This window comes from Prunus persica, chromosome G8 (genome assembly GCF_000346465.2).
Source record: "Prunus persica cultivar Lovell chromosome G8, Prunus_persica_NCBIv2, whole genome shotgun sequence".
NCBI classification, from domain to species: domain Eukaryota; kingdom Viridiplantae; phylum Streptophyta; class Magnoliopsida; order Rosales; family Rosaceae; genus Prunus; species Prunus persica.
The window spans coordinates 12,514,850-12,655,865 of record NC_034016.1 but is presented as its reverse complement, the minus strand read 5'-3'; the positions used below and the strand labels follow the sequence as shown (position 1 = coordinate 12,655,865).

General features: G+C 37.2%; 13 protein-coding genes, 1 long non-coding RNA gene and 2 pseudogenes across 16 annotated transcripts; 13 read left to right on the top strand and 3 right to left on the bottom strand.

Annotated features, from left to right (window-relative positions):
- Window positions 6,781–8,582, top strand: LOC18767755 (salicylate carboxymethyltransferase). Its single transcript, XM_007201250.2, has 4 exons — window positions 6,781–6,933; window positions 7,075–7,479; window positions 7,766–8,026; window positions 8,104–8,582. Exons 1-4 carry the CDS (start codon window positions 6,859–6,861, stop codon window positions 8,461–8,463), a joined length of 1,101 nt encoding a protein of 366 aa, XP_007201312.1. The 5' UTR covers window positions 6,781–6,858; the 3' UTR covers window positions 8,464–8,582.
- On the top strand, window positions 24,290–25,362 carry LOC18768979 (7-methylxanthosine synthase 1). The gene is made up of 3 exons (XM_007201182.2): window positions 24,290–24,450; window positions 24,591–24,995; window positions 25,282–25,362. Exons 1-3 carry the CDS (start codon window positions 24,376–24,378, stop codon window positions 25,360–25,362), a joined length of 561 nt encoding a protein of 186 aa, XP_007201244.2. The 5' UTR covers window positions 24,290–24,375.
- Window positions 29,299–33,042, top strand: LOC18766717 (annotated as a pseudogene). Its single transcript, XR_002273078.1, has 12 exons — window positions 29,299–29,376; window positions 29,628–29,798; window positions 30,108–30,200; window positions 30,340–30,423; window positions 30,496–30,555; window positions 30,858–31,115; window positions 31,335–31,427; window positions 31,781–31,852; window positions 31,931–32,035; window positions 32,138–32,244; window positions 32,341–32,401; window positions 32,561–33,042. The product of XR_002273078.1 is annotated as a glucose-1-phosphate adenylyltransferase large subunit 1 (transcript).
- On the top strand, window positions 33,917–38,353 carry LOC18767638 (SNF1-related protein kinase regulatory subunit gamma-1). The gene is made up of 7 exons (XM_007201593.2): window positions 33,917–34,121; window positions 34,256–34,416; window positions 34,535–34,633; window positions 35,090–35,248; window positions 35,363–35,445; window positions 35,592–35,777; window positions 36,433–38,353. The coding sequence occupies exons 1-7, from the start codon at window positions 33,941–33,943 to the stop codon at window positions 36,821–36,823; spliced, it is 1,260 nt and encodes a 419-aa protein (XP_007201655.2). The 5' UTR covers window positions 33,917–33,940; the 3' UTR covers window positions 36,824–38,353.
- Window positions 45,688–46,278, top strand: LOC109950755 (protein DETOXIFICATION 45, chloroplastic-like). Its single transcript, XM_020570820.1, has 2 exons — window positions 45,688–45,893; window positions 45,998–46,278. Exons 1-2 carry the CDS (start codon window positions 45,812–45,814, stop codon window positions 46,159–46,161), a joined length of 246 nt encoding a protein of 81 aa, XP_020426409.1. The 5' UTR covers window positions 45,688–45,811; the 3' UTR covers window positions 46,162–46,278.
- Window positions 52,312–53,504, top strand: LOC109950870 (annotated as a pseudogene).
- On the bottom strand, window positions 53,786–56,250 carry LOC109950869. Its single transcript, XM_020571015.1, has 4 exons — window positions 56,077–56,250; window positions 55,797–55,986; window positions 55,477–55,661; window positions 53,786–55,393 (listed from the first exon to the last, which is right to left on the bottom strand). The coding sequence occupies exons 1-4, from the start codon at window positions 56,248–56,250 to the stop codon at window positions 53,786–53,788; spliced, it is 2,157 nt and encodes a 718-aa protein (XP_020426604.1).
- LOC109946287 lies at window positions 60,813–61,635 on the top strand. Its single transcript, XR_002269477.1, has 2 exons — window positions 60,813–61,130; window positions 61,249–61,635. It is a non-coding gene; the product is annotated as an uncharacterized LOC109946287 (long non-coding RNA).
- LOC18767407 (salicylate carboxymethyltransferase) lies at window positions 64,879–78,274 on the top strand. 2 transcript variants are annotated; one of them, XM_020553668.1, is made up of 4 exons: window positions 64,879–64,999; window positions 65,152–65,556; window positions 65,846–66,106; window positions 77,721–78,274. In XM_020553668.1, exons 1-4 carry the CDS (start codon window positions 64,925–64,927, stop codon window positions 78,078–78,080), a joined length of 1,101 nt encoding a protein of 366 aa, XP_020409257.1. In that variant the 5' UTR covers window positions 64,879–64,924; the 3' UTR covers window positions 78,081–78,274. The 2 variants fall into 2 exon arrangements, with proteins under 2 accessions (XP_020409257.1, XP_007201313.1); XM_007201251.2 differs by lacking the exons at window positions 64,879–64,999; window positions 65,152–65,556; window positions 65,846–66,106 and adding exons at window positions 76,452–76,577; window positions 76,730–77,134; window positions 77,371–77,631.
- LOC18768749 (7-methylxanthosine synthase 1) lies at window positions 81,099–82,823 on the top strand. The gene is made up of 4 exons (XM_020553669.1): window positions 81,099–81,173; window positions 81,394–81,798; window positions 82,066–82,326; window positions 82,415–82,823. Exons 1-4 carry the CDS (start codon window positions 81,099–81,101, stop codon window positions 82,748–82,750), a joined length of 1,077 nt encoding a protein of 358 aa, XP_020409258.1. The 3' UTR covers window positions 82,751–82,823.
- On the top strand, window positions 102,975–104,643 carry LOC18768682 (salicylate carboxymethyltransferase). Its single transcript, XM_007200682.2, has 4 exons — window positions 102,975–103,049; window positions 103,261–103,665; window positions 103,934–104,194; window positions 104,284–104,643. The coding sequence occupies exons 1-4, from the start codon at window positions 102,975–102,977 to the stop codon at window positions 104,641–104,643; spliced, it is 1,101 nt and encodes a 366-aa protein (XP_007200744.2).
- Window positions 112,029–117,048, top strand: LOC109950752 (salicylate carboxymethyltransferase-like). Its single transcript, XM_020570803.1, has 4 exons — window positions 112,029–112,477; window positions 115,759–116,163; window positions 116,341–116,601; window positions 116,689–117,048. The coding sequence occupies exons 1-4, from the start codon at window positions 112,403–112,405 to the stop codon at window positions 117,046–117,048; spliced, it is 1,101 nt and encodes a 366-aa protein (XP_020426392.1). The 5' UTR covers window positions 112,029–112,402.
- LOC18768312 (AAA-ATPase At3g50940) lies at window positions 118,742–121,156 on the top strand. Its single transcript, XM_007199111.2, has 2 exons — window positions 118,742–120,087; window positions 120,337–121,156. Exons 1-2 carry the CDS (start codon window positions 119,050–119,052, stop codon window positions 120,739–120,741), a joined length of 1,443 nt encoding a protein of 480 aa, XP_007199173.2. The 5' UTR covers window positions 118,742–119,049; the 3' UTR covers window positions 120,742–121,156.
- Window positions 121,412–126,748, bottom strand: LOC18768793 (bifunctional dihydrofolate reductase-thymidylate synthase). Its single transcript, XM_007200231.2, has 12 exons — window positions 126,495–126,748; window positions 125,289–125,800; window positions 124,813–125,212; window positions 124,661–124,705; window positions 124,392–124,457; window positions 123,858–123,919; window positions 123,706–123,780; window positions 123,446–123,611; window positions 123,242–123,365; window positions 122,991–123,097; window positions 122,673–122,857; window positions 121,412–121,704 (listed from the first exon to the last, which is right to left on the bottom strand). Exons 2-11 carry the CDS (start codon window positions 125,723–125,725, stop codon window positions 122,747–122,749), a joined length of 1,593 nt encoding a protein of 530 aa, XP_007200293.1. The 5' UTR covers window positions 125,726–125,800; window positions 126,495–126,748; the 3' UTR covers window positions 121,412–121,704; window positions 122,673–122,746.
- LOC18767254 (diaminopimelate decarboxylase 1, chloroplastic) lies at window positions 130,010–134,616 on the bottom strand. The gene is made up of 8 exons (XM_007199745.2): window positions 134,029–134,616; window positions 133,640–133,814; window positions 132,579–132,728; window positions 131,924–132,085; window positions 131,132–131,317; window positions 130,675–130,797; window positions 130,425–130,514; window positions 130,010–130,327 (listed from the first exon to the last, which is right to left on the bottom strand). The coding sequence occupies exons 1-8, from the start codon at window positions 134,526–134,528 to the stop codon at window positions 130,247–130,249; spliced, it is 1,467 nt and encodes a 488-aa protein (XP_007199807.1). The 5' UTR covers window positions 134,529–134,616; the 3' UTR covers window positions 130,010–130,246.
- On the top strand, window positions 136,149–139,489 carry LOC18767400 (phosphatidylinositol/phosphatidylcholine transfer protein SFH3). Its single transcript, XM_020571014.1, has 13 exons — window positions 136,149–136,197; window positions 136,506–136,752; window positions 136,860–136,959; window positions 137,065–137,331; window positions 137,476–137,553; window positions 137,670–137,771; window positions 137,854–137,903; window positions 138,064–138,163; window positions 138,284–138,352; window positions 138,489–138,578; window positions 138,685–138,805; window positions 138,883–139,268; window positions 139,388–139,489. Exons 1-13 carry the CDS (start codon window positions 136,149–136,151, stop codon window positions 139,487–139,489), a joined length of 1,761 nt encoding a protein of 586 aa, XP_020426603.1.

The following is a 141,016-nucleotide window of genomic DNA, read 5'->3' as shown; positions in this document are numbered from 1 at the left end:
TTCTATTAAAAAATAAAAAAATTTTTTTTGTTGGGGCGGCCCGAATATATTTGTGTTTTTTTTTTTGAGGGGTTTGGGGGCCGCCTTTATTCCAAGAAATCGATGGGGGCTTGGGGTATTTTTTAGGGAAGTGGGACGCCTTTTTGTTCCGTTTTAAAAAAAAAAAGAGAAAAAAACCAAAGTCTTTTTCATTTTTTTTTTGGGATACTCCATGACCCCCCCCCCCCTATTGGGCCTATTGGGGGTTCCCCCTTATTTTTGGGGGACTTTAAGGGGAAAAATCGCAGGCCCGGGGAAATTTTGGTTTTCCCCCCCCTGGTAGGGGGGTTTTTTGGGAATTTATTAAGGGCTTCCGGGGGGGTTCAACTTTTTAGATTTATAAAAATTTGTAAGGGGCTTTTTCGCCTTTCCGAGCTCGGGGGGTTGCCCCCAAACCCACGAGCGGGATATAATAATAAAAAAAAAAAAAATAAAAAACCCCCTATTTAGGTTTCAAAAAGTTTTTTTCCCAAACCCCCCCCCCAGAATCGTTTCCCCCCCCCCCCCCCCCCCCCCCCCCCCAAAATTGAAACCTAATCCCCATTTTGCATCGATTGAAAGCACAAAGAAGGCTGGGTTGCTGTAATTCGAGATGCCGTATTCGTCCTCGTGGTTGTCGTGCTCCTCGTTACTGTAAGTTGAAGGCAGTTTTAACTTTTCTTGCTTTTTGGTTTCCTCGCAAAGGGTTAAGATGCGTGCGGTTTGATTTTGTCTGAACCTTTCAGTTGCTTTGAAGTGTGCTTGATAGTGATATTTGTGGTCCATGGTCCATTTCTGTCGTTGTGTTGTTGGAAAATGCATTAAAAAAAAAGCACTTCTTTTTTTCAAACCAAACTGCTTTTGATTCGAGACAGTACTTAGTGGTCCAAAACCTCTACATTTATTTATATCCTTGTTTAGTCACCAGTTAAATATAGAACAATTGTGTATTGATAGGTTTGACTGTTATGTGGCTTTGTAGGTGCAGATGATAAGTTTACTATTCGAATGAACCATGGGGGTTCTTTATGTGACAATCTGTATGTAAATGGGACTCTGGATTTCATTGATTTTTGCAATAAGGACCAAATGTCTATGTTTGAAATTGGTCTGATGGCTAAGGAGTTAGGCTATGATGGTATAGTGTTATATCACTATGAGCTTCCCAACTCTGCTTCTGTAGAAAAGCTTATGTCTGATGAAGATGTTCTGAGAATGTGTGAATGTGTGCCAGGAGTAAGGGAGATATATATATTTTTGACACAATTGGCTGATGACCCTTATACCTTTTTAAACAAACACAAAGAGATCGAGCTGCAAAGGATGGAAGGTTCTGGGGTACAAAAACAGAGGTCAGTCGTGATTGAAGATATAGGATATGCTGATTCTATTCCTCTTGTTCCTTATAAGACAAAGAGCAATGTTGAGCAGTCAACGAATGCAAAGGGTAAAACAGTGAAGATAGTGGAGCAAGAACCAGTGGAAGATGTTGGGGATTTTTCAGAACCTGAGGCACCAAAGAATGCAAAGGGTAAAACAGTAGCTGAGGCAACAAAGAAGGTAAAGGCTGCAAGGTCTTCAAAGGATAAGGAAGTGGCTGAACCTGAGCCACCAAAAAGTGTAAGGGCTACAAGGTCTTCAAAAGGTAAAGAAGTGGCTGAACCTGAGGCACCAAAGAGGGCAAGGGCTACAAGGGCTACAAAAGGTAAATGTGTGGCAATGACAAGTGCAACAGAAGGGGAAGATAGTGATGCATCCTTATCAAATGCATCTACTTTTGTTGACAGTGAGTATGGGGGGAAAACATTGAAGAGATAGCTGAGGAAACCATATTTTTGCAACATTGGATTTCAGACCATGCCCCAGTTGAAGATACTTTTCAGCCTCTTGAAGATGAAGAGATAAATGAGGGTGAAGGTGGTGCTGTTGATGAAGGTGGTGTTGTTAATGAGGGTGAAGGTCCAAGTGGGGACCAACCTTTACATGCTGGTCCAAGTGGGGACCACCTTTCACAAGCTGGTCCAAGCAGGGACCACACTTCATAGACTGGTCAAAATGAAGACCAACCTTCATAGACTGGTCAAAATAGGGAGTAGCCTTCTTGGACTACGGATTTTCACCACACAGATCTTGAAGACACCAGATTGGAAGAGAGGGATCAAGCAGTGAAGGATGAGTTAAGAAGTGTTCATTCAGATGAAGATGATGAAACAGTTGCAAGAGGGAAAAAATTCAAACACTACAACCATGAAACAGACAAACAAAATCCTGTTTTTGATACTGAAATGATATTCAGTGACTGCAAGGTTTTCAGAGAAGCTGTTCGTGATTGCTTGTTGAGTGGGAAAGAGGTCGCTTTCACCAGGAATGAAAAGTATAAGCTGAAGGCAGTTTGTAAAGCAGTGAGCTGTCCATGGCAGATTTATGTGGCTTAGAAAAACCTTACATATCGAAGCTTGGTGATGTAATATTATAATCCAAATCACAATTGTGTCAGAGTATTGGAAAACACATGAGCCTCAAATAAATGGTTGATAGAGAAGTTCCTGCCTAGGATTCAGTCAAATCCCACCATGCCTCCACAATCTATAGTGAATGCAGCATCTTCTGAGTTTAAAGTAGGTATATCTAGGATGAAAGCTTACAAGGCAAAGGCAGACACGCTTCGAATGATTGAAGGATAAGTTACTGAGCAATATGACATGCTCTGGGAGTATTGGCATGAGCTGGAAGACAAAAACCCTAGCTCCACAACAAAGATGCAGTGTAAGTTTGTTGATGGTGAAACTGTTTTCAAGCGTTTGTACATTTGTTTAGAACCATTAAAGAGAAGGTTTAAGATGAACTGTAGGCCTTTTATTGGGTTAGATGCTTGCCATTTAAAAGGGGTTTATGGTGGATAGTTGCTTACATTACAACAGTTGGGATCGATCCCAATAACGAGACTTGGGTGCTAGCATATGCTGTGGTTGAGATGGAAACAAGGGAGTCATGGACATTGTTCATTGATATGTTGGCCAAGGATGTGGACATTGTTAATTCTCATGGATGAGCCTTTATCTCTGACAAGCAAAAAGGATTGCCTGGTGCATTTGAAGACATTGTGCCTAATGCTAAGACAAGATTCCATGTAAGGAACTTTTGGGATAACTTCAACAAAACGTATAAAGGTAAAGTATTAAGGGATCAGTTATGGACATGTGCTAGAGCCACCAATGTGCCTTGTTTTAAGTATCAAATGGAAGTCATGAAGACCTTAGATAGCAATGCATGGGAGTGGCTTGCTAAGAAGCCACCAACACAATAAAGTAAGTCTCATTTCAAAACACATATTAAGTGTGATATGCTGCAGAATAACTTGTGTGAAAGCTCCAACAATAGTATCAAGACAGCAAGGGACATGCCAATTATCACAACGCTAGAGATGATCAGGTGCTTGTTGATGAGAAGGATCCATTAGAGGAGGGACAAGATGAACAGTTGGCCTCATCAAATATGCAAGAACATTTTTGACCATGTGCAACAGAAAAAGCTAGAAGCATGTAATTGTACTGTGCAGTGGTCTGGTGGTCCTAAATATCAAGTGGATGCAGGAAGAGGTGACTAATATGTGGTGGATTTGGATAATCACACTTGTTCTTACAGAAAATGGGACTTGTTAGGCATTCCTTGTGCTCATGGAATTGTTGCCATATATTACAAATGAGGTAAAGCTATGGAGGATTATGTGCATTCATATTATAGCAAAGACAGTTACATGGCCCTCTATAACAATCTCATTATGCCAATTAATGGATCACAGCTATGGGAGAAGACCAACCAGACAGCAATAAAGCCACTAGCCTACACTAGACAACCTGGAAGACTTAGAAAGGTGAGGATAAAAGGAGCTGAAGAGAGAATAGATAAGATTGGGAAAAAATGGTTGGGAAGACAAGGAATGCAAATGAGGTGTAGTATTTGTGGCTCAACTAGCCATAACAAAACCACTCACCATCAGAATCTACCTCAAAAGGAAAAATCCCTTTCAAGGGGTAAAGGAAGACCAAGAAAAATATCTAACCAAGACCCTACAGTTGTTGCTGTGAGTGCCTATTTTTATTGCTATACTATTGATGAAATGTTATGTTGTTTCTTCCTTAAAATGGAAAAGCAATTTTATTGTTTGAAGCTGAAAGTATATTTTATCTGTAGGATGAAGCAAAAGCAGCTGCAAGAGTTAGGAGAAAGCTTGCATATGCAAGGGCAAAGGCTGCTGCTGCTGCTGCAAAGAAGACTGCACTAAATGCTTCCCAGCCAAATGCAGCTGAAATTGCTGGAATAGGATTGAGAGCATCCAAGAGACAGAGAACATAAGCTCTTAGTTCTTAGTTTATGCAAATTTCATTTTATTTTGAACTAGTACAACTTCTGGTTTTGTGATGTGGCCTAATAAGTTTACTTTTGGTAGCTATTTTATTGTATTCTAGATTAGGTGCTCATATTCATTTTGTAAATTTGAGCTGCAAATGTTGGAAAAGTATGTATGTATTTTGAACTCACAATATAATGGAATTTGCCTTCAAGCAATTGTTCAATTGGAAATTCCCTAACAATTGTGCATACATAAACAATCTGCATTTCCAAATTGCCTCACAATTGTTCATACATAAACATCTTTCATACAACTTCACATGGAAAATTACAAGAAACAGACCTTTCATACACAAAGCACTTTGATTTTCCAAAATGTCCCACAAATGGCCACAAAAAAGATCACCCAACTCTTCTAAGATATAGACCCTAAAATGTAAGTGCTAATTTCATATTCTTGGGAGATCCAGAGTCTCTCCATTCTAGTACTAGCATTCCCAACAACATAATCAAAAAAATTCAAGAACCCAGAACACTTGCTCGTAGAAATCTTTGTGCTTTCAAGGCAGCTCCAACCTCTTTTTTCAATTTTCGGTTTTCCTCCTTACGCAATCGTTTCAATAGTCCAGATATCACAATCTTGGACCTTTCGCATACCTGTGGATCATACCATTCAAAGAATGCACAACCTCTTCTTACCTCATAATCAGCGCAGCCCCAAAATCTTCTCCCAGGGTTGTTGTCAGTCCACGACGTTGTCAGATGACATTGATTGCCGCAATGACAAATGGGGTGGCCCACTTCGCATCTTCGATTTGCAGACATCATCGACCTTGTCGTCTTTGTCTTCTTCGAATTGGAACCTGGGCATCCACTTCTATCGATTTGGGGGCTAGGTCTGAGTGGGGGCTTAGATATGGAACTCGATTTGGGGGTTCTCTGTTTTTCTTTTTTGAATTAAAGTAAACCACGTGTTGTTTTGGGTGCGAAACCCAGGGACTTGATTTGCCGAAAATGCCCTTAAAAAATTGTCCAGCTAGACGCCACGTAGGCACATAATAGATTTCTTGACGGACTCGCTAATGGAGGGGGCAATATGTAGGTTTTCCGTGACGTTGAGTATGTATCCATAAATGTCCCCAAAATCGGGTATGAACTTGTAAATGACCCTATAAGTTGGGAAATTTACTGTAATTTACCTTTATTTTTTTATACTAGTTTAAAAAACACACGGATCTTTGCCAACCCTAGAAAATATCTAACCCTCCCCTTCTCTTCTCTCTTCCCCACCTAAAGGTTAAGAGTCAAGCCCAGTAAAGTTGTTACGTTTTCTAAACTTTCTTTCTTTCTTTCTTTATTATAAATATTTTTGGGTTTATGATTTGCTGCAGTTTTTTGGTGAGCAATGAAAACTCCTATAGACAACACCGTCAGGCTAATAGCGTAGTCACTCTGTTTTTTCTTCGAATTTCGATTTCTCTTTCGAACTTTCAACTGACTCAATATTCTCTTCATCAGGTGTCCCATACTATTAAATATGCTCAAGTCATGTCAGCAAGTTAACTTTTGTTTTTTTTTTTTGCCCAAATTGATGAAAGTTCAAGGGAAACATTAAAATAAGACAAAAAAGAATAGGCCTCATTTTAGTTTCTTAACACTGGGCATCAGAAATTGAGAATTCCCCATGGAAAGGAAATTCCTGTTGAACAAGACCATTCGATCTCACATTATTGGCCCTTTCGGCTCTGCTGCATGATTCATTGGTCATGGATGAACCACGTCATTAAGCTCCAAAAGATGGCCCTCGCTCTCCACCGTCCACAAGTTTCACACGATGGACATGTATTGTACAATACATCCGATCGAAAAATAATTATTTTCATAGTCCCGTGATACAATGTTGAAATCTCTCCGTTCCTAATATCGTTTGTATAAAAAAGAAAAAAAAAAAGGCAATATTTAATTGTCCATTTGCAGCTACTTAATAGGAAAGGAGAGACCAGCACTTCCATCAAACTTTTAATTCAGGAAAAGTAGTGTACATTGTTAGACACCTAATGCTGCCAAAGATGTGTTAGTTACATAGGAATCTAATACTTAAGACCTAGAATATAATTAACGTTGGTGACTTATGGGGCCCTACGTAATAAGCCGCACTACTTAGTCGCCTCAAAAGTTGATTAGGTTGTTTGTACACTTGGTCAATTAAATCATATTTCTAGCTTATGATGCACTTAATCCCACGTAAGCTGTGTTAGATCATGCACCTCAAAACGTTAAAAGTTGTTGGTGCAAGTTAGTAATTAAGAGGTATTAGTTGTGAATTGGAATTTTGATAACCACATACTTCCCAAGTAAAAAAGTAAGGTTAGTTGTGTTGGGTAAGCATTTTGCTATAAATATGAGGGAGTCTTCGAGCAGAATAGATACCAAAAGAGAGAGAGAGAGAGAGAGAGAGAGGAAGGAGTATTATTTGAGAACATAAAAATGGAGGTAGAGCAAGTTCTACACATGAATGGAGGAGTTGGGAAAACAAGCTATGCAAACAATTCCCTACTTCAAGTTAGTCTCTCTCTCTCTTCCCCTAGTTGCGTTGATTTTATATGAAGCACACTTAAAGAGCATGGCTCGGTCTCAAACTATTTTGCTAACCAAAACTATGCAATATTCATGCTTTCTTAAACTTTTTTTTTTTACTTTCAGAGAGCAGTGATTTCAACGGTGAAGCCTATAGTTGATGCAAGCATAGAGGAGCTGTGTTGCACTCTCTTCCCAGAGTGTTTGAAAATAGCGGACTTGGGATGCTCTTCAGGACCCAACACCCTTTTGGTGGTATCAGATATCATAGACAACATCCGCAACACTTTCCAAAAGCTCAACCGCCCACCTCCATCACTCCAAGCCTTCTTGAATGATCTTCCCCGAAACGATTTCAACACGGTGTTCAGGTCATTGCCAGGCTTCTATAAGAAACTTGATGAAGAACCTGAAAAGAAGCTTGGGCCATGTTTCATTGCAGGAATGCCTGGCTCTTTCTATGGCAGGCTCTTCCCCGACAATTCTCTCCACTTTGTTCACTCTTCTTATGCTCTCATGTGGATCTCTGAGGTTTGGATTTTTTTTAATCAATCATTGAGTCGTTATTAGGCATAAACTCTTCATACACCCAGTTATATATAACTCATTAGTTACACCACATGGCAGGATGGTCCATTCAAACATAAAAATATCTCCATGAGAAGACTTTCTCAATCAACTAGGGATTTAAAAATATATATATCTTGCAAGTTTGTCTAATTTTTTAGCTTTATTCAATTGGTAAAATAATAATAATTCTAAAATCGTGTCTGATAATTTAATCTGACAAGTGATGAGCATAAACGTGTGTACGTAGGTTCCAAAAGGCTTGGTGACCAAAGAAGGAGAGGCACTGAACAAGGGGAACATATATATAGCAAAGACAAGCCCTCCAGCCGTGTTTAAGCAATACTTGGAGCAATTCAAAAGGGACTTCACAGTCTTTCTGAGGTCACGTGCCGAAGAGCTCGTCCCTGGTGGCAGTATGGTCCTCACAACCATGGGCAGCATAAAGAGTGACGATCCCCTCTGCATTTGGGAATTTGTAGGAATGAAGCTCAATGACATGGTTTTAGAGGTAATTAAATATTAGATCATATTTATTTCTAATAGATTTGGGACACATTAATTATTTCCAATTTGATGAATTTTCAGGGTTTGATTGAAGGGGAAAAATTGGACACATTCAATATGCCATACTATGCACCTACAACCAAGGAGTTCGAAGAGGTGATCGAGGCTGAAGGATCTTTTATTTTGCAAAACCTTGAAGTTTTCAAAAATGATTGGGACTCTTATGTCAAGCAAGCTAACAGTGGCCTGGATAAGAAGACAAGGGCTGCAATATTTGCCACTGACATAAGGGCTGTGGGAGAGCCGATTCTGGCGAGCCAATTCGGAGAAGCACCCATGGACGATTTGTTTCGTAGGTTTGAAGCAGATGTTCTTGATCACATGGAAAGGGAAAACTGCCAGTTCATTAACCTGGTTATCTCGTTGACAAAGAAGCGTTGAGATGAATATTCAAGAAATGGGGCTTATGTTCCATATGCTTTGTTTATGTAACGTTTGTACCTTTCGGGTCGTTTTTGGACTTCAGTTTATTGTGAAGAATAAAGTTGTTGACATTTGGTCATCTTTGTGTTATTCATACTTTGATTTAAAACCTGTTAAAGGAAATGGAAGCGAAGTTTCTTCGAAAAATTATCAATTTAGCTTCAGTTTTCGATTCGTAGAAAACCCAAAACCCTAACTAGCTATCCAAACTCAAATTAAGACCCTTGAAAAAAGAAGTTCATGTTCAAGATTGTTAATTATATGTTTTTTGTTGATTAGAAGCACACAAAGAAGATTTAGAAACTCCAGCTCAAGTTTAACAAGATTTTTTTTTTAAATTAAAAAAAAAATTCCACCACATAATTTGATGCTTGAACCCAAAACTCCAATCTAGTTATTGTATGCGAAATTGAAAGTGAATTTTTATGGTTTAAGCTTGTTGGTCATTGATATTTTCATGTAATTGGATTTTTGTTTCTCATACCCCACACTACTACATTTTACACTTTGCGCGACGAAAAAAATTTCGTCGCGCAAAATACATTGTAGTCGCACAAATTTCAGCGCGACAGAAACTTCGTCGCGCAGAATCCGTCGCGCAAAGATCGTGAAGAAAGACTTTGCGCGACGAAGTTTTTTCATTGGTCACGCAAAGTGACTTTGCGCGACGAAAAAATATTGGTCGCTCAAAGCGACTTTGCGCGACGAAAAAGATTGGTCGCGCAAAGTCTAGAAAAAATTTTAAAAAAATAAAAAATTCCCGGGTCCAATTTTTGGTACATGCCCAAATTTTTTGAGTTTTGCGCGACGAATACTTGCGCGACGAAATATTTTTTGTTTTAAATTTTTTTAATTTAAAATAAACTAATTTAATAGTTTGCGCTACGAAATATTTTGTCGCGCAAGGTTTTTGACTTTTTGTTTTATTATTTCTTTAATATGAATTTATTTATATGAATTTTTTCAAATTTTTACTTTTTAAATTTAATTTAATTGTATGATTTCTTTTTAAAATTACTTTAATTTAAATTGATATTAATTTTTACTTTTTAAATTTAATTTAATTGTATGATTTTTTTAATTACTTTAATTTAAATTGACATATTCAAAATAAAATTACATATGAAAAATAGTGATTAAATTATCCAATAAATATATATATATATATAATATTCAAAATGTACACATAAATTAACAAAGTACAATAATAAAATCCTAATACAAGCGTATTGTGGTAGTAGTGGCGGAGGATATGTTTTGATAGCTTCCTAATCCTCAACTTTAGCCGTCAAAGTCTCGATGATTCCCTACAAAAAAAATAAATATGGTTAAATAACCACACAAAAAAAGAAAAGAAAAGAAGGCATAATCTCCCCTAAAATTGTTATACCACAAATCCAACCCAAACTCCAATCCCTCCCCTTTACTCAACCCCAAAACCCACACAAACTCAAAATTAACTCCAAAAACACATATTAATGAAAAAAATTTAAAATTTGGAGAGAATATACCTTTTGGCAAGATTGAGAGTGAATGAGAATGAGAGGGAGAAGTGAGTGTGAGAGAATTAGAGAAGATAGTGATAGAGAGATGAGAGAGTGAGTGAGAGAGATGAGAGAGTGAGTGAGAGAGAGTGAGAGATAGTGAAGAGAGAGATGAGAGATTAAGTGAGAGGAGTGAGTGAGAGAAATGGTGGGATTTGGGGAGAGGGAAAGAGAAAGGAGAGGTAAGAGTAGAGAAAGGCATTGAGAAAATGGTGGATGAGTTATTTCGGTTTTAAAAACCGTATCACTTTGCGCGACGAAAAATATTGTTGGTCGCGCAAAGTCTAAAAATTTTTTTTAAAAAAAATAAAAATCCCCGCGTCCCATTTTTGGTACCCGCCAAAATTTTTAAATTTTTGCGCGACGAATATAGGAATATTGGTCGCGCAAAGTCTAAAACAATTATTAAAAAAAATAAAAATCCCCGCGTCCCATTTTTGGTACCCGCCAAAATTTTTAAATTTTTGCGCGACGAATATAGGAATATTGGTCGCGCAAAGTCTAAAAAAATTATTAAAAAAAAATAAAAATCCCCGCGTCCCATTTTTGGTACCCGCCAAAAATTTTAAATTTTTGCGCGACGAATATAGGAATATTGGTAGCGCAAAGTCTAAAAAAATTATTTAAAAAAAATAAAAATCCCCTCGTCCCATTTTTGGTACCCGCCAAAATTTTTAAATTTTTGCGCGACGAAAAATACATACTGGTCGCGCAAAGTCTAAAAAAATTCCCGCGTCCGATTTTTGGTACCCGCCCAAATTTTTGCGAGACGAAAAATATATATTGGTCGCGCAAAGTTTTGAGCGACAAAAAATATTGGTCGCGCAAAGTCTAAATTTTTTTTATTTTTTTTAAAAATCCAGTGTCCCATTTTTGGTACCCGTCCAAATTTTTGGAGTTTTGCGCGACAAACTGTTGGTTGCGCAAACTTTTGAGAGACGAAAAATTGGTTCGTAACACAATATTTATAAAAATAATTGTTATGAATAATAAAAATAAAATTATTTTATTTTACAATTTAAAATGTAAATAACGTTAAAGCTGCTTAATAAATATATATACTATTCAATTTCTTAAGTGTTATACGTACAAAATAAATAAATTTAAAGCTACTTAATAAATAAATATATATACACACACCATTCAACGATCCAACCGTCAGACTTATTTGTATATACTTCAAGATCGTATACCCCAAAAATCACAAAAAACAAACATTCAGAGATCTAGTAACGAGACAAAACTTTTCGATGGTTATAAATGAAAAATTACGATTTATCGGTTATTTTAACTCCGATTTTGATGATTTTTTTTACAGCTACACTCCTTGACCATATATGAATACAATGACTGAATTTGATCTTCAATTTAAAATATTTACACTAGTGGATACCACAAAATCTTATGTTATATCTAACGAACGTATAAATAACCTCTTAATTGTTAGTGAATATATTGTTTTGATGGCATATGCATTCACCAAAACTAGTTTCAACGATCCAACCGTCAAACTTGTTGTTTATACTTCGAGATCATATACGCCAAAAATCGAAAAAAATAAACATTCAGAGATCAAGTAATGGGACAAAACTTTTCGACGGTTATAATGAAAAATCACGATTTAATGGTTATTTTAACTCCGATTTTGATGATTTTTTACAGCTACACTCCTTGACCCTATATGAATACAATGACTGAATTTGATCTTCAATTTAAAATATTTACACTAGTGGATACCATTAAATCTTATGTTATATTTAACGAACGTATAAATAAACTCTTAATTGTTAGTGAATATATTGTTTTGATGGCATATGCATTCACCAAAACTAGTTTCAACGATCCAACCGTCAAACTTGTTTGTTTATACTTCGAGATCATATACGCCAAAAATCGAAAAAAATAAACATTCAGAGATCAAATAATGGGACAAAACTTTTCGACGGTTATAATGAAAAATCACGATTTAACGGTTATTTTAACTCCGATTTTGATGATTTTTTACAGCTACACTCCTTGACCCTATATGAATACAATGAACTAATTCGATCGTCAATTTAAAATATATATTTTCTAACAAAAACCCAATCTGAATAACAATAATATATTTTTCTAACAAAAATCCGATCCGATCTAAAATAATAAATTTAAAGCTACTTAATAAATATATATACTGTTTAATTTCTTAAGTGTTATGCATACAAAATAAAAAACAAAAATAAATTAGTTTAGGCGACGAAATGTTTGGATTACGTCATGCAAAGATTAACATTTTAAAATATATATATTTTATTTTTATAAGGACTTTGCGCGACGAAGTTCATTGTTTCGTCGCGTAAAGTCACTTTGAGCGACGATGTATTGTTGTCGCGCAAACGTTTGTCGCGCAAAGTTACTTTGCGCGACGAATTTTTTTTCGTCGCGCAAAATTTGGTCGCGCAAGACTTTGAGCGACGATGTATTGTCGTCGCGCAAAAGTTTGTCGCGCGAAGTGACTTTGCGCTACGAATTGTTTTTTGTCGCGCAAAATTTGGTCGTGCAAGACTTTGAGCGACGAAGTTTTGAGTTTCGTCGCGCAAAGTGACTTTGAGCGACGAATAGTTTTTCGTCGCGCAAAATTTGGTCGCGCAAGGGGTTTTTTTTACTAGTGCCATAATATATTTTCGCGTTTATGATCCATACAATGGACGAGAAATTATTGAGACTTCGGGCATGTTTGGTAGGCTGGACTGCCCTGGACAGTGTTAAATAACACTTTGAGGGTATGTTTGGTACCCCTCACTATATTGAATTGGGTTAAATAGCACTTGAAAACCCATGTTTGGTAAGAGGAGGACTAACCTAAATGAGATTAAATAGTCTAACAGTAAAAAATTTGCCTCGCTCATTCGTTCAATATAACGAGCTTGAAAAATGGTTCGCAAAATAGCGAGCTTGCTAAACAGAGCAAGCGAGTCCAACGATAACCAACTTCTTCTTCTTCTTCATCTAGAATTGTCACCACCATATCCCCAGCCGAACCACCAGAATCACCACAGACAGTCGTCAAACCCAGTCACTCAAACCATCCACCACAAATTCAAGCCCAGCCACTTGAATCAACCACCACCAATTGAAACCCACCCACTCAAATCAACCACCACCAATTCAAATCAAGTGGAACCAAAACCAAATTCAACCACCACTGTCAAACCCAATTGAACCCTATGAAAAATCGTCAACCATCGACCATGGCTCAATGAAATCAGATGGAGATTTGTGACTTCAAAGGAGATGAAAATCGGTGACTTCACAGGGGAATAGGAGAGAGAAAATGATGAGGAGGCAGAGAAAGGTTGGGAGGGGGAGATAGAAAAGGAGAGAGAAGGAGAAGGATATCATTGTATCAATATTGGAGAAAAAAAGAGAGAACCATAGAGTGAGATCGGGAGGAAGAGAGAAAAAAGAAAAAAGAAAGTGGGCCTGGGAAGGAAGAAGAAAAAGAAAAAGGGGGAAAAGGGAAGACAAAAGAAAGAGTGCTGCTAAACGAACCCTAAAATTAACTGAGTACACCCTATAATCTAAGTTAACCCTAATATTTTAATCAAAATATAAAATTAATTAAGTACACCCTATTTAACTACCAAAAATAGCCATAGTACAATACTCTAATACAAATCCTAAACCAAGTTTCTCTGTTTATATGAATCTGTGCTCTCTTTTCAGATTTTGGGTTTCATCAAAATTACCAATCCTAAACTAGTACTCGCTGCGTTATTCGTGAGCACCAAGCAATACGAAGACTTTTCTATGTCTGATAAGGATTGAATATAGTGAGTAAGGTGTACTTATTAAAATTTTATTTGTTTCACAATTCAATATATCATTTTTGGTCATTTTATATTAGGATAAATTAGTACTTCAATAAATAGTTTGGTAGTAGGGTGTACTCAGTTAATTTTAGGGTTCGTTTAACAGCACTCAAAAGAAAAAGTAGAAAAAAAGAAGAAAGACATGCGATAAAGATAGTTTTAGCTTTTAAAAATATTATAATTTTTTTATTTAATAAATTATACATTTTTCGTTGGTTTCTTTGTAGCATTTACTTAGTTTTAGGTCAAAATCCCTAATGAATTTTAAATATTTAAATAATTGTTTTAATCCAATACAGCACCAAACATAGGTCTTCACTATTTTTACAATCCAGCTTCTTAGTCCGACACAGCACCAAAGGTAGGTCAGTACTTAATCCAGCTTAAGCAATCCGAGCTAATCCAAGATAGTCTAAGGATTTTGTCCAATCCATAATAATCCGATGTACCAAACGGCCTCTGAAAATCATGTTTGGTAAGAGGGGAACTAAATTAAATGGGATTGTATAGTACAACAGTAAACAAAAAGCCTCACTCGCTCTTCCAATTTAGTGAGCCTCAAACACGGTTCGCAAAATAGCGATTTCGGTAAACAGAGAATGCGAGTCCGACAATAACCATCTTCTTCTTCTTCTTCACCTAGAACTATAACCACCATAGACCTAGCCCAACCACCAGAATCACCACAGATCATCGTCAAACCCAGTCACTCGAACCAACCACCACCAATTTAAACCCAGTCACTCGAATCAACCACTGCCAATTCAAACCCAATAAGACCACAACCCATTTGAACCCAAATTCAACAACCACTTTCAAACCCAATTGATCCAAGAAATCATCCACCATGATCAGGACAACTGCAAAAGGGGACACTATTAACAGAGATGTGGGCTTTCTTGTATGAGACTGAGAGAAGGAAGTCATGAATTCCCAGTCTTGAATTGGTTTGAAAAAAATTCTAAAAACTAGTTGGTACCCATTAAAGGATTCTTCCAGAAAATGACATAGAAGACATCAAGTTGAACTTATGGAATAAATAGTTGGTATTGAATTTTCAGCCTCTGTCTCTATCTCTCTGTCTCTCTCTACGCTTTTTCTCACCTAAAACCCTTGACCACTCTGTCTCTCAGTAAAGGTTATAGCTTTCAATCTAGACAGTTGATTAAGAAGGAAGGAAGAAGAAGAGAGGAAGAAAGGAAAAATAAAAAAAAAGGGGATGGCCTAGGAACTTGGGAAGGAAGAAGAAAATAGGAAGAAAGAAAAGAAGAAAAAAAGAAAAAAGATGAGATAAGATAGTTTTAGCAATCTTTAATTAAAATTAAATATTAGAATTTTATTTATTTTTAATTAAAATTAATTATTAAAATAATTATTTTTTAGTCCAACGCAACACCAAACATAGGTTTTTACTATTTTAACAATCAAGCTTTTTAGTCCAACGCAGCACAAACGTAGGTCAGTACTCAATACAGCTGAGGCCAGTCCAAGCTAATTGAAGACAGTCCCAAAATTTAGTCTAGTCCATGATAATCAGCCGTACCAAACGACCACTCAAAGAAATTGACTACTCCATCTGCATCCACAATATACATCAACACCAAATAAGGATTTGTTGTTTTTTCTTTTCTAAGAATTGTTTCGTTATCGGCTTAGGTCCCCTCTCCCATATAGGCTTGCATAAGGAGTGTACACTACAACTTTTGCTCTCGCCGAGATGCAACTTCTTCTCTTTAATATACATATAAAATAGAGGGTTGGTGAGTTGAAACAGGAGATTAGGAATTATCTTTTAGTGTCCCATCGATAGTCCATTCAAACACACATAATTAGATATGGGAGATGTGATGAGGTTTTGAACTTAAAACTTCTGATCTACAAATTAATACTATTTTTCAATAAATTAAACCTCGATGGATGGCAGGAGATTAAGATTTTATTAAATAGCTATCAGACATTGAAAGAAGTTGAGGGAGATTGAAGATAAAAGCAGAGGGGCCAAGGGGTAATAAATAATAGTAAAATTGTCTTATTAAACAGATGACTATTACACAATCTTAGCCACTCAGATGATAGAAAAATCCTAACTGAATACCAGAATTAAGGTTCGGTTGTTTTTGTACTTCGAATCCTCAGCCTCAAGCTTTTTCATGGCCACGTGAACCAAAGTTTGTCTGAAAAAGCGACAGGGAAACAAAAGAAAAACAAGCAGATACTTGTTGCACCCAATGTTTGTGTGTGAATGAATTAATCTGGCACACACTTCTGGTTAGCACCTAGGAAAAACAAGCATACAGAGCCATTATCCCCTCTACATTATGGAATTGGTCGGATTGAAACTCAATGACATGGTTTTAGATGTAATGTGTAATATAGATGATTAGATATTAGCTAGATAGATAATAGTAAGTAGCTAGCTAGTAACTAACATTAAACCACATTTATGGCTGTTATCTAGACTACATGTCGGAAATATGTTTACTACAATCAATAGCTTTTTAGTGCTAACTAGTTAATAAGCTAATACGAAAATTACTTTTTTGTATCCACTCCGTAATACTTCCCATTATCCGAATAGTTCATTTTCTTAAGTCATCACCAGGCACGTACCTACTAACATGCTAACTTGGGCTAAAGTCCAGGCAGCTTGTTTTTTTTATAGACTAAATTAATATTCTAGCCTAGGTCATCTAAATAAAATATTATTAATTAATCCCATTAAGACTTGACTAACCACCTAAATAAAATATTATTAACTATATTAGGACTAGGTTGACCAACAAATAAATAAAAAGAACAAAATTAGCAGAAACATACTACTTGATTGATAGATTGATTCATTTGGTTCTAACTCTTCTTGTGTCTACAACAACAACAGAATGAGCATTTTCATGTATGAGACTTATTAAAAATCGACTTTGGAATAAGATAGGTGATGAGTTTCTTGCTAATTGTATCCTACTTCATATTGAAAGAGAATTTGCTGATAATATAAATAATGAATCAATAATTAGTGATTTTAATGTTGTGAAGACTTGAATAGCGCAACTTATATAAGTGTTATTTGAGGGGTAAGACTCATTATGTCTCTCGTGTATTTTTTTGTTATCAATAAAATTTACTCGTACCGTTGAGTTTTCAATAGGTTTGTATGTAAGGTAAATTTAGCCCACGTCATTTTGAAATCCTGGGTCCGTCCCTGGTCATCACGGGAAGATTATCGCTGGAAAATACAATCCACTCAAATAGAAAAGTATTCAAGTATATTTAACGGAGACAACAACAACAAAAAAGACACACTAGTTTGGGTAAAAAGGTGATTTGTACCACTTTTTTTAACAACATTAATGTAGAATATAATAAATTTTTCACCAACGGAATCTAGTCTAATGAAAAAAGTATTGAGTTACAAACAGTGGTCTCAGGAGACGGGATAATGGAGCTCTAGTCAACAGAATACTTGTCACATGGTGAACATTAAGAAGAAACCTCCTTGAAGCTTCAAGCAGTTGGTGTGAAAACCATCTTAATTAATTCTCTTAGGCCTTCTCCAACTCATTTGGTACTAAACCCAAATTTTCCCCTTTTAAAAAGTAACTATTTGGGTTTTGCCCAGATCAAAACCGTTTTTTTCCCCAACCCTTCATAATCAAATTTTTAGTCCGCAACTTTATTAAATTGTTTAAGAATGGTTTAAGTCTAACATTTTTTTTTCCATAGATAATTTTTCTTCATTTAATCTTTTTAAATAACTTCATAATTTAATTTTTTTAGAACAATTTGACTAAAAAAATTGAAATTCCATAAATATAATTTTATTTGAGAAATAAGTGAGTATTTATAGAGTTTAGAGTGAATTTGGATATGATTTAAATTAATTTAAAATATTATTTTAACCGCTAAATTTAAATATTAATCGTTAAATATTTTTTTTAACTATTAAAATATCTTGAATTTAATTTGGATCATCAATTTGGGTTGATGTTGAAATAAATACATAAATAAATAAAAAAGAGGTGTCACATCAACGCGCGACACTTGGCGCAACATCTTCCACAATTTTTCGCCTAATTGGATTTTGTTTTCTCACGCCCCATAATATATTTTCGCGTTTATGAACATCCTTCGTGTGGTCACGTCCGTACATTTGTGAGTGGGCATTGGGATCCTCTGTTGAGTGGGACTTAAAGTTTCTCTATTATTTAATTGACCAAAGAAAAAAGTTCCTCTATTATTAAAGGTGTGATTGTGATATTGAGACTTTAAAACAGACTGTTCTATCTGCATCCACACTATTTTTTTTGGACGAAATCTGCATCCACACTAGCCATCAACAACTAGACACAACAACTAGGCATCAACAACTAGACATCAACAAAACACCTACACTTGAAAAAAAAAAAAAAAAGGCCAACAAGGTTTTTAAAAATATTATTTGTAAATAAAAGATTTGTTGCTTAAGTGACTAAGTTTGTTTATCCTTAAACTTGACATAGTTTTATTCCCCTTACCGTAATATTGAAAGTACGAGAAAACAAATACGGGATTTTTAAAGTGCAAAAGATTTTCATATTTGCGAACGCAAATTATTGGTTAGAAATAGGAAGAAACAAAAAGTCACAAATCAAATCAAAATTTGCTCAGAAAAATAAGATTTTTTGAGTGTTTCTCAAGCCCCCCTTTGTTGTTTTGGTAGATACGAATTGATGAGCATGGTGAAGAAGCACTCAAGCTTATATTAGGGAAAACAGTAGTTGATGCAGTGCGATGATCTCTTTTTGTTCTGTTTTAGAAGTTGAAGTTGTTGGATTAAAAGTTGAAGCTCTCCTCCACATCCACCTTGGCGCGTTCAGACTTTATTCAGTTTGCCCAAGGTGGAAACAATAAGCAAATAAAAGCCTAAAATGCAAGTGGAAACCATATTGGGTCAAAAGAGTCATATGGACCCTAATCAAGGACGGACTCAGGATTTCGAAATAGAGTGAGCTAAATTTTAGATCCGGCAAAATTTTATAGGAAGACTTATGGAATTAATCATAATATTATACAAATTTAATTTAAGGACATATCATTTTTATTTTATTTATTTAAAAGTCCAATTTTACACCAACAATGTCAGCAACAATTGATTATATATGCTTAAAATTAACATTAGTTGACAACTCACAACACATATTGCAACTTATTTAGTCTATGTGTTTTATACTAACAATAACAAAAGAAAAATACTTGACTGGGCTATAGCCCAGTTTGTACACAACGAGGGTCCGTCCCTGACCCTAATACTGTCACCTATGCATATAAAGCTTAGCTCTCCTCTCTTATACACACATTACAAGCGCAAAAAACCCTACCCTAAATAGGCTTGCATAAGAAGTGTAGAGTAAGACTTTTGCACACATTACAAGCACAAAAAACCCTACCATATTGGATCAAAAGGGTCATATGGACCCAAATACAGTCACCTATACATATGGATGAGCAAGACTTTTGCACACATTACAAGCACAAAAACCCTACCCTACATAGGCTTGCATAAGGAGTGTAGAGAAAGACTTCTGCTCTTTGCCTAGATAGACTTCTGCTCTTTGCCTAGATGCATCAACGGCTTCTTAAAATAGGAAGCTATAATCATTCACCAATTATTAATCAACAATACTTCATGCCTCCTTTTCAAGGCCGATTTTGATAATTTGCATATCGTTATATTAATAATCTTCAAAATTGCGCCTTGATTAGTCAACAATACTTGGAAAAGATCGACCAGGAGCATCAATATCTAATGTCCATGTTAAGCTTAATTAATGTACATGACAACTAATGATGCCAAAGATGCTTTAGTTAGAGAAATCTTAATCCGTCCAACTTAGGTTGTTTGTGCACTTGGATAATTATATCATATTTTTTTAGTTTATGATATACGTAATACACACCTTATTTACATTCAGTTTTTTAAGTCGAATCATTGGTTACTAGATCGTGTTTGTTGGATTTTCTAATTAATTCAATCATGGTATAAGAATATAGTTTATTCACGTGTTACGTCTTACGGCCATACATGCTTTCACATTATGATACATGTGAGTAGACGCATCTCACATTATGATATGTGCTAGAAGACATTATGATAAAGTTGTTTACCATGAAAAAGTCAAGGCCTTAGAATAGATGTAAACATTAATCCTTTAAAATAAAATCTCTCCATCGTTTGAAAAAAAAAAAAAAGTATATGTCAAATTACCAGTATGATTTAAAATAGACTCTCAATATCACCGAGGGAGTGATAAACTTTGTATTTTTTTAGCTTTACCAACCAGTCTTCGATGACATTATTTATTTATTTATTCTTATTGGAAATACATTAAGAAATGGACATGTGCAAATTTTAAAGTTGTGTCTGATTATTTAATCAGATCATATTTATTTATTACATGATTAAAAAAAATTAACATGTGTAGTTTCCGAAAGGGTTGGTCTCAAAAGCAAGCGAAGGATTGAACAAGGGGAACACGTTGTGTTCAAGGAATACTTAGCAATTCAAAAGGGACTTCATGGTCTTTTTGAGGTCATGTGCACAAGAGCTGGTGCCTGGAGGTAGTGGGCTCAGAGCATTTGCACTGCCTGCACCCGTCCGGGGCCAACACCAACAACTAGCTATGGGACATGGAAATAAGTTGACCCGGAACATAGAAAAAATTTCATGGCCACGTGAACCAAAGTTTGTCTTAAAATGCGATAAGGAAACGAAGGAAAAAGAAGCACATGCTTTGGGCTAGAATGCATATACAGTGTTAAAAGCTTCCTGCAAGAATTATGTAAAGAAAACATGGGCCTCATTTTAGTTGCCTTGCAGCATATATGTAAAAGGAATGAGAAATTGCCCATCGAGAAGAATATGTTCTTCTCAACTTTGCACCACTTATTATAAGGTTGATTTGAAAGCTTACTTATTTGATGATGGTTTTGATTTGCTAGGGTTCCACAACTTGAACACCCTAATATATGATGGTAACCTTCCTAGATAATTTGGGTAAGCCCCCAAAATTTAGAAAAACAAATTAACCAAAATCTTGTGTATGACACTTATCAGAGTTATTACAGAGTTAGTTAGCTAACTAATCTTTAACATAATGACTTAACTAACTCTCTCAGATTATGAAACTTGTCACAATTTGAGGAATCTTATACTCTAATAAACTTTACACTTCAACGAAATACCCTTCAAGTCCAATACTTTAGAAAAACATCTTGATGTACTTCTAAATGGAAAATTTGTAACACAGTAAGAACCAACTGGTGACTTTTTTTCTCCAATATTAGGCTCTCCAAGTGTTTTAGAATAAAAATATATATAGTTGTCAGAGTGTGCAAAGGTAAGAATCAGAAACGATGAATTCCGAGATATATATATTTCATGCCTCCTTTTCAAGACTGATTTTGATAATTTGCATATCGTTATATTAATAATCTTCAGAATTGCGCCTTGATTAGTCAATACTAGGAAAAGATCGACCAGGAGCATCAATATCTTAATGTATAATATACCCTGTCCACTTGGATAATTATATCTTTTTTTTAAGCTTATGATACGTAATACATGTTGGCGAAACCTGCAAACGTTTCAAGAAGTTGGTGTACAAGATATAGTAATTTAAGTGGGACTACATACTAATCGGAATTTTGATATCATGTTAGATAACTACCGAACTTTTTAAATTTTCGGCATAAAAAGGTAACTAAGTTTTTGCCACAAATATGTGGGAGTCTTCTGGAAGAATTGGTACCAAGAGGGAGAGAAGTATTATTTGAGAACACAAAAAAGGGAGGTAGAGCAAGTCCTGCACATGAATGGAGGAGTTGGGAAAACAATAGCTATGCAAACAATTCCCAACTTCAAGTTAGCATTACTACAAATTTGAGCAAAAATCACGAACGTAAGAGCACAAATACATGTATGGTGCCCTCATCTTTAACATTGAGCACAAATAAATTTTATTCGTCCTTTTCTCGCATAAAACACTAATAATTATGTCAAATTGATTTACATAAAGCATAAATTTATACTGGACACAAAAAATTGTGTCAAATGTCAATTAAATGTAAATAATAAGTATCATCTGACAAGTTGTCACAAAAAAAGTAAAATTATTTATTTGTATAGACACAACACACAACACAGATGCTAGGATTCGAACTTAGGACCTTGCCTGAGGGAGTAAATACTCCAAACAACTACCTTAGTGAGTCCTTTACAAATAATAATAATAATAATAATAATAATAATAATAATACATTTGTGCCCAATTATTTTTATGTCTTTATCTGACAATTGTGTCTTTATCTGACAAATGTGACACCTGTATAACACAAAACTACATTTGTGCCCAGTTATTTTTGTGTATAGTGTACCTTTTCTCTTCCAAGTTAAGAAGAGAAAAATACGTATGTTTTGTTATTATTTTTTTATACTAGTTTAAAAAACACACGGATCTTTGCCAACCCTAGAAAATATCTAACCACCCCGTTCTTTTCTCTCTTCCCCACCTAAAGGTTAGGAGTCAAGCCCAGTAAAGTTGTAACATTTTCTAAACTTTCTTTCTTTATTTCTTTATTATAAATATTTCTGGGTTTATGATTTGCTGCAGTTTTTTGGTGAGATGGAAACTTCTATAGACAACACCGTCAGACTAATAGCGTAGTCACCCTGTTCTTTTCTTCGAATTTCAATTTCTCTTTCGAACTTTCAACTGACTCAATATTCTCTTCATCAAGTGTCCCATACTATTAAATATGCTCAAGTCATGTCAGCAAGTTAACATTTTTTTTTTGCCCAAATTGGTGAAAGTAAGGGAAACATTAAAATAAGACAAAAAAGAATAGGCCTCATTTTAGTTTCTTAACACTGGGCATGAGAAATTGAGAATTCCCCATGGAAAGGAAATTCCTTTTGAACAAGACCATTCGATCTCACATTATTGGCCCTTTCGGCTCTGCTGCATGATTCCTTGGTCATGGATGGATGAACCATGTCATTAAGCTCCAAAAGATGGCCCTCGCTCTCCACCGACCACGAGTTTCACACAATGGACATGTATTGTACAATACATCTGATCGAAAAACAATTATTTTTCATAGTCCCGTGATTTAATGTTGAAATCTCTCCGCCTCTAATATTGTTTGTATAAGGAAAAAAGAAGAAGCAAGATTTAATTGTCCATTTGCAGCTACCTAATAGGAAAGGAGAGACCAGCACTGCCATCAAATTTTTAATTCAGGAAAAGTAGTGTACACTGTTAGACACCTAATGCTGCCAAAGATGTGTTAGTTACATAGGAATTTAATACTTAAGATCATAGTCTGAAATATCGATAATATCGATGAAATATCGAGGATATTTCGGTTTTTTCGAATCACGGATATTTCAGAATATATCCATATACATATCGTATAAATATCGACAATATTGACGATAATATCGAAAAATATCGATGTCGATAATTTTGCTCACACTTCAGCAATATTTTGTCAAAATATCGGTGTAATATCGCTAAAATATCGAAAATATCGGTGTAATATCACTAAAATATCGATGTAAAGGAAAAAAAAAAGGAAAAAGAAGAAGAAAAAAAAAGGGAAAAAAGAGGGGGGGGGGGGGGGGGGGGGGGAACACAAAGGGGATTGAACCCCTCCCATTTTACTCCTCCAACACCTTAACCACCATATATCACTTATGTTTTAATGATAATATGCTAACAATTACATGCAAAACTATTTTGGGGATTTATCATTTGATGAATACTCTTCACAATTAATACACTTACTCTACACATAGAGATGATGAAGATAGTGAAAAATTTGAACTTCATAGGAACTCTATGTGGTACTAAGTCATTCATGTATCTTACCATGCAATATTATGTAAATCATTATATATAAATGATTATGGTGTGTTTAATATTTTTTTCATAAAATACTACATCATGTGTTTGGACTATCGATATTTTTGATACCATCGATATTTTAGACCATACTTAAGACCTAGGATATAATTAACGTTGGTGACTTATGGGGCCCTACGTAATAAGCCGCACTACTTAGTCGCCTCAAAAGTTGATTAGGTTGTTTGTACATTTGGTCAATTAAATCATATTTCTAGCTTATGCCGTACTTAATCCCACGTAAGCTGTGTTAGATCATGCACCTCAAAACGTTAAAAGTTGTTGGTGCAAGTTAGTAATTAAGAGGTACTAGCTGTGAATTGGAATTTTGATATGATGTTAGATAACCACATACTTTCGAAGTAAAAAAGTAAAAGGTTAGTTGTGTTAGGTAAGCATTTTGCTATAAATGTGAGGGAGTCTTCCAGCAGAATAGATACCGAGAGAGAGAGAGAGAGAGAGAGAGAGAGAGAGAGAGAGAGAGAGAGAGAGAGAGAGAGAGAGAGAGAGAGAGGAGTATTATTTGAGAACATAAAAATGGAGGTAGAGCAAGTTCTACACATGAATGGAGGAGTTGGGAAAACAAGCTATGCAAACAATTCCCTACTTCAAGTTAGTCTCTCTCTCTCTTCCCCTAGTTGCGTTGATTTTATATGAAGCACACTTAAAGAGCATGGCTCGGTCTCAAACTATTTTGCTAACCAAAACTATGCAATATTCATGCTTTCTTAAACTTTTTTTTTAACTTTCAGAGAGCAGTGATTTCAACGGTGAAGCCTATAGTTGATGCAAGCATAGAGGAGCTGTGTTGCACTCTCTTCCCAGAGTGTTTGAAAATAGCGGACTTGGGATGCTCTTCAGGACCCAACACCCTTTTGGTGGTATCAGATATCATAGACAACATCCGCAACACTTTCCAAAAGCTCAACCGCCCACCTCCATCACTCCAAGCCTTCTTGAATGATCTTCCCCGAAACGATTTCAACACGGTGTTCAGGTCATTGCCAGGCTTCTATAAGAAACTTGATGAAGAACCTGAAAAGAAGCTTGGGCCATGTTTCATTGCAGGAATGCCTGGCTCTTTCTATGGCAGGCTCTTCCCCGACAATTCTCTCCACTTTGTTCACTCTTCTTATGCTCTCATGTGGATCTCTGAGGTTTGGATTTTTTTTAATCAATCATTGAGTCGTTATTAGGCATAAACTCTTCATACACCCAGTTATATATAACTCATTAGTTACACCACACGGCAGGATGCTGCATTCGAACATAAAAATATCTCCATGAGAAGACTTTCTCAATCAACTAGGGATTTAAAAATATATATATCTTGCAAGTTTGTCTAATTTTTTAGCTTTATTCAATTGGTAAAATAATAATAATTCTAAAATCGTGTCTGATAATTTAATCTGACAAGTGATGAGCATAAACGTGTGTACGTAGGTTCCAAAAGGCTTGGTGACGAAAGAAGGAGAGGCACTTAACAAGGGGAACATATATATAAATAGGATGAGAAATTATTGAGACTTCAGGCATGTTTAGTAGGCTGGACTGCCCTGGACAGTATTAAATAGCACTTTGAGGCATGTTTGGTACCCATCACTATATTGAATTAGGTTAAATAGCACTTGAAAACCCATGTTTGGTAAGAGGAGGACTAACGTAAATGAGATTAAATAGTCTAACAGTAACAAATTTGCCTCGCCCATTCGTTCAATATAACGAGCTTGAAACATGGCTCGCAAAATAGCGAGCTTGCTAAACAGAGCAAGCGAGTCCGACAATAACCAACTTCTTCTTCTTCTTCTTCACCTAGAATTGTCACCACCATATCCCTAGCTGAACCACCAAAATCACCACAGACAGTCGTCAAACCCAGTCACTCAAACCATCTATCACTAATTCAAGCCCAGCCACTTGAATCAACCACCACCAATTCAAAACCACCCACTCAAATCAACCACTACCAATTCAAATCCAGTGGAACCAAAACCAAATTCAACCCAAATTCAACCACCACTGTCAAACCCAATTGAACCCTATGAAAAATCATCAACCATCGACCATGGCTCAATGAAATCAGATGGAGATTTGTGACTTTAAAGGAGATGAAAATCGGTGACTTCAAAGGGGAATAAGAGAGAGAAAATGATGAGGATGCAGAGAAAGGTTGGGATAGGGAGATAGAAAAGGAGAGAGAAGGAGGAGGATATCATTGTATCAATATTGGAGAAAAAAAGAGAGAACCAGAGAGTGAGATCGGGAGGAAGAGAGAAAAAAGAAATAAGAAGTGGGCCTGGGAAGGAAAAAGAAAAAGAAAAAGGGGGAAAAAGGAAGAAAAAAGAAGAAAGACATGAGATAAAGATAGTTTTAGCTTTTAAAAATATTATAATTTTTTTATTTAATAAATTATACATTTTTCGTTGGTTTCTTTGTAGCATTTACTTAGTTTTAGGTCAAAATCCCAAATGAATTTTAAATATTTAAATAATTATTTTAATCCGATACAGCACCAAACATAGGTCTTCACTATTTTTACAATCCAGCTTCTTAGTCCGACACAGCACCAAAGGTAGGTCAATACTTAAACCAGCTTAAGCTAATCCGAGCTAATCCAAGACAGTCCTATGATTTAGTCCAATCCATAATAATCCGGTGTACCAAACGGCCCCTGAAAATCATGTTTGGTAGGAGGGGGACTAAATTAAATGGGATTGTATAGTACAACAGTAAACAAAAAGCCTCACTCGCTCTTCCAATTTAGTGAGCCTCAAACATGGTTCGCAAAATAGCGATTTCGCTAAACAGAGAACGCGAGTCTGACAATAACCAGCTTCTTCTTTTTCACCTAGAACTATAACCACCATAGACCCAGCCAAACCACCAGAATCACCACAGACCATCGTCAAACCCAGTCACTGAACCAACTACCAAAAATTCAAACCCAGTCACTCGAATCAACCACCACCAATTCAAACCCAATGGAACCACAACCCAATTGAACCTAAATTCAACAACCACTTTCAAACCCGATTGATCCAAGAAATCATCCACCATGATCAGGACAACTGCAAAAGGAGACACCATTAACTGAGATGTGGGCTTTCTTGTATGAGACTGAGAGAAGGAAGTCATGAATTCATAGTCTTGAAGTGGTTTGAAAAAAATTCTAAAAACTAATTGGTACCCATTAAAGGATTCTTCCGGGAAATGACATAGAAGACATCAAGTTGAACTTATGGAATAAATAGTTGGTATTGAATTTTCAGCCTCTGTCTCTGTCTCGCTGTCCCTTTCTCTCTGTCTCTCTCTGTCTCTGCGCTTTTTCTCACCTAAAACCCTTGACCACTCTCTCTTTCAGTAAAGGTTACAGTTTTCAATCTAGACAGTTGATTAAGAAGGAAGGAAGAAGAAGAGAGGAAGAAAGGTAAAAATAAAAATAAAAAACAGGGATGGCCTAGGAACTTGGGAAGGAAGAAGAAAATAGGAAGAAATAAAAGAAAAAGAAAAGGAACAGAAGAGATAAGATAGTTTTAGTAATCTTTAATTAAAACTAAATATTATAATTTTATTTATTTATAATTAAAATTAATTATTAAAATAATTATATGTTGTTGGGGTAGGGGTAGGATGCTGAGGTGGGGCTGAAGCGGGTGCTAAAGCAGGTGGAGGATCAGCGAAAGCGTTGCGCATCAGGTTGGCTGGGCCACGCTTGGAATTGAAGTATTCAGCCTTAGCATGGATCGCTGCCTGTTTCATTAGCTCTGTATATGTGTTCCAACTGTTGCTATGAACCAGGTAGTGGAAGTTGGACTCGCGGAGGCCGCTCTTAAAAGCGCCGAAGGTAGCGCGGTCGTCAGTGTCCGGGCAGCGGGAGTATTCGTGACTAAACCGAGCTGCATATTCCCGAAGGGGTTCATCCTCAGCCTGCCGAAGCATATATAAGTCGTCGGCAGAGTATAGGTGATCAGTTTGGATCATAAAATGATCCAGGAACGTCTGCTTGAGACTATCAAATGAGTTGATGGTGCGGGGGTGGAGTCTGTAGAACCAGTTTAGGGCCGCGCCGCTGAGGGTGGAAGGGAAAAGGAGGCACATGCCTTCATCAGTGAGGCCTTTGCACCCAAGGGCAGACTGGAAGGAGTGGATGTGGGTGAGAGGGTCCTCCGTGCCAGTGTAGAAAGCGATGCGGAGGGGCTGGATATCTTTCTCCTGGTGGTAGTGGAGGATATGTTCAGTAAAGGGCCCCGGTCGTGGTTTTGCCCAGAGGGGTTGATGGCTGCGATGCTGTTCGCTCTCCAGACGCCGAACCTTTTCAAAGAGAAGCCTCATGGCCGGGTCGGCATGAGGAAGAGTTTCAGGTGCTAAAGGCCTGGGGGCGGGGCAGACAGGGACTGGGGATTGTTCCCAATTTTCCAGCGCCTCGGTGTGGTAATTTGGCCAGGTCTCTGAATTATAGAATTCCCAACTATCCGAGTCCCCGACACGTTCCTCGTCTGGTATGCGGACGGGCCCTGGCGAAGGGCCCAGGTGTGTCGCCCGTGGGTCTTCGAGGTTGACAGGGACAGGGACCGGTCCTGGTTGTCGGTCCGAGATGCGATCCCTGCAATCTTGGTAGATCCTGACTGGTTCATGGGGCCGGTCCTTCGGTGGGGGAACGCAAAGGAGTCGCGACTGGGTTAGCTCTGGATGAAGGTGGTCTTTACCCTTGCGAAGCCTAGTTTGGGCCGGGGCACTGTGGCTGGAATGTACTGGCTGGTTCGGCTGAGTATGCCCAACGTTCTGGGTGAGGTCTTGCTAGGCATCCTGGGTGTGAGTCCTTTCCCAGTTCCACTTTAAAGCACGATAGTCATGTTCTAGCTCAACATTCCTGCAATGAAGGTGCTCGTATTTTTCCGACATTTTAGTGACACTGTGGCGGAGGCGCTCCACTTCTGCCTGGAGAGTGGCATCTTCCGAAGATTTCCTTCTAGAAGTACCATCGCGGGGGGTATGATGCTGGGTATCGCGGCTATACTCGGTCGGCATAGCAGAGTGTGGGGTGAAGAAGAGGCGACGGGGCCTGATGGGTGAAGGAGCCAGCTGGGCTGATAGAGAAAGAGGGGATTCAAGTGTCGACTTCCCACAGACGGCGCCAAACTGTTGATGCTCAAAATGGCCCGGCCAATAGTGAGTCCAACTTAGTGATTAGGTATGCGGGGTCTTCAGCAGGGAAGAGAGCCGAGGCCCTTGGTGAAATATAGGTTGATGGGAGACCTGCAGAAGACAAAGTGGGAGAAGCAATCGTTAAGCTTCGGACACCGGTGTGGTGTCGGCCGAAGGCTCTCCGATGCCTAAGTCAGTTACAAGTAGTAATTCTGGCAGAGTAACAGTAAAAGTGGGAGAATAGTTACCCTTTTTACTTGGGTACTGTTCCCTATTTATAGGGAGGTGCGAGTAGGAGGTTTGCACAAAGTTCCAATGTGGGACTTTGTGCAAGTCGTCGTGGTGGCGATACGTGTCCTGGAGATTAGATTTGGCAGTTGGGAGCTTCGGCAGGTGTCTGGCACCTCAGAAGTGTGTCTTCCTTCGGCAGGGGAGAAGGCGTGGCTGCCTTGGTGCTAGTCGCTTTGATGCTGGGTCTGCTCGGTTCACTATGGTGTAAACATATTGGATTTTGCTGATTTGTTTTAGAAAAATTTGGTTGTATGATCCTCCATTAATAACCATAAGCGCACATGATTCATCAAAGCTTGTGATTCAATATCGCAATTGAAGTTGTATTATGTATTGATTTGGTATGATTGCAGGTCCCAGTTGGAGGATGCTACCGTCTTATAGACATTCCAATGAGCAATTGCATCAACAGCAATATAAACAAGATTTTTGTACTGACGCAGTTTAATTCTGCTTCTCTCAATCGTCACATTGCTCGCACCTATTTTGGAAATGGTATCAACTTTGGGGAAGGATTTGTAGAGGTAAATGAATCCTTTAATGCAGATTAATACCTGTATCATTTTGTGATTGGTCTGTTATTAAATTAGTTGTAGGCTGATAATTATGTAAAGATGCTGCAAAAATCAGTTTTCAAACTGAAAGTTAGTCTGATAGGGAACCTTTAGTTGTAATTAATGTTAAATGAAGTAGTTCTCGCTATATAAGAAAGAAGAAGAGGTATTATATTTAAAAGGATTTAATCATTAAAAAAAAATACATCTGGTCCAATGTGTTATTTCTTTTTCAAGTTCCTTGATTATTTTGTGACTCAAAGCACACTTCAAGTGCAGGTTCTGGCAGCCACTCAAACGCCTGGGGAAGCAGGAATGAATTGGTTCCAAGGAACAGCAGATGCTGTGAGGCAATTTATATGGGTATTTGAGGTGGGTAAAGAAGTTTGCAACAATGGTATTGTTTTAAAATTAAAGAAGGGGGGAACTGATAGTAATAATGGGTCTGTATGTTGTTCTTTGGTTTGCATAACTTGATTTCGGGTACAATGTACTGCATTATTTCTTGCAGGATGCCAAAAACAGGGATGTTGAGAATGTACTGATTTTGTGTGGCGATCATCTTTACCGAATGGATTATACGGACTTTGTGCAGGTATAATAATTTCCCTTCATATAGGACTTGTTTGTTGTTAAATTTTTCTTACACATTTTCTATGATATGCAGAGTCACGTTGATAGAAATGCTGATATTACAATTTCATGTGCCGCAGTGGGTGACAGGTCTGTTTTTTTTTTCTCCTTTTGGCTTTACAAGACTTTGAATGTAACTATTGTTTTGTTTTTTTTTTTGTTTTTGTTTTTTCTCTTTCATTGGCTGTCGATAAAATTTGTTGGTTTACCATAATTCGCAAAATCTTAAGCGATTAGGATGTGAGTCAACCATTGTTTTATATTCTAACACCTCTCCCACGCATTGAGTTTTCTCCACGACTAGAGACTGATGCTTTTCTCCATTACTCTTTTACACTATTTTCCAAGTTCATCTTATTTAAATTCCGTGTGTCTTAACATTACCCATGTATTTAGACTTACATGACTGCATTAATGAATAATATATCTCAGACATAAGTTTTACCCTTCTTGGTTGACATTCTGCAGCAAACAGATACCACGCTTCTGGGATTGTCCCCACAAGATGCCATGAAATCCCCATATGTTGCATCAATGGGTGTTTATGTATTTAAGACAGAAATTTTGCTAAATCTTCTGAGGTGGCGATATCCAACATCAAACGACTTCGGGTCTGAAATCATTCCTGCAGCAGTGAGAGAGCACAAAGTTCAAGTAAGATAACCATTACAGTTGAAGTGTCTTCATCCATGAATTTTTCCCTATCCATAAAGGTTTGAAGGAAACAGAAGAGTGAAGCCTCAACTGAAAGACCATAAAATTTGAGCCATTTGCATGAACAATTCATGATTCTTCATATTTTCTTCTTACCGATTATCTGTTTATACTCAAATATTGAAGAAAATGTCTTATAATTTGCCTTTGCTTTTACAGGCATATATGTTCAGAGAATACTGGGAGGACATTGGAACTATAAAGTCTTTCTATGATGCTAACTTGGCCCTCACTGAAGAGGTAGATTTCATTGTTTTTATAGAGGCAACATTTCATAATTCCATCCCTTCAGTTCATTTCCTTGAGGACGTCAAACATTTAGACATGTCATACACAAAAGGTTCACGTCACCCTCCAAAAAAACAAAAACAAAAACAAAAAGGAAAATGAAAAAAGAACAAACGTGCCTTTCCATACAATTTTCTGGGGCACCCTGTTATTCTAGACTATAACATGCAAACACGGAGAACATATGATGAATCCCTATAATTGTGTAGAGTTCTTAAATAATGTCTTAATATCAATTCTGTGAAACAAAGAGCAACATCATTTTCTTTCCCCGATGTGTGATTAATGTCCGGGCAAATTACCTTCTCTTTTTGCAGTTCTATGACCCAAAGACACCTATCTTCACCTCTCCTCGATTCTTACCACCAACCAAGATTGACAAGTGCCGGGTATGCTAATGTACTTAGGCTCATATTGGAAACTTCATTGAGGCGATCTGCTTCTCATGCATTATTTTTGTATTGCAGATTGTGGATGCAATAATATCACATGGATGTTTCTTGCGAGAATGTAGTGTCCAGCATTCAATTGTAGGTGAACGTTCACGATTGGATTATGGGGTTGAGCTGAAGGTGAATTTTCATGGTTTTCAAAGACGGAAGTTGAAAACTGGACCGGTTTGTTTACTTTCACTCTTATGAATATGTTTATTAAGTTGCTACCTCTTGCTACAGGATGCTATAATGATGGGTGCAGACTATTACCAAACTGAAACTGAAATTGCATCTCTGCTTGCGGAGGGGAAGGTCCCAGTTGGTATTGGAAGGAATACAAAGATTAGGTAATTAGACTCACAAATTGAGAAACATTTCTTAGCTTTACATGGAATGTAGAACGCCGAGGTTTCTAATTATGTCTTTATGATTCTTCCTTGAAGGAATTGTATAATTGATAAGAATGCAAAGATAGGGAAGGACGCAGTGATCGTGAACAAAGATGTAAGCATGGCTTCCCATGGTCTAGTCTCATTTTTTTTAGGATACATTGATATTTTCGTTTTACCTTTTAACCGAACTTGACTGGGCCAACTTTTTATTGAGTGAAATATATACCATCATATTCAATCTTATGGTCGTCTATATTCTCTGGTTCTGTAGGGGGTTCGAGAAGCAGATAGGCCAGAAGAGGGATTTTACATTCGTGAGGGAATCACAATTATTCTGGAGAAGGCAACAATACAAGATGGCATGGTTATATGATGGATCTCAACATCTCAAGTACTTTTCAAGCACAGTTGAAAAATGGTGGTGGGAAAGAGACTTGCAAACGTTTGGATCTTAACATCTCAAGTGCATTTGGCAGCTGAGGAGTATAGCTTCTGCAGCATTTTGCCTTTTAAACTAGAAAAATCCTTCAGTACTTGTAAAAATGGAGTTTATAAGCTTATAAGAGTTCTAGAGTCACGAGATGTACAAAAATAAGCTACAGCAGCTGACCCGCCGCCGGCTGCTTTCATCCTTCGTGGAGGTGATATATCCATAAGAACCTATGAACTTTCTGTATCAATATTGATTATGAATAATGTTTGAAACATAGTTGTATCTCAGAAAAAGAAAAAGCATTTTATTTAACTTGTGGACGTGTTCGTCTCTGATAATGTTGGTTCAAAGAGAAGCCACCAGCAGCCTATAGCAATGGAGAAGAACAGAGAACAGGAATCAGAGAATTCCAAATTCTAGCAGTGTTTTTTCATATTATATAGTTATCAGTAGGCTATGCCTTTTGTAGTAATAATTCCAAGTTCCAAAGGTACAGTTGAAACCCTTTTCTATTATAAAGCTGTCATCCTTTTAATATCCCATCCCTCATTTTCATATTGCAATATGATAATTCAAGTTTTAACACTCCTTTTATTCATGTATTGTTAGGAAAATTTTTTGAAATTTTGGTTGCCAAATGATCTGGCAGGCCACATTACACTACCTTGGTAGTGTGGAAATGAATTCTATCATATTAATTGGACACAAATCTTGGAGTTTCTTTTAGCATATGTAGCATTACTCTTAAATAAATCTCCCAATCTATAATTTATTGGCTTATTTCGGATCAGGAAAGAAAAGACCCTTCTGTTTAACAATGTGTACAGGTATATATGAAAAAAGGAAGTTACCAGCCACACAACAGAAAAAAAAAAAAAAAAAAAAACAAGGGTTTGTAGCTCAAGTGGTTAAGAGCATTTATCCCTGCGTCCGAGGTTTTAGGTTCGATTCCCGCTCCCTAAATATCGCTTGTATAAAAAAAGAGAAAAATAAATAGAAAATATGAAAATTGAAGGGAGAAAATCGTACCACAAAACTGAGTCTTTAGAACGCCACATGGCAATACAAACTAACATTTGGAAGGTTTGCATTCTTGACATCTGTCTTTGGGGCAGGGGGAACTCAAAAACAGATCACGCAAATACAAGGAAGACAGAAAGACCTCAAAAACAGTTTAACATCCAATCATTAACTTCTAACTCGGACAAAAGAAAGAAGATGCAGCAAATAAAGGATGTAATGAAAAACTCAGAAGGTGGAGTGGCACAGAAGAAAGAGAGCCTTGTTTCCAACCTTAAAACTCAAGAAAACAACCAAGAAATTGATTCAGGCTCTGCCCTCCAACTCTTTCTTGATAACATCCTCATCAGTTCTATCCCTGGCATAAAAAACTCACCCGGTAAGCATCATATAATTTCCAATGTTCCATTATCTTTGTTTTTGGTTTGTTTTTTGAATTTGGTTACCTTAAAATCCCATTATGAAAATAATGTTTTTTAATTTTTTCTGTCATAAAATGGATGCAATGGAAAGTTTTGGAATTGAAAACTGGGGATAGTGTAAGAGATGCCATTCATTTGATGCACGAGAAGAATGTGTGTGGTGCACCAATTACTGACAATACCAAAGGAAGCTTTTCGGATCCTTATATCGGTTTCATTGATTTTGCAAGTATTGTTCTTTGGTTTTTTGAGGTAAGGATGTTCATTTTTGTAGATTTTAACGTTTTAAAAGCTACCCCAGATGAACATTTGTGTAGTGTTATTTACACAATTACATATATAACAAATGCTTCTCATGAAAATTTTCGAGGAATGTGGGAATCGCAGAAGAAAAACTAGAGCTGAAGAAATTGGCAACTATGGTGTTTTTGACATGCTTGAACAGCATCCTCACATTGGCCAAACCAAGGTTTTTATTTTATATTTTTTGCCCTTTTAGTTATTTTTTATTTTATTTAATATGGTAAGTAGACATAGAAGATAGAACAATTCAATGTATGCCAAAAAGTCCATTTAGAGAAATACAAGTCCATAACACTTAACATCTTCACTTCATTATATTAGCCTTTTTTTTTCTTCTTTCAACTGAAAAGTTTTATGTTTAGCAATGTTGATGCCATGGTTTTCGAATCTCTAAAGTATAACCTGCCAAGCATTTTGACACACATGCAGAGATATTTGTTGATGACATGCAGAGATATTTGTGTTGCAATTTCCTTGGCTATGTTATTAAAATGCCAACCATGTTATAAGTTCCAACTTATAATTCAATCCCCTTGTTGTATTTTAGAAGCTTGAAGTATTACTTTAATGCAGATTGTTAAATTTTTATTTCGTTATGAGCACTTCTGTTTAATTCTGATAGATTGGCGAGCTGGCTAAGTCGTTTCTATGGAATTCATATTTCCCTGTACACTTGGATGAGACACTCTTCCATGTTCTGCTGCTACTTTCAAAGCATCGGCTGCAAGTTGTGCCTGTCATAGAGAGAACCAGTTCTAAGCTCATTGGTTTTATTTCACAGGTATATTTATCTCTAAATTCTACTTCATAAATGGTACTTTTGAGAAGCAAATATGGCCATTAGCAAAAGGCCACACTAAGCTTAAGTTCTTGATTATCTATTATGCGTTGATAGCATGGAGTACTTCTTCTGCTGCTTCAATCAAGTGGCTTAGACTGGTTTGATAGCATTGCTGACAAGCCTTTATCAGAGTTCCGGTATGTCAACCCATAAACTGTTCTTCTTTTCTTTTCTTCATCTTTTTTTTTTTGGGGGGATAAATCAAGCTATAAGAATAGTTTACAATTGGATGGTAAGTTCTCATTTAGTTTGGAATTGCATCTCTACGGATGTTTCAATGCAGGTTTGGTAATGAAGAGCATGTTTTACATGTATATGGAGACCAAAGCATGACAGAAGCTCTTCATGTTCTATGGAAAAGCCAAAATGGTGCAGTTGCTGTCACAGATAGGAAAAGTAAGAGGGTCATTGGTAGCATAAGGAAATGCGATATCTACCTCCTTCTAGAGAATCTACCTCGCAATATAAAGTAAGTTACATCCATTTTTTCATTCTCCCTTCTATGTTTTGTTTTGTAATATATATTTTTCGTTTTATTTTTCGCTATTGTTTTTTAAATAAAAGAGAGACAAGGAGGAGAGAGGAGGTCCCCAACTCCCCAAATTCAAACTGATTGCCGACTCTCTCTCCAGCTTAACCGTGTTGTGGAGTTCAGATATTGAATTTTATCTCAAAAGTTTTATATGCAATGAGATATGCTACTTAAAATATCCAATGTCAAGAGCCGTTTATCCAATATGCTACTAATTAATGAACAATTCCTAACTTCGCCGTTCTCTTCTCCCCTCTTCTTCTAGTTGACAAAGAAAAACAGAAAACAGAACAGAGATATGCTTCTAAAACGAAAAGAGATATGCATCTAAAGGAGTTGTTAGTTTCTCATGTCCACTTCAGTGTAGCATTTGATCTGCAAATTATATATATATAGGCACACATAAATGTCCAGACCCTTGCCAGTTATATCTTAATAACAGCGTGAACATGACAAGATCATGGGCTTGTTTGGTGCCTTGGGTTGGATAACTCATTGGAGCTAAGGCGTGTTAAAGGAAGAAAAGAATAAATTTTAACTTAAGATATGTAATATTACATGTTTAATTTGATATTTAATCATATAACTGCAGAAGTCTAACTGTGGAGGAGTTCATTCACATGGAGAATGATCATAAAACAGGTTCTGATCCAACAACTGAAAGAGACATTGGGGCTCTTCTCTCAGCTGGCTTTCTGCGCCTCAAAAACAACTTTGCGCCAAGAATGGACTCACCGGTCACCAACAAGAAAACTGAAACACTGAAGCAAGCCATGAGAAACATGGCAGACACAAAAAGCAGTTTCAGCTTCTTGGTTGATGAATCAAATCAGGCCACAGGGATGCTCACATTGAGAGATATGATCATCCACTTTGCTCCACCATGTATAGATTCAAGCATCCATGGTTGTGGGTTCTTTGAATCTGCTCTGGAGCAGACTGGTTGCCATGTCAAAAATGGAACCATAATCTCTGATAATTGATTGATTTGACAGTGTTTCTAATGTTAATCTAAACCCAACGTTTGCCAAAAAAATTTAAAAAAACCCAATATGCTAACTTAGGCTCTGCATTATTTCTTAGCTTTTGGAACATTGTGACAGCCTATCAGTGTATTTCAGACTCTACACTGCAACCATGGGTGCAGGAACACGTGATATGCTTGACATCTAGGACCAGTATCACATCTCTGAATGACATTATCTGGTTCCTCTGCTTCTACTTTTTCTTTTCATTGCTTTGGAATTTAGAGCTTTATCTGTTGTCAAATTTCCAGCTGAATATACGGTGTAGTTCGTAGATCATTACATGTATGTATCCCATATGTTTTCTGTACTGATATTTTTTTTGGTGTCTAAAGCTACGTAGTTTGAGATTTTAAGTTAAGCGGGGATGTAGATCCTCCACTTAGGATTTTCTTTGTTAAGATCTGCTCAACTCTTATAATGTTACCAAATTGACACATTACATATACTAGTAAAATAAAAAATAAGAAGAAAATCACTTTCACACAACTACTTTTTTTTTCTTCTTTTGTGGTCCTCTGTTTGGTCGAAGAACAAACTTTTAGCACTAGAGGTGACAGTGCGATGGGTCACTAATAATGGTGTGGCAATCTTCTATTGGAAGTCAAGTACATTTTGGATAAGTCTGATAAACGTCCACCAACACAGAGAAATATATTCCACCTTTCCAATACCACAAACATTTTTAACCTCAATTTCAAACATCAATTTCTCATTATGAACCCACAACAGCATTTCAATCTCAATTGTGTCCACCAATTTCAATGTTTGAATTGGCACATCTGCCGACCTTTCTGTTGTGTGGAGCTATCAAATGGCCCGTGAGGGTCGTGAAACACGACTGTCTATTGTACTTCCAGATGGATTGATGAAGAATATTAAATGGAAGGATCTCTAACATGAGCTTATCTTATGGGCATTTCGTAGTAATCGACGTGAATCCTGATTTGATTCTGATATGATTTACTTGCTCAACTATAGAATTCGTGTATTTACTTGCATTTCACTTAATCTAAGCTATTGTAATAATATAACAGCTTAAAACATTACATGTCAACGGGTAAAGATTAGTTTAAAAAAAAAAAAGGGTATTGACGATTACTAACTGCCGTTATCTCCCTGCCTCTCTCCCACAGTGATCAGACCCTCCATCTCCTCCCTCTCTGTTTCTCCTTCTCTTCATCCATAATAATTCTTGCTTATCAACTAAGGTAATTAGATTTGTTCTAAACTTCTAAAGATGAATGTCTTATGTATGACTGCGGGAAACATATGCCTTTGGATGAGAGCTGATTTCGTTGATACTATTCCAGAGTCCTACATGGCTTGAACTACTCCTGAAGCTGCTCTTACGACTTCATGATGGGAGGGACAGACAGAGATAACGGCAGCTAAGCCAATGTTGAAAGCAATAAAATATTTAGAGAAAAAAAAAATAAAAATTCAACTCTACCATTTGACATGTCATATTTTAAGCCATTATATTATTACAATTGTTTAAATTAAGTGAAATATGGATAAATGTACGAAAACTCTATATGTAGAAGCTCGAGGTCTTCTATTTTGGTATAATTGACTAATCAAGCCATAATTTCGAGACTTATAATTGCTAGAAGCTTCGAACTTAGGTATAAAGGGTGGCCCAATATCTTGCGCAATTGACCTAACCTAACCTGCACTTCCATCAATTTTTTTAATTCAAGAGAATTCATAGTTAAACAAGTAATCTTATTTTATGCCATCTACTTAATCAGTGCACATTGTTTTTTTTTTTTTTTGTCCTTTTTGTCAAATGATGCCAAATATGTGTTAGTTCCGTAGGAATCTTAGTTTGTGATGTATGGAGCCTTACGTATTAAGCTGCACTATTTGACTAACCAAGGACACCTCTCAAATCTTAATTAGGTTGTTTTAAATTTGTGCACTGTCTGAGATCATAAACCTGCAAACGTTTCAAGAAGTTGATATCGTGTTAGATAACTACCGAACTTATTAAATTTTCGGCGTATAAAGGTAAACTAAGTAAGCATTTTGCTACAAATATGCGGGAGTCTTCTAGAAGAATTGGTACCAAGAGGGAGAGAAGTATTATTTGAGAACACAAAAAAGGGAGGTAGAGCAAGTCCTACACATGAAAGGAGGAGTTGGGAAAACAATAGCTATGCAAACAATTCCCAACTTCAAGTTAGCACTAGACAAAATTGAGCAAAAATCACGAACATGTATGGTGCCCTAATCTTTAAAATTGAGCACAAATAAATTTTATTCGTCGTCTTCTCGCATAAAACACAAATAATTATGTCAAATTAATTTACATAAAGCACAAATTTATATTGGACACAAAAAATTGTGTCAAATGTCAATTAAATGTAAATAATAAGTATCATTTGACAAGTTGTTCAGAAAAAGTAAAATTATTTATTTGTGTAGACACAAATAATTGTGTCTTTATCTGACAAATGTGACACCCGTATAACACAAAACTACATTTGTGCCCACTTATTTTTAGGAAAATAGCCCTAAATGCCACCATTTTTATAATTGTAACTGAAAATACCACCCTTTTTTAAAAAATTTGGAACTATAACCTATAAATATATATTTATTGTCCCCTTATTGCACACATATCACTTTTGCTGAAATTTTATTCTCTCTGTTTTGCTGAAGTTCTCTCTCGGCTCTCTCTCTTGGCTCCGCTCTGTTTCTCTTCACTGTCCCGTGGCTTTGCTCTGACTCTCTCATCTCTGGTCGCTCAGCTCTGAATCTCTGGTCGCTCAGCTCTGAATCTCTGGTTGCTCAGCTCTGAATCTCTCGTCGCTCAGCTCCGACTCTCTCTTCTCTCTTCCTCTCCCAGCGACAGGTACTGTTCATCGACATTTTCTTACAGTTTAAGGGTTTCTCTGAAGTTGGTTTAGGGTTTATGCATTTCTCTGAAATTGGTTGAGGGGTTTGTTCGAAATTGGTTGAAGGTTTAGGGGTTTCTCTGAAATTAGTTTAGGGGTTTGTTCGAAATTGGTTGAAGGTTTAGGGGTTTCTCTGAAATTGGTTTAGGGATTTCATCAAAATTGGTTTTGGGGTTTCTCTGAAATGATCTTAGTATGATGATTCCTTGTTTCAAACAGTGAATGGGTTTGTTCTTTGTGGACTGATGCTTGCACTACTGTTGTGTTGCTGTTGCTATTGCTGTCGTATTGTGTTTTTTTGCTAGTGTATTGCTAATGTAGTGATGTTGTGTTGGCATTTTAGTGCTGTTGTATTTTTAGTTTTATTATGGTTTTTGTAGCAGTTATTGATTAGTATTTGGTGGCTTAGTATGAGTCTTTATGACCATTGCATTTAACCTTCTTACAAGTCTAATTGGTATCTATTTTGTTTGTTGAAGATGATATCTAAAGTGTAAGACAATTAACCTGTGTATATCATTCTGAACTTGTAAACTCCCAACGATATCATACTTTTTGTTTGAGAATAATGCTTGTTAATTCGACATATTTTTTTATAACTCTATTTACTAAGTTTAGGGCTTGCATATTGGATATGGATGAGTTTTCTTTAGAACCATATGTGGTGTAATATGAGTTCTTTAAAAGTTTGCTGTTTTGTGCTTGATCATTGTGTGCTTAAAAGAAAGCGGGAAATGAGTGAAGATGGGAACCTACCACCAGCAGGTGTGGTTTAGAGAAATGGGGACATTGATTTTGCTATAAGCTAACTGTTTAAGCTTTTGCTTTTCTTGTTTGTGTATGGATACTTAGAGAACTCTGTTTCTGAGGAGAACTTATAATTTTGTAATTGTACATGTCTTACAAACATTTTATACAGTTTTGATGGTTTATTTATGAATTTATCTTTGATATTTTGTTAAGAAAAAACTGAAGGGATGGTGCCAATTTCTTTCATTTTCTTACATTTAAAGGAGGGCCATAGTAGAGTCAGTATTGTGGTTGCCACTAATTCATAGGATGTTCCATTACATTATACGTTGAAGTGAATCAATTGTTTCCCGATGTCTTGTTGTTTTTTAAAACTCTTTCTAGTCAGATAGATTTGTATCGTTAGTGTTGAATTGTTCTCAATTAGGCTTGTGCTACCGCACATTCCCATTCTAGCTGAAGCTGTCTCATGATTAGATGGTGTGATTATATGGTGTGTTGAGATGTGTGTTTAGATATTATATTATGCAGGAGTGGTAGAGTACTGGGTGTCTTGAAACTTGGCTTTGAGCCATTAAATTAGGAGGTCAGTTGTAAATAGCTGGGGTTTTGTTTATGATATGTACTTTTTGTTTTTGTTTTTTCACTTCATATCCTATAATAGGCTGTTGATAAGTGGTGATTGTTTATTGCTTGCTATTGTCTAGATTGCAACCGACTGAAAGTTTGTTTATAATATTGGCATGCAGGGAAATATGGTTGGTCAAATGAAGTTGATGATTGCAGAGGAACAAAAGTTCCAAGGGAAAGCATTGTCGCTATCCCATACGAAGACCGCAATCACTACGATAAAGGAGAAATTCACTGAACAGCAGCTGCAAATGTTTGAACAGAGTTGTTTTGGTCATCTCCTACGGATTGAGGACCTCAAGTGGACTTCTCCAATTGTCCACGGCTTGCTGCTCAGGAAAGCTGATCCCAAGACAGTTTCCCCACTGAACGGGATCAAATTCATTGTTGGCAATAAGGTCATCCAATTCACGGCGCAGCAATTTTGCATCGTGACAGGGCTAAGGTTTGGAAACCTTCCCTTTATTCCGATTCCCACTAATGAGAAATGCTCATTGAAACGGAAGTACTTTGCCAATGATAAAACTGTGAACTTGTTGGAATTAGAAAAGGCCTTCCTCAAATGCGATGATGTGGACGATGTATTGAAGCTCGGATTCGTATACTTTGCTGTGTTTGTGCTGTTGGGCAGTGAAAAACATGTCCACATTGACATGCGATATTTGAAGTTGGCGGAAGACCTTGAAGACTTTGGGAAGTATCCATGGGGTGTTGTGTGTTATGCGAAGACAAATGCGTCACTGTTGAGGGCACTTTGTGCAGATTACCGGCGAGTGAAAGTGCCCACAAAAACTGCAAAAAAAAAAATCTGGGAAGAAACCAACAACAACGGCAACTGGTAGACCAAGAGAGTACCACCTCAAAGGTTTTGCCTATGCACTTCAGGTGAGCAAATGTCCATTGATGTTGAAGTTAAATTGCATTTGTTTACAACGACTGACCTTTTATTCCTCAAATCAGATTTGGGAGTATGAGGTATTTCCAGCGTTGGTTGCACTACATTTGGTGGTGCACGAAGATAATGCGTACATCCCTCGTTTACTACATTAGAGGAGCAATAGTTCGCCGCGTTTTTATGAGCTAATGAGCCAAGTATTCGAGAACCGTAAGGTTAGTTCAGTTTTTAATGATAATGTTAGGGATATGAAAATATAATATAATTAGTTTACTAATATGTATATTGTATGTGTAAATTGCAGGTTGATGTGCAGCTTCGCCGGCCATCTGTAATGGACAAGCAGCAGCCGTATTGGACTTGGGGTGACAGTGCTGACGACACTGAAGAACTTGTTGACTTGTTGGGCGATGACGCTGAACAAAAAACCGGCACTTCAGCCTCTGTAGAAGAAAAAGATGAGGACATTGACGAAACTGCTAGCCTTCCGTCGTCTTCTAAGGCAAGCATTAATTTTGTTTCCAAGATATACGTTATAATACAATAGGAAAAAAGCTGCTGTATTGTTGCAATATAATTTGGAAATATTGTAACACTTGCGTTATAATTGAATGCAGGGTACAGTCGCGTCCACTGAGTTACGTACTTTGAAGCGTGACTTTCAAAGGACAAAGGATGAATTGGCCAAAGTTGCCATATCAAATCGATCGCTTCGCAACAGAGTGCATCAGTTGGAAGACATGGTACGGAAGGAGTCATTGAAAGTTGAAAGAGAGTTCGAAAAAAATAAAAAGTGTGTGGAGGATTTCCGCAACACCCTGGCTTCAATGGAGCATTCTTTTAAGGTGGAGATAGAGCAACTGAAAATACGAAATCGTGGGGTGAATGAAGGTGGGGAAGGACATGAGGACCTCGGTAGTCCTCATATGAATGAAGGAGAAGCCGATGACTTCTCGCCTCCACATGAGTATGTTAGTCCGCCTACAGAACCGGCAGTAATGGAAACACAAGTCCCCGCTAATGGAGCCGAACCTTCCGCAGCCATGGTAGTCGAAGAGGCAGCAATGACTGCTTCAGTTGCTGACTTAGAAGTGCATGAAGCAGCTGAGCAGGCACAATCCGAGAAGCTGCCTACCCCGGAAGATGTGGCCGGGTGTGACGAAATCTGCCAAAGAGTGTTGTTTTTGTTGCAAGATTGGAAAAAGACTCAGAGTATGCCATCGGGAGGTCCAATGAATCCTCCAAGTCTACCCACAGTTAGTATGGCTGGTGATGAAGAAGGGAGTTCGAGTGTTGAAAAAAAGGAAGTGGAAGGTAAAGGGTGCAGACAGAAGCGCCCGGCGCAGACATTGTTGAGCCCATTTACTGATCCTTTGAGAAAGAAGAAGACGATGAGTGTGTTGGCCGCGATTGCAACCCCGCCATGTTTTGATCCAACAAAATCCGTGCCCATTGAAGATGTGAAGGCAGTAATAGAGTTTTGCACTGCCTGAAAAAACGATATCAGGTTAGGATTCTTTACCTTTGAAATCCAATCTTCATCCTATTCTAGTATGTAGTCATAGACTAATGACAAAATGTAGAGTTTGCTTTAATATACTTATGTATTTTTGTCGGAATTATGAGATGAGTACAAAAGTAATCGTTGCAAGTTTGCCTTTTGTAGTGCGGAGGTGCAGCTGGAATCATTTTCAGTGGGCGCAGATTTTTTCTACAAACTTATCGATGACACGAAATGGGTTAGCTCAAGGGTAAGAATACACGAAGCTCTACTTTATTACAATAATTCAATTGTTTTCCCACCTTTTTTAATTGTAGAGTTGTATGAAATTGTGCTCATAGTATATATGTCAACTTTCAGCACCTGGACATGGCAACCTTTCTTATCCGGAAAAGGCAACTCTCGCATCCGTTGGTATTTGGAACTGACTGGACAACGGCAGATTATTGCTTGCAAGTAAACATGTTACCATGTTACATTCACTGGTTCATTTGCTTTTGGTTGTGATTTTCTAATATGCCTCCATTTTAATTTATGCAGCAATTTCTAGAGCCGTTGAAACCGATTGCGAAGAAACGTGGAGCGAAGAAGGCAGCTGCTTCAAACACTGTTGACCTTCCACCTAACAAGCTCAAGAATATACATCACTATGTGCGCGGTACGTGGCAGCACGGGTATGGCCAAGCTTGGACAAAAGTCCGGAAGGTCTATTTTCCATATAATCTTCGAGGGTCCCACTGGGTTGCAATCGAAATTGATTTCGTCAGACATACTACAACTGTGTATGACTCCTATGTTGCGTATACCAAATCTTCGAGGCTGGTTACACTGCTGCACCCTATTAGCGATATGCTAGTACTAGTGCTGTACGAGATGCACTTTTATGAAGATTCTGAGGTTGAAGAGGTTAAGCAAAAGGGGCTGCAGATGTCGAGGTTTACGCCATTCTCAGTTTGCAGCATTGCAGGTCTTCCACAACAACGAGATGGGTAAGCTTTGTCAATTTAGTGTAGTTTATCCAAATGTTACATAACTGCAGTTCTAATTTCCCAACTTATTGGCATGACAGTACGTCTTGCGGAATCATGACCGTCAAATTCTTCGAGCATCTTAGTGCTGGGATTTCGGTGGATAAAGTTGACCCTTTGAAGATCAAATATTACCGACTGAAGCTTGCAATTGAGGGTTTAAGGGGGGAGGCATATTTATGAGGTAAATGTCTTAATGTCCGTGAATTCACCTCACTATGGACTTATGACTTGGGAATTCACTTTGCTCATAACTTATGTCAGGAACTCCTTCATATGAACATGCAGACGTAGATGCTTTGGTGGGGGTACTTCATATGGTCATCATCCCTTTTTGCTAGAGCTAGTTGGTTTAGATATTATGGTGAGGTGTAATATTGTACAGTCTAGAAGCAGTGGCTAATTGCCTTACATGGCACACACACTATTTCGATTTTGAAGGTTAACTATTTTGTACACCTCCATATATGAATATAGTTGCTCTTTATGGATGCTTTTGTAGCCATTGTTCACATTTTTTGTCTGTGGTTTTGGGAATCTGTTACTGGACTTATTGAAGCATACAACTCTGTTAACATTTCTCCATTTAGTTTTGACTTAGTTCGTTGTAAATAATTGATGTTCTTACTTTCATTAGTTTGATATGATTTCTTCTAATATGTGATATATTTTTCTTCCCTTCATAATTGGACATAAGATAGACATCTTAGTGCTGGAATGGACTGTTATGTTTTCGTAAACTACTTAATACTGATCTGCCTACGCTGAACTGCCCATTTTCCTTGCACAGAGATTCATATTTTTTCAAATTTGTTAGAAATTTATCATTTTGTGAAAACTCTGGTTTGTTAGAGTGAATGGTAATATGAGCATGATAGCTGTGGATGAGTTTTTCTACTGTTGATGAAAGCCAGTCCCTTCCTTCCTTTGTCCTTCTTGATCTTACAAGGGCAAGCAAGCTGATGGGGGTTACAAGATTTGATACCTATCTTAAACATTGTGAAGCTGATATGAGAAACATTGCTAACAGATTCTTGGTCCTGTCTATTTCAGTGAGTGGCAGAAATTCTTATGATTACTCTTAATTAGTTTTAGGTGATGGGGGTTACAAGATTTGATACCTATCTTAAACATTGTTTTATGCTTGTTTTGGGTAAATGATTCTTCAGTACCTGTCTATCGTTGAGCAACATTCCTATCAGTCAAACATATTCTCCAGATGTCAAACGTGAGCTGTTGATGCTTTCTTTACCTGCAATTTTGGGTCAGGCCATTGATCCCTTAGCACAGCTAATGGAGACTGCTTACATTGGTAGATTGGGTATGTTTTCACTCCTTTAAATGAGTTGAACGACTAATATTTGTATAATGCATTGAACTTTGGAGCTTTTATTCAATGTTTTTGGCTTTTTTATTTTTCCATAGGTTCTGTGGAGTTGGCTTCAGCTGGTATTTCAATGAACATCTTCAATTATATATCAAAGCTATTTAATATCCCTCTCCTCAGTGTTGCTACATCTTTTGTTGCTGAAGATCTTGCAAAGAGTGAAAGTATAGCAAAGAGTGCAAAGAGTGGTCTATCTGGTTAATTGATGTATTTTGCTTTGTGCAGGTATTGGTAATCTCCTAGCTGCATTTTTATTACCCATCCTTATGTATTATTTTGGTTTGGGTGTAACTGGTGCAGCCCTTTCCACTGTTATATCTCATTATGTGATTTTCAAAACAGTTTCTGTTAATATTCCTTTTTTGCTTTACTTCGCAAATGAACATATTTTGGAATTTTTGTTTTCAGATACACTGTCACCTTTTGAATGATCTGGTTTTTAAATAAGAGAGCTATACTATTGCCTCCAAAGGTGGGATCATTGCAATTTGGTGGATACATAAAATCTGCTCAGTTCCTTTTCTTTTTCTTTAAACTTTTACCCTCTCATATATCTGAAAATATAAGCCCTTTTTTTCAAGTGTTCTGCTTCAATTATTTGCTTGACTATCAACACTATCATAATATTTGACTTTTTTCGTTTTCTGATTGAGCAGTGCATGTATCTGGACAGTGTGTGTCTTAATGTTTCATTTTGTCTTTGTGATGCTAGTTAAACCTCGAGATAATTCTCTCTTGTCTTCCTTTTCAAAGTTCTTTCCCTAATTGCTTTTGTTTTCAACTCTGGGATGATACAAGTGGTTTTCTTCTTGGAACAACTCTTGCTGTTCTTACTACCTTGACATTGGGAACATCAATGGCTGCTCGTCAAGTCCAGTAGCTATGGCTGCTCATCAGATATGTATACAAGTTTGGTTGGCTGTATCCCTTCTAACTGATGCAATGGCTGCATATGGTCAGGTATGCTCTCTCTCATTTTTTCATCGCAGTTCGTATGTACTCATTTCCATTTGGTGATCCAGATCAATCAGTGGGTGAAGTCTAAGTTTCAGTTTTACTTCACCCCGAGTGTGGAATTCTTTTCCTATTTTAACTGGACCAAATTTCACAGATTTTTGTCTGCAAATTGGGGTTTTGTGATGAAGTGTGTGTCTTTGCATTTGACATCAAATTTACACAGCTAAAATGTGTTTGTTTGTAGGCCCTGATTGCTACTTATTTATGTAAAGGTGAATACAAAATTGTGAAAGAAGTTGCTGACTTCGTGTTAAAGGTATAGCTTTTTTTTATCATCTATAATTACATGGATGCTCCCAGATCTGCCTGATCTTTGGTGTAGTTTCATTATGTTGCATATCAGAAAAAGAACCAACTGAATTCATCGCACCATCCAAAAATTAAATTTAAGTCATGCCACTTTCTTGCAGGGTCTAAAAGAAATGGTTGAGTGTTTGTCTGGAACTTTGACTAAGTCAACTGATGCTATTGGGCAAGACGATATTGAAGGTCCAGGAATGAAACCAACAAACCTCCTGAGGTTTGAATAAGAACTCTGTTATCTAGTATTTACATCATTCTTGAACATTGTAATGGAGCCCATCTGCTTGTATGCATATGTGATGATTTCTGCTAAGGTTCCCATTGATAGCATGCCTGTTTTTTCTTTTTTACTTTGCTTTTTTACTTTTCGCTGGTCATATGTGCATGGCCGGTAGATGCATTTGGCACTATGAACTGACTCGGTGGCAGTTACAAATTACCATAAGTCTTAATTTTGGAACTGCCCTTCATCAATGGCTTCATCTGTACTTAACCTAGTTGTTTTTGCATGTTGGTCTCAACCAAGTGTTGATTGCAATATTCTAAACAAGATGAGCATATACTGTTATTTGATGTAGGTATACGTATGAGATGGCTTAGCTTTAATTGGTTTAGTTCTTCCAAGTTTTAAGTACACAATCTCACAGTAACTGCCGAGTTGTTTTTCACTTCTCGTATTTCTCCGTGGTATTTATTCGCTCATATTCTGCTTATGGAGATGAAGTAAAAATTACTGTGGAGCTTATAGCATGTTTAGTTTATTTTGTGGGCATGACTTATGTTCTTGATAACCCTTTTTCTTCAAAATCTCTAGTTTCTATCATCTGAAGTCTTTTCAGTCATTCAGGTCAAAAAATCTCCAACCCACTTTGGAATGGCAGAACAAGTGTTAGAAGGCCATAAAGAAATAGCCACAAGTTCTGATACATGTACATAAAAATTGTGAAGTTCAAACCTACAGACGACAAGGGAAGAAGGAAGCTCTGTCCCATAGAAGTGATCCGTGGAGTAAACATGTTTATGCCACCATTCCAAATTGACTGGCCCCTCGAATTGCACAATGGCAATATGCTCTCCTCCTGCGACTCTAAAGTAGGTAAAACACTGGTGTTGGAAGGACATGTAACAGGGTTATTGTGCATTCCATTGTACAAGCTTGAATGGATTTTATTTTCTGTTGTATTTGGCCCTTCTCTTTTGAAGCATGCCAAAAATCATCCTGGTTTCATAATATGTGGTTTGTGGCCAATTCATTTACTGTGGCTGTTGCATTTTTGTACCCAATATTTGATAGCTGCCTTCTTTTGAAGGACAATTAATTGAGGGAGAGAATTACTTTCCTTTTGAATATGATTCCATGTGCAACTCCAGCTATCATTTGAAAGGTCCACATCAATTCATGGTAATATAAGGATGGATAACAATTGTCGTGTCCGTCATAGTTGAATTCAGGATTACTTTCAACGAAGTGGAGACTTATTAGACCACATGCCATTGACATACGATATAACAACAATATTAGGTCAATATAAGTGCACTATAGAGGCAATATTAGAGCAATATAAGGGCAATACGATAGCAATAGTATTCCACTATAGATACAATAGGGTGGCAATATGCATACACTATATATACAATATACAGGCAATATGAAGGCAATATACATGCAATAGAACTACAATATTAAGTCAATCTACATACAATACATACACATTACAGACAACATTTCACCCATGCAAAAGAAATCGCCACCGAACCTTAACAATACTATCCCGCGAAGGGAAAATGAAGGCAACAAAAGATCCATGTACTCAGGTGAGATGAACTGAAGCAGCACTCACCGTTACTACAGGTCCATCAAAAGATCCATGTCTTTGTCCTTTCTCCTCGCTGCATGCACGAGGCTATGATGAGCCATTCCCTCAGCACCCATATTCAGCACCTGCCAGACACCAGCTACATCAATTTCACTCCAATTGTATTCTGGTGAGATGACCGAAGCATAATCTTGGAACATTTCGAAGCCGTTGTTGAAACATTCAACCATTTCATGGTTATATTCTTCAGATTGTGTGAATTTTTCGACGACATTTTTCTTTCTCTCTTCCAATTTCAACTTCAACGACTCTAACTCTTTGCTCCGACTTTTTGCTTTTAGAGTTTGCTTCACCTCTCCTGTGTATGCTTTGTTCAACTTGTTCGTCAAGTTTCCCATAACTTGGCCATGAATATCGCACTTACTCTCCCACCAATCCGTTGCCTTTGACATATATTGGAGGTGGTGCTTGACGGCAGAGATTTGGTCAAGCGGATCATTGATCTCAGCCTCACTTCCAGATGAAGTGGGATCATGATTGGGAGTCCGAGGTGGAGATGGGAATGGCACATGCCACAGCTGGTCCCCCGGGTAACTGACATGCTCATTTGGAGGGCGTACATCCGACATCTTTAAGTATTACTGGGGACAATTCACAGCTGTTGCCTGCAACAAAACAAATAAAGCTACATTCAGTCTCCAGTTGTAAACGACAACATGGTTTGCTTTAGTGGAGAATGTTTGTGCTGCACTAAGACTAATTACCTTTCCCGTTAAGAAGGTGCCTCTGTTGCAGTTCTATATAGGAAGGTTCAGTTATATGTACGAACTACTATGAAGTATATTGCGTGTTTAGTTGGTGCATTCAATTGATGGGATTGCAAACTACACCATTAACTCCTTGGCTGCAATTGACAGCAGTACAACATTACATTAACAACAACAAAAAATGGCTTCCAAACGACAAAAAAGCAAACCTTAATGGGACATTGTAAATTGTGGATTTCAACCCAAAATAGGACTATGTCAGTAAGCATTTATTGCGAATTTCAGAAAAGAAAATTGGAAATTACCGAAATTGGAAAATTGAAAAATTGGACAATTGGAAAAGTGAAAACTTGGAAAATGGGAAACAAGGAAACTTGGAAAATTGGAAATAGAACAAAAGGAAAATTGGAAAATCGGAAATACGAAAAAATGGAAACTTGGAAATTTGGAAAATTGGAAAATTGGAAAATTGGACATAGGAAAAAAGGAAAAATTGGAAAGAGGAAACTAGGAAATAGGATAAAATGACAGTTGGAAAATTGGAGAAAATTGGAAAATTGGAAAATTGGAAAATAGGAAAATAGGAAAAAGGAAAAAAGGACACTTGGAAAATTGTAAATTTGGGTAATTGGAAAATAAAGCAACTTGAAAAATTGGAAAATTGGAAAATGGACAAAAGGAAACTTGGAAAATAGGAAAAAGGAAGAAATGGAAACTCTGAAAAGAAGAAAATTGGAAAATTCTAAATAGGAAATAGGAAAAAAGGACACTTGAAAAATAGGCAAATTCGCAAATTGGATAATTGAAAATTTGGAATATTGGATAACTGGATAATTGCAAACTAGGAAATAAGGCAACTTGGAAAATAGCAAAATTGGAAATAGAACAAAAGGAAAGTTAGCAAATTGAAAAATTGAAAAATTGGAAAAAGGAAAAAGAAAGAAACTTAGAAAATAGTCCAATTGGAAAAAAGAAAATTGGATAATTGGACAAAAACTGAATTTGAAAAATGGAAATAGGAAACAGGGACACATGGAAAATATGAAAATTGGAACCGAATTGAAATTGTGGAAATGGGAAATAAGACAATTACCATATTGGACAATTTTATTTACTTTCTGAATTAGGCAAAGTAGGCAATTTTTTTTAATTACATAATGGGAAAATGGGAACATTGAAAAATTGGAAAACTGGAAATATAACAAAAGGAAACTTGGGAAATTGCACAATAGGAAAATAGGGAATAGGCAAAAATAGGCAAAAATAATGAGAAATTGGAAAATTGGAAAATTGGATGACACATGGAAAATAGGAAAATATGAATAATGGAAAAATGGAAACGAATTGAGATTGCTGAAATGAGAAATAAGACAATAACCATATTGGTCAATTTGAATGAGTTGGTCAATTAGGCAAATAGGCAAATCCCTTATTTGAATTAAATAATGGGAAAATGACCAAGTTCGGAACGTCCAACATACAACTATATTACAAAAAGGCATACAGTGAACTGGCTAATAACTCCCGCCCAATACTATCCCGCCTAAGACTCCCGCCAATCCCTCCCGCCAATTACTCCCCCTAATCCTCCCGCCAATAACTCTCTGAGTTACTCCAGGTCATTAAAACCTGCCTATATTAATCAACCCAGCTGTTTGAAATGAAAACTTCCATCACATTAACTCCTGCTTGCAGCCATTACCTTCCCCACTGATTTCACTCACATCGCATTTAGTCCCCCTTTTTTCCAATTAAGTTGTACACCAGGCTACAATAAATATCGAAGACCATGGACCATAACCTCACACCAAACCCAATGCTTTCAATTACTGAAGGAGGGGAGACTGAAACACAAGCCAAATCACCTAATTCACTCCCTGCAGATTTGGTCCATGGCATGCAGCAATGTCGAGGCAATACGATGTTTTGGAAAAATCTTCATGCAGACATAGTTTCAAAAATTGTGGAGGGCCAAGGTAGATGGGGTGTCATAAAAAACCGCACAATTCGCTCTCGTTATCATGTTCGCATGCATCTCCTACATATAAAGGCAATGAAAGCAAAAATTGAAATTGCCCCTGCCACTGCAATTATGGTATTCAAGGAATCAGAAGCAATGGCCAAGTTGAAGAAAGAAGAAGTGGAAAGCGGATTTGAAAATTTTCGTAAGTTTGCAAAAATAGTGGATCCGGCAGGATCCTGGGCCAACATCACTGTGGCCGGGGTCATGAATTTCATGGGTCGCGGTCACCGCACTTGAAGACTATGCAACTTCGAATTTGTCAACACCAGGGAAATGAAACTATGAGGCGGCCTATTTTTGTATTATGTAATGATGGGGTGGCCTGTTGTTGTATTATGTAAGTTTGGAATTAGGATTTTATGGAATGATGAAGCCTCTTTTTGTATTTGTGTGTATACAGTTTATCGGTGTCCAGTTTAGTGGCGATATAGCAGCAATAACTATACAATAAACATGCGTATAATGGCAATATTATGTCAATAAGAGTACAATAGAGTGATGATAGAGTTACAATATGATCCTATTACAGTACGTACTGCATCAGAATGTTTTTTAAATTAATTGGTCCAAAAAAATAGTAATAAATAAACAAAAAAGTAATTACAACTTGAAAAAAGGATGAATTATACATCCCTTAAAAGACGTATGGCCTACAGTACAGACCTTCAAAATGAACTCTATATATATATAATGCATGCCTTGTAGCACCATCACATCGGCCCCTAAATTACACAAACATGACACCCCAAAACCTCATGCTCCTTCCTCTTTCAACCCCTAAATTATCCATTGGATGCCCAATACTAGATCACTCCTTGGGGGGTGGGATACCCTGCAACTCCATAACAGAATTAGTAGGGGAGAGTGGTTCCGGGAAGACGCAGCTTTGTCTCCAACTTACGGTACGAGCTCAGCTCCCACCCTTACATGGCGGACTAAGGGGCTCCTCCGTCTACATATTCACAGAATTCAGCTTCCCATTTCGTCGATTGCAACAACTAGGCAACCTTTATCATGCATCATACCCCAACTTAATAAGGTTGGAGCCATTGGAAGACATATATGTTCATGGTGTTCATGATGCTCAACAACTCATCCATGTCCTTGGAGACATAGAAGCATTTATTGCCATTGATCACACCCGCCTACCTGTGAAACTCATTGTCATTGATTCCATTGCTGCATTGTTCCGATCACAGTATCAGACAACACCAGCAGATTTGAAACGGTGGTCTGAAATGTTCTTCAACATATCTGGGACATTGAAGGGTTTAGCAAATAAGTTTGGGTTGGCGTGGTTGTCACCAACCAAGTGATGGATTTTATTGGGCCACATGATGGAGTGAATGGGGTGAGGTTGGGAAACTTGGAGTCCCTGCACACATCAGGCAGACGGGTGAGTCCAGCTTTGGGACTGGCTTGGGCACATTGCATAAATTCAAGAGTGTTCTTGGCAAGACATGAGCAATCTATTGAGGTTGACATTCGTAATGCTCCTTCAACAAGTATATGTAGTCAAACACACAGGACATTTCACCTTGTATTTGCCCCACATCTGGCCTATGCATCGGCCGAATTTGTAATCAGAAAAGAAGGTATAGTCGGAGTATCACAGTAACTGTGTAATAAAGGAATTTTAAGAACTTTAATGTTTTGGATCCATTTGGAATTACATTCCAGTCCCTTTAATTTCGCACTCAAATTATAATAGCAATCTGGAAGCAATACCAGTGCAATAAACGTACAATATAATAGCAATCTGTCAGCAATACAACATGCTGTAGCAATGCAACCGAAATTATGCAAATTTAAAAGAATTCCCATTGAACATAACACGAAACCCACCACGAATAAAAGTAGAGTTTACATGACCTACCAAAGCAACACAAATCATATTGTCTAAGATACATTGCGCAATGGAATATTGTTTTTACAGGTGCTTTTATTGCGGCCTGCGGAACCGCACCTTGAGCACTTTCTTCTAATGGTGCCCTCTCCTTGCGAGGGAATTCTTATCTTCTTTCGTCTGCCTAGCATGACCCTTGCCATGGGAGGCAGCACAACTCGACTTCGAACATCTTCAGGAATATCCCACATTCCGTGAGGTTGTACCGGGTAGATGGTATCCGAATAAGCATCCATCCAGGTTTTCCGAGTGTAATACCGAGAAGCCTTTGAGTATACATTTACTTTCAAGAAGCGGCAAACTGCAACTACATGCTTGCAAGGTAGCTGCTCAAGCTGAAACTTTCTACAACTACAACTGTTGTTCGTCAAATTTACGAGGCCGTCCTTATCACCGTCCAAAACATTAAACTGTGCATTATTTAATTTAACCACATTCATCCTTGCAGCATCCTCCAACCTGTTCCTCAACTTCTTCTCTCCGAAATTGGGGCACAATGTTGTTGTGCAATTCAAAGCCAACTCACGACGTTCGGTGAACCATTTCACAAGGAGATTAATAATTTCCCCTATCAAATGAACCACTGGCAGCATCCTTGCAAACCTAAGAACTGAGTTGATTGACTCCGCAATATTTGTTGTCATTACATTGTAGCGGCGTCCATCCATGTGAGCTCTAGACCACTTATGTAACCCTGCCTCTTCAAGATATTGAGCAACATGTTCCTTTCGCTTGATGTTGCGAAAATGACAATCAAATTCAGCAATGGAATAAGATTTCGCAGCCTGCTCAAAGTGCATAAGTATGTGATCACGCTTTTTCAACTTGCAAGTGCGTTTCATGTTCCCCTTCATATGATAAAAGCATATGCCATGTTCTGCAGTTGGAAAAATTTTGTTCCACACATTCTCTATGCTAACATTGCGATCAGAAATAATAACAAGATTGAGACACTCACCAATGGCTTCATGAAGTTTAGTGAAAAACCAATGCCATGATGCATCCGTCTCCAAATCCCCAATCCCAAAAGCAAGAGGATATATATTTCGATTACCATCGAATGCATTTGCTACAAACATAACACCCTTGTACTTGGATTTTAAATGAGTGGCATCCACGGCTATCACTGGGCGTATGGAAGAACGGAACCCTCTAATACATGCGCCAACCGCCATAAATAAATACACAAAGTGATTGTTCTCATCAGTTTGGATGTGTGTTTTTGTGCCGGGATTCATACGCTCCAATTCATAGCAATAAGCTGGAAGGATATAATATGCCTCCTCCGCTGATCCTCTAATGGACAATAGAGCTAACTCCCTTGCTTTCCAAGCTTTCGAATAATGGATGGTGCAACCAAAACTGTGTTTCACATCTCTCATAATGTCACTTGGTGTGTATATTGTCTGAGAATCCTTCAACTTCCTTTTAAGTGAAGTGGCTACAAGTGCTACGGTTGCTTGACGATGCTTGTCACATACGAACCTCAAATCACATTCATGAACAGTTGTACACCTCACAATCATGAAGATGTATTCTCCAATTCTAGATGCTCGGACCCGCCATGGGCATGGAAGTTGACAACAAACCACAAGCAACCTCTTAGTGCAAGAGAATTGCACCTTAAATTCAAAGTGGCCTCTTAATGCCGTGAACCGTAACTCCGTCAACAATGCTTTCTTACTAGAGAAAATTTCCCAACTGTAATTTTCGGATTCCAATCACTTCGTGAAAACCCGCTGTCCAAATATGCTCCGTCATCATTTACACCGGCTTCATTGTACCGGTTTTGTTCACCCATTTGACTCCAATAATGTTGACGAGTGGGTTCAGATTCTCCTCCTAAACGCATTATTGGCAACTGGGTAGCTGTGTTCAAGCAGCCCAAATTAGGAGGGGCAGAGTACACTGACACTTCATTTCTTTCAGTACCATTATCACCACCATGCATCTCCTCCACCTCGCTAAAATCAATCATATCCATAAAATCTGTCCCTAATTCACCTCCCACATCAGTGACATTTTTATTATTCCAAGTTACTTCATTGCTTTCAACAATGGCAACTGAAGAATGACCCATCCGACTACTATCTGTCGTGATATGAGTACTATGAACTACATCATTTGTCAGTCCTTTATCTTCTATACTCACGAGTAAGGGAGCTAGTTTTGAAGGTGCTACCTTGGAATTGTACTTCATAAAAAAATTGACATCATCATCGTCCTCAATCTTTATGTGCTTCCACTCATTCGAGGCCACTAAAACTGAGAATTTTAAGCAAACCTTGTCTTCCCTGCTATTTGTATTACCAATCTGATGCACACGGTCCAACTGTTCAGCAAATTTGATAGTCCGTGGAACTATTAAGCCTTTTGAGTCACCCCCTTCGTATTTGGACATCTTCTTCGAGGTGACCCATTTTTCATTGTAGCACACGAGAATAATAATTGTCTCCATTTCTGACCATGACAAAACAACATTTCATTAACCCAATATAACCACAATAACCATACAATACAATAGCAATATAACCACAATATAACTGCAATATAGACACAATATAATGTCAATATAACAGCAATACGACAGTAAAATAAGAGGAACACAACAACACTACACCAGTAACACATCAGAATCACACTATACAGATCTACTACATCAAATGAAAAATCCCAAGTTTCAAGATTCACATATCCAGACCAATCTAAATGCAATTGGTACAAACCCAGATGAATGAGCATGAATATTCAACAAAACCTAACCCAAAGAAATTAAAGCCAAAACAAATTTAACACAAACCCAACAATCAAACTATAACCCATTTCACATAATCCCACTGATATTAACAAAATAACCATCAACACTACCTTTTCGAGGTCGACAATCCACTAGAGCTTCAAGGTTGCAAGCAGCTATTCAGAAGACATAGCTAAAGGGAGGAGTTCGCGATTCCAAACAAAGAGCAAGAGATCGAATAGGGGAGAAACAGACATAACGAAGCTAGAGAGAGAAAGAGCTGCGCTATGAGAAAGAGAGCAAAGAGAGAGACAGAGAGTTGTGCTAGAGAGAGAGAGAGAGCCAAGAGATAGAGAGCCAAGAGAGACGCAGAGAGCTGTGATAGACAGATACCAAAGAGAAAGAGAGCTGTGCCAGAGAGAGAGAGAGCTGTGTGAGCTAAGAGAGAACAAAATTTCTGGACTTGTGAAAAAATTGCAATAAGTGGACAATAATTTTATATTTATAGGTGATAGTTGTACAAAAATTGGGAAGGGGTGGTATTTTTAATTACAATTATAAAAATGGTGGCATTTAGGGCTATTTCCCTTATTTTTATGTATAGTGTACCTTTTCTCTTCAAAGTTAAAAAAAAATTAAAAATAAAAGAAGAGAAAAATACATATGTTTTGTTATTATTTTTTTGGGTAAACTACAGTAAACCCCCAAATCTATAGGGTCATTTACGAGTTCATACCCGATTTTGAGGACATTTATGGGTATATACTCAACGTCACGGAAAACCTACATATTGCCCCCTCCGTTAGCGAGTCAGTCAGGAAATCTGTTATATGCCTACGTGGCGTCTAGCCTTTTGTAATTCAGGAAATCTATTAAGGGCATTTTCGGCATCTCACATCCCTAGGTTTCGCGCCCAAACCAACACGTGGCATTATGTAATTAAAAAAATAAATAAATAAAAAAACCCCCGAATCCATGTTCCAGAAGCTCGTCGTCCATAACCTCCATCACCGAAATCGATTTCCCCCCCAAATCGAAACCGATTGCACAAATTGAAACCTAATCGCCATTTTGCATCGATCGAAGGCGCAAAGAAGGCTGGGTTGCTGTAATTCGAGATGCTGTGGGGTATTCGTCCTCGTGGTTGTCGTGCTCCTCATTACTGTAAGTTGAAGGCAGTTTTAACTTTTCTTGCTTTTTGGTTTCCTCGTAAAGGGTTAAGATGCGTGCGGTTTGATTTTGTCTGAACCTTTCAGTTGCTTTGAAGTGTGCGTGATAGTGATATTTGTGGTCCATGGTCCATTTATGTCGTTGTGTTGTTGGAAAGGCATAAAAAAAAAAGCACTTTTTTTCTTTCAAACCAAACTGCTTTCGATTCAAGACAGTACTTAGTGGTCCAAAACCTCTGCATTTATTTATGTCCTTGTTTAGTCACCAGTTAAATATTGAACAATTTTGTATTGATAGGTTTGACTGTTATGTGGCTTTGTAGGTGAAGATGATAAGTTTACTATTCGAATGAACCATGGGGGTTCTTTATGTGACAACCTGTATGTAAATGGGACTCTGGATTTCATTGATTTTTGTGATAAGGACCAAATGTCTATGTTTGAAATTGGTATGATGGTTAAGGAGTTAGGCTATGATGGTATAGTGTTATATCACTATGAGCTTCCCAACTCTGCTTCTGTAGAGAAGCTTATGTCTGATGAAGATGTTCTGAAAATGTGTGAATGTGTGCCAGGAGTAAGGGAGATAAATATATTTTTGACACAGTTGGCTGATGACCCTTATACCTTTTTAAACAAACACAAAGAGATCGAGCTGCAAAGGGTGGAAGGTTCTGGGGTACAAAAACAGAGGTAAGTCGTGATTGAGGATATAGGATGTGCTGATTCTATTCCTCTTGTTCCTTATAAGACAAGGAGCAATGTTGAGCAACCAACGAATGCAAAGGGTAAAACAGTGAAGATAGTGGAGCAAGAACCAGTGGAGGATGTTGGGGATTTTTCAGAACATGAGGCACCAAAAAATGCAAAGGGTAAAACAGTGGCTGATGCAGCAAAGAAGGCAAAGGCTGCAAGGTCTTCAAAGGATAAGGAAGTGGCTGAACCTGAGCCACAAAAGAGTGTAAGGGCTACTAGGTCTTCAAAGGGTAAAAAAGTGGCTGAACCTGAGGCACCAAAGAGGGCAAGGGCTACAAGGGCTATAAAGTCTTCAAAGGGTAAAGGTGTGGCAATGGCAAGTGCAACAGAAGGGAAGATAGTGATGCATCCTTATCAGATGCATCTACTTTTGTTGACAGTGAGTATTGGGGGGAGGGGGAAACATTAAAGAGATAGCTGAGAAAACCATATTTTTGCAACATTGGATTGCAGACCATGCCCCAGTTGAAGATACTTTTCAGCCTCTTGAAGATGAAAAGATAAATGAGGGTGAATGTGGTGCTGTTAATGAAGGTGGTGTTGTTAATGAGGGTGAAGGTCCAAGTGGGGACCAACCTTTACATGCTGGTCCAAGTGGGGACCACCCTTCACAAGCTGGTCCAAGTGGGGACCACCCTTCACAGACTGGTCAAAATGAAGACTAACCTTCACAGACTGGTCAAAATAGGGAGTAGACTTCTCGGACTACAAATTTTCACCGCACAGATCTTGAAGACACCAGATTGGAAGAGGGGGGGTCAAGCAGTGGAGGATGAGTTAAGAAGTGTTCATTTAGATGAAGATGATGAAACAGTTGCAAGGGGGAAAAAATTCAAACACTACAACCATGAAACAGACAAACAAAACCCTGTTTTTGATACTGGAATGATATTCAGTGACTGCAAGGTTTTCAGAGAAGCTGTTCGTGAATATTGCTTGTTGAGTGGGAAAGAGGTCGCTTTCACCAGGAATGAAAAGTATAAGTTGAAGGCAGTTTGTAAAGCAGTGTCCATGGCAGATTTATTTGGCTAGGGAAAACCCTACAGATCGAAGCTTGGTGGTGAAATATTATAATCCCAATCACAATTGTGTCAGAGTATTTGAAAACACACAAGCCTCAAGTAAATGGTTGACAGAGAAGTTCCTGCCTAGGATTCAGTCAAATCCCACCATGCCTCCACATTCTATAGTGAATGCAGCATCTTCTGAGTTTAAAGTAGGTATATCTAGGATGAAAGCTTACAGGGCAAAGGCAGACACGCTTCGAATGATTGAAGGATCAGTTGCTGAGCAATATGCCATGCGCTGGGATTATTGTCATGAGCTGGAAGACAAAAACCCTGACTCCACAACAAAGATGTAGTGTGAGTTTGTTGATGGTGAAACTGTTTTCAAGCGTTTGTACATTTGTCTAGAACCATTAAAGAGAGGGTTTAAGATGAACTGTAGGCCTTTTATTGGGTTAGATGCATGCCATTTAAAAGGGGTTTATGGTGGACAGTTGCTTACAGCAGTTGGGATCGATCCCAATAACGAGACTTGGGTGCTAGCATATGCTGTGGTTGAGATGGAAATAAGGGAGTCATGGACATGGTTCATTGATCTGTTGGCCAAGGATGTGGACATTGTTAATTCTCATGGATGGGCCTTTATATCTGACAAGCAAAAAGGACTGCCTTGTGCATTTGAAGACATTGTGCCTAATGCTGAGACAAGATTCTGTGTGAGGCACCTTTGGGATAACTTCAACAAAACGTATAAAGGTAAAGTATTGAGGGATCAATTATGGACATGTGCTAGAGCTACCAATGCGCCTTGTTTTAAGTATCAAATGGAAGTAATGAAGACCTTAGATAGCAATGCATGGGAGTGGCTTGCTGAGAAGCCACGAACACAATGGAGTAAGTCTTATTTCAAAACACATATTAAGTGTGATATGCTGCAGAATAACTTGTATGAGAGCTTCAACAATAGTATCAAGACAGCAAGGGACATGCCAATTATCCAACGCTAGAGATGATCAGGTGCTTATTGATGAGAAGGATCCAGTGGAGGAGGGACAAGATGAGCAGTTGGCCTAATAAAATATGCAAGAACATTTTTGACCATGTGCAACAGAAAAAGATAGAAGCATGTAATTGTACTGTGTAGTGGTCTGGTGGTCCTAAATATCAAGTGGATGCAGGAAAAGGTGACCAATATGTGGTGGATTTGGATAATCACACTTGTTCTTGCAAAAAGTGGGACTTGTCAGGCATTCTTTGTGCTCATGGAATTGCTGCCATACATTACAAAGGAGGTAAAGCTGTGGAGGATTATATGCATTCATACTATATCAAGGACAATTACATGGCCCTCTATAACAATCTCATTATGCCAATTAATGGATCACAGCTATGGGAGAAGACCAACTAGACAGCAATAAAGTCACCAGCCTACACTAGACAACCTGGAAGACCTAGAAAGGTGACGATAAAAGGAGCTGAAGAGAGAATAGATAAGACTGTGAAATAATGGTTTGGAAGACAAGGAATGCAAATGAGGTGTAGTATTTGTGGCTCAACTGGCCATAACAAAACCACTCATCATCAGAATCTACCTCAAAAGGAAAAACCCCTTTCAAGGGGTAAAGGAAGACCAAGAAAAATATCTAATCAAGGCCCTGCAGTTGCTGCTGTGAGTGCCTATTTTTATTGCTATGCTATTGATGAAATGTTATGTTGTTTCTTCCTTAAAATGGAAAAGCAATTTCATTGTTTTATTGTTTGAAGCTGAAAGTGTATTTTATCTGTAGGATAAAGCAAAAACAGCTGTAAGAGTTAGGAGAAAGCTTGTATATGCAAGGGCAAAGGCTGCTGCTGCTGCAAAGAAGACTGCACTAAGTGCTTCCTAGCCAAATGTAGCTGAAATTGCTGGAATAGGATTGAGAGCATCCAAGAGACAGAGAACATAGGCTCTTAGTTCTTAGTTCTTAGTTTATGCAAATTCCAATTTATTTTGAACTAGTACAACTTCTAGTTTTGTGATGTGGCCTGATAAGTTTACTTTTGGTAGCTGTTTTATTGTATTCCAGATTAGGTGCTCATGTTCATTTTGTAAATTTGAGCTGCAAATGTTGGAAAAGTATGTATGTATTTTGAACTCACAATATAATGGAATTTGCCTTCAAGCAATTGTTCAATTGGAAATTCCCTAACAATTGTGCATACATAAACAGTATGCATTTCCAAATTGCCTCACAATTGTTTATACATAAACATCTTTCATACAACTTCACATGGGAAATTACAAGAAACAGGCATTTTATACACAAAGCACTTTGATTTTCCAAAATGTCCCATAAATGACCACAAAAAACATCACCTAACTCTTCTAAGATATAGACCTTAAAATGTAAGTGCTAATTTCACATTCTTGGAAGATCCAGAGTCTCTCCATTCCAGTACTAGCATTCCCAACCACACAATCAAAAAAATCCAAGAACCCAGAACACTTGCTTGTAGAAATCTTTGTGCTTTCAAGGCAGCTCCAACCTCTTTTTTCAATTTTCGGTTTTCCTCTTCTTCCTTACGCAGTCGTTTCAATAGTCCAGATATCACAATCTTGGACCTTTCGCATACCTGTGGATCATACCATTCAAAGAATGCACAACCTCTTTTTACCCCATAATCGGTGCAGCCCCAAAATCTTCTCCCAAGGTTGTTGTCAGTCCACGACGTTGTCAGACAACATTAATTGCCGCAGTGACAAATGGGCTGGCCCATTTCCTATCTTCGATTTACAGACATCATCCACCTCGTTGACATCGTCGTCTTTGTCTTCTTCCAATTGGAACCTGGGTATCCACTTCTATTGATTTGGGGGCTAGGTCTGAGTGGGGGCTTAGATATGGAACTCGATTTGGGGGTTCTCTGTTTTTCTTTTTTGAATTAAAGTAAACCACGTGTTGTTTTGGGTGCGAAACCCAGGGACTTGATCTGCCGAAAATGCCCTTAAAAAATTGTCCAGCTAGACGCCACGTAGGCACACAACAGAGAGGGCAATATGTAGGTTTTCCATGACGTTGAGTATGTACCCATAAATGTCCCCAAAAGCAGGTATGAATTCGTAAATGACCCTACATGTTGGAGGATTTACTGTAGTTTACCCTTATTATTTTTTTTTATACTAGTTTAAAAAACACACGGATCTTTGCCAACCCTAGAAAATATCTGACCCTCCCCTTCTCTTCTCTCTTCCCCACCTAAAGTTGTTACCTTTTCTAAACTTTCTTTCTTTCTTTCTTTATTATAAATATTTCTGGGTTTATGATTTGCTGCTGTTTTTTGGTGAGCAATGGAAACTCCTATAGACAACACCGTCAGGCCAAGGCCGTCTCTGAGATTTTGAGGGCCCTGTGCGAACTTAAATTGGAGCTTCACATAATTTAATACGAAATACTATAAATAAAAATTTGGCATAACTTAATGTCATAAACAATTTTTTTATAACTAAAAGTCATGAATAAATATGTAATGACAATTAGAAATCAAATTCATAAAAATTTAAATGTTTCTATTTGATAAAATTAAATATTTGGTACAAAAATAAGCTCATTGTGCCCCTACAAGGTCCTTTGCTGCCTCCAATAAGCAATTTGTGTTTAATTGGAAAAAAAAATTGGCAATCACAAATTAAAGAGTAGTTGCACACAAATTCCTGAAATTTGAATTTGACTATTTGATTTTGAGTGTTCTTTATGAATATAGGAATTAGGGTTTTCTCTTTTTGGTGTTGAAATTCCTGAAATTGAAAGAATAACTAAAATTATCAAAGGATTGAAAAAAGAACCAAAGAGAGATTGATGAATGATGATGATTACTTATCAGAAAATCAGAGTTTAAAAGAAAAGAAGAATCCATGAAGTTTTTTTTGTTTTGTTTTGAATGAAAAAAATACTTTTCTTAGATGAGAAAACTTTTTTTAAATTTTTTTTTAAAAGAATGATCGGAGTAGAAAGTGTTTGGAGGATATATATATATATATATATATATATATATAATCCTCCCTGTGGTTAGCTTCGATGTTTCCTTTTATTTCAAGGATTTTTGGTTTTTCATTTATTTATTTATTATGTAAAGTTTTTAGTTATAATGCAAAAATAATATAAAAACAGCATATGGACCGACTTCAACAAGAATCAAACTCTGGCGCTACGTTAAATGGAGAAGCGCTGGAACCAACTCCACCAGACACGCCCTTGTGCAAATGTCTAGCACGCTATACTATATATACAATTCCTATAATATTAATATATATATAATATAAAGAATTTTTTTTCGGGAGGCCCTTTTAGAATCGGGGGCCCTGTGCGATGGCACCACTTGCACCACCCCAGGGCCGCCTCTGCGTCAGGCTAATAGCATAGTCACCTTGTTTTTTTTTCTTCGAATTTCAATTTCTCTTTCGAACTTTCAACTGACTCAATATTCTCTTCGTCAGGTGTCCCAAACTACTAAATATGCTCAAGTCATGTCGGCAAGTTAACATTTTGTTTTGCCCAAATTGATGAAAGTTCAAGGGAAACATTAAAATAAGACAAAAAAGAATAGGCCTCATTTTAGTTTCTTAACACTGGGCATGAGAAATTGAGAATTCCCCATGGAAAGGAAATTCTTTTTGAACAAGACCATTCGATCTCACATTATTGTCCCCTTCGGCTCTGCTGCATGATTCATTGGTCATGGATGAACCACGTCATTAAGCTCCAAAAGATGGCCCTCGCTCTCCACCGACCACGAGTTTCACACGATGGACATGTATTGTACAATACATCCGATCGAAAAATAATTATTTTCATAGTCCCGTGATACAATTTGAAATCTCTCCGCCTCTAATATCGTTTGTATGAAAAAAAAAAGAAGAAGACAAGATTTAATTGTCCATTTGCAGCTACTTAATAGGAAAGGAGAGACCAGCACTTCCATCAAACTTTTAATTCAGGAAAAGTAGTGTACACTGTTAGACACCTAATGCTGCCAAAGATGTGTTAGTTACATAGGAATTTAATACTTAAGATCATAGTCTGAAATATCGATAATATCGATGAAATATCGAAAATATCGGTGTAATATCACTAAAATATCGAAAATATCGATGTAAAAGAAAAAAAAAAAAGGAAAAAGAAGAAGAAAAAAAAAGGGAAAAAAGAGAGGGGGAAAAAACACAAAGGGGAATTGAACCCCTCCCATTTTACTCCTCCAACACCTTAACCACCATATATCACTTAAGACCTAGAATATAATCAACGTTGGCGACTTATGGGAATTTTGATATCATGTTAGATAACACTTACTTTCCAACTAAAAAAGTAAGGTTCGTTGTGTTGGGTAAGCATTTTGCTATAAATATGAGGGAGTCTTCCAGCAGAATAGATACCAAGAGAAAGAGAGTGAGAGAGAGAGGAAGGAGTATTATTTGAGAACATAAAAATGGAGGTAGAGCAAGTTCTACACATGAATGGAGGAGTTGGGAAAACAAGCTATGCAAACAATTCCCTACTTCAAGTTACTCTCTCTCTCTCTCTCTCTAGTTGCGTTGATTTTATATCAAGCACACTTAAAGAGCATGGCTTGTTCTCAAACTATTTTGCTAACCAAAACTATGCAATATTCATGCTTTCTTAAACCCTTTTTATTTTTATTTTTATAACTTTCAGAGAGCAGTGATTTCAACGGTGAAGCCTATAGTTGATGCAAGCATAGAGGAGCTGTGTTGCACTCTGTTCCCAGAGTGTTTGAAAGTAGCGGACTTGGGATGCTCTTCAGGACCCAACACCCTTTTGGTGGTATCAGATATCATAGACAACATCCGCAACACTTTCCAAAAGCGCAACCGCCCACCTCCATCACTCCAAGCCTTCTTGAATGATCTTCCCCGAAACGATTTCAACACGGTGTTCAGATCATTGCCAGGCTTCTATAAGAAACTTGATGAAGAACCTGAAAAGAAGCTTGGGCCATGTTTCATTGCAGGAATGCCTGGCTCTTTCTATGGCAGGCTCTTCCCCGACAATTCTCTCCACTTTGTTCACTCTTCTTATGCTCTCCACTGGATCTCTGAGGTTTGGATTTTTTTTAATCAATCATTGAGTCCGTTATTAGGCATAAACTCTTCATACACCCAGTTATATATAACTCATTAGTTACACCACATGGCAGGATGCTGCATTCAAACATAAAAATATCTCCATGAGAAGACTTTCTCAATCAACTAGGGATTTAAAAATATATATATATCTTGCAAGTTTGTCTAATTTTTTAGCTTTATTCAATTGGTAAAATAATAATAATTCTAAAATCGTTTCTGATAATTTAATCTGACAAGTGATGAGCATAAACGTGTGTACGTAGATTCCAAAAGGCTTGGTGACCAAAGAAGGAGAGGCACTTAACAAGGGGAACATATATATAGCAAAGACAAGCCCTCCAGCTGTGTTTAAGCAATACTTGGAGCAATTCAAAAGGGACTTCACAGTCTTTCTGAGGTCACGTGCCAAAGAGCTCGTCCCTGGTGGCAGTATGGTCCTCACAACCATGGGCAGCATAAAGAGTGACGATCCCCTCTGCATTTGGGAATTTGTAGGACTGAAACTCAATGACATGGTTTTAGAGGTAATTAAATATTAGATTCTAGCAAGTAGGGCTGCAATATATTTCCTTTTTAGCTATTTAGAAATGTATATTTTGATGAATTATCAGGGTTTGATTGGTAAGGAAAAATTGGACGCATTCAATATGCCATTCTATACACCTACAACGAAGGAGATAGAAGAGGTGATCCAGGCTGAAGGATCATTTATTTTGCAAAACCTTGAAGTTTTCAAAAATGATTGGGACTCTTATGTCAAGCAAGCTAACAGTGGCCTTGATAAGAAGACAAGGGCTGCAATATTTGCCACTGACATAAGGGCTGTGGGAGAGCCGATTCTGGCGTGCCAATTCGGAGAAGCACCCATGGACGATTTGTTTCGTAGGTTTGAAGCAGATGTTCTTGATCACATGGAAAGGGAAAACTGCCAGTTCATTAACCTGGTTATCTCGTTGACAAAGAAGCGTTGAGATGAATATTCAAGAAATGGGGCTTATGTTCCATATGCTTTGTTTATGTAACGTTTGTACCTTTCAGGTCTCTTGGACTTCAGTTTATTGTTAAGAATAAAGTTGTTGACATTTGGTCATCTTTGTGTTATTCATACTTTGATTTGAAATGCGTTAAAGGAAATGGAAGCGAAGTTTCTTCGAAAAATTATCAATTTAGCTTCAGTTTTCGATTCGTAGAAAACCCAAAACCCTAACTAGCTATCCAAACTCAAATTAAGACCCTTGAAAAAAGAAGTTCATGTTCAAGATTGTTAATTAGATGTTTTTTGTTGATTAGAAGCACACAAAGAAGATTTAGAAACTCCAGTTCAAGTTTAACAAGATTTTTTTTTTAAATTAAAAAAAAAAAATCCACCACATAATTTGATGCTTGAACCCAAAACTCCAATCTAGTTATTGTATGCGAAATTGAAAGTGAATTTTTATGGTTTAAGCTTGTTGGTCATTGATATTTTCATGTAATTGGATTTTTGTTTCTCATACCCCATAATATATTTTCGCGTTTATGATCCGTACACATGAACGAGAAATTATTGAGACGTCGGGCATGTTTGGTAGGCTGGACTGCCCTGGACAGTGTTAAATAACACTTTGAGGGCATGTTTGGTACCCCTCACTATATTGAATTGGGTTAAATAGCACTTGAAAACCCATGTTTGGTAAGAGGAGGACTAACCTAAATGAGATTAAATAGTCTAACAGTAAAAAATTTGCCTCGCTCATTGGTTCAATATAACGAGCTTGAAAAATGGTTCGCAAAATAGCGAGCTTGCTAAACAGAGCAAGCGAGTCCAACGATAACCAACTTCTTCTTCTTCTTCACCTAGAATTGTCACCACCATATCCCCAGTCGAACCACCAGAATCACCACAGACAGTCGTCAAACCCAGTCACTCAAACCATCCACCACCAATTCAAGCCCAGCCACTTGAATCAACCGCCACCAATTCAAACCCACCCACTCAAATCAACCACCACCAATTCAAATCCAGTGGAACCAAAACCAAATTCAACCACCACTGTCAAACCCAATTGAACCCTATGAAAAATCATCAACCATCAACCATGGCTCAATGAAATCAGATGGAGATTTGTGACTTGAAAGGAGATGAAAATCGGTGACTTCACAGGGGAATAAGAGAGAGAAAATGATGAGGAGGCAGAGAAAGGTTGGGAGGGAGAGATAGAAAAGGAGAGAGAAGGAGAAGGATATCATTGTATCAATATTGGAGAAAAAAAGAGAGAACCATAGAGTGAGATCGGGAGGAAGAGAGAAAAAAGAAAAAAAGAAAGTGGGCCTGGGAAGGAAGAAGAAAAAGAAAAAGGGAGAAAAAGGAAGACAAAAGACAGAGTGCTGCTAAACGAACCCTAAAATTAACTAAGTACACCCTATAATCTAAGTTAACCCTAATATTTTAATTAAAATGTAAAATTAATTAAGTACACCCTATTTAGCTACCAAAAATAGCCCTAGTACAATACTCTAATACCAATCCTAAACAAAGTTTCTCTTTTTACATGAATCTGTGCTCTCTTTTCAGATTTTGGGTTTCATCAAAATCTTTAATTTCATAATACCAATCCTAAACTAGTACTCGTTGCGGGGGGTACTATTATTAGTCCCAATGGTGAAATAGCCTCCGAAAAAAAAAATGGGTTCGTCACTCTTTTTCACATACACCGGGAGAAAGGGTTACGATAGCAAGCTCCTTAAGAGGCGGTAACGATCATATAGGCCACCTGTTGGCCCACTTAAGTAACCCCCTGATAGATCGGACAGGTATCTAAGCTAGCCCGAAGCTTGATCCCGCGGCCCCGATGCTACACATCAGTTCAGAACTCGGCTAGGAATGAAGAAGCCGTAAAGGCCCTCGACACCTATAGAGGGAGATTTTAGCATCAAGAACGATATTCGTGGGCAGGGGAGGTAAACTATCTTTACTAACCCCGGGTTCCGTTAGAGTTTAATACTTGCTCATGCGTGGACTGTTCTTTTCCCTAGTTGCGTTATTCGTGAGCACCAAGCAATATGAAGACTTTTTTTTATGTCTGATAAGGGTTGAATATAGTGAGTAAGGTGTACTTATTAAAGTTTTATTTGTTTCACAATTCAATAGATCCTTTTTGGTCATTTTATATTATGATAAATTAGTAATTCAATAAATAGTTTGGTAGTAGGGTCTACTCAGTTAATTTTAGGGTTCGTTTAGCAGCACTCAAAAGAAAAAGTAGAAAAAAAGAAGAAAGACATGAGATAAAGATAGTTTTAGCTTTTAAAAAAATTATAATTTTTTTATTTAATAAATTATACATTTTTCGTTGGTTTCTTTGTAGCATTTACTTAGTTTTAGGTCAAAATCCCTAATGAATTTTAAATATTTAAATAATTGTTTTAATCCAATACATCACCAAACATAGGTCTTCACTATTTTTACAATCCAGCTTCTTAGTCTGACACAGCACCAAAGGTAGGTCAGTACTTAATCCAGCTTAAGCCAATTCGAGCTAATCCAAGACAGTCCAAGGATTTAGTCCAATCTATAATAATCCGGTGTACCAAACGGCCCCTGAAAATCATGTTTGGTAAGAGGGGAACTAAATTAAATGGGATTGTATAGTACAACAGTAAACAAAAAGCCTCACTCGCTCTTCCAATTTAGTGAGCCTCAAACACGGTTCGCAAAATAGCGATTTCAATAAACAGAGAACGCGAGTCCGACAATAACCAGCTTCTTCTTCTTCACCTAGAATTGTAACCACCATAGACCCAACCCAACCACCAGAATCACCACAGACCATCGTCAAACCCAGTCCTTCGAACCAACCACCACCAATTCAAACCCAGTCACTCGAATCAACCCCTACCAATTCAAACCCAATGGGACCACAACCCATTTGAACCCAAATTCAAAAAACCACTTTCAAACCCAATTGATCCAAGAAATCATCCACCATGATCAGGACAACTGCAAAAGGGGACACTATTAACGGAGATGTGGGCTTTCTTGTATGAGACTGAGAGAAGGAAGTCATGAATTGGTTTGAAAAAAATTCTAAAAACTAATTGATACCCATTAAAGGATTCTTCCGGGAAATGACATAGAAAACATCAAGTTGAACTTATGGAATAAATAGTTGGTATTGAATTTTCAGCCTCTGTCTCTGTCTCTCTGTCTCTCTGCGCTTTTTCTCACCTAAAACCCTTGACCACTCTGTCTCTCAGTAAAGGTTACAGCTTTCAATCTAGACAGTTGATTAAGAAGGAAGGAAGAAGAAGAGAGGAAGAAAGGAAAAAATAAAAAAAAGGGGATGGCCTAGGAACTTGGGAAGGAAGAAGAAAATAGGAAGAAAGAAAAAAAGAAAAAAAAAAAGATGAGATAAGATAGTTTTAGCAATCTTTAATTAAAATTAAATATTAGAATTTTATTTATTTTTAATTAAAATTGATTATTAAAATAATTATATTTTAGTCTGTCACAACACCAAACATAGGTCTTTACTATTTTTACAATGCAGCTTCTTAGTCCGACGCAGCACAAACGTAGGTCAGTACTCAATCCAGCTTAGGCCAATCCGAGCTAATCCAAAATAGTCACAGAATTTAGTCCAGTCCATGACAGTCCGCCGTACCAAACGACCCCTCAGAGAAATAGACTGCTCCATCTGCATCCACAATATACATCAATACCAAATAAGGGTTTGTTGTTTTTTTCTTTTCTAAGAATTGTTTCGTTATCGGCTTAGGTCTCCTCTTCCATATAGGCTTGCATAAGGAGTGTACATTAAAACTTTTGCTCTTGCCGAGATGCAACTACTTCTCTTTAATATACATATAAAATAGAGGGTTGGTGAGTTGAAAAAGGAGATTAGGAATTATTTTTTAGTATCCAAGCGATACTTCATTCACACACATAATTAGAGATGGGAGATGTCATGGGGTTTCGAACTTAAAAACTCTAATCTACAAATGAATACTATTTTTCAATGAACTAAACCTGGATGGCAGGAGATTAAGATTTTATTAAATAGCTATCAGATAATGAAAGAAGTTGAGGGAGATCGAAGACAAAAGCAGAGGGGCCAAGGGGTGATAAATAATAGTAAAATTGTCTTATTAAACAGATGACTATTGCACAATCTTAGCCACCCAGATGATAGAAAAATCCTAACTGAATTAAGGTTCGGTTGTTTTTGTACTTTGAATCCTCAGCCTCAAGCTTTTTCATCGCCACGTGAACCAAAGTTTGTCTGAAAAAGCGACAGGGAAACAAAAGAAAAACAAGCAGATACTTGTTGCACCTAGTGTTTGTGTGTGAATGAATTAATCTGGCACACACTTCTGGTAAGCACCTAGGAAAACAAGCATACAGAGCCATGATCCCCTCTACATTATGGAATTGGTCGGATTGAAACTCAATGACATGGTTTTAGATGTAATGTGTAATATAGATGATTAGATATTAGCTAGATAGATAATAGTAAGTAGCTAGCTAGTAACTAACATTAAACCACATTTATGGCTGTTATCTAGACTACATGTCGGAAATATGTTTACTACAATCAATAGCTTTTTAGTGCTAACTAGTTAATAAGCTAATACAAAAATTACTTTTTTGTATCCACTCCGTAATACTTCCCATTATCCGAATAGTTCATTTTCTTAAGTCATCACCAGGCACGTACCTACTAACATGCTAACTTGGGCTAAAGTCCAGGCAGCTTGTTTTTTTTATAGACTAAATTAATATTCTAGCCTAAGTCATCTAAATAAAATATTATTAATTAATCCCATTAAGACTTGGCTAACCACCTAAATAAAATATTATTAACTAATCCTATTAGGACTAGGTTGAACAAATAAATAAAAAGAACAAAATTAGCAGAAACATACTACTTGATTGATAGATTGATTCATTTGGTTCTAACTCTTCTTGTGTCTACAACAACAACAGAATGAGCATTTTCATGTATGAGACTTATTAAAAATCGACTTTGGAATAAGATAGGTGATGAGTTTCTTGCTAATTGTATCCTACTTCATATTGAAAGAGAATTTGCTGATAATATAAATAATGAATCAATAATTGTGATTTTAATGTTGTGAAGACTTGAATAGCGCAACTTATATAAGTGTTATTTGAAGGGTAAGACTCATTATGTCTCTCGTGTATTTTTTTGTTATCAATGAAATTTACTTGTACCGTTGAGTTTTTTCAATAGGTTTGTATGTAAGGTAAATTTAGCCCACGTCATTTTGAAATCCTGGATCCGTCCCTGGTCATCACGGGAAGATTATCGCTAGAAAATACAATCCACTCAAATCGAAAAGTATTCAAGTATATTTAACTGAGACAACAACAACAAAAAAGACACACTAGTTTGGGTAAAAAGGTGATTTGTACCACTTTTTTAAACAACATTAATGTAGAATATAATAAATTTTTTGCTAATGGAATCTAGTCTAATGAAAAAAGTATTGAGTTACGAACAGTGGTCTTAGGAGACGGTATAATGGAGCTCTAGTCAACAGAATACTTGTCACATGGTGAACATTAAGAAGAAACCTCCTTGAAGCTTCAAGCAGTTGGTGTGAAAACCATCTTAATTAATTCTCTTAGGCATTCTCCAACTCATTTGGTACTAAACCCAAATTTTCCCATTTCAAAAAGTAACTATTTGGGTTTTGCCCATATCAAAACCGTTTTTTCCCTCAACCCTTCATAATCAAATTTTTAGTCCGCAACTTTATTAAATTGTTTAAGAATAGTTTAAGTCTAATATTTTTTTTTCCATGGATAATTTTTCTTCATTTAATCTTTTTAAATAACTTCATAATTTAATTTTTTTAAACAATTTGACTAAAAAAAATTAAAATTCCATAAATATAATTTTATTTGAGAAATAAGTGAGTATTTATAGAGTTTAGAGTGAATTTGGATATGATTTAAATTAATTTAAAATATTATTTTAACCGTTAAATTTAAATATCAATTGTTTAATATTTTTTTTATTATTAAAATAGCTTGAATTTAATTTGGATCATCAATTTGGGTTGATGTTGAAATAAATACATAAATAAATAAAAAAAGAGGTGTCACATCAACGCGCAACACCTGGCGCAACATCTTCCACAATTTTTTCAACTAACTGGATTTTGTTTCTCACGCCCCATAATATATTTTCGCGTTTATGAACATCCTTCGTGGGGTCACGTCCGTACATTTGTGATCCTCTGTTGAGTGGGACTTAAAGTTTCTCTATTATTTAATTGACCAAAGAAAAAAGTTCCTCTATTGTTAAAGGTGTGATTGTGATATTGAGACTTTAAAACAGACTGTTCTATCTGCATCCACACTATTTTTTTTGGACGAAATCTGCATCCACACTAGCCATCAACAACTAGACACAACAACTAGACATCAACAAAACACCTACACTTGGAAAAAAAAAAAAAAAAAAGGCCAACAAGGTTTTTTAAAATATTATTTGTAAATAAAAGATTTGTCGCTTAAGTGACTAAGTGTGTTTATCCTTAAACTTGAGATAGTTTTATTCCCTTACCGTAATATTGAAGGTATGAGAAAACAAATACGGGATTTTTAAAAGTGCAAAATATTTTCATATTCACGAACGCAAATTATTGGTTAGAAATAGGGAGAAACAAAAAGTCACAAATCAAATCAAAATTTGCTCGGGAAAATAAGATTTTTTGAGTGTTTCTCAAGCCCTCCTTTGTTGTTTTGGTAGATACGAATTGATGAGCATGGTGAAGAAGCACTCAAGCTTATATTAGGGAAAACAGTAATTGATGCAGTGCGATGATCTCTTTTTGTTCTGTTTTAGAAGTTGAAGTTGTTGGATTTAAAGTTGAAGCTCTCCTCCTCATCCACCTTGGCGCTTTCAGACTTTACTTTATTCGGTTTGCCCAAGGTGGAAACAATAAGCAAAAAAAAGCCTAAAATGCAAGTGGAAACCATATTGGGTCAAAAGAGTCATATGGACCCTAATCAGGGACGGACTTAGGATTTCGAAATAGGGTGGGCTAAATTTTAGATCCGGCAAAACTTTATAGGAAGACTTATGAAATTAATCATAATATTATACAAATTTAATTTAAGGACATATCATTTTTATTTTATTTATTTAAAAGTCCAATTTTACACCAACAATGTCAGCAACAATTGATTATATATGCTTAAAATTAACATTAGTTGACAACTCACAACACATATTGCAACTTATTTAGTCTATGTGTTTTATACTAACAATAACAAAAGAAAAATACTTGACTGGGATATAGCCCAGTTTGTACACAACGAGGGTCCGTCCCTGACCCTAATACTGTCACCTATGCATATAAAGCTTAGCTCTCCTCTCTTATACACACATTACAAGCGCAAAAAACCCTACCCTAAATAGGCTTGCATAAGAAGTGTAGAGTAAGACTTTTGCACACATTACAAGCACAAAAAACCCTACCATATTGGATCAAAAGGGTCATATGGACCCAAATACTGTCACCTATACATATGGATGAGCAAGACTTTTGCACACATTACAAGCACAAAAACCTTACCCTACATAGGCTTGCATAAGGAGTGTAGAGTAAGACTTCTGCTCTTTGCCTAGATAGACTTCTGCTCTTTGCCTAGATGCATCAACGGCTTCTTAAAATAGGAAAATGGGGTTGTAATAGCATCACTCTAAATTTATTTAGGCGAGAGTCGCGAACTAGTTCTAAGCTATAATCATTCACCAATTATTAATCAACAATACTTCATGCCTCCTTTTCAAGGCCGATTTTGATAATTTGCATATCGTTATATTAATAATCTTCAAAATTGCGCCTTGATTAGTCAACAATACTTGAAAAAGATCGACCAGGAGCATCAATATCTAATGTCCATGTTAAGCTTAATTAATGTACACGACAACTAATGATGCCAAAGATGCTTTAGTTAGAGAAATCTTAATCCGTCAAACTTAGGTTGTTTGTGCACTTGGATAATTATATCATATTTTTTTAGTTTATGATATACGTAATACACACCTTATTTCCATTCAGTTTTTTAAGTCGAATCATTGGTTACTAGATCGTGTTTGTTGGATTTTCTAATTAATTCAATCATGATATAAGAATATAGTTTATTCACATGTTACGTCTTACGGCCACACATGCTTTCACATTATGATATGTTCTTCTCAACTTTGCACCACCAACTAGCTATGGGACGTGGAAATAAGTTGACCCGGAACATAGAAAAAATTTCATGGCCACGTGAACCAAAGTTTGTCTTAAAATGCGATAAGGAAACGAAGGAAAAAGAAATTGCCTTGCAGCATATATGTAAAAGGAATGAGAAATTGCCCATCGAGAAGAATATGTTCTTCTCAACTTTGCACCACTTATTATAAGGTTGATTTGAAAGCTTACTTATTTGTTGATGGTTTTGATTTGCTAGGGTTCCACAACTTGAACACCCTAATATATGATGGTGACCTTCCTAGATAATTTGGGTAAGCCCCCAAAATTTAGAAAAACAAATTAACCAAAATCTTGTGTATGACACTTATCAGAGTTATTACAGAGTTAGTTAGCTAACTAATCTTTAACATAATGACTTAACTAACTCTCTCAGATTATGAAACTTGTCACAATTTGAGGAATCTTATACTCTAATAAACTTTACACTTCAACGAAATACCCTTCAAGTCCAATACTTTAGAAAAACATCTTGATGTACTTCTAAATGGGAAATTTGTAACACAGTAAGAACCAACTGGTGACTTTTTTTCTCCAATATTAGGCTCTCCAAGTGTTTTAAAATAAAAATATATATAGTTGTCAGAGTGTGCAAAGGTAAGAATCAGAAACGATGAATTCCGAGATATATATATTTCATGCCTCCTTTTCAAGACTGATTTTGATAATTTGCATATCGTTATATTAATAATCTTCAGAATTGCGCCTTGATTAGTCAATACTAGGAAAAGATCGACCAGGACCTTGCATGAGGGAGTAAATACTCCAAACAACTACCTTAGTGGGTCCTTTACAAATAATAATAATAATAATAATACATTTGACAAATTGAGAATAGGCCTCATTTTAAAATAAGACAAAAAAGAATAGGCCTCATTTTAGTTTCTTAACACTGGGCATGAGAAATTGAGAATTCCCCATGGAAAGGAAATTCTTTTTGAACAAGACCATTCGATCTCACATTATTGGCCCTTTCGGCTCTGCTGCATGATTCATTGGTCATGGATGAACCACGTCATTAAGCTCCAAAAGATGGCCCTCGCTCTCCACCGTCCACGAGTTTTACACGATGGACACGTATTGTACAATTATTTTCATAGTCCCGTTATACAATGTTGAAATCTCTTCGCCCTTAATAGGAAAGGAGAGACCAGCACTTCCATCAAACTTTTAATTCAGGAAAAGTAGTGTACACTGTTAGACACCTAATGCTGCCAAAGATGTGTTAGTTACATAGGAATCTAATACTTAAGACCATAGTCTGAAATATAATTAACGTTGGTGACTTGTGGGGCCCTACGTAATAAGCCGCACTACTTACTTTGTCGCCTCAAAAGTTGATTAGGTTGTTTGTACACTTGGTCAATTAAATCATATTTCTAGCTTATGACGTACTTAATCTCACGTAAGCTGTGTTAGATCATGCACCTCAAAACGTTAAAAGTTGTTGGTGCAAGTTAGTAATTAAGAGGTATTAGTTGTGAATTGGAATTTTGATAACCACATACTTTCCAAGTAAAAAAGTAAGGTTAGTTGTGTTGGGTAAGCATTTTGCTATAAATATGAGGGAGTCTTCCAGCAGAATAGATACCAAGAGAAAGAGAGTGAGAGAGACAGGAAGGAGTATTATTTGAGAACATAAAAATGGAGGTAGAGCAAGTTCTACACATGAATGGAGGAGTTGGGAAAACAAGCTATGCAAACAATTCCCTACTTCAAGTTAGTCTCTCTCTCTCTTCCCCTAGTTGCGTTGATTTTATATCAAGCACACTTAAAGAGCATGGCTTGTTCTCAAACTATTTTGCTAACCAAAACTACGCAATATTCATGCTTTCTTAAACCCTTTTTATTTTTATTTTTATAACTTTCAGAGAGCAGTGATTTCAACGGTGAAGCCTATAGTTGATGCAAGCATAGAGGAGCTGTGTTGCACTCTGTTCCCAGAGTGTTTGAAAGTAGCGGACTTGGGATGCTCTTCAGGACCCAACACCCTTTTGGTGGTATCAGATATCATAGACAACATCCGCAACACTTTCCAAAAGCTCAACCGCCCACCTCCATCACTCCAAGCCTTCTTGAATGATCTTCCCCGAAACGATTTCAACACGGTGTTCAGGTCATTGCCAGGCTTCTATAAGAAACTTGATGAAGAACCTGAAAAGAAGCTTGGGCCATGTTTCATTGCAGGAATGCCTGGCTCTTTCTATGGCAGGCTCTTCCCCGACAATTCTCTCCACTTTGTTCACTCTTCTTATGCTCTCATGTGGATCTCTGAGGTTTGGATTTTTTTTAATCAATCATTGAGTCGTTATTAGGCATAAACTCTTCATACACCCAGTTATATATAACTCATTAGTTACACCACATGGCAGGATGCTCCATTCAAACACAAAAATATCTTGCAAGTTTGTCTAATTTTTTAGCTTTATTCAATTGGTAAAATAATAATAATTCTAAAATCGTGTCTGATAATTTAATCTGACAAGTGATGAGCATAAACGTGTGTACGTAGGTTCCAAAAGGCATGGTGACCAAAGAAGGAGAGGCACTTAACAAGGGGAACATATATATAGCAAAGACAAGCCCTCCAGCTGTGTTTAAGCAATACTTGGAGCAATTCAAAAGGGACTTCACAGTCTTTCTGAGGTCACGTGCCGAAGAGCTCGTCCCTGGGGGCAGTATGGTCCTCACAACCATGGGCAGCATTAAGAGTGACGATCCCCTCTGCATTTGGGAATTTGTAGGAATGAAGCTCAATGACATGGTTTTTGAGGTAATTAAATATTAGATCATATTTATTTCTAATAGATTTGGGACACATTAATTATTGCTAATTTGAAATGTACTTCGATGAATTTTCAGGGTTTGATTGAAGAGGAAAAATTGGACACATTCAATATGCCATACTATGCACCTACAACCATGGAGATCGAAGAGGTGATCGAGGCTGAAGGATCTTTTATTTTGCAAAACCTTGAAGTTTTCAAAAATGATTGGGATTCTTATGTCAAGCAAGCTAACAATGGCCTTGATAAGAAGACAAGGGCTGCAATATTTGCCACTGACATAAGGGCTGTGGGAGAGCCGATTCTGGCAAGCCAATTCGGAGAAGCACCCATGGACGATTTGTTTCGTAGGTTTGAAGCAGATGTTCTTGATCACATGGAAAGGGAAAACTGCCAGTTCATTAACCTGGTTATTTCGTTGACAAAGAAGCGTTGAGATGAATATTCAAGAAATGGGGCTTATGTTCCATATGCTTTGTTTATGTAACGTTTGTACCTTTGAGGTCTCTTGGACTTCAGTTTATTGTTAAGAATAAAGTTGTTGGCATTTGGTCATCTTTGTGTTATTCATACTTCGATTTAAAACGCGTTAAAGGAAATGGAAGCGAAGTTTCTTTGGAAAATTATCAATGTAGCTTCAGTTTTCGATTCGTAGAAAACCCAAAACCCTAACTAGCTATCCAAACTCAAATTTAAGACCCTTGAAAAAAGAAGTTCATGTTGAAGATTGTTAATTAGATGTTTTTTTGTTGCTTAGAATCACACAAAGAAGATTATGGAATTGGTCGGATTGAAACTCAATGACATGGTTTTAGATGTAATGTGTAATATAGATGATTAGATAATAGTAAGTAGCTAGCTAGTAACTAGACTACATGTCTAGACTACATTTATGGCTGTTATCTAGACTACATGTCGGAAATATCAAAATTACTTTTTTGGATTCACTCCCTAATACTTCCCATTATCCGAATACTTCATTTTCTTAAGTCATCACGGGAAGATTATTGCTTGAAAATACAATCCACTCAAATCGAAAAGTATTCAAGTATATCTAACTGAGACAACAACAACAAAAAAGACACATTAGTTTGGGTGAAAAGGTGATTTGTACCACTTTTTTTTAACAACATTAATGTAGAATATAATAAATTTTTCGCCAACAGAATCTAGTCTAATGAAAAAAATATTGAGTTACGAATAGTGGTCTTAAGAGACGGGATAATGGAACTCTAGTCAATAGAATACTTGTCACATGGTGAACATTAAGAAGAAACCTCCTTGAAGCTTCAAGCAGTTGATGTGAAAACCATCTTAATTAATTCTCTTAGGCCTTCTCCAACTCATTTGGTCATAAACTTAAAATTTTCCATTCCAAAAAGTAACTATTTGGGTTTTGTCCAGACTAAAATCGTTTTTTCCCCCAACCGTTCATAATTAAATTTTTAGTCCGCAACTTTATTAAATAGTTTAAGAATGGTTTAAGTCTAATTTTTTTTTTTCCAGGGATAACTTTTCTTCATTTAATGTTTTTAAATAACTTCATAATTTAATTTTTTGAAAAATTTGACTAAAAAAATTGAAATTCCATAAATATAATTTTATTTGAGAAATAAGTGAGTATTTATAGAGTTTGGAGTGAATTTGAATATGATTTAAATTAATTTAAAATATTATTTTAACCACTAGATTTAAATATCAATTATTTTTTATTATTTTTTATCATTAAAATAGCTTAAATTTAATATGGATCATCAATTTGGGTTGATGTTGAAATAAATACATAGATAAATAATAAAAAAGGTGTCACATCAACGCGCAACACCTGGCGCAACATCTTCTACAAATTTTTCGCCTAATTGGATTTTGTTTCGCACGCCCCATAATATATTTTCGCGTTTATGATCCCATTAACATCCTTCGTGTGGTCACGTCCGTACATTTGTGAGTGGGCATTGGGATCCTCTGTTGAGCAGGACTTAAAGTTTCTCTATACCAAATAAAAAAGTTCCTCTATTATTAAAGGTGTGATTGTGATATTGAGACTTCAAAACAGACTGTTCTATCTGCATCCACACTACTACTGTTTTTTGGACGAAATCTGCATCCACACTATACATCAACAAAACACCTACACTTAATAAAAAATGAAAAAAAAAGCCAACAAGGTTTTTGAAAATATTATTTGTAAATAAAAGATTTGTCGCTTAAGTGACTAAGCGTGTTTATCCTTAAACTTGATATACCCCTTACCGTAATATTGAAGGTATGAGAAAACAAATACGGAATTTTTAAAAGTGCAAAATATTTTCATATTCGCGTATGCAAATTATTGGTTAGACATAGGGAGAAACAAAAAGTCACAAATCAAATCAAAATTTGCTCGGGAAAATAAGATTTTTTGAGTGTTTCTCAAGCCCCCTTTTGTTGTTTTGGTAGATACGAATTGATGAGCATGGTGAAGAAGCACTCAAGCTTATATTAGGGAAAACAGTAATTGATGCAGTGCGATGATCTCTTTTTGTTCTATTTTAGAAGTTGAAGTTGTTGGATTAAAAGTTGAAGCTCTCCTCATCCACCTTGGCGCGTTCAGACTTTACTTTATTCGGTTTGCCCCAGGTGGAAACCATATTGGGTCAAAAGAGTCATATGGACCCTAATACTGTCACCTATGCATATAAAGCTTAGGTCTCCTCTCTTATACACACATTACAAGTGCAAAAAACCCTACAAGCGCAAAAAACCCTACCCTAAATAGGCTTGCATAAGAAGTGTAGAGTAAGACTGTGTAGAGTAAGACTTTTGCACACATTACAAGCACAAAAAACCCTACCATATTGGATCAAAAGGGTCATATGGACCCAAATACTGTCACCTATACATATGGATGAGTAAGACTTTTGCACACATTACAAGCACAAAAACCCTACCCTACATAGGCTTGCATAAGGAGTGTAGAGTAAGACTTCTGGTCTTTGCCTAGATGCATCAACGGCTTCTTCAAATAGGAAAATGGGGTTGTAATAGCATCACTCTAAATTTATTTGGGCGAGAGTAGCGAACTAGTTCTAAGCTATAATCATTCACCAATTATTAATCAACAATACTTCATGCCTCCTTTTCAAGGCCGATTTTGATAATTTGCATATCGTTATATTAATAATTTACAGATGAGAGATATCATGGAGTTTTGAACTTAAAACCTCTGATCTACAAATCAATACTATTTTCCAATGAACTAAACCTCGATGGCAGGAGATTAAGGTTCGGTTGTTTTTGTACTTTGAATCCTCAGCCTCAAGCTTTTTCATGGCCACGTGAACCAAAGTTTTTGGTTTGCAAGTTAGATAACTACCGAACTTTTAAAAAGTCTCGGCTTTGGCTATAAATATGTGGGAGTCTTCTAGCAGAATTGTTACCAAGAGGGAGAGAAGTATTATTTGAGAACACAAAAATGAAGGTAGAGCAAGTCCTACACATGAATGGAGGAGTTGGGAAAACAAGCTATGCAAACAATTCCCTACTTCAAGTTAGTCACCCTCTCTCTCTCTCTCTCTCTCTCTCTCTCTATATATATATATATATATACATATATATATATCCACCACTTAAAGAACGTGGTTTTCTAAAATAATTTTGATAGTCATAAGTTATAACCAAAATTATGCACCAAAAAAAAAAATCTGGTAGAGAGGAGGAATTATGCAATATTCATGCTTCCTTCAACCTCGTTTATGTTTTTTCTTCAGAGAGCAGTGATTTCAATGGTGAAGCCCATAGTTGGTGCAAGCATAGAGGAGCTGTGTTGCACTCTCTTCCCAGAGTGTTTGAAAGTAGCGGACTTGGGATGCTCTTCAGGACCCAACACCCTTTTGGTGGTATCAGATATCATTGACAGCATCCACACAACTTACCAAAAACTCAACCGCCCACCTCCATCACTCCAAGCCTTCTTGAATGATCTTCCTGGAAACGATTTCAACACGGTGTTCAGGTCATTGCCAGGCTTCTATAAGAAACTTGATGAAGAACATGAGAAGAAGTTTGGGTCATGTTTTATTGCAGGAATGCCTGGTTCTTTCTATGGCAGGCTCTTCCCCAATAATTCTCTGCACTTTGTTCACTCTTCTTATGCTCTTCACTGGATCTCTGAGGTTGATTTCTATTTTCAATCAATCATTGAGTCGTTATTCGGCATTAACTCTTTATACACCCAGTTATATATAACTCATTAATTACATTCAAACATAAAAATATCTCCATGAGAAGACTTTCTCAATCAACTAGGGATTTAAAAATATATATATCTCTCAAGTTTGTCTAATTTTTTAGCTTTATTCAATTGGTAAAATAATAATAATTCTAAAATCGTTTCTGATAATTTAATCTGACAAGTGATGAGCATAAACGTGTGTACGTAGATTCCAAAAGGCTTGGTGACCAAAGAAGGAAAGGCACTTAACAAGGGGAACATATATATAGCAAAGACAAGCCCTCCAGCTGTGTTTAACCAATACTTGGAGCAATTCAAAAGGGACTTCACAGTCTGTCTGAGGTCACGTGCCGAAGAGCTCGTCCCTGGGGGCAGTATGGTCCTCACAACCATGGGCAGCATTAAGAGTGACGATCCCCTCTGCATTTGGGAATTTGTAGGACTGAAACTCAATGACATGGTTTTAGAGGTAATTAAATATTTGATCATATTTATTTCTAATAATTTGGGACACATTAATTATTACTAATTTGAAATGTACTTCGATGAATTTTCAGGGTTTGATTGAAGAGGAAAAATTGGACACATTCAATATGCCATACTATGCACCTACAACGAAGGAGATCGAAGAGGTGATCGAGGCTGAAGGATCTTTTATTTTGCAAAACCTTGAAGTTTTCAAGCAAGCGAACAGTGGCCTGGATAAGAAGACAAGGGCTGCAATATTTGCCACTGACATAAGGGCTGTAGGAGAGCCGATTCTGGCGAGCCAATTCGGAGAAGCACCCATGGACGATTTGTTTCGTAGGTTTGAAGCAGATGTTCTTGATCACAAGGAAAGGGAAAACTGCCAGTTCATTAACCTGGTTATCTCGTTGACAAAGAAGCGTTGAGATGAATATTCAAGAAATGGGGCTTATGTTCCATATGCTTTGTTTATGTAACGTTTGTACCTTTGAGGTATCTTGGACTTAATTTTATTGTTAAGAATAAAGTTGTTGACATTTGTGCTAAAATATGAATATGGTTTGAATGTATTAGACTGAGTTTTATTCTTCTCTATAAGGAGGTATATATAAGACTTTACATGTGCTATATAAGGAATTAGATACAGTAAAGAATTAGGAAAGTATCTCCTAATTATCACTACTACATTTTACGATTTGCGCGACGAAGAAAATTTCGTCGCGCATAATCCGTCGCGCAAAGAGCGTGAAGAAGGACTTTGAGCGACCATTTTTTTCATTCGTCGCTCAAAACTGTGGGACGGTTATCCTTCGTTGCATAAAAAGTTCAGGGACGACACAACTGTTCGTCACACAAACTTATGTGCGACGAAAGAAGGTTCGTCGCGACAGCAATGCGCGACGGATAACATTCGTCGTGCGATTCGTGTCGTAGACATTTGCGGTACCAAGAGTTCTTTGTCGCGCAATTCGTGTCTACAACGTTTGCGCGACGAAACTGCCGTTGTCGAGCATATCCTTTTCTCATGGCGAAAGACTTCGTTGCGCAAGAATAAATTATATGTATTAAAAAAAAATTTACCTTTTTTTGTTTTGTAAAATGTGAATTTGCGCGACGAGAAAGGTTTCGCCGTGCAAAATTAATATGTATATATTATTTAAATTTAATATTACGTTATTTTTTAATTTTGTAAAAAAATAAATTTGGTTTTTTTTTTTGGTAATAAAGTGAAATTGCAATAAAAAAATGAATTGTAAAGAACACATTTATTATATAAAATAAAATAAATGTATACTACAAGAGAAATATTTTAAAAATAATTATGAAAATAAAAAATTAATCAAATAATATTCCAAAATCTACATTGTCGTCTGGCACATGCGGCTCGAAGGTCTGGGGGTCTACAGGGGCCGTCGTCTGGTGGGGATGCTCGGGGTGGACCGGCTCGGAGGTCGAAGCATCAAAATGCGGGACTGTGCGAGGGACTGCAGAATGACAGACGTCTGACTCTGAAGAGTGGCCACCTGTGCTGTCAAAGCAGTCACTTGACTGTTTGACCGCACTGATGAACGGGGTCTGGGTTCTCTCCGCCTGGCATTCCCCATCCCTTGACAATATGTCCTTGGTCTCATCCCGAGAGTCTGATCCAACGTCTTCGTCAAGATCTGAAACCCAGCATCCTGTGGAGGATCCACAGACTCGATCGGAGTATCAAGAGGAAGTTGGGAGGCGGATTCTTGAAGAACCAACTGGCTCCTCTCCACCATCGTCGTCTGTTTAGCATAACATAAAATATAAATTAAAACATTCATATAATAACCTTTAAACTTGAATGCGTAACATAAGAATTAAAATTAAATAATACTTACATGAAGGGACTCGGCCAACTCATTCTCAGGTCGAACATAAACGTCGCCAAAGACGTCGATCTCTGGGAATTTGGACCCCCCCTAAATTGAACAAGAGAAGAAAAATATTAGTACGAAAAAAATAAATTAAGAATAATGACATATTAAAAATTAAATAAAAATTATTTTATTATTACATGCCGCCGTGCATCCATCCTATAGGAGAAGGGCCTGGAACCTGAATGATGGAGAATAGTCTTCTTCTTCCTATTGCCATTATTGACTTTGACTTTATTCTGTTATACAAAAAATAAAACGTATTAGTTGAAATTGAAATGAAATATAAAAAATTAAATAAACATTAGTAAGAAATATATAATAAATTTGAAATTCATATTACAAATTACCACAAAAGCAGGCGCCTGAAAATGAGCGCAGAGCCACGCCCAACTATCCTCCCGTCCCTCAAGCTCTTTCGGGCAACTCTCCTGAAGAGCGACTTGCGGATCATCGAATGCCTCAAAATAGTGGTGCAACTCGCTCTTCCACTGTTTGTACCTCTCAGAGAAGAGTTTGTTGACGTACGCCAACGACTCGTCGTCGAGGTCCTCCAAGTTGTAGTTCGTCTGCAATAAATTAATTACATATATTAAATAATAGAAATATAAAGTTTGAAAGAAAAAGAATTAAAAGGCCTACATACCGACAATTGGCCGCGAACCTCCGTCTTGATCTCGTCAGGAATGACCTTCCAAGACTTCCATTGCATCTGGCAATGGCTCTGAACGACATGACCAATGTCGTGGGCCAAGGAGCTATGCAACTCCGCCGTCAGTGCAGCCCGATGTCACTCGTTGTATCCGATGTTGATACGACTGTTGGTCACCCGGGTGACCTTCGCCGTCTTCAACTGCCGACACGGCCCTCAGGTGTTCTTCTTGGCTGCAAAGAAAGATGACATTAATATTAAATAAATAATAAATTTAACTATAAAATACACACACAAAAACAAAAACAAAAATAAAAATAAAAAGAACTGGAGTTGAAGGAAATCTATACCTGGCTGTGACCCCGACGCATCAGTTGATGTGGTGTCAGTGGTGCTGGCTGACCGATGACGTCGCCTAGCGCTAACAGGCTGCGCCACTGATGAAGCCGATGAAGCAGGTGCTTGGGACCCCACGGGACCAACTGCTAAATGGTCCATCAGTGCTGGCGCAGTGGCAACAGATGTCGGCTAAGCCGGGGGCTCCAAACTCTGTGTAGTCGTCACCGCCCAACGACGTCTATTTAGGTCTGACATCTGCACAATTTCATTAATACACATATAAATTAATAAAATATACGAATATTTGTAAGCACATACAATTTTATTAAGATTCTTGACCTAGGATTTGCGAGTTCGGAGTATCCAGGACTCCGATCCACGATCCATCGAATCCGACACGATCCTAGAAATACAAGATACAACATACGTGAGTTTGAGTTCGATCCAACGGTCTGAACATATCAAACCCGGAAATCGCACAATAGACAAAATCTGTTCGAGACTCAAAAGGTAACCAAATTCCAATCTGAACAGACCTACGCGCTCGTGACAACTAGGGGATTGCACTAGGACCCAATGCATGAGTGCTACAGTATCCCACATGTCACCACATGCGCCGGCAGCGTGTGGGTGTCTAAAATGATACCAATTGCAGAAAAATTCTAAACACGAAGGGCCAAGATTCCTACCCTAGGTTGCAAACATCAATTGGAGCCACTATTGTTCTCGGACCTACCCTGAAAAATGGCCGGAATTTAAATTCAAAATCGGCCGAAACTTAGGGTTTAAAATCGATTGCCCTATTGCGACAATTAATCAAATCGTACACAACCATCAGCTAAAGCAAAAAAAATAGTCCAGAAACCATACCTTAGGTGTTGGATTTGGTGGCCGGTGAAGATTTGGTGAAAACTGAGAAAATTCCGACGGCAGGCTCGACGTTGGCAGCGGGGCAGCTCCGGGGTTTGAAGGTTGTGGTGGCCCGGTCTAAATTCCGGTGGGGTAGGGGGTTGAGGTCACGGCGGAGAGAGAGAGAGAGAGAGAGTTAGGGCAAAAAATCAGAAAATGGGGAAGAATGAGGCACTCGCGTCGTTTTTGAAATTTTATTCAATTTTGCGCGACAAATAACTAAAAGCGTCGCGCAAACTATTTTAAATGATTCTTGCGCGACAAAACAGATTTAATTTCCGTCGCGCAATGTTGTGGGTCCGCCAAAATTTGGAATTATGGTAGGGTTGTGCGATTTTGCGCGACACATAGTCATATATTTCATCGCGCAAGATTGTCATTCCGCCAAAATTTTGGGATTTAGGGTTTAGCGGGAGAGAGAAAGTGAAAACTTTGCTCGACGAATACGGAACAGTGTCACACAACGTTGTTAGTTGTTCACTTTGCGTGACGCAGATAACTCTATCCGTCGCCTAGGGTTGTGATTCCGCCAAAATTTGGGATTTAGGGTTTATAGGAGGAGAGAGAGAAGGTGAAAGGTCTGCCGAGAGTGCCTAACGAAGAAGTACCCCTTTCGTCGCGCAAGCTTGTGCTTGCCAAAAATTTGGGCCAAGTGTTCAGGGGGGAGAGTGGTAGGTCTGAATGAGATTGCGCGTCGAAGACGTACACCTTCGTCGCGCAAGCCTACTTTCTGTGCACTTTGCGCGATTGAGAAATACCCTTTTCGTCGCGCAAGATTTTGATTCGCCAAAAATTTGGACCAAGTGTTCAAGGGCGGAGAGAGTGAAAGGTCTGACTGAGATTGTGCGACGACTAAGCAATATTTTCGTCGCGCAAGCCTGTTTTCTACACACTTTGCGTAACGGATAAACTTTATTCGTCGTGCAAACCCTAAACTCGAAACTAGTTTCAATGATCCAATTGGCAAACTTGTTTTTTTATACTTCAAGATCGTATACGCTGAAAACCGAAAAAAACAAACATTAAGAGATCAAGTAATAGGACAAAACTATTTTGGGGATTTATCATTTGATGAATACTGTTCACAATACACTTACTCTACACATAGAGATGATGACGATAGTGAAAAATTTGAACTTCATAGGAACTCTATGTGGTACTAAGTCACTCATGTATCTTACCATGCAATGTAAATCATTATATATAAATGATTATGGTGTATTTAATATTTTTTTTATGAAATACGACATCATGTTTTTGGACTATCGATATTTTAGATACCATCGATATCTTAGACCATACTTAAGACCTAGGATATAATTAACGTTGGTGACTTATGGGGCCCTACGTAATAAGCCGCACTACTTAGTCGCCTCAAAAGTTGATTAGGTTGTTTGTACATTTGGTCAATTAAATCATATTTCTAGCTTATGACGTACTTAATCCCACGTAAGCTGTGTTAGATCATGCACCTCAAAACGTTAAAAGTTGTTGGTGCAAGTTAGTAATTAAGAGGTACTAGCTGTGAATTGGAATTTTGATATGATGTTAGATAACCACATACTTTCGAAGTAAAAAAGTAAAAGGTTAGTTGTGTTAGGTAAGCATTTTGCTATAAATATGAGGGAGTCTTCCAGCAGAATAGATACCGAGAGAGAGAGAGAGAGAGAGAGAGAGAGAGAGAGAGAGAGAGAGAGAGAGAGAGAGAGAGAGAGAGTAACTTGAAGTAGGGAATTGTTTTGCATAGCTTGTTTTCCCAACTCCTCCATTCATGTGTAGAACTTGCTCTACCTCCATTTTTATGTTCTCAAATAATACTCCTCTCTCTCTCTCTCTCTCTCTCTCTCTCTCTCTCTCTCTCTCTCTCTCTCTCCCTAGTTGCGTTGATTTTATGTTCTCAAACTATTTTGCTAACCAAAACTATGCAATATTCATGCTTTCTTAAACATTTTTTTTTATTTAATAACTTTCAGAGAGCAGTGATTTCAACGGTGAAGCCTATAGTTGATGCAAGCATAGAGGAGCTGTGTTGCACTCTCTTCCCAGAGTGTTTGAAAATAGCGGACTTGGGATGCTCTTCAGGACCCAACACCCTTTTGGTGGTATCAGATATCATAGACAACATCCGCAACACTTTCCAAAAGCTCAACCGCCCACCTCCATCACTCCAAGCCTTCTTGAATGATCTTCCCCGAAACGATTTCAACACGGTGTTCAGGTCATTGCCAGGCTTCTATAAGAAACTTGATGAAGAACCTGAAAAGAAGCTTGGGCCATGTTTCATTGCAGGAATGCCTGGCTCTTTCTATGGCAGGCTCTTCCCCGACAATTCTCTCCACTTTGTTCACTCTTCTTATGCTCTCATGTGGATCTCTGAGGTTTGGATATTTTTTAATCAATCATTGAGTCGTTATTAGGCATAAACTCTTCATACACCCAGTTATATATAACTCATTAGTTACACCACGCGGCAGGATGCTGCATTCAAACATAAAAATATCTCCATGAGAAGACTTTCTCAATCAACTAGGGATTTTAAAAAATATATATCTTGCAAGTTTGTCTAATTTTTTAGCTTTATTCAATTGGTACAATAATAATAATTCTAAAATCGTGTCTGATAATTTAATCTGACAAGTGATGAGCATAAACGTGTGTACGTAGGTTCCAAAAGGCTTGGTGACCAAAGAAGGAGAGGCACTTAACAAGGGGAACATATATATAGCAAAGACAAGCCCTCCAGCTGTGTTTAACCAATACTTGGAGCAATTCAAAAGGGACTTCACAGTCTGTCTGAGGTCACGTGCCGAAGAGCTCGTCCCTGGGGGCAGTATGGTCCTCACAACCATGGGCAGCATTAAGAGTGACGATCCCCTCTGCATTTGGGAATTTGTAGGAATGAAGCTCAATGATGGTTTTAGAGGTAATTAATTATTAGATCATATTTATTTCTAATAGATTTGGGACACATTAATTATTGCTAATTTGAAATGTACTTCGATGAATTTTCAGGGTTTGATTGAAGTGGAAAAATTGGACACATTCAATATGCCATACTATGCACCTACAACGAAGGAGATCGAAGAGGTGATCGAGGCTGAAGGATCTTTTATTTTGCAAAACCTTGAAGTTTTCAAAAATGATTGGGACTCTTATGTCAAGCAAGCGAACAGTGGCCTGGATAAGAAGACAAGGGCTGCAATATTTGCCACTGACATAAGGGCTGTGGGAGAGCCGATTCTGGCGAGCCAATTCGGAGAAGCACCCATGGACGATTTGTTTCGTAGGTTTGAAGCAGATGTTCTTGATCACATGGAAAGGGAAAACTGCCAGTTCATTAACCTGGTTATCTCGTTGACAAAGAAGCGTTGAGATGAATATTCAAGAAATGGGGCTTATGTTCCATATGCTTTGTTTATGTAACGTTTGTACCTTTGAGGTCTCTTGGACTTCAGTTTATTGTTAAGAATAAAGTTGTTGACATTTGGTCATCTTTGTGTTATTCATACTTTGATTTAAAACGCGTTAAAGGAAATGGAAGCGAAGTTTCTTCGAAAAATTATCAATTTAGCTTCAGTTTTCAATTCGTAGAAACCCAAAACCCTAACTAGCTATCCAAACTCAAATTTAAGACCCTTGAAAAAAGAAGTGCATGTTGAAGATTGTTAATTAGATTTTTTTTGTTGCTTAGAATCACACAAAGAAGATTTAGAAACTCCAATTCATGTTTAAAAAGATTTTTTTCAAAAATAAAATAAAATAAAATAAAATTCCACCACACAATTGATGCTTGAACCCAAAACTCCAATCTAGTTATTGTATGCGAAATTGAAAGTGAATTTTTATGATTTAAGCTTGTTGGTCATTGATATTTTCATGTAATTGGATTTTTGTTTCTCATACCCCATAATATATTTTCGCGTTTATGATCCATTCACATGGATGAGAAATTATTGAGACTTCGGGCATGTTTGGTAGGTTGGACTGTCCTGAACAGTGTTAAATAACACTTTGAGGGAATGTTTGGTACCCCTCACTATATTGAATTGGGTTAAATAGCACTTGAAAACTCATGTTTGGTAAGAGGAGGACTAACGTAAATGAGATTAAATAGTCTAACAGTAAAAAATTTGCCTCGCTCATTCGTTCAATATAACGAGCTTGCTAAACAGAGCAAGCGAGTCCGACAATAACCAACTTCTTCTTCTTCTTCTTCACCTAGAATTGTCACCACCATATCCCTAGCCGAACTACCAGAATCACCACATACAGTTGTCAAACCCAGTCACTTAAACCATCCATCACTAATTCAAGCCCAGCCACTTGAATCAACCACCACCAATTCAAACCCACCCACTCAAATCAACCACCACCAATTCAAATCCAGTGGAACCAAAACCAAATTCAACCCAAATTCAACCACCACTGTCAAACCCAATTGAATCCTATGAAAAATCATCAACCATCGACCATGGCTCAATGAAATCAGATGGAGATTTGTGACTTCAAAGGAGATGAAAATCGGTGACTTCAAAGGGGAATAAGAGAGAGAAAAAAGAAATAAGAAGTGGGCCTGGGAAGGAAGAAGAAAAAGAAAAAGGGGGAAAAAGGAAGAAAAAAGAAGAAAGACATGAGATAAAGATAGTTTTAGCTTTTAAAAATATTATAATTTTTTTATTTAATAAATTATACATTTTTCCTTGGTTTCTTTGTAGCATTTACTTAGTTTTAGGTCAAAATCCCAAATGAATTTTAAATATTTAAATAATTGTTTTAATATGATACAACACCAAACATAGGGCTTCACTATTTTTACAATTCAGCTTCTTAGTCTGACACAGCACCGAAGGTAGGTCAATACTTAAACCAGCTTAAGCCAATCCGAGCTAATTCAAGACAGTCCAAGGATTTAGTCCAATCCATAATAATCCGGTGTACCAAACGGCCCCTGAAAATCATGTTTGGTAAGAGGGGGACTAAATTAAATGGGATTGTATAGTACAACAGTAAACAAAAAGCCTCACTCGCTCTTCCAATTTAGTGAGCCTCAAACACAGTTCGCAAAATAGCGATTTCGCTAAACAGAGAACGCGAGTCTGACAATAACCAGCTTCTTCTTCTTCACCTAGAACTGTAACCATCATAGACCCAGCTAAACCACCAGAATCACCATAGACCATCGTCAAACCCAGTCACTGAACCAACCACCACAAATTCAAACCCAGTCACTCGAATCAACCACCACCAATTCAAACCCAATGGAACCACAACCCAATTGAACCTAAATTCAACAACCACTTTCAAACCCGATTGATCCAAGAAATCATCCACCATGATCAGGGCAACTGCAAAAGGAGACACCATTAGCAGAGATGTGGGCTTTCTTGTATGAGACTGAGAGAAGGAAGTCATGAATTCCTAGTCTTGAAGTGGTTTGAAAAAAATTCTAAAAACTAATTGGTACCCATTAAAGAATTCTTCCGGGAAATGACATAGAAGACATCAAGTTGAACTTATGGAATAAATAGTTGGTATTGAATTTTCAGCCTCTGTCTCTATCTCACTGTCTCTGTCTCTCTGTCTCTTTGCGCTTTTTCTCACCTAAAACCCTTGACCACTCTCTCTTTCAGTAAAGGTTACAGTTTTCAATCTAGACAGTTGATTAAGAAGGAAGGAAGAAGAAGAGAGGAAGAAAGGTAAAAAAAAAAAAGGGGATGGCCTAGGAACTTGGGAAGGAAGAAGAAAATAGGAAGAAAGAAAAGAAAAAGAAAAGAAACAGAAGAGATAAGATAGTTTTAGCAATCTTTAATTAAAATTAAATATTCGAATTTTATTTATTTTTAATTAAAATTAATTATTAAAATAATTATATTTTAGTCCATCACAACACCAAGCATAGGTCTTTACTATTTTTACAAGAGTAATGCTATTTGGACACACAACATTGATCACCTTAACTGACCACCTTATGTGGCAACTGATGTGTCATGCCATGTCAATTAATGAATGCGGCCATGAGACCACTCACTAGGAATGTTAGGGTTTTTTAATTTGTTTTTTAATTGATATGGCGACATAATTAAAGATGGGAGATGTCATGGGGTTTCGAACTTAAAAACTCTAATATACAAATCAATACTATTTTCTAATGAACTAAACCTCGATGGCAGGAGATTAAGATTTTATTAAATAGCTATCAGACATTGAAAGAAGTTGAGGGAGATCGAAGACAAAAGCAGAGGGGCCAAGGGGTGATAAATAATAGTAAAATTGTCTTATTAAACAGATGACTATTGCACAATCTTAGCCACTCAGATGATAGAAAAATCCTAACTGAATTAAGGTTCAGTTGTTTTTGTACTTTGAATCCTCAGCCTCAAGCTTTTTCATGGCCAGGTGAACCAAAATTTGTCTGAAAAAGTGACAGGGAAACAAAAGAAAAACAAGCAGATACTTGTTGCACCTAGTGTTTGTGTGTGAATGAATTAATCTGGCACACACTTCTGGTTAGCACCTAGGAAAAACACGCATACAGAGCCATGATCCCCTCTACATTATGGAATTGGTCGGATTGAAACTCAATGACATGGTTTTAGATGTAATGTGTAATATAGATGATTAGATATTAGCTAGATAGATAACAGTAACTAGCTAGTAACTAACATTAAACCACATTTATGGTTGTTATCTAGACTACATGTCAGAAATATGTTTACTACAATCAATAGCTTTTAAGTGCTAACTAGTTACCTTTTTGGATTCACTCCCTAATACCTTCCATTATATATCCAAGGAATATTATCGCTGGAAAATACAATCCACTCAAATCGAAAAGTATTCATGTATATCTAACTGAGACAACAAAAACAAAAAAGACACTAGTTTGGGTAAAAAGGTGATTTGTACCACTTTTTTTAACAACATTAATGTAGAATATAATAAATTTTTCGCCAATGAGATCTAGTCTAGTGAAAAAAGTATTGAGTTACGAACAGTGATCTCAGGAGACCGGATAATGGAGCTCTAGTCAACAGAATACTTGTCACATGGTGAACATTAAGAAGAAACCTCCTTGAAGCTTCAAGCAGTTGGTGTGAAAATTTAAGGACTCGCCCCGAATTTTCTCAAAACCCGAGACGAATCCTTTGAAATTTCTGACATCAACCCGATGCCAGGTCCACTTACTAAAAACCGAGACTTCCTGCCGAAATTTCGGCAGAGTCTCCCCTATAAATTGGACATTTCCCAAAATTTATACCTGCATGAAAACACATTTAATATTCCCAACTGGCAGCATGCACAATATAATTTCATGCAATTCACACAAATGGCCTTCGGCCTTCCAATAATTCTTAACCAACTACCAAACATGCTAACAAAACAATTCATGCCTTAAACAAGGCAAACAATTCAAATCTAAATTATGACTAACATTTAGTCTGCGGCTGCACCCAATAACCTTAGGCTGCCTACGTACCCTCCTTGAGGGATCAAGCAATACGTAGTTCTTTCCTAAAACCCAATTCAACACTTGGGCGATACCTTATTTCATTTCTCTGTATTTCATATAATCTCCCCATACACCGGTACAACCAACGCCACGTATGGGGCCTGTCAACACGCCGGATAACCTACGCCACGTGCGACCATGCCATACTATCATAATATCTCCTCATACGCTGGTACAACTAACGCCACGTATGGGGCCTGTCCCAACGCCGGATAACCTACACCACGCGGGACCTCAATATCATATCACAAATCTCCCCATACGCCGGTACAACCAACGCCACGTATGGGGTCTGTCGACACGCCGGATAACCTACGCCACGTGCGACCTCAACACAATATCACATAATCTCTCCATACGCCGGTACAACCAACGCCACGTATGGGGCCTGTCTCAATGCCGGATAACCTACGCCACGTGAGACCTGAACATCATATTACATAGCTCCCCATACGCCGGTACAACCAACGCCACGTATGGGGTCTGTCCCAACGCCAGATAACCTACGCCACGCGGGACCTAACTTTCACTTGGTGGTACTTGTAGTGAATCCAACATCCGAGGAGGTACCTAAAGTAGTGCGTATAGCACTCCAAACTGACACTCTAGACTCTGTTGTACCCTTGTACAACCATATATAATTATAGTTATATAAATTAATTCTAATATTGTGCAACCCTCCACAATAGTCTAGCACTCTCCCTTGGAAAGGTGAGATTACTCCGGGAGACTCACGGTCAACCAAGGGTCAAACTACCCTAACCCTGGTCAAACGGACCTGCGGAGCCCACGACCTCCAATTTCCGATCCGGAAGTCCCTATGGGTTCTACCAGATATAGGACACTTGTCCTGCGAGTTTGGTTCAGATCAGACGGTCGGATTTCTCACGGTCGCCTGATTTGACGGTTAATATAAAATATAAACTTTAAATTATTATTCGGAACATCCGGGGCTCCGATTCACGATCCGTGAATTCCTACACGATCCTAGAATTACCTAGATTAACATATATTAAATTTGGGACCATCCAACGGTCCCAACCTATCGAACCCGGATAACGCACAATATGCGAATATCCGTTCGATAGTCAAACGACGTCCGAATTGAGATCCGCGAAATCCTACGCACTCGTGACAACCTAAGGATCTCATCGGAACATATTGCTACTTTTTATACAGTATCCACGCGCCGCCGCACGCGCTGGCAGCGCGTGGGTGCCCAAAGCGATAACGCTTCGCCAGAAAATCTCAAAACCATGGCTTCAAACTCCTACCCTAGGTATAACACCCTATTTGGAGCCACTTTTGTTCTTGGACCTACCCCAAAAAGTGGCCGGAAATGGCCGATCACGGCGGCCGAAGTTTCGGCCGATTTTCTATTCGAAAATCGAGTTGCTTACGCTAAGAATCGATCTAATCCTACCCAACCATCAGCTAGAGCATGCAGAAGGGATGAATTTCCATACCTTGATCGCCAGAAATGGCGGCCGGAGGAGGGAGATCGACAGCGTTGAAGTTTCGGTGGGTTCCCGTCGGTTTTTCGCATCTTCCGGCCAGCACAGGCAGTGCCGCCGGCGGAGAAGGGTCGGGAAAGGAAGGAGGGACGACGGCGGTTCGAACGCCACCGGTCCCGTGGCCGGTGGTGCCCTGTGGCGGCGCCGGCCCCTCTTGGAAGGCGACGGCAGCGGAACGGGAGAGAGGAGAGAGAGAGAGGTCGCGCGGGAGAGAGAGAGAGAGAGAGAGAGAGAGAGAGAGAGAGAAAAAAAAAACCAGATTTTTATAAAAATTTCATTTCGAAATATTTACGATTGTGCCACTGGGCTTGTTTCGACCATATCTCTCTCGTTACAACTCCGATTCGAGCCCACTACGTGTCTATGAACTCGTCTCAGTACGACCTATCCAAAAATACTAGTCACTGCCTCAAACTCTCTTCGATTAAAAATATGACCAAAATGCCCTTAAATAATTAAATAAGGGTTAAATTTGGGGTCGGGGTGTTACAGAAAACAATCTTAATTAATTCTCTTAGGCATTCTCCAACTCATTTGGTCATAAACCCAAATTTTCCCCTTCCAAAAAGTAACTATTTGGGTTTTGCCCAGACCAAAACCGCTTTTTCCCCAACCCTTCATAATCAAATTTTTAGTCCGCAACTTTATTAAATTGTTTAAGAATAGTTTAAGTCTTTTTTTTTTTTTCCATGGATAACTTTTCTTCATTTAATCTTTTTAAGTAAGTTATAATTTAATTTTTTGTACAATTTGACTAAAAAAATTGAAATTCCAATAAATATTATTTTATTTGAGAAATAAGTGAGTATTTATAGAGTTTTGAGGTTAGATATGATTTAAATTAATTTAAAATATTATTTTAACAGTTGAATTTAAATATCAGTTATTTATTATTATTATTATTATTTTATTATTAAAATAGCTTCAATTTAATCTGAATCATTGATTTGAGTTAATGTTGAAAAACAAAAAAAGTGATGTCACACCAACGCACGACATCTTGTACAATTTTTTCGCCTAATTGGATTTTGTTTCTCACGCCCCATAATATATTTTCGCGTTTATGAACATCCTTCGCGGGGTCACGTCCGTACATTTGTGAGTGGGCATTCGGATCCTCTGTTGAGTAGGACTTAAAGTTTCTCTATTATTTAAGGGTAATGATTTCCCCACTCCAATTTTATCCACTTACACTCTTTTTTTAGTTATAAAATGGAGTGTAAGTGGATAAAATTGGAGTGGGGAAATCACCACTCTTATTTAATTGACCAAAGAAAAAAGTTCCTCTATTATTAAAGGTGTGATTGTGATATTGACTGAGACTTTAAAACAGACTGTTCTATCTGCATCCACACTATTTTTTTTTTTGGATGAAATCTGCATCCACACACTACACCTACACTTAAAAAATAAAAATAAAAAGCCAACAAGGTTTTTAAAAATATTATTTGTAAATAAAAGATTTGTCGCTTAAGTGACTAAGCGTGTTTATCCTTAAACTTGATATAGTTTTATTCCCCTTATCGTAATATTGAAGGTATGAGAAAACAAATACGGGATTTTTAAAAGTGCAAAATATTTTCATATTCGCGTATGCAAATTATTGGTTAGAAATAGGGAGAAACAAAAAGTCACAAATCAAATCAAAATTTGCTCGGGAAAATAAGATTTTTTGAGTGTTTCTCAAGCCCCCTTTTGTTGTTTTGGTAGATACGAATTGATGAGCATGGTGAAGAAGCACTCAAGCTTATATTAGGGAAAACAGTAATTGATGCAGTGCGATGATCTCTTTTTGTTCTGTTTTAGAAGTTGAAGTTGTTGGATTAAAAGTTGAAGCTCTCCTCATCCACATTGGCGCGTTCAGACTTTACTTTATTCGGTTTGCCCAAGGTGGAAACCATATTGGGTCAAAAGAGTCATATGGACCCTAATACTGTCACCTATGCATATAAAGCTTAGGTCTCCTCTCTTATACACACATTACAAGCGCAAAAAACCCTACCCTAAATAGGCTTGCATAAGAAGTGTAGAGTAAGACTTTTGCAGACATTACAAGCACAAAAAACCCTACCATATTGGATCAAAAGGGTCATGTGGACCCAAATACTGTCACCTATACATATGGATGAGTAAGACTTTTGCACACATTACAACCACAAAAACCCTACCCTACATAGGCTTGCATAAGGAGTGTAGAGTAAGACTTCTGCTCTTTGCCTAGATGCATCAACGGCTTCTTCAAATAGGAAAATGGGGTTGTAATCATCACTCTAAATTTATTTGGGCGAGAGTTGCGAACTAGTTCTAAGCTATAATCATTCACCAATTATTAATCAACAATACTTCATGCCTCCTTTTCAAGGCCGATTTTGATAATTTGCATATCGTTATATTAATAATCTTTAGAATTGCACCTTGATTAGATAACAATACTTGGAAAAGATCGACCAGGAGCATGAATATCTTAATGTCCATGTTAAGCTTAATTAATGTACACGACAACTAATGATGCCAAAGATCCTTTAGTTAGAGAAATCTTAATCCGTCAAACTTAGGTTGTTTGTGCACTTGGATAATTATATCATATTTTTTTAGTTTATGATGTATGTAATACGTACACCTTATGGGATTTCCATTCAGTTTTTTAAGTCGAATCATTGGTTACTAGACCGTGTTTATTGGATTTTTTTAATTAATTCAATCATGGTATAAGAATATAGTTTATTCACGTATTACATCTTACAGCCACATGCTTTCACATTATGATACATGTGGACGTATCTCATATTATGATATGTGCTAGAATACATTATGATAAAGTTGTTTACCATGAAAAAGTCAAGGCCTTAGAATAGATTTTGGGAATTTGCAACCAAAATAGTTCTTCAATATTTTAGCAAGAGATGTAAACATTAATCCTTTAAAATAAAATCTCTCCATCGTTTGAAAAAAAAAAAAAGGTATATGTCAAATTACTAGTATGTTTTAAAATAGACTCTCAATAGCACCGAGGGAGTAATAAACTTTGTATTTTTTTAGCTTTATCAACCAGTCTTCGACGACATTATTTATTTATTTATTCTTATTAGAAATACATTAAGAAATGGACATGTGCAAATTTTAAAGTTGTGTCTGATTATTTAATCAGATCATACTTATTTATTACATGATTAAAAAAAATTAACATGTGTAGGTTCCGAAAGGGTTGGTCTCAAAAGCAAGAGAAGGATTGAACAAGGGGAACATATATGTATATCAACGAAAATCTCACATGTTGGAGAAATTTTTATAGAGTATACCATGTGGTTGGTGTACTATCTAATACACATAGGTCACGTAAAAATATTTTATTTTTATGTCTTATGTGTATTGGAGAATATTTCCACATGACCTATGTGTATTGGATGGTACACCAGTTACAAAGTGAACCGAAATATACAAAAATTACTCCACATGTTGTGTTGAAGGAATACTTAGCAATTCAAAAGGGACTTCATGGTCTTTTTGAGGTCATGTGCACGAGAGCTGGTGCCTGGAGGTAGTGGGCTCAGAGCATTCGTACTGCCCGCACCCGTCCGAGGCCAACACCAACAACTAGCTATGGGACATGGAAATAAGTTGACCCGGAACATAGAAAAAATTTCATGGCCACGTGAACTAAAGTTTGTCTTAAAATGCGATAAGGAAACGAAGGAAAAAGAAGCACATGCTTTGGGCTAGAATGCATATACAGTGTTAAAAGCTTCCTGCAAGAATTATGTAAAGAAAACATGGGCCTCATTTTAGTTGCCTTGCAGCATATATGTAAAAGGAATGAGAAATTGCCCATCGAGAAGAATATGTTCTTCTCAACTTTGCACCACTTATTATAAGGTTGATTTGAAAGCTTACTTATTTGATGATGGTTTTGATTTGCTAGGGTTCCACAACTTGAACACCCTAATATATGATGGTAACCTTCCTAGATAATTTGGGTAAGCCCCCAAAATTTAGAAAAACAAATTAACCAAAATCTTGTGTATGACACTTATTAGAGTTATTACAGAGTTAGTTAGCTAACTAATCTTTAACATAATGACTTAACTAACTAACTCTCTCAGATTATGAAACTTGTCACAATCTGAGGAATCTTATACTCTAATAAACTTTACACTTCAGCCAAATACCCTTCAAGTCCAATACTTTAGAAAAACATCTTGATGTACTTCTAAATGGGAAATTTGTAACACAGTAAGAATCAATTCAAAGATAACAAGCTAGCTGGTGACTTTTTTTTTCTCTAATATTGGGCTCTCCAAGTATTTTAGAATAAAATATATATATATATTCTGATATATATATTATATATATTTTTATGCCTCATTTTCAAGACTGATTTTGATAATTTGCATATCGTTATATTATTAATCTTCAGAATTGCGCCTTGATTAGTCAATACTAGGAAAAGATTGACCAGGAGCATCAATATCTTAGTGTATAATATACCCTGTCCACTTGGATAATTATATCTTTTTTTTTAGCTTATGATATACGTAATACACACCATATTCCTAATTAGTTTTTTTTGAGTCGAAACAATTAATTCAATCATGGTATAGGAATATAGTTTATCAATATCTTAATGTATAGTATACCCTCCATGTTAAGCTTAATTAATGTACACTTTAGACAACTAATGATGCCAAAGATGCCTTAGTTAGAGCAATCTTAACCCGTCAAACTTAGGTTGTTTGTGCACCCAGATTTAATTATATCATATTTTTTTAGCTTATGATATCGTAATACACATCTTATTCTCAATTAGTTTTTTATGAGTCGAATCATAGTTACTATATCGTATTTGTTGGATTTTCTAATTAATTCAAACACGGTATAAGAATATAGTTTATTCACGTGTTACGCCTTACGAGCACACATGCTTTCACATTATGATACATGTAAGAAGACATATCTCACATTATGATATGTGCTAGAAGACATTGTGATAAAAGTTGTTTACCATGAAAAAGTCAAAGCCTTGGAATAGGCTTTGAGAATGTGTCAATTACGAGCATTCGGCTAAATTGTAGCAATGGTCCCTGGACTAAGACCAAACTTTACTTTTCGTCCCTTATATTACTAAATTGTTACAATGGTACTTTAATTATGCCTCCACTTTCAGAAATCGTCTTTTCCTCCCCCCCACCCCACCAATTTCTTCTCCCACCCGATAACCCACATCAGACCCCACCAATTTCTCCTTTAGATGTGGAATCTTGGCTCCAAGTCTCTCTCCCCCACACCCATCTATTTGACGAGTTAACACACATCGGACCCAAATCCTCCAACAAAACCAAACAACAAAGGAAAGAAAAGAAATTTTTTTTAAAAAAAGCCTCAGTGGATGAATTTTTTTCTCTTTCCTGTAGTTGCTGGGGTTCTATAGTTGTTGGGGTTCTGGGTTCATGGGGGCGGGTGGTGGTCATGGGGAAGAGAGAGAGAGAGAGAGAGAGAGAGAGAGAGAGAGAGAGAGAGAGAGAGAGAGAGAGAGAGAGAGAGAGAGAGAGAGAGAGAGAGAGAGAGAGAGAGAGAGATTTTTTATTTTTTATTTTTTATAATATTTTAATCAATTTAAAATTAATGAAAAGACAAATATGCCCTTATTTTTAAGAGAAAAGTTGACTGAGATGACGGAAATGATGATTTCTGAAAGTGAAGGCATAATTAAAGTACCACTGTAACAATTTAGCAATATGAGGGACGAAAAGTAAAGTTTGGTCTTAATCCAGAAACCATTACTACAATTTTGTCTAGTTCTTCAATATTTAAGCAAAAGATGTAAACGTTAATCCTTTAAAATAAAATCTTTTCCATCGTTTGAAAAAAAAAAAGTATATATCAAAATACTAGTATGTTTTAATCAAGGCGCAATTCACCGGCCATGTATTGACTAATCAAACCAGTCGGCTATAACTTTATTTATTTATTTATTTTGCTTTATCAACTAGTCTTCTATGACATTAAGAAATGGACGTGCAAATTTTAAAGTTGTGTCTGATTATTTAATCAGATCATATTTATTTATTATATGATTAAGAAAAATTAATTTGTGTAGGTTCCAAAAGAGCAAGAGAAGGATTGAACGAGGGAAACATATGTATATCAAAGACAAGCCCACATGTTTGGAGAAATTTTTTTATGTTCCGGATATATCACGTGGTTGGTGTACCATCCAATACACATGGCCCTGTGAAAATATTTTATTTTATATCCTATGTGTATTGGAGAATATTTCCACATGATCCATGTGTACCAGTCATGTGGTGACCCGGAACATACAAAAATTATTCAACATGTTGTGTCCAAGGAATACTTAGGAATTTGAAAGGGACTTCATGGTATTTTTGAGGTCACGTGCACAATAACTGGTGCCTATGGGTTGAATGGCCCTCACAATCATCTGCTACATAAAGAGCTGAGAGCATTTTTGCTCACCACTTTAACCTAAGGTGTATCTTCACTATCCTTTTTAACGAGAAAAACCACGTGCCAGGGTAAGCAATCCAGCTAAGTATCCCCGCCCAATGACCTCTCAACAGCTGTCACCCACTAATATATTATTTTAAAAAAAATTTAATTTGTTGCCTTTGCTCTTCCATACTATGCAAATTTTGCAACTCTAATTTAACACTTAACCAAAAAATAATTCTTCAGACCAACATTCAAGCCCTTCTCATCACGACCGCCGCTCCTCGCCACATTCGTCAGCGTCGGCGTCAAATTTGACACCACCCTCCTCCATCATTGGTGTTATCTATCTCTTCTCATCATTGGTGTTATCTTTCTCTTCTCAGCGAGCTTGCCAAACTCCAAATTTGAGGTGACTGGCATCAAATTTCGAGGTCAATCTCTTCCTTTCTTTATATCTCTTCTTGGCGGCCTCCGATGTGGCTGATGCAAAGTGGGAGAAAAGATGATGAGACGAGGGTGCATCACCAACTCAAAATCAAGCCCAAAGGCTGCTCAATGCACTCTTAAACTTTTTTGTCATTCTCATCATGTAGTTCGTAGTTTTTAATGCTTTATTATTATTATTATTTTAGGATTTTGAGCATTTAGAGTAGAAAAGCTTAGAAGGACGCCTTTGTTAACACTCCCGCTCCGCCCGATTGATTAATTGTCCATTTTGCAGCTAAGTTAAGTATAGCAATTATAAGGCATATGTGGGTGAAGTCAGTTTCCCAGCACATTGAGCCCACCCCCTACACCTAAGTTTGAATACCTCTACCTCTAGCAATTATAAGTATCAAAATTGTAGCTTGATTTAGTCAATCATAGGGAAATAGAGAGTAGAGACAGCACTTCCATCAATTTTTTAATTCAAGAGAAGTGATAGTTAAACAAGGAATCTTATTGTATGCGATCTATTTAATTAGTGCACACTGTTTTTTTATATTCTTTTTTGTCAAATGATGCCAAAGATGTGTTAGTTACGTAGGAATCTTAGTACTCATAGCATAGGATATATAAAGTCTGTGACTTATGGAGCCCTACGTAATAAGTTGCACTATCTGTGACCTATGGAGCCCTACGTAATTAGGGTGTTTAAATTTGTGCACTTGGCTAATCATATTATATTTTCTTTAGCTTATGACGTGGTTAATTTCACGTCACCTGTAGTGTCTTAGATCATACACCTGTAAACGTTTCAAGTTTTTGGTTTGCAAGTTAGATCACTGCCGAACTTTTAAAAAGTCTCGGCTTTCTCTATAAATATGTGGGAGTCTTCTAGCAGAATTGGTACCAAGAGGGAGAGAAGTATTATTATTTGAGAACACAAAAATGAAGGTAGAGCAAGTCCTATACATGAATGGAGGAGTTGGGAAAACAAGCTATGCAAACAATTCCCTACTTCAAGTTAGTCACCCTCTCTCTCTCTCTCTCTCTCTCTCTCTCTATATATATATATATATATATATATCCACCACTTAAAGAACATGGTTTTCTAAAATTATTTTGATGGTTATAAGTTATAACCAAAATTATGCACCAAAAAAAAATCTGGTAGAGAGGAGGAATTATGCAATATTCATGCTTCCTTCAACCTCGTTTTTATTTTTTTCTTCAGAGAGCAGTGATTTCAATGGTGAAGCCCATAGTTGGTGCAAGCATAGAGGAGCTGTGTTGCACTCTTTTCCCAGAGTGTTTGAAAGTAGCGGACTTGGGATGCTCTTCAGGACCCAACACCCTTTTGGTGGTATCAGATATCATTGACATCATCCACACAACTTACCAAAAACTCAACCGCCCACCTCCATCACTCCAAGCCTTCTTGAATGATCTTCCTGGAAATGATTTCAACACGGTCTTCAGGTCATTGCCAGGCTTCTATAAGAAACTTGATGAAGAACCTGAAAAGAAGCTTGGGCTATGTTTCATTGCGGGAATGCCTGGCTCTTTCTATGGCAGGCTCTTCCCCAACAATTCTCTCCACTTTGTTCACTCTTCTTATGCTCTCATGTGGATCTCTGAGGTTTGTATTTTTTTTAATCAATCATTGAGTCGTTATTAGGCATAAACTCTTCATACACCAAGTTATATATAACTCATTAGTTACACCACATGGCAGGATGCTCCATTCAAACATAAAAATATCTCCATGAGAAGACTTTCTCAATCAAATATATCTTGCCAGTTTGTCTAATTTTTTAGCTTTATTCAATTGGTAAAATAATAATAATTCTAAACTCGTGTCTGGTAATTTAATCTGACAAGTGATGAGCATAAACGTATGTACGTAGGTTCCAAAAGGCTTGGTGACCAAAGAAGGAGTGGCACTTAACATGGGGAACATATATATAGCAAAGACAAGCCCTCCAACTGTGTTTAAGCAATACTTGGAGCAATTCAAAAGGGACTTCACAGTCTTTCTGAGGTCACGTGCCGAAGAGCTCGTTCCTGGGGGCAGTATGGTCCTCACAACCATGGGCAGCATAAAGAGTGACGATCCCCTTTGCATTTGGGAATTTGTAGGACTGAAACTCAATGACATGGTTTTAGAGGTAATTAAATATTAGATCATATTTATTTCTAATAGATTTGGGACACATTAATTATTGCTAATTTGAAATGTACTTTGATGAATTTTCAGGGTTTGATTGAAGAGGAAAAATTGGGCACTTTCAATATGCCATACTATGCACCTACAACCAAGGAGATCGAAGAGGTGATCGAGGCTGAAGGATCTTTTATTTTGCAAAACCTTGAAGTTTTCAAAAATGATTGGGACTCTTATGTCAAGCAAGCTAACAGTGGCCTTGATAAGAAGACAAGGGCTGCAATATTTGCCACTGACATAAGGGCTGTGGGAGAGCCGATTCTGGCGAGCCAATTTGGAGAAGCACCCATGGACGATTTGTTTCGTAGGTTTGAAGCAGATGTTCTTGATCACATGGAAAGGGAAAACTGCCAGTTCATTAACCTGGTTATCTCGTTGACAAAGAAGCGTTGAGATGAGTATGTTGGGAAAAATGGGTATAATTGCTATATTTTACACAGAAATTCAGAAATAATCATTCAATTCATGCTTAAAAAATTGATGCATGCTTACAAACATACACAATAAAAAATCACATAATATGGATTAGAAGAACCTGAATAAGTGAGTCGAGGCAAGTGTTGGACACTCTGACCTTAAGACGAATTACGCCCCATACTGGTGCTTATGGTTCACTAGCGTTCGCCTCCCGAAGATACAACAACTCCTCTCCTTATGAAAGAAGCACTGCAATTCACAAGGAAATTTGAACCAAATTATGTAGGAACCTCGCTTTTTATGAAAACTCTAATGCTCTCTATATATGAAAGTCTGTATGTAAAGAATTAAATTGAATGAATAAAACTGCAGGAGGATTGCTCTATTTATAGATGATGAAATACCCTCTCCAAAAAGTTATCTCATCTGAAAAGGCAAACAATGCATCCCTTGGTCTGAAGAGTTGTCACCCCAAACAATGCATCCCTTGGTTCGAAGAGTTGTCACCCCCCATGTGAAGATGTCTTTAACCCAAGGGTCATGTCTTTAACCCAATGAATTTTATTAATTTCCATTCAAATAGGAAAATTAATATTAGTTATTATTAAATTTCTAACAATCCCCCACATGAATGGAAATTGACTCAATAACATGCAAACAAAAAATGAAGAGTAGAGTCCCTATTAGAAGAATACTGCATCTGGATAGGTAGCTTTTGGCCTTGAACCTTCCATAGTGGAATACTATCGGATTTACTTGGCTAATCAGTGAACGTGATGTCTTGAACTGTTCAGCCGTTTGTGTAAACCCAGAAAATAGCACTCACACAACACCCTTATAAACATATATGGTTCGATTGGTTGTGCTCGTTTTGGCCCTGAGCGATTCCTAGTATTCATGAGAGCTTTAGAGAATTTAAGCCTTAAAAAATTCTCATAGAAACAGCCTCATTTCACACTCACATAGGTGACTTCCTATTAAGAGTATCCTGCACTACCCTACTCGGATTTCCAAGCTATAGGAATCTGTTAATGTATGCATTTTGGGTTTTTTTTTTGGCTTCCCTTGACAACTTTGTAATAAGATTTCTATTGTTATTTATCAAGCTCAAGTTTAGATTGAAAATAGCTTCTCTAGGTGTTCTAACTAACAACTATCCTATGGAGGTTCAAGCAAATTGGCAAAGGCAAATTGTGCATTCATTAACATTGCATTAAACTGTTTTCATAAAATGATGACTTTGACTAGTCATCCATTTCTTGTATGACTAGTCATCCTTGCTCTGTAGGATTTCCAACTGGATAAACAACTTTTTTTGTCCTATTCTCTTTTATCTCTCTGCTGCCATGTGTCATTCTGACCTAAGGGAATTTTTGTCTGTAAAGGCTAAGGGATTCCTCTTTGGGAAGCCGTCTCTCTTGTGTGGATTTTTAGGAAAGGTTGGCTTGCCATCTTTCCGTTCTTCTTCCTCAAGAGAGAACAATATTTCATCTATGAGTTTTTTTCAAATTGATTTCTTTTTGAAAGAACTACATTTGAAATATGAATCTGCATCTATCTTCATAAAACATTCTCTCATTTATATCTAGGTCAGATTCACGACTGATTTCTTCAAGAGTATGGTTTCTTGAAGAAATTGGTCATTCTCTTTTGAATCTAAAATTTGGTTTATGTTTGAGTTAGAGCTTGCAAGCTGGTGCCATGAGATGAATGAGCTGGAGAAGGAGCTGCCATTGCCATGAAGAACTGAGCTTCAAGCTTTACTAAGTTGGAGAAGAAGATTGCACGAAGGAGGTATAGCCCATCTTCCTAAATAGATCTAGGTTTTTCTTAAGTTTGCTTGTGTTCCTTTGTAAGAATCTTTTTCTACTTAGTGGATTGCCTGGTCGGTTAATGACCCCCAGTGTTTCCCAATGGTGGGTTTCTGGGTGAACAATTTCTGATTGTATCCTTGTAATTTTTCTGGATTTGTGTTCTTGGTGGTTGACTAGTCATCGTATGAATTGTGGTTGACTAGTCATCATTATCTGCTGTTTGGTGTTTGCTTGATTATGCTGTCTTCACACACTTTCACCATAGTTGTTGCTAGCACAGGGGATGCCTAGATTGACGGGTCCTTCTGAGTGCCTAGGTTGTCACTAGTAATTCTCTAGGCCTGCAGGTACATCATGGTATGCTCTGTGTATATTATTGTTTGGTATAATTCATATCTGATAGTTGATTAGTCATAAGAGTATTTGGTCAAGGTCTAGAGTGTGTGAAGTTTGTTGCATTCTTGGCTGAATATCTTTTAAGACCCCTCGTCACCTAAGTACCGATTTCAGAATCATTAAAATCAAAGATTACCCTAAAACAAGCTACATGCAGCACTGTTTCATCATAGGACATGGGTAGGAGATGTAATCTCCGCAGTGCTACTACTTAGTCATCCATAATTTAGTTGTCCTTTTTGAACCTAGATCTTGAGATCTCCAGTCAGCTAAGTTGGATATCCACTATGGAGACTTTAAATATTTAGGTTTATACTCTCATTCCCCTCGATGATCAATTAACTCTCTAGTCTGACCTTTAAATATTGGATTCACTAGGTTGAATATTTCTGTAATATATTGCCATCATAGTTTCATATATGGAAATAAATTCCATTCAAGAGTAGTTGTACTACGTTGAGCGTTTAATTTATTCAAGAAATGGGGCTTATGTTCCATATGCTTTGTTTATGTAACGTTTGTACCTTTGAGGTCTCTTGGACTTCAGTTTATTGTTAACAATAAAGTTGTTGACATTTGGTCATCTTTGTGTTATTCATACTTCGATTTAAAACGCGTTAAAGGAAATGGAAGCGAAGTTTCTTCGGAAAATTATCAATTTAGCTTCAATTTTTGATTCGTGGAAAACCCAAAACCCTAACTAGCTATCCAACCTCAAATTTAAGACCCTTGAAAAAAGAAGTTCATGTTCAAGTAATTAGATTTTTTTGTTGATTAGAGAGGAAATTGAGGCTCTTCATGCTCAAAGTACTTGGGATTTGGTTCCTCTCCTAGCTCATAAGAATCTTGTTGGATGTAAATAGGTTTATAGAATCAAGAAGAATGAAGATGGTTCTATAGCTAGGCATAAGGCTTGCTTAGTTGCTAAGGGATTTAGTCAAGATGAGGGTATTGATTATTATGAAACCTTCAATTCGATAGTAAAACCAACCACTTTTCGATTAGTTCTTGCTATTGCAGCTCAGTTTCAGTGGTCCTTAAGGTAACTTGATGTTAAAAATGTGTTCTTGCATGGTGTTCTTCAAGAGGAGGTTTATATGACATAACCTCAAGGCTTTGAGAGTAAGCATTATCCTTCTGACTTTGTTTGCAGACTCAAGAAGTCCTTGTATGGTTTAAAACAGGCTCCTCGTGCCTGGAACGAAAGATTTACTAGTTTCTTACCTGAGCTTAGGTTTTCAAGCTTCAAATGTAGATCCATCTCTCTTTATTCAACATTCTTCACTTGGTACTGTGGTTTTGCTACTCTATGTTGATGATATCATTCTCACTTGCAGTAATTCATATCTTATTACATCTATAATTAGTGCTTTAACTCAGGGGTTTAATATGAAGGATTTAGGCCAGTTGACTTATTTTCTGGGGCTGCAAATTTCATATCAGTCTACTGGCTTATTTGTGTCTCAAACTAAGTATATCAAGGGTTGATTTGCAGGATTCAAAACCGTGTCCTACTCCTTGTCTTCCTTATCACAGACTATTGAAAGATGATGGCAAACCTTATTCTCATCCAGAGTAGTAGAAGCATTGTTGGTGCTCTGCAATACCTCACTTTCACAAGGCCAGATATTGCCTTCTCAGTGAATCAAGCTTGTCAATTTATGCATAATCCCATGGAATCTCATGTTGTGGCAGTTAAGAGAATCCTGAGGTATTTGAAAGGTACCATTGATTTTGGCATTTGGTTTAAGCATGGTCTCCTTCATCTGTACGCTTATAGTGATGCTGACTAGGTTGGGGATCCTAATGATTGCCGATTTGTTTCAGGATTTATTGTTTACTTAGGCTCTAGTCCTATTTCTTGGGCTTCTAAGAAACAACATACTGTCTCTAGTTCGTCCACTAAGGCAGAGTATAGGGCTTTGGCTATTGCTGCTGCTCAACTTGCATGGATTAGACAATTGTGCTGATCTGCAAGTACCATTACATGTTCCTCCTTTAATTCATTGTGACAATATCTCTGCTATTTTTCTCTCTTCCAACCCAGTGTTTCATTCCCAAATGAAGCATCTACAGATATTTTATTATTTTGCCAGAGAACGAGTCATTCGAGGTGATTTACTTGTGCAACATGTCTCTTTTGCAGACCAATTTGCTGACATTCTCACTAAGGGGCTGTCTATCCCTTTATTCCAGCATCATTGTTCCAATCTTATGCTTGGCTCCTCCAAGCATGAGATTGAGGGGGCATGTAAAGATATCAAAGGTTCTAATGCTGCCACATGTCAGAAGATTGAAGAAGAGAGTTGTTGAAACATTGTTAAGATTGTTAGACAGTTTAGGCAAAACAGTTAGCGTTTTGTTAAAGAAGTTAGAGAGGTTAAGAGGTTAGAAAACGTGTACACAAAGCTTTAACAAAGTTAGTATAAAAACCATCAATGTACTGTGTTGAGAGATTAATGAATGAATACATCAATTCTTCTCCTAAAATTCTCTGCTTCTCTCTGTTAAAATTCTGCTCAATATTGCTATTTTAACTATGTGGACCTTAATACTGTCACCTATACATATGGATGAGTAAGACTTTGCACACATTACAAGCACAAAAACCCTACCCTACATAGGCTTGCATAAGGAGTGTAGAGTAAGACTTCTGCTCTTTGCCTAGATGCATCAACGGCTTCTTAAAATAGGAAAATGGGGCTGTAATAGCACTACTCTAAATTTATTTGGGCTAGTTCTAAGCTATAATCATTCACCAATTATTAATCAAACTAAGCCAGTTGACAGTGATACCCTAAACCCTAATATGTGAGGTACAATGAATTATACCCTAAACCCTAATATGTGAGAGAAGGGTGCTAATATATGATGGTGACCTTCCTAGATAATTTGGGTAAGCACCAACGCTCATTGAACCGTGAAAATATTATCCTTCATGCCTCCTTTTCAAGGCCGATTTTGATTGCATATCGTTATATTAATAATCTTCAGAATTGCGCCTTGATTAGTCAACAATACTTGGAAAAGATCGACCAGGAGCATCAATATCTAATGTCCATGTTAAGCTTAATTAATGTACACGACAACTAATGATGCCAAAGATGCTTTAGTTGGAGGAATCTTAATCCGTCAAACTTAAGTTGTTTGTGCACTTGGATAATTATATCATATTTTTTTAGCTTATGATATATGTAATACACACCTTATTTTCAATTAGTTTTTTAAGTCGAATAATTGGTTGTACTAGATCAAGTTTGTTGGATTTTCTAATTAATTAAATCATGGTATAAGAATATAGTTTATTCACGCGTTACGCCTTACGGCCACACATACTTTCCATTATGATACATGTGAGAAGATGTATCTCACATTATGATATGTGCTAGAAGACATTATGGTAAAGTTGTTTACCATGAAAAAGTCAAAGCCTTAGAATAGATTTTGAGAATGTGTGAATTGCAACCAGAATAGTTCTTCAATATTTTAGCAAAAGATGAAACGTTAATCCTTTAAAATAAAATGTCTCCGTCGTTTGAAAAAAAAAAAAAAGTATATGTCAAATTACTAGTATGTTTTAAAATAGACTCTGAGGGAGTAATAAACTTCGTATTTTTTTAGGTATATCAACCAGTCTTCTACGACATTATTTATTTATTTATTCTTATTGGAAATACATTAAGAAATAGACATTTGCAAATTTAAAAGTTGTGTCTGATTATTTAATGAGATCATACTTATTTATTATATGATTAAAAACATCAACATGTGTAGGTTCCAAAAGGGTTGGTCACACAAGCAACAGAAGGATTGAACAAGGAGAACATATGTATATTAAAGACAAGCCCACATGTTAGAGAAATTTTTATATGCTCTGAGTATACCACGTGGTTGGTGTACCATCCAACACACATGGGTCATGTAAAAATATTTTATTTTATATTCTATGTATATTGGAGAATATTTCCACATGACTCATGTGTATTGGATGGTACACCAGTCACGTGGTGACCAGGAACATACAAAAATCACTCCACATGTTGTGTCCAAGGAATACTTAGGAATTCGAAAGAGACTTCGTGGTCTTTTTGCTGTCATGTGCACAAGAACTTGTGCTGGGGTAGAATGGTCATCACAATCATTTGCTACATAAAGAGTCGAGCCGAGAGCATTTTTGCTCACCACTTTAACTTAAAGTGTATCTTCACCACCCTTTTCAACGAGAAAAACTTCCCTTGCATGGAGATGCTAGGGTAAGCAATCCAGCTAAGTATCCCCGCCCAATGACCTCTCGACAGCTATCACCCACTAATATTTTTTTAAATAATTAATTTGTTGCCTTTGCTCCTCCATCCTATGCAAATTTTGCAACTCTACTTTAACACTTAACCAAAAAAAAAAATTTGTTCAGACCAACATCCAAGCCCCTCTCATCACGACCGCCGCTCCTCTCCACATCCGTAAGCGTCAGCGTCAAATTCAACACCGCCATCCTCCATCTTTTTTATCCCCATCCCCTCCTCTTGTTCTCTCTCTTCACACCAACAACTGTGGAAGCCACGGCGAGCTTGCCAAACTCCAAATTTGAGGTGACTGACTGACACCAAATTTCGAGGTCAATCTCTCCCTCTCTTTCTCTCTCTTCTTGGCGGCCTCCGATGTGGCTGATGCAAAGTGGGAGACTAGATGATGAAACGAGGGTGCATCACCAACTCAAAATCAAGCCCAAAGGCTGCTCAATGCACTCTTAAACTTTTTTATCATTCTCAACATGTAGTTCGTAGTTTTTAATGCTTTTTTTAAAAGGATTTTGAGTATCTGGAGTAGAAAAGTTTAGAAGGACGCCATTGTTAACACTCCCGCTCGGCCCGATTGATTAATTGTCCATTTTGCAGCTAACTTAAGTATAGCAATTATAAGGCATATGTGGGTTAGCTTAGTTTCCCACACATTGAGCACACCCCTTACACCCAAGTTTGAATCCCTCTACCTCTTGCAATTAGAAGTATTAAAACTGTAGCTTGATTAGTCAATCATAGGGAAATAGAGAGTAGAGACAGCACTTCCATCAATTTTTTCATTCAAGAGAAGTGATAGTTAAACAAGAAATCTTATTGTATGCGATCTACATGATTAGTGCATGCTGTTTTTTTTCTTTTTGTCAAATGATGCCAAAGATGCGTTAGTACTCATAGCATAGGATATATAAAGTTTGTGACTTATGAAGCCATACGTAATAAGTTGCACTATTTGAGAACTAAAGTCACCTCTCAATAATTAGGGTGTTTAAATATGTGCACTTGGCTAATCATATTATAATTTTTTTTTTTTAGCTTATGACGTGCTTAATCCCACGTCACCTGTAGTGTCTTTGATCATACACCTGTAAACGTTTCAAGTTTTTGGTTTGCAAGTTAGATCACTACCGAACTTTTAAAAAGTCTCGGCTTTGGCTATAAATATGTGGGAATCTTCTAGCAGAATTGGTACCAAGAGGGAGAGAAGTATTATTTGAGAACACAAAAATGAAGGTAGAGCATATCCTACACACGAATGGAGGAGTTGGGAAAACAAGCTATGCAAACAATTCCCTACTTCAAGTTAGTCACCCTCTCTCTCTCTCTATATATATATATATATATATATATTACAGTCCTGATCTCTTGGACTACAGGGGTCTAAGAGATTTGTGGTCACTCACCGTTGGATGTAAATTTAACGGTTCACTCACTCTTGCACTCCTTTTAAAAAACTTTTTTGAATCATTGAATTAAGGGCTTCTTAGATGCAGGTCCTATTTTCTTTATATATAATGGATAGAGGACATCTCAATTCGACTCTTCAATAGAAGTCCTCCTAGCCAGCGTGTGTACACATAAGTGAAGTATTTGTCCTTCTTTTTAAACTTATTTACTTCCAATGCCATTAAATAGAAAAGGTAAATAAATCGACACATCCAGCTTTCATGGTTATTTCCTGCAATCATGCTCCTTCCGTCCAAAGCCCTCCAGATTTCTTCCCAATTGTTGCAGATTTGTTGCGGCAGTAATGGTGAGTTTTTTGGGTATGAAAATTTTAGGAACCTGATTGTCAAAAGCCAGAAATCAATTGTTGACCAAAAAGGGATTGGGTCTTCTGACATTGGGTTGCTGGAGTGCAGTTCCTCACGTACATGTATTTTTATTGTTTGTATTTCAATTTCAACAATCTGCTTTGTGTGTTGTTGTTTTTGCGTTTGGTTTGGTATGTAGTCGTCATTTTACCTATTGTTGAAAAATAGGAATTGGTCCCTAACATTGGGTATCAGACGTGTTGAATTGAGAAATTGAGGAGACATATTTTCTGGGTTTCATACTTTCTGGGTTTCTGGGTTTCATACTATCTGGGTAATGCTTTTCTGAGTTTCTGAGCAAGCCTGATGGCAAGTCGAGAAATTGAGGAGATATATTTCGTTCTGTTTTCTATGTAGGCATGACATTACCTATTGTACAGATATATAGTAATTGTTTGATTTGGTACAATAGATATATATATATATATATATATATGTTGTCATGCTATATATAGGTTCTGTCAAAGTATTCTCATTGGTTATTTTGAACCTTACTTCACTACAGAATATTATAGAAATTGTTATGACATCTCAATTGTTCTTGTTCTTGATGTTGAGAAAGAGTCCCTGGAGGGTCTCGAAGACTTTATAGTCAAACCTCCTTTAACTAAAAAACCACCAGGTAGACTGAGAACGAAGAGGATTAAATCTAGAGTCGAGGATAGAAGGGCCAACAAATGCAGTAGATGTGGTCACGCCAGTCAACACAGCAGGAAGACTTGTAATCATCAGATTTGAGTGTTTACATAATGGTTACTTGCTGTCAGTAGGTTTTGCTTTACTTGTTTCATTTCATTTTGTTGAAAATTTTCTTATTTGTATGTCTTCAACTACATTGAAACATTTTGATTTCCAGTTTGAAATAAAGAGATACCTTGGCATATGCAATTGTCATTATCGTTGGGTTTTATTTTTTTTTTTTACAAGCTTATTTGTTGTCATTAGATTAAGGTGGCTTATGAAATATGTTGTACAAATATCAACATATTGTAATGGAGGTATGGTTTTCTCCGCAGAAAAGTATTGTGCCTATACCACAGGTTTTCTCTCCTTAAAAGTACATAGACACCGCATCTATACCTGATTATACCTGTAACGAAGTCCGGCTTCTGTTGGTCATGAATTCATGTATCAAAATATTTTCATCTTCTTGAATGCAACAACCCAAAAGCTTTACAAGATTGCGATGTTGAAGTCCAGATATCAGCATAACTTCATTTTTGAACTCCCTCAGTCCTTGTCCGGAATCCTTTGAAAGCTTTTTCACTGCAATTTCTTTCCCTCCTATCAATGTACCCTATGGATCATCATTTAGAAAAGTCTTAAAACTTGTATCACAGAATAGCTCACTTTAGTTGCATAAATTTATGTTACCTTGTACACAGGTCCAAAACCACCTTCTCCTAGCTTGTTACTGCTTGAAAACTCATTAGTGGCTTTAGCTACGGTGGTCAAGTTTAATAGTGGTAATCCCATGTCTTCTCCAAGGCAATCTTTTCTGCAATCCATGCTTCTGACTCCTGAAATTGGGTGGGGGATTTCTTCAGCATGGATAAATGTAAGAATTTTCTTGGTTAATCAATTGATCAAATCACAATATGCCATGTGTGCCAATGTAATTGGTAATTTGCTTAACCCTTAACGTCTAAATATATTGTGATAATGTTATAATCAGGTATAGATGTTATAATCAGGAAAATGTGATACCTGTATCATAGGTAACTGAGGAAACCTGTGAAGAAAAGATCTTTATGACTTGAAAATATTGTATAAAATATTAGGGTTGAATAGATTCCCTTTCAAAGTGAACGCTTTAGTGGTTGGATGCAGTCAAGGGTGCTTCTGATTCTAATTGAGGAAGAACTTTCTCCTTTGAAAAGACCCATGAATTTGGATGTGGATCTTAAATTAAACAAAACAAAGTGCCTATACCAAAAAATCAGTTGTATGGAAATAATTCGTTCTCCTTTACATAGTGCCTACCTGTTGTGTAGGTAGCATTAGCCGTTGAATAGGTAGATGCATAAAAATACCTACGTAGAAACATATGAGATGCAGTGTTCTTCAATGCTAAGACTGTGATACCTATATCAAAGGTAATTGATGAAGATTGTACCTCTACCACAAGATGGGTAGTCAATGTAAACAATGTGACAACGGATACCTGTGTAATAGGTAGATTATTCAGATTATACCTATAGCACACATGTCATAGGCTTAATTATGAGAATGACTGTTTGTATAGCAACGTGATTCCTGGGATATGTTTAAGATAATTTCCTTTTCTATCTCAATGACAACTATGGTAAATGGATTCAGATTATGACGTGAATTATTATCACCCAATTCAAGGGGATAAGGGGCAATGTTGGAACAAAATATGAGGGTGAAAAAATAAAAAATAAAATAGAAAATATTAAAAAGGAATGTAATCCTATGTGGTATAACAGTCAAAGGACTTGTATCGAAGTCACCAAATTCGAGAATTAAAACCAACTTCTCAATGGGAAATTAGATCTATATCAACTTTTCTATTGAATTAATATCCAACGGTGGGTGACCACAATCTCTTGGACTCTTGTGGTCCAAGAAATCGGGACTATATATATATATATATATATATCCACCACTTAAAGAACGTGGTTTTCTAAAATTATTTTGATAGTTATAAGTTATAACCAAAATTATGCACCAAAAAAAAATTCTGGTAGAGAGGAGGAATTATGCAATATTCATGCTTTCTTCAACCTCGTTTATTTTTTTCTTCAGAGAGCAGTGATTTCAATGGTGAAGCCCATAGTTGGTGCAAGCATAGAGGAGCTGTGTTGCACTCTCTTCCCAGAGTGTTTGAAAGTAGCAGACTTGGGACGCTCTTCAGGACCCAACACCCTTTTGGTGGTATCAGATATCATAAACAGCATCCACACAACTTACCAAAAACTCAACCGCCCACCTCCATCACTCCAAGCCTTCTTGAATGATCTTCCTGGAAACGATTTCAACGCGGGGTTCAGGTCATTGCCAGGCTTCTATAAGAAACTTGATGAAGAACATGAGAAGAAGTTTGGGTCATGTTTTATTGCAGGAATGCCTGGTTCTTTCTATGGCAGGCTCTTCCCCAACAATTCTCTGAACTTTGTTCACTCTTCTTATGCTCTCCACTGGATCTCTGAGGTTTAATTTTTTTTTTCTTTTTTTCTTTCCTTCCTGTCTTTTTTCCTTTTTTAATCAATCCTTGTGTCCTTATTATACTGTTTACTGCTTAATCAATCCCTGGATCTCTGAGGTAAGAGAATAATATTTAAATCGTGTCTGATAATTTATAATGCAACAACGTGTGTGTGTACGTAGGTTCCAAAAGGCTTGTTGACCGAAGAAGAAGAGGGACTTAACAAGGGGAACATATATATAGCAAAGACAAGCCCTCCAGCTGTGTTTAAGCAATACTTGGAGCAATTCAAAAGGGACTTCACAGTCTTTTTGAGGTCACGTGCCGAAGAGCTTGTCCCAGGAGGCAGTATGGTACTCACAATCACTGGCAGCATAAAGAGTCATGATCCCCTCTGCATTTGGGAATTTGTAGGACTGAAACTCAATGACATGGTTTTAGAGGTAATTAAATATTAGATTCGAGCAAGTAGGGCTGCAATATATTTCCTTTTTAGCTATTTAGAAATATATATTTTGATGAATTATCAGGGTTTGATTGGTAAGGAAAAATTGGACGCATTCAATATGCCATTCTATACACCTACAACGAAGGAGATAGAAGAGGTGATCCAGGCTGAAGGATCATTTACTTTGCAAAACCTTGAAGTTCTCAAAAATGATTGGGACTCTTATATAAAGCAAGCTAATAGTGGTCTTGATAAGAAGACAAGGGCTGCAATATTTGCCACTCACATAAGGGCTGTGGCAGAGCCAATTCTGGCGAGCCAATTCGGAGAAGAAGCAATGGACGATTTGTTTCCTAGGTTTGAAGAAGATGTTCTTGATCACATGGAAAGGGAGAACTGCCAGTACATTAACCTGGTTATCTCGTTGACAAAGAAGCGTTGACGAGATGAATATGCAAGAAATGGGGCAACAAGATTTGTTTTCTATTTGCTTTGTTTATCTTTGTACTTTTCAGGTCTTGGACTTGTTAAGAATGAATTTGTTTGCATTTGGTCATCTTTGTGTGATAGAAGTTGAGGTTCCACTCCAAAATCAATTGGCAATTGAGGGAGTAGCTAAACTCCTTATAAGCCCTTGCTAGATTTCTTAATTTTCCAATGTGGAACATTTTTCACCTTCACATTCTCACATTGTGCCATTCATACTTTGATTTAAAACGCATTAAAGGAAAATGGAAGTGAAGTTCTTCGGAAAATTTTCATTTTAGTTTCTATATTTGATTCGTAAAAAACCCAAAACCCTAACTAGCTATCCAAACTCAAATTTAAGACCTTGGGGTATGTTTGGTAGGCTGGGTTAGATAGCACTTAAAAATCATGTTTGGTAAGAGGGAGAACTAACTAAAATGGGATTGTAGAGTCCTAACAGTAAAAAAAACGCATCGCTCGCTCTTCCAATTTAGTGAGGCTGAAACTTGCTTCGCAAATTAGCGAGTTCGCAAAATAGAACACGCTAGTCCTCCAACACCGACAACCTTCAACGCCTCTCGTTCAACATCGACTCCTGCTCTTCTTCCAAGCTATACTCAGGCATGTTGCCAATATTCATAAAGTGTGGACAATCTTTCTCCATCCAGAGTCATAAAGTTCAGGTGAACTTCATGCATCTTTGGTGGTTGGTAGCCTTGAATGTGGTGTAGCTTGTTTTCTTCAGTTTTGTATTTCTGATTTGGTTTCTCACACATAGGTGAGGGAGCTTTCATTCTAAATAGAGAGATTCAAACTTGATTAGTCTTTCGTGTGCCCCCACCCAAAATGGTAACAATAACCAAATGGCTACGTGGTTTTCGATTTGGGTGAATCTATATATATAAAGCAAAAGGCAGAGAATGGTGAAACATTCAAAATACCAGAAAATACCCTTGGTTAATGCAAACATTAAGAATTCAAATTATTAATTAAATGAGGATAATATGGTAAATTCACACTTTTTCATATTTAAAAAAATTAAAAGAAAAAGAAAAAGCAGATAATGGATCCTATTTTTATGGAACACAACTACCCATTATTTTTTTTTATTCTAAAATAAATTTACTTATTTTTTTTAAAAAACCTCTCGCAAGCGCGGAAGCGCGTGCAGAGAGGCTAGTTTTTATTAAAGATGATCTTTAGGTATGGAATTCAAACATGAACAATTCGAATTACGAGATTAAATTGGATAGTGGGACAAAACAAGTGGTAAGAGACATTAACTATCAATACCATAACTATACTATAATAATCACTTCAGATAAATGCAAAAAGGTGATTTGTACCACTTTTTTAACAACATTAATGTAGAATATAATAAATTTTTTTCCAACAGGGTCTGGTCCAAAAAAAAATGATATTAAGTTGCGTACAGTGGTCTTATATTTAAATACCATAACACCTTGATAGTAATTATGTGCTCAATAGAGTTGGTTTATAAGGCTCCTAATCTTGCTGCAGGTGCGGTTCTTATGCTCTGCGTACTAGACTACACTTGTCTTCATGGAAGATAATTGTTTTCATTTCTTCCATGAAGAGAATTCTGAGTAAATTTTTTTTATGGAGTAGGTAGGAGACGGGATAATGGAGCTCTAGTCAACAAAATACTTGTTTGTCACATGGTGAACATCAAGAAGAAACCTCCTCGAAGCTTCAAGCAGTTGGTGTGAAAACCATCTTATTAATTAATTAATTCTCTTACACCATTTCAACCTTCCAAGTCAACAAGTCAATCTGCCTGTTGATTCCAGAAAAAGCACACCGTCTTCTACTCCAAGACCCTGCATTGGTCTTTTTCTTGCGGCACAGAAATCTCACCATCTTCAACCTCAGAATTTCCAACACATTCACCACCAGAACCCACTTAAATAGTTCCTCAACAAAAATTTGAAAATTCCCATCAAACTTAATCACCATGATGTTCTCTAAGAACATGGAAATGCCGTCAGCCAAAACGGTGATCTCCACCGCAACCTCAGTCGCCGCTGCCGCCATGTTAATCAGGTCCACGGCACGTGACTGGGTGCCCAGTGAGCTCCAACACTATGTTTCACTGAAACTCAGAAGCCTCCTCAGCTCTCTCTCTTCTCAGCTCACCCTTGTCATTGAAGAGTTCGAAGGTCTCAACCACAACCAACTTTTCAAGGCTGCCCAACTGTATTTGAGACCCACAATCTCCCCCAACACAAAAAGATTCAGAGTCACAATGCCAACCAAAGAAAACAAGATATCTGTTTTCATGCTGAGAAATGAAGAGATCGTCGACTTTTTCAATGGAGTCAAACTCAATTGGAAGTTGGTTTCCAAGGAAGTCCCATCCAAGTACATAGACAATCCGGACAGTAGAGGTCAATTCGGGGGATGTACGCTGAAATCCCAGCTCCAGTACTGGGAATTGAGCTTCAACAAGAAGCACAAGGATTTGGTCATTGGCTCTTACTTGCCATATGTATTGGAAAAGGCTAAGGAAGTTAAGGAAGAATTTAAAACCTTGAAGTTGTTCACTTTGAAGTATGATCGGAGGATGAGAGGGATGGGAGGAGGAGACGCGTGGCAATCCGTGAATTTGGATCACCCGTCGACGTTCGAGACATTGGCAATGGAAGGAGAGGCCCAGAAGATGATCATGGAGGATCTCGAGAGATTTGTGAAGAGGAAGGAGTATTATAGGAAAGTTGGGAAGGCTTGGAAAAGAGGGTACTTGTTGTTTGGGCCTCCGGGGACCGGGAAGTCGAGCTTGATCGCTGCCATGGCTAATTACCTTAACTTTGATATCTATGACTTGGAATTGGCTGATGTCAGGAAAAACTCTGAGCTCAGGAAGTTGCTGATTGCTACCGCGAACCGGTCGATTCTTGTGGTGGAGGACATTGATTGCTCTGTTGAAATTCAGAATAGGCGTTCAGCAGCCAGGGCTACAAATCCTCATGGTTTTTCTGCTCAAAGAACTGAGGTAATTCATTGGTCTCACAAAAAAATAGTATTTTGGTATTGCATTTGCTAGAGAAAAAAAATTGCAACTTGCCAACTTTGAGATGTTTGCAATGACATGAAATTGTCCTTGCGTCACTGGACATGAAGAGAACCAACAATTAAGCTCGAGGTCGAGGCTTTGAGCAAAATTGTGGTTGTTTTTTGTTGCGTTTGATCCGAAAATAATAAAACTTGATCAAGATCATATGTTTTCTATATTTTCTTTTAGGTGACTTTGTCAGGATTGCTCAACTTCATAGATGGACTGTGGTCAAGCTGTGGGGATGAGCGGATCATAGTGTTCACCACCAATCACAAAGACCGGCTTGACCCGGCTTTGGTGCGGCCGGGTCGAATGGATGTGCACATCCACATGTCGTTTTGCAGCCCATGTGGGTTCAAAACGTTGGCCTCCAATTACCTTGGAATTACAGAGCACACACTTTTCTTTGACATAGAGCAGTTGCTAGCCACCATGAAAGTGACCCCTGCAGAAGTAGGAGAGCAGTTGCTGAAGAATGAGGATCCTGAATGTGCGCTGAGAGACCTAATTGGGTTCCTAGAGAGAAAGAAGAGTGCAACTGAGGAAGCTGCAAGTAAAGCAGAAGATGGAGAACCAAAAACTGTTGAGTAGGAAGATCACAGCAACTGTGGCTTTAAGGAAAAATGCAAGGATTATAGACCAGGGTAACTGTAACCAGGCAAGAATAAATTAGCCGTCCTCTGGAAGAATTTAAATGAGAATAGCACGAGATGATTATTTTGGAGTGCGAATAACAATTCTTTGTTATATAGAGTTAGAATTGAACTAAGAAAAATGCGAATCAGCAAAAAGGCATTTTCTTCTGGTGACAAATAAAATTGTCATCAGATCACACGCCGGATACAAAATTTGAAACTGCGAACATGTTCGATCCGATTGAGGTAATTTATGTTACCAATAGTTGTTTAAGGCCTTGTTGGAATGAGCCCTTCTTTCTTTTGATTTGTTTTGTATAACAGGTGGCACCAAATTCAATGGATAGATTTACTCAAGAATATTGAGTCTATTCAAGGCACATTTATTTCTGAGCAAACATATAAGTGGAAAATTCTTAGTTGTGAATCCGAAGGTCTACAAAACCTATATTTGGACAATTTTTCTATGAAGTCCTAATAGTTCAATTTTATCAATGTCAATGGCATCCAAACGGATCCTATTCCAAGTACATCACGAGCTCAGGCAACGGCAGCCGAGAAGCCAAAATAAAACTGATCTTTCAAAACAAAACAAGCGAAAAGTTGATGAAAAAAAATCCACCAAATATACAAGTAATGTGATCCAACTCCATTTTGTTATAACAGTACGCCATAGTATTTGTAGTAATTAAGAAAATAAAGTGATGCGTTCGTATCAACCGCAAAGTGCCAAAGCAAGCTCAAAAAAGCTGGGAAGCAAAAAATACAAAGTATCCTAAATCACCTTGGAACCACCATGTGTATTGTGGAACTAAAGGATTCCAAATTACTACAAATGCAAAGCTTCAACTATATCCAACCTAGCATTTATTCATCTGTATTGAAACTCTACATCACCATGAACCTGCAGATCCCGCTCCTGAAACATGATATATAAAGGTTTCAGTCTAACAGAATGTTTAATTTGAGGATTAGGTAATTAAATTGTACACTAAATGCTGGTTTAAACTTACAGAACTGTTTTTTTTTTTTTAAGTGGAAGAGTACTTCACAAAAAGCCTGAAAGCGAAGTGGGTCCCAAAGGGGCAGCAAGTCCAAAGTCAAATAGGCCCAAAGAAAAAACAAGACCAAGAACCCCCACCAGCCAGAGAACTGATGAGGCTATAATGAGGGGTTATAATGACCCATTACACCCACAATCAAAACAGTACACAGGCCAGTTCCCCAATCCATCCTTATTAGACCCATCCAACTAAAGCCAGATAAGGCTAAACCAAAAAGCAAAACGCCGAACACGAGTAAAAAAAAAAAAATCATCCCAATCAGATGGGAGCAGCAGCTCCGGCAAAACTCCACAAGGGCGAGGGCAGTACCGATGACTCTCAACGAAAGAGAGAACAGAGCACATAAAACGACTCTCATTTATTTCGCTGAAGCAGGACAAGCCTTTCTTAAGATTTACAGAATCATCTAATTAGCACTCTTTCTATCACTCATGTTATGAAGAGGGCTACCCCTTTCATTTCATTCCTAATTTTTGGTTTGTTTATGAAATTAGAAGCTTTTCTTATAGAATTCTAAATCAAATATTCTCGGTAGACAGATCATAAGGTAGCCAGACACACATACTCGACTCCTGCATTTTCACAACCCCATAACGTATACCACCATATGAATTCTTTAATACGACAATAACTATACAGATAATCACGGAATCTGCTAACCAACTTGATGGGCAGAGATGCATATGTAAACTCTACAGCCCAAAGAAATCTCAACCGCATGCTATGCAAACTAATTTAAAATAGTAAAGTAACAATTTGAGGCATAAGCGGGGTTAGACTCGTCAGCAGAAACAAAAAAGAAAATGTAAAATCATGTACTTGCCTCGAAACTAACAGCAGCTCCGCCTAGAAATAAAGATAAGTCTCTGAGCTCTCTACTGAAAATTTGAGAGAGCCCTATACGGCCATTTTCATTTCTATCTTCTGATGAGGATCATAACCTATCAGTTCGAAATCAGCCGCTACAAAAGAATCTATATTCTTTTTCTCAGGATTGATCTTCAAAATCTGCATTAAAATAGAGGTAAGCAGTTGTAACTGGTCAGTGCATGTAACAGGTAGAAATGAGAGAGGGAGGGGTGAAGTGAGTACACTTTCAAAACCAAAAACAAGATCATTTATGCAACATCACAAAACTTACTGGAAAAGGCTTGGGCAATTTCTCAAGCTGCTCCTGCAAAGGCCTGATGTGAGTGCGGTAAACATGAGCATCCCCTAAAACATGAATGAAATCACCTGGAACAAGATCTGCACAAGATAAAAGTCTATTAAAGATAGACTCTAAACACGCAACATTAAGGTTCTTAAATCCATTAGATGGCCAATGACACAAAGGCCCCAGCTAAAATGATCTAATCCAATAACTGATAAAACTATCTTTAGAATGCATACCACAAACATGAGCAATCATGCATGTCAGAAGAGCATATGATGCAATATTAAATGGCACGCCCAGGCCGACGTCAGCAGAACGCTGATACATTTGACATGATAACTCTCCATTGGCTACGTAGAACTGCAAAGACAAATATAAGGATGTAGTAAAACAAAAGACAAATGATAAAGAAACAAAAGATGTACCATCTCAAGACAAACCTGAGCAAACATGTGACAAGGTGGGAGTGCCATCAATTTGAGATCAGAAGGATTCCAGGCCGAGAGTATAATCCGCCGATCATCTGGATTAATTTTAATCTTGTCAATAACATCTAACAACTGATCAAATCCTTGGCCAGTGTAGTCAGCATTCATGTCAGTATACCTGTAATATGGAAGAGAAATAGGTGAATTCAAAGCTAGACATTTTTAGATAAAGTAAAAATCTAGACGCTGAACTTAAACTGAAGTACACTAACCTAGCACCAAAGTGTCGCCACTGGAACCCATATACTGGCCCCAAGTCGCCCTCTTCCTTGTCAGTTAAACCAACACTGAAGTGGATACAAAAATCACTTAGAAAAGCATGAAACCTGGAACTCGTCACACATTCGGGAAGTCAAATACTTGCCTGTCAAGGTAGTCTCTAGAAGCATTTCCATCCCATATGTGAATGCCTTTCTCCTGAAGGACCTGCCAATAAATCAAATAAAGCACTAAATAGAAGAACCTACTTCTTGTCATAAACTTCTCTTTCAGAAACAGGAAATCAATGGCGTTTATGTCTTTTACAAGCCAGCAAGGTAAGTATGGTCTCATGGAAAGTTAAAATATAAATAGAACTCTTAAAAGTAAAAATGAGAACATATTTTTAAATGTAAGAAACTTCCAAAATGGTCCCTTTCAACTGCTCTTACTTCACAAAATTACACACATTTTCAAAGCAATGGCCCTACTGAAAACATCAGAACAAGTCATCACTTTTTATCAATGTACTGTGGAGAAAACAGAAACACAAATTTCAAATGCTCAACTTTGGATAAACAAATCAACTTTTCAACATGCGCAAACTCAACTTGTTCAACTGTAGTCCCCTTGTGATGTAAAGAATATGAAACAAGGAAAGCATACATATGAGTTAAAACGTTCATCGAAATTGTAATACCTTGGCATTTGTTGAACCACTGATGAACCACAGAAGTTCTTCAACAACCCCTCGCCAAAATACTTTCTATTGGACCAAATGACCACAATGTATGTCAGTTTATGCACTGAAATGGATTTATAAAAAATAATAATAATAAATAAATAAATAAAAACTCAAGTCTCTAACAATTGAACCTCTTGCCAAGAGAGAAAATTGGTATAACTATCAAAATTAAGAAATATAAAAGCAACACATATGTAAAAGAACAAATCTGAGCATATGCACACCTTGGTTGTCAGAAGAGGAAAAGTTCTGCGCAGATTGAACCGCATCTGTGGAGATAAGAAGAAAATTAGTAAACATCACTTATCCGCTTTTAATCAAGAGAATGCTAAATGAAACATAACAGTAATTTCTCAAAAACTTAGCTTGAGATTACCTGGCAACCAAATTTTGATAAAGTACCAGTCCCTGTCCTATCATCCTTAGAAGTGCCATCTGAGAGGATTTCTCGAACCAGACTTAGATAAATGTGCTCTTCATGTTTTTCAAAAATCATCTTGGGCAGGAAAGAGAAATTCTTTACCTCACACTTAACGGAATCTGACTTACTACTAGAGATCAGATCATTGTTTTGACAAAGGGATTCAACTGCAGAACTGCTTACACGAACATAAGTTGTGAAGGAATGGCGAATGCTATTTTCCACCTTGGGAAAGGATGAATACCACGGCTGAAATACAGAGGAATCAATTGCAGGGATGAAAGTGTCACATTCAATGTCTGTCTCTATTTCTGTAATGTGAATGGCATCACAGCCAGGCGCATTGAGAGCTTCCCTGGATACAGAAATGTTAATAAAAGAAATAAAGAAAAACACAGTTAGCAATATAGAAACAAACAACAAAGTCACACCTTAGTATCTGGCCACCCCCTATGATAAATACTTTGTCAATTGACAGACAATAAGGAGAAGCAGCTAACAATTCCAAAGCAGATGCCATGCTTCCACATATCACAACATTCTCTGCAGTAGCAATATCAAAACTCCCAGAACGAGTCAGAACAACATTAAGGCGACCAGGTAGAGGTCGATGCTCAGGGGCAATGCTCTCCCATGTTTTTCTACCCATAACGACCGCATTTTTTTTTCCGGGATCTGATGTGGTCACAGTGACTTCCTTAAAGAACTTGAGATCAGAGGGCAATCTCCAAGGTAGTTTCCCATCCTTTCCAATACCCATTTCTCGGGTCGCAGCCACAACAACTTGGTAAGTCCTTTGTGGATTAGGCTGGGTGTTACCATTGCCATTGGCGTTCACCAGCAACTCACCAGCCATAGTAGAACCCATAGACTGAAACAAACTCAAAGATAACAGCCTAAAACGAGGACCGCACAGCCAATTTTTGTGGAAGTGCGGTAAACCCTACAATGTAACATAAATATGTCATAAATCAACAAAGAAAACAAAGGATTAATGCGCAGACACGAGCATATAATCTAGGAATGAGAAACAAAACAGCAAAGGAGATCAGCGAAAGTGCATAAGATAAGATTAATGAATACATCGTAAGTTATCATCTAATTTCAAACAATTGGGGCATGTAAAGGGAAACCCACCAAATTCAACTAACTATTTAGCTATAAACAGAAACAACAAACAGAGATATGGGTTGCTAGTAAAACAGATACCACCATTATTGCCGACCTAGACATCAATCTGTGCAAGACACTCAGTTTATAAGATTATCTTGAGTAACATACAGTATGAAACTCAAGTCCAGTCTCAAAATCTGCTTTTTAAAAATGAAAAAATCAATAACAAGTAATGATTGATAGTAAAATTTGCACGCAATGTTAAAAATAATTAGAGCGAAATTCTAATCAGACCCAGTAAAAGTTTAGTCCAAGAATTACACAAATGCAATGATTTTCAAGTAGTTAGAAATCCTGATGATGAGAAAATTGGGAAAAAGAAGTAAACCAGCACCAATTTACCAGAAATGAAGCATAAAGTAATAGATCCTCCCAAAAAACACAATTACAATAAAATAAATAAATAATAAGACAAGTAAAAAAACAATTGAAAAGAGAAGGTTGAAATGGGAGAAGCAACTGACCGATCTCAAACCGAAGAGCGAAATCTTGAGTTGTGGGAGCCAAGAGTGGTAGAAAGATGGAGAAAATTAGAGTGAGAATTAGGGTTTTGCGAGCGAAGCAGTGAGAGCGAAATGGAGAGAGTAAGGAAACACAAGGAGCAAAGGGCTGAAACCGCTTTCTTCGCTTTCAATCCTTTTTCTCTTCTTCTCCCTCTAGAGAAGAGAAAAAAAAATAAGAGAGAAAATATAAAAAGATGGGGGAAGAGAGAGAGAGAGAGAGAGAAATAAAATAAAATAATTCCACGCAGCGGCTGGCTGACATGTACACGAAGAAATCCAAAAGCACATTTGACGCGGAGTTCCGCCAAGGTCTCAGTGGTTGAGGTGGGTGTGGGTGTACTCAAATGCCCCTGCTTTTCTACATTTTTGCTCACATTGCATTGCACCGACTTTTCATTTATATATTTTTGGTTAACGAAAATTTAAGAAACCAAAGCCTTTGAGATTAGCCTAAGCACTGATAAAGGTCCACAAAAGGATTAGAATTACGATAGGTTAAGGGGTATGTATGATCACTTCTAATGTATGAAATAGAAACATTTCATTCAACCAATAAGAGGGAGAGTATTAGACCGACTATAAAACCAGATAAGTTATATTTGAATTCTTAGTAGTACAAGAACATTTAAACATTAGTTTATCACGTCATGTGCAATTAATTGCTTGTATTTTAGGTTTATTTGAAGTATTATATCCATTAGATAGTGGTCAGCGATCATGTTAGAGTTTTCTTTGGTACTCAAAATAAATTTTGGTTCCTTGAAAAATTTATCTTACTAATTTGACGTATCATGTTGATAAACTCTCAATTTGACTAATTAATCAATGTATTTTGTTACATTGGAGAGAATCAAATCCTTTATTTATCAAAATCATAACATGGTATCCCATATTTCATCACCATTTGAACTAACCCTAAGGACTTCATGTTGATTCTTATTTAATTGTATTTTCTAAAATCGTAACATGTATCCCATACTTCCTCACCACTTGGACTAATGGATTTTTATTCACCAAATATCGTCTATATATACTACTTTGCTTTTTCCTCGTGTATTATACTTTTCTTGTTTATTCTAAGTGGTTTCTTTAGGGTTGCATTAGACACCACTTTGACATAAGCACCCTAAATAGATTGTTTGTTAATGTGGCTAGAGAGCCTCTTTGACCTTTTGTATGAAAAGATTTAGGACCAAAGGTCGACTAAAACAAACATGAAAATTTTATGAGGAAAAAAATATGCATTTCTAATTACGTAGCTCAATGACCCAATTAAGTTCTAATGAGATGTGAAAAAATGTTGATTGGTTTTTTAATAGTTTGTTTTGACAATCGTTCATGCACGCGTGAGTGACTGTCAACCGTTGATGTATGTAAAATCTGTATATATAACAATCATTCCTTCTTGTAATAACTAAATAGTTCACATTTTGAACTAGCATTTACATATTTTCTACCCCATGGACGCCGCAGAAGGGCAAAACCCTCTTCAGATTGAGCATAATGATGAACAAATTCTCATGATCATGACCGAGAAACAAATGAAAAGCAGTCTTTTAACAGAGCAAAGGGTACTCTGGTTATTATATGCAAAAGCTGAGGGTAATTAGGAGATTCCATGATTAACCAATAAACATAAGCACCATCTCGACACTAACGGCCCAACGCACAGCCAATGGGCACGCTCCAAAGCTGTGTGCTACGTAGTACGTAAGGCTGAAAGGCGGGAAATCAATAACAGCCACTAGGATCATGACATGTCCACCAATTGCATACTGCATCACAGCCGTCCACTTGGCATCTATCCAAATGTCCTGTCAGCATCCTATAGTTTAGGGTATAATTAATCATAATTAGTTGTTACTTGGACATCTCAATTACTTCTCGTGCTATATTTTTCAGTTTTAATATTTTTGGATAATAATAAAATAATAAACACGATGGCGAATTGTCTATGTTGCATGAATTTTATATTGCACTTGGAAAAATGACCTAGTTTGGTCTGAAAACACAAGAAACTCTGACCTTTTCTTTTTGGAACATTTGTATAGGCATGGATTTATTTTATTTGTTTAATTAATGGCATTTCATTGGATGACTTTGGATTGAAAACTTCACGAAGAAAAGAAGATAAAATTAGTCATCAAATTTTTTTTTTAAAAATGTAGACGAGGGTGAGAGTGGAAGCCAAAGAATGCGTGACTGAGTAAGTATTTTATTACTTGAGCAATAAGTCCTCATTCTTTTTTTTTTAATGAAAGAAAACGTAAAACGTAAAACTCTCTAATAAATAAATAAATAAACATATGAAAGAAATTGTTACGTCAAAAAAGAATTACTTAATTTCAGAATTTTCAAAATGTTTTTGTGTACATATGCTTTCTTATGTCGATTACATTTCGTGGGAAAAAGAAGTAGTTAAAATTGAACCCTATTTAAGCCTTTCACTACTTTGGAAGTGATCCATTCATTGGAATATGCTTGCTCCATAATTGAAAAGAGGGGAGGAGGGTGTGTGTGTGTTATCTATCAAGAACCTGACCTGATTAAAGTCAACAATTGCGGAAGTAAATAGTTTAAATGATTCTCATAGAATATTGGAAAAAAGACCAATTGCTCTAACTCCACCCAAATATATTGGAGGGAACCGCATACTTCTTGGTGGGAATATTGCCGTGTCTAAAACTTCACATGAAGAAAGAAAAAGCTCAAAAAAAAGCTTGCTCCATATACAAAAGAAACTTGGAACTCAATGAAGTTTTAATTTTATGACATGACCATTATAGTTGTTTGTGTAGTTTTTGTCTGTTTTAGTTTTGCCTTTTGAGCTAATTTATCTACTTAAATTTGTTGTTTTGATAAAGAAAAATGAATCTCATTCCATATATCCATATCCATAAACAATCGCTCATGCACTTGATGTTTTGTGTTGAATTCTCCTTCTCCTAATATCATTTGTATTATAGAAAACAAAAGGAAAAACGTCACCCAACTGACAGAGTTTTGGACTCGGCCTGCAGTGGTTGTGTTGCATTGGAGAGGTGAGTGTTCTTTCAAGGAGGGGGATAAAGAGGTGAGATTACTAGTGGAGTATACCTCAATTGGTTGAGCTATTCCACCTTCATCCATGCAGACGAAGGTTCGAAACTCAGCACCCAATGAAAATTTGTGTAAACTCCCCTCCCCCCATTGCTTGTACTTCACAAAAAAAAAGTTGGATTAGCTTTGATAAATTCCATTTCCCATCATTGATTGGAATATAAATCCATTTGATAACACTAGTAATGATGTAAGTTTTCTACAATCTGATGTGTAAAAGCGCATAATTACTGACAACTCACAAGATAACATGCTGGAAAAGTCTGAAATACCCCTGAAAAGGAGGTCGTGCTACACAAGAAGATGACATGCTTGGAGCTTCCTGCCCCATCAAACTCATTGGTATGAGCTGCAAATAATCTCCATATGCAAAATGGTTCTGCAACTGGAAATGCCATAAATTGTATTGCTCCAAATTTTTATATCTTAATCTACTGTTTCGAGTGAACAAACAAAATGAGGTGGTACAACTTCATATTAAAGAGCTAACTTCATATCCAAATACAAAGGTTCCAATGTTACAACAAACAACATAACAGAAAAATTCTGGCCACTTTTAACTGGCTCTAACTAATCAAGGTAGCGCAATCAAAGACCATCAAAGAATAGCGCAATCAAAGACCGTCAAAGAATCGCATATGATCTTCAAATGTCTCTGCATGTCGGATCTTGGCCACTGATCCATCTTCTTCAACCTGAAAACAATGTGAAAACAATGAGAAATAAGTTCCTGGAAAGAGCATAGATGTTGGTATCAGGGTGTAGGGATTGTTGGCAGTCACAATTTCATACCCAATATTCTGGAGGTCGCATTTTAAGATTGTAAGTTGAAGCCATGCTCATGCAGTAAGCGCCTGCATCATGAACAACCAGACCAGCTCCCTGAAATGGGAAAATCTAGTTCAGAAATCAAGCACCAAAATCCATAAAGAAGGAAACCTCCAGAACAGATTTGAGAAGATCATTAACATTTGCTCTAAAAGTTGTATCCAAGGATGGAAGATTATAGCTGTGACCCTCCCATAAGAAGTTTACACATTACCTTGGGTGGAGTTGGAAGTTCTCTATCCTTCCCTAAGAAATCCGCAGACTCACAAACAGGGCCAACCACATCAAAAGTAGAAATCTCAGCATCAGGTGAAGCAGGAGAAACCAGCTCTATATGCTGCAATCAAATGCCCACAAGTCAATGAGATCCAAACCAAAAACAAGAGGGCAATTCCTAGAGAAATGAAACAAAGCTGATGAACATTTTTCTTTGGAAAAAATTATAACAGTTTTTATAGCAAAGTGAAAAAAGGGAGACAGATCAAATCTTAGTGATGAAAGAATTATTTACATGCATACCACAGACACAATAAGATCCAAGAGTCTACATCACGGATTACTTTATTTTTCTCTCACAAGGGAAAAAAATTTGAATGTCTGTCATCTCCAGTTAACATTAATGAGTTTTACATCAAAAGCAGACTAGCAGTTGACTGAACTTGAAAACTTACTTGATAAGCATCATACAGACTGGGGCGAATGAGTTCAGCCATGCTTCCATCGATCACGATAAAGTTTTTGGTGCCATTTGTTTTGACACCTGTTACTCGGTTGACCAAGCAGCAAGAATTTGCAATAAGTGATCTCCCAGGTTCAATGATAAGATTTAGACCCTGTGATTGGACCACGTCGCGAACCTACACCCCCAACATCAATGTCGATAAAAGTATAGTGAAATGTTACAGCAACCAAAAGATAGAAAAAACTGTTAGTTTATTTCACTACAATTCCCACAAACATAAAAAACTGTTAGCTTGCTTCATTGCAATTCCCACAAGAAAGTAAGGCCTCAACTACTCAATCCTAGGAAAATCTGAAAGAAATTCTAAAAGGTTCAAAAAACAAAAGAAAGTACTAGACCTGGTACATGGGTATGAACATTGATGATTTTGTACAAAATTAAAAAGAACAGTTTGGTATGGAGACCCAATCCCTTATAGCACTTATATAATCTCCATAAACCAAATCCTTAAAGAGGCTATACATTCTTGTAATATATGTAGATGCAAATGACATACATGGAATCAACATTCTGAAGAACAATTTAAACGCATAAAATTTCAAACATCCCAAAGACAGAACAAAGTTAGAAGGTTTCAAGGAGCACTGTATCATGCATGTGCTACTACAGGACTACTAACTTCTTTTTCTATAATACTAAATTAATGTGTTATCAAATCACTCAAGCACACATGAATTACATAGTTAAGCAGGAAAAAAGATTCAAAAGAGATCATACTCACAGTATCAATAAGATCTCTGGGTGTCGGAAGTACGGCACCAGCATGATAGTAATCTATCCCAAGTCCCCCACCGATATTTAAGTAATCAACTTGAAAACCTTGAGACCGGATTTCGTCAATGTACTTAACCATAAGAACAGCAGCATCCCGAAATATATCCACCTGGTTATATATATATATATATATAGAGAGAGAGAGAGAGAGAGAGAGAGAGAGAGAGAGAGGGACAGAGACAGACAGAGGGAGAAAGAAAGACAGAGACAGACTTAGATTTTGTGATAAGAGAAGTTGGTGTACATCTGTCATAACAATAAGGACAAGAAATGAACATATACTAGCAGAAAACGAAAACAGGAAGAGTCATAAGTGAACAACACTGAACAGAAAAAGAAGAAAATAAATGGCCGATAATAATGTCTTCCAACCAAGACTTACCAGCTGAATTTATAATAGACAAAATGGCAAGTTATACACTGAGACACAATTATAACTTTTGTAAAGGTTCCTGTTTTAAAAACTGTGTATTAAGAATAACCCGTTGATAATGGTTTTTCTTGAAGTGTTCAGAATGACCTCATACAAGCACGGATATGAAAGGATATCACATGTAAACATAATAATATAGAGGGGTATGAACACCAAGTAATCAGCATACCTTGGTAATAGTGGATCCAAGATGACAATGGGCGCCAACAAGTTTTAGCTCATTCGGATGTGCCTTCACAGCATCCAAAAACCATTGCAGCTTCTCATTTCTAATACCGAATTTGGAGTTCTTGTTCCCAGTGGCAACATAAGGATGAACCTAAGAAATTAATAGAAATATTAAAACAATATACAAATGGTTTAAGGTCAATGTAACAGTCAAGCGCTTCCGTATGGATAACTTTCCAATAATATTCCAACAACTGCCTGAACTTGCTAATGGAGCTGGAGAAACTGGTGGGGTAGGCTGGTCCGAGCAGTATATATGAGGCATGGTAGTGTCCCATGCCAAAGATCTGTCTACATTTTTACAATAAGAAATAAAAAGGGCACCAAGTTCACAAAAGTACAACTATCTGAACCTAAATACTTGTGGTGCTCATGTCCTAATATTTTTAGATTTTTCGCAACGGCTGTCCCATGTCCAGGCTACATAGCACACATAACATATAACGGTTTGAAAAAAGGTGGCACCCTGGTAGTTGGCAAACTCTCCAACTTCAGAACTGAGCAATAGAGTGCTGGAATATGGAGAAAAATCGAATATGCCATAATGGTTGTGACATCATTGTGAAAATATGCACTCATGGCAACAACACTGTTTATTAGCTATGTAGTTAAGAACTTAAGCTAAAAATCTTGTTCTATAAAGTTAACATGATAAAGCAATAATGCAATGGTATTAGTTATATTTTAATTTCTTTGAAGTAGTTATTCTAATTGTTATCAGCTTCCTGATTAATTTAATTACTCAAAAAGTATTGATAACATGAATTATCATATTATGCATCAAGCACATTCCAAAACTTGAAAATATTCAGGCAAGTATGATTCCAGGGTTAAGACGCATTGAGAACCTTCCTATCATAGACTTTTAGCTTAAGCATCACAATGACCAACTAATGGCTTTCAGTTAAAGATTATATTTCCTAAGTTTTCTAAAGACCAGACTAAACATCTCATATGTCTAACATCTGCACTTCCATGATTCATGAATATCGTCATCATTACCTGAGGGTCTACGTCTGGATTAATCCGAAGTAGAACATTGACCCTCTTTCCAGCAATTCTTGCAGCAGCAACAATATTTTCCAAGTCAAACTCACTATCAACATTGATAAAAACACCTTCTTGGGCAGCCAAAACCAAGTCCTCCAACAACTTTCCATTCCCATTAAAAATGCACCTGTTCAAACAATTGTACAAGCGCATTTTCAAAACACAATTAGCCCAAACACACAATTATTCATACACAGGTAAACATATCACAAAGCAAGCCAAAATTTAGATGACAGATTGAAATCCCATAGATGCCATTGATACTAAAAATAATGTAACACAAAGAAACCTTTTATTCACACACAAAAATTGAAACAAATGATGGGTATGTAGAATCTTACTTAGTGGGATCAAACCCAGCTCGAAGAGCCAACCTGAGCTCATTCCCACTAACCAGAACAGCACCACAACCCAACTGTCTCAGATGCTCCAATATCTTGTAATTGTTGTTGGCTTTAATCGCATACCCAATAACAGAACTCAACCCCTCCAATGCCTCCTTATAGGCCTCGACGTTTCTAGTGATCTGTGGCTTGCTGTAGAGGTAGAAAGGCCGCCTCTCAACCGAATCGATGACCTCCTGTACCTTGAGGCCCTCACAATAGAGAAACCCATCTGAGGATTTGGAGAAGCAGTGCTTAAAGGGGGTCGTTTGAGGGTCTTGGGTGAGGGATTTTGACGGGTTTTGGGAGACGACGGCTCTGAGAACCAGGGGTTTAAGGGAGGCGGGTCTGAGGGGTAGAATGGGGTTTTGGGAAAATGGGTTTCGGGTTAAAGAGTGCCTTAGGGGTTTGGAGAAGGATGATGATGAGGTTTGGAAAGGGAGCTGCGTAGCCGCCATTGAGAAACGAAGAGGGAGAAGAGTGAGTGAGCGTGTGCGCGAGACTGAGAACTGCTTTAAACTGAAAAAGGCACTACACAAAAGGGCAACATGGTCTGAACATTTTAGTAATTTCAGCAAAATATTAGGAGCACGTTGAACAGAAACATTACAGCTCTTCAAATTTATTTCATTAAAATTGAAAAGGATACTAAAGAAGACATTTCTTCTCTCTTAAAATCACATTTGGACACACATGCAAACATAATTCATCACCATTCACAACACAAGTAAACACTTAAAAAAATATTTTATACACATATCAAACTGTCATTGGCAAAAAAATAAGAATTCTTTCTTACACAAAAAAGAATGCAGTATTTTCGAATTGGAAAACCTAACCAAAAAAAAAGTATTATATTTGAAATAATAAAACGCCACAAAACTTTTAACAATTGGAAAAACTTGTTTTCGAGCTCTCGAGGTTAGTTCAAGTGGTGAGATTCATGGATGGTAACTGAGATGGTTGATACTGAACATGACTTCATCCACCATATTATGATGTTTCCTCTATTACCATCCTCGTCTACTCGTAAACAGGAATTGGGATACCTTTTTTTATTATTTATTAATTCTCTTTTGCGTCAATAGAATGATAAAAGCAATGGGTAGCAAATAATAATTTATCTCAGTTTAATGAAGGGGAAAAAAAAAAAATGTTGGTACGCCGCAATAATATTTTGGACTTTTCACTAATTGTAGGATTTTGATGAAATAATTTCTCACAAAAAAGTTATGTGCAATTATGTTAAATCTAAATTTAGCTTTTCGTCTCTAGTATTCCTCATCTCAAAATTAGAAGAGGTTGCAAGTTTAAATTCCCCTGTCGGCTTGCCCAACCTTATTATAAAAAAATTAGTCGAATTAGAAAAACTGCTTAGTCGATCATTGTGTTTAAAAAAAAATAAATAATTTCTGTTATATTATTAAATAATTTTGATAACTAATTTAAAATAATTCGATTTCTTAGCTATAACTTTATTTTCTAGTAAAATTTTATTTGATGCTTGTGTAATAAACTTCTTCTTTTTTTGTCTTTTTTTTTTTTTTTTTTTTTTTCTGATTGCTTACAGATAAGTGACACCAATTTCAGTAACCAATTTCAGTTCCACACAATGTGAGAGAAGTTAAAGAAAAAAATGTTGGGAACAGTTAAGAAGAGAGCCGTTGGTGGTCGTGGTTTCTTTCTAGGTTTTTGGTGGAAACAAAAAGTCAGTTAAGTTTGCCTGTGAAGACAAACGACATTTGAACGATCAGTTGGGAACTTTCCATTCCGCAGAGACTCTCTCTTTCTCTCCCAACAGAACAACCTAAAAAGCTGTCATGCACTTCACCCCATGTCCATGGAAACCAAACAAAATCTCATGTCTATCTCTCTGTCTTTTTCTACCTCAGTGTTGTCATCCTCGTTGTCCATTTGGTAGCAATTTTAGACATTAATTCTTGTGATATACATATACACACACAAATATATGTAAGCTCTAAGCTCCGTACATTGTTGTCAAAACATATTCTCTCCTAAACCCTTTGGTTGCCTCGAAACAGTTGAGCAAAGCAAACCTTGCAAGACAGACATCGATCATGTGTGACGACAATATGCCAGGAACTCTAGACCGACACCTTAAACCTGGTAAGTTCTATTAATCCGAGATTTGTCATGAAACTTCATATGAAATCAATGTATAGTTTTGAGGGTTATGTATATGTGGTCTTTCTGAAATTGAAGGAAAATATTTGGCTACGGAGTCATTCCTCCTTGCTGAGAAATGACATTCTTGAGATGCGAGTAGAAACTTTTCTTTTGTAATTTTAATGAGTTACTTTCAAGTATGCGTCCAACGGTGATAATTAGATATGTAAGGAGCAAGCAATGTCCGAAATTGAATTAACCCATTAACTTCGTTAACATTTTCACATGGACTTCATTATTCGGTGCAGTTCTCGAAGAATACTCTGAAGACGAGAGGAAAACAAGGCTCGGGCCTCTTAAGAAGGCAATGAATGCCTCCACCAAGTTAAGGTGTTCCTTGAGCAAGAGGGGTCGAAGGAGCAACAGAGTAATGCCTGTCCCTATTGAGGACAACATTGATGCAGAAGACTTACAGGCCGTGGATGCATTTCGCCAAGCACTTATCTTGGAAGAATTGCTGCCTTCAAATCATGATGATCATCATATGATGCTAAGGTTACATATTTTATTCCTCGTTTCGGTTCATGTCAACGATTTTAGATGGTTGAGTTGCCATTATCTGATTATGAATAGATTTGTTATCCTTGTGTATGATGGTACAGATTTTTAAGGGCCAGGAAATTTGACATTGAGCAAACAAAGAAAATGTGGGCTGATATGCTCCAATGGAGGAAGGAATTTGGTGCTGACACTATTATGGAGGTGTTCTATAAAATGCTTTTATTGAACTTGCCGTATCGTGAAGACTGTCTAGTTCATTACTATATATGTGTTTCCTAAACCTTTGCCTTTGGTTATTTTGTTAAGGACTTCGAGTTCAAGGAAATTGATGAAGTCGTGAAATACTATCCACAAGGACATCATGGAGTTGACAAGGATGGACGACCTGTCTACATTGAGAGACTTGGTCAAGTCGATTCTACCAAGCTGTTGCAAGTGACAACAATGGACCGCTACGTGAAGTACCACATACGGGAGTTTGAGAGGACCTTTGTGTGTAAATTCCCTGCATGTTCCATTGCAGCAAAGAAGCACATTGATCAGAGCACCACTATTCTGGATGTACAAGGAGTGGTATGTAAAAATTGATCTTTAAGTTCAAGTTCGCTTTTAATCTTATTGGAATTTTTTTTTTTGGAGATCTATAATATCATTTTACTTTTTCCATCATTCTCATTTTTGAAGAGGTAATTGTTAGTTCGTTTAATCGATGTGCAGGGGCTTACAAGTTTAAACAAATCTGCAAGGGAACTTATCCAGTGCCTTCAGAAGGTTGATGGTGACAATTATCCTGAGGTATTGTGTAAATAGCTGTATCATTTCAAGTTTGACGAGCTTCTTGGTTTGCTTCTCTTGCATCAACAATAGCTTTCTTATTCTATGATGCCTATTGAGTCTTTTGTTTACCGTAGACCCTGAACCGTATGTACATCATCAACGCTGGTTCTGGATTTAGACTTTTATGGAACACTGTGAAATCTTTCCTTGACCCCAGGACAACCGGAAAAATCCATGTGAGCATTTGTATTTTGTCCAGTTTAAGATTGTGATACAGTAATGGTGCTAAACGAGTTGATGACTATGTTTGTGTATCAGGTTCTGGGAAACAAATACCAAAGCAAGTTGCTTGAAATAATTGATTCTAGGTAAGAATCCTTCTAGGCAAAATATTGTTGAGAATATATTTTCTTCTATTCAAATGTTCATCTTTCTGTACATCTCTGAGTCCATATCTAGTTCAAGCTAAGCTTAGCAATCTCCTTGATTCACATTATCTGTATTATAACTTCAAATTTTCCTGTGCAGTGAGCTGCCAGAGTTTTTGGGTGGTAAGTGTACTTGTGCTGATAAGGGTGGCTGTATGCGTTCCGATAAGGGCCCATGGAATGATCCAGTCATCTTGAAGGTGATTAACTACTAATTGTGTTTTTTCTTTATTTGTGTGAGATCTTTACTCTGTTCTTCATAGTCTCAACTCTCGAATGTGAATAAAAAGCTCACGAAGTTGGGTATTTTGATGAACCAGATGGTTCAAAATGGTGAGGCCAAATGCAAAAGGACAGCTTTGTCAGGCATTGAGAAGGCAGGCTCAAAGGTACTCAGACCTTGGCTCAAGTTTCCCTCTTAATTTGTGTCTATGCATGGCCTCTCTTCTAATCAGTTTTTATAAATGGTCAATTGCCTGACTTCCTATTTTTTACTATATTCTTTCGGTATTCTACAACATGAAGAGATGTGATTCTCTCAACTCAAAAACTGTTCCAGAGGCTGACATGAAGTCTCAAGTGAAGCAGCAAAATTTATGTCCTTTGCCTGAAGATGTAAGCTTAATGAACTTCCATCCATATTTGGAAATTATTTATGACTAAAACATGGGAACTTTTTGTGATGCCTTTGTTTTCTTTGCTATTTGCTTCATCTTTGCAGGTTGTAATTACCAAAGAGTGCAATAGGACCTATGAGCATGAGGACTTTATGCCAATGGTTGATAAGGCTATGGATACAACTTTCACTAAATCATTTCAATGTGAAATTTCCCCAAGCCAAGGTATATATAATTCTAATAAATGTAAGGGTTATTCTTTCAAATGCTGATACTAAATTATATCTGTTTCTCTTCCAAAGCTACAGATAGCTTCCCTGTGCATTACGCTTGCAGGGATCTGGATAGACTAAGCAATCAATTTGTTTCTGGAATGATGGCTTTTGTCATGGGTATTTTCACCATGGTTCGATTGGCACGAAACATGCCTAAGAAACTGGCTGAGGTTGCCCACTATGGAAGCCCTGTTTACTCCACTGGAATGGTGAATAAAGGCCACCAGTTGCCTGCACCAGCCATTTCCAGCAATGCGTACATGACGATGATGAAGCGCATGTCCGAATTGGAGGAGAAAGTGAGTGTTCTCAGCACAAAACCGGCACTCATGCCACCCGAGAAAGAAGAAATGCTGAACATCACTCTCAACCGAATCAACGTGTTGGAACCAGATCTGTCAGCAACCAAGAAGGTAATCCATCTTTATATATATATTGATTATTCAGTTATTGAAGTTTGCACTCAAAATAATCTTGAGAAACTAAACATAAACATACTCATGTACATTTTCCTTTTGTTTCGTTTGTGCAGGCACTTGAGGACGCCCTTGTTCGGCAAGAAGAGCTCGTAGCCTACCTTGACAAGAATAAGAAGAAAAGGAAATTTGTATGTGACCGCCGAATATTTGCTTAACCAGTTCAAGTTATGTGCTTTAATTCAGAGATCTATATTCATGCAAGTGTTTTCACCTTCTTGCTTTTTGGACTGTAATTGCAGAGCCTATTCTGTTGTTGGTGAGGTTATCGGCGCAGGTGTTTTTCCAGGCATAACGGGTGACCCGAAGCAGTGGCGGATCATTAAGACGCAAGGAGGTGCAGATGCACCTTCTCTCACCGGAAAAACCATTGTAGGCACTTCAGATTGCGCCTTTGCTCAACTGGAGTACAGATTACCTTATTTTCATTTTCAACATTTAAGTAAATGTTACTTAAGTTTACAATGTAAATAAGGAAGTACCCCCCATTTGGATTCAAATAAAAATACTAGAAAATCAAATTCCCACCAAATCAAAATATGAAAAATCGGTTTTAGTGCAAAATACGATTTAGGCTAAAAATGATGGCCCATTAATGGCCTGTTTGGGAGTGCTTCTTGAAGGGCTAAAAGCGCTTTCTAATAACTAAAAACGTTTCTGACAGCGTTTGGCAAAAAAATTTAGAAGCGCTTCCTGGAGAAGCACCTGCCATGTGCTTCTTCAGGAAGCACTCCCAAGTGCTTTTCCACGAAGCACATAAATTTTTTATGAAAATTCAAGATTTTTATAATAAAAGCGCTTTTGTTAGAAGCGCTTATGAGTAGAAGTACTTCCTAGAGAAGCAGTCCTAAACGAGCCCTAAGTTAATATATACTTCATACTAAAATCTCATAAAATCAACAGTTTTCTTATTTTATGTGTAAGGAATAAAAGCCGCCAAAAAATTATCTTGAGAAAATGATTATTCCGAAAAACCATTTTTCATACTTAGTCAATATTGCACCTCCGTTAAAAAAATTCTGAATCCGCCAGTGACCCGAAGGGGTCAGTTTGGTGGATTTGTTGATTCAGGTTTGCATGGTTCTAGGGAGGGATGAAGTGGAAATTTTTTGTCTTTGTCAGGCTATTTGCAATGACATGAATTCTACCTTGCATTGGAAAGCTTCAAGCAGTGGACTGAAAACTGGAAACCTCACCGCCTCCGTTTTTTTATTTTCTTCTTATCATCAATGTAGACGCAGCTGTTAAGGAGGGAAGGTTGCACCGAGGGGTTGGTCAAATGTTGTTAGTCACAGCAAAACCAGAGCAGGGCACTTCTCTCACCAAACACCATGGAACAAAAGAACCTATTTGAAACCAATACAGTTTGCAAAAGATGCAGGTTTTTGCGATCCACATGCAGAATGCAGAAGAGGACTCTGGCTGCAAAGGAGTTTAGATAAAAATGCCAATTAAACAAGTTTGTTGTGTCAAGATCATGCCGTACACTATTCCAATGCGTTTTAGTATTCGTGTTCACACTTCGTGTCATTTTTGTGTTCATATCAAGTATTATAATCTGTTCATGTTAACCTGTTTTTGTTCATGTTTCTGGTTGTTCAGGGCTTCTGCAACAACCTTTTTATATTTTTTTTCATTTTTATTGATTTTGAATTATAGTTATTTGCATTAGAAAAACCTATATA

What these genes read in the sequence shown, in the direction of transcription:
- LOC18767755 (XM_007201250.2), top strand. Translation starts at nt 6,859, where the DNA reads ATGGAGGTAGAGCAAGTTCTACACATGAATGGAGGAGTTGGGAAAACA. An exon ending in CTCTCATGTGGATCTCTGAG is followed by an intron (nt 7,480 to 7,765) that starts GTTTGGATTTTT and finishes GTGTGTACGTAG; the next exon opens with GTTCCAAAAGGCTTGGTGAC. An exon ending in TCAATGACATGGTTTTAGAG is followed by an intron (nt 8,027 to 8,103) that starts GTAATTAAATAT and finishes ATGAATTTTCAG; the next exon opens with GGTTTGATTGAAGGGGAAAA.
- LOC18768979 (XM_007201182.2), top strand. Translation starts at nt 24,376, where the DNA reads ATGGAGGTAGAGCAAGTTCTACACATGAATGGAGGAGTTGGGAAAACA. An exon ending in CAAACAATTCCCTACTTCAA is followed by an intron (nt 24,451 to 24,590) that starts GTTAGTCTCTCT and finishes TTTAACTTTCAG; the next exon opens with AGAGCAGTGATTTCAACGGT. An exon ending in CTCTCATGTGGATCTCTGAG is followed by an intron (nt 24,996 to 25,281) that starts GTTTGGATTTTT and finishes GTGTGTACGTAG; the next exon opens with GTTCCAAAAGGCTTGGTGAC.
- LOC18767638 (XM_007201593.2), top strand. Translation starts at nt 33,941, where the DNA reads ATGCAGCAAATAAAGGATGTAATGAAAAACTCAGAAGGTGGAGTGGCA. An exon ending in TTGTTCTTTGGTTTTTTGAG is followed by an intron (nt 34,417 to 34,534) that starts GTAAGGATGTTC and finishes AAAATTTTCGAG; the next exon opens with GAATGTGGGAATCGCAGAAG. An exon ending in AAGCCTTTATCAGAGTTCCG is followed by an intron (nt 35,446 to 35,591) that starts GTATGTCAACCC and finishes GTTTCAATGCAG; the next exon opens with GTTTGGTAATGAAGAGCATG.
- LOC109950755 (XM_020570820.1), top strand. Translation starts at nt 45,812, where the DNA reads ATGCTTTCTTTACCTGCAATTTTGGGTCAGGCCATTGATCCCTTAGCA. An exon ending in TGCTTACATTGGTAGATTGG is followed by an intron (nt 45,894 to 45,997) that starts GTATGTTTTCAC and finishes ATTTTTCCATAG; the next exon opens with GTTCTGTGGAGTTGGCTTCA.
- LOC109950869 (XM_020571015.1), bottom strand. Translation starts at nt 56,250, where the DNA reads ATGGAGACAATTATTATTCTCGTGTGCTACAATGAAAAATGGGTCACC. An exon ending in AAATGTCACTGATGTGGGAG is followed by an intron (nt 55,662 to 55,796) that starts GTGAATTAGGGA and finishes GCTTGAACACAG; the next exon opens with CTACCCAGTTGCCAATAATG. An exon ending in CAGTTGGGAAATTTTCTCTA is followed by an intron (nt 55,394 to 55,476) that starts GTAAGAAAGCAT and finishes TCTTGCACTAAG; the next exon opens with AGGTTGCTTGTGGTTTGTTG.
- LOC18767407 (XM_020553668.1), top strand. Translation starts at nt 64,925, where the DNA reads ATGGAGGTAGAGCAAGTTCTACACATGAATGGAGGAGTTGGGAAAACA. An exon ending in CTCTCCACTGGATCTCTGAG is followed by an intron (nt 65,557 to 65,845) that starts GTTTGGATTTTT and finishes GTGTGTACGTAG; the next exon opens with ATTCCAAAAGGCTTGGTGAC. An exon ending in TCAATGACATGGTTTTAGAG is followed by an intron (nt 66,107 to 77,720) that starts GTAATTAAATAT and finishes ATGAATTTTCAG; the next exon opens with GGTTTGATTGAAGAGGAAAA.
- LOC18768749 (XM_020553669.1), top strand. Translation starts at nt 81,099, where the DNA reads ATGAAGGTAGAGCAAGTCCTACACATGAATGGAGGAGTTGGGAAAACA. An exon ending in CAAACAATTCCCTACTTCAA is followed by an intron (nt 81,174 to 81,393) that starts GTTAGTCACCCT and finishes TTTTTTCTTCAG; the next exon opens with AGAGCAGTGATTTCAATGGT. An exon ending in TCAATGACATGGTTTTAGAG is followed by an intron (nt 82,327 to 82,414) that starts GTAATTAAATAT and finishes ATGAATTTTCAG; the next exon opens with GGTTTGATTGAAGAGGAAAA.
- LOC18768682 (XM_007200682.2), top strand. Translation starts at nt 102,975, where the DNA reads ATGAAGGTAGAGCAAGTCCTATACATGAATGGAGGAGTTGGGAAAACA. An exon ending in CAAACAATTCCCTACTTCAA is followed by an intron (nt 103,050 to 103,260) that starts GTTAGTCACCCT and finishes TTTTTTCTTCAG; the next exon opens with AGAGCAGTGATTTCAATGGT. An exon ending in TCAATGACATGGTTTTAGAG is followed by an intron (nt 104,195 to 104,283) that starts GTAATTAAATAT and finishes ATGAATTTTCAG; the next exon opens with GGTTTGATTGAAGAGGAAAA.
- LOC109950752 (XM_020570803.1), top strand. Translation starts at nt 112,403, where the DNA reads ATGAAGGTAGAGCATATCCTACACACGAATGGAGGAGTTGGGAAAACA. An exon ending in CTCTCCACTGGATCTCTGAG is followed by an intron (nt 116,164 to 116,340) that starts GTTTAATTTTTT and finishes GTGTGTACGTAG; the next exon opens with GTTCCAAAAGGCTTGTTGAC. An exon ending in TCAATGACATGGTTTTAGAG is followed by an intron (nt 116,602 to 116,688) that starts GTAATTAAATAT and finishes ATGAATTATCAG; the next exon opens with GGTTTGATTGGTAAGGAAAA.
- LOC18768312 (XM_007199111.2), top strand. Translation starts at nt 119,050, where the DNA reads ATGATGTTCTCTAAGAACATGGAAATGCCGTCAGCCAAAACGGTGATC. An exon ending in TTTCTGCTCAAAGAACTGAG is followed by an intron (nt 120,088 to 120,336) that starts GTAATTCATTGG and finishes ATTTTCTTTTAG; the next exon opens with GTGACTTTGTCAGGATTGCT.
- LOC18768793 (XM_007200231.2), bottom strand. Translation starts at nt 125,725, where the DNA reads ATGGGTTCTACTATGGCTGGTGAGTTGCTGGTGAACGCCAATGGCAAT. An exon ending in GGGGGTGGCCAGATACTAAG is followed by an intron (nt 125,213 to 125,288) that starts GTGTGACTTTGT and finishes TTCTGTATCCAG; the next exon opens with GGAAGCTCTCAATGCGCCTG. An exon ending in CATGATTGCTCATGTTTGTG is followed by an intron (nt 123,098 to 123,241) that starts GTATGCATTCTA and finishes TATCTTGTGCAG; the next exon opens with ATCTTGTTCCAGGTGATTTC.
- LOC18767254 (XM_007199745.2), bottom strand. Translation starts at nt 134,528, where the DNA reads ATGGCGGCTACGCAGCTCCCTTTCCAAACCTCATCATCATCCTTCTCC. An exon ending in TTGGATCCACTATTACCAAG is followed by an intron (nt 132,086 to 132,578) that starts GTATGCTGATTA and finishes ATATATAACCAG; the next exon opens with GTGGATATATTTCGGGATGC. An exon ending in TGCGACCTCCAGAATATTGG is followed by an intron (nt 130,328 to 130,424) that starts GTATGAAATTGT and finishes CATTGTTTTCAG; the next exon opens with GTTGAAGAAGATGGATCAGT.
- LOC18767400 (XM_020571014.1), top strand. Translation starts at nt 136,149, where the DNA reads ATGTGTGACGACAATATGCCAGGAACTCTAGACCGACACCTTAAACCT. An exon ending in GATCATCATATGATGCTAAG is followed by an intron (nt 136,753 to 136,859) that starts GTTACATATTTT and finishes ATGATGGTACAG; the next exon opens with ATTTTTAAGGGCCAGGAAAT. An exon ending in TATGTCCTTTGCCTGAAGAT is followed by an intron (nt 138,579 to 138,684) that starts GTAAGCTTAATG and finishes TCATCTTTGCAG; the next exon opens with GTTGTAATTACCAAAGAGTG.